The following is a 113,605-nucleotide window of genomic DNA, read 5'->3' as shown; positions in this document are numbered from 1 at the left end:
TTTTCTACTGACCGAATAAACAGGAGCACGCCTAGCTGGCAAGGATTCTTTCTGTGATGAAATATGATGTGGCATTTCCCACAATGCATGGAGATTGAGTTACCCGCAAAGTGACGACATCCCTCCACTAGATCGCAGTGTATCATTGTATATGTATCACGCGACGAGTGAAATTGAGATTGAGACTGTGATCGCAGCAGAATATGTTCACAAAAGCCACAACTAAAAATGATTTGGCAGTGAAAGCTAGAGGGTTTGTTTTTGAAGCAGTGCAATGCAGCATGTCTGCCCCGACCAGAACCAGACTTTTAAAACCGTTAGTTTGTCAAGAAACACCATCGCGGACCAGATTACATCTATAATGCATCATATTTGTAACTTGAATAAGTAATACATACATAAAGTTATTTAGCAATATGTTACAGATTAATTACCATTATATTTGGTTACATTTATTCTGTATAACAGTTACATCTGATTACATTTGAGGGTAACCATTATGCTGATGTGGCCCTCAGTGAAAATGAGTTTGACACCCCTGATCCAAACCATCAACCTTTGAGATCCCATCCCCACTAAAGTGTTTAAATATATTTTTCCTTTAATTAATGGCTCTATATTACTACTTTTAAAGAAGCAGTGATTGAACCCCTCCTTAAAAAAGCAACCCTTGACCCAGACGATTTAACTAATTACAAACCTGTAACTAATCTTCACTTTGTTTCTAAAATCTTAGAAAAGGCAGTTGCCAATCAATTGTGTGAATATTTGCGCATTAATGGCCTGTTTGAAGTTTTTCAGTCAGGTTTTAGATTACATCATAGCACAGAAACACCACTAGTTAAAGTTAGTAACAACCTTCTCTTGGCCTCAGATAATGTTCTAGTCTCTTTACCTGTCCTGGTAGATCTTAGTGCTGCATTTGACACCATTGATCGTGACATTCTATTGCAGAGACTTGAGCAGACCCTTGGTATCACAGGTACTGCCCTCTGCTGGTTTAAATCATACTTATCTGATCGATTCCAGTTTGTTCATGTTAATGATAATGACTCACTACAAACAATAGTTAATTGTGGTGTTCCACAGGGCTCCCTGCTTGGGCCTATACTTTTTATATATACATGCTTCCTTTAGGGACCATTATTAGAAAGTACACTTTCATTGTTATGCAGATGACACAGTTATATTTATTAAGAACCCTTTAAGTCCCGCAAGGGGAAATTCAATTCTGCAGTGAGTTAGTGAACACACACAGCACACAGTGAGGTGGAGAACATGCTAACCCAGCGCAGTGAGCTGCCATGCCAGTGAGCGGCGCTCGGGGAGCAGTGAGGGGGTTAAGTGCCTTGCTCAACAGCACTTCAGCTGCGGACTGGTCGGGGATTGCACTGGCTACCTTCCGGTCTCGAGCTCGAAGCCCTAACCACTAGGCCACAGCTGCCATCAAGTTTATCTAAGCACTGTTCTCTGTCTTTTGTCTTTGTATGCCTGTGACAAGGGTAATTGCAAGAAGCCAGTGTACGACCTCACACCATCACCATTTAAACAATTAATATGTTGCAAATTAATTTATAATTTGCATCTGATAAACAAGACTCATCTAAAGGTCGTGAAGTGACAGTTCATATTCATATTGTCAATACCAACAATACTGTACGTCTATCTATGAATTCCAGGAACGTCTGACTGTGTGTGTGTTATATGCATATCTCTTGATTTCAAACGTAACAGGTGTCTAGCTACAGGTACGAGTAAGTGCAGTGCTAGTCGCTGAAAGAAGCACACATTGGCTTTTGCCGCTCTACCTAGCCACTCACAGTAGTGTGAGTGAAAGAAGGCACAGTCAAGCAGAGGCAGTTGACCAATGTAGTGCAAACTTGACAGGTGTCTTGCTACAGGCACAAGTAAGTCGGCACGTTTGACTTTATTTGATTGAGTAATGCAAAAGATATTGTTAAATATAAATCGTTAAAAGGAGACACTCGCCCTCTCCCTCACTGAATATTGTGAGTGAGACAAGACACCGTCAAGCTGAGGCAGACAACAAACGCAGTGCACCCAACCACAGACTGTTCACCTGACTCCCCTCCAGGAGGCGTTACAGGTCTCTCTGCCCCGAACCAGCAGGTTCAGAGGAAGCTTCTTTCTCTAGCTCTATATCCCCGTGACAATCAACCAACTGTTAAGCAATCATTAGTTCAATTGTCCATATTTATTGTACGCCGTAATGTCAGTATCAGTATTTATTTTCTATCATACACAAATATAAACTTTTGCTGTGTAACAGTAACAATGAGAACTCAAACACACCAAACCAACAATTACTAAAAACACACACCAAAACAGATTTTGCACAAAAACATTTTCTGTATTTTGCTGTTTTAAGTCTCAGTTCCTCGACCCATGATAGCTTTCTTTGTGTTTCTCTCTGGTCTCAACAGGATTATGTAACATTTAGGTCCAAACAGTGCCATCAAGAGGCCAAAACTGGAGGCCAGGATAGCAAATACCTCCACTGCATCTGCATATTTGCCTGGTGAGCTGATGTAAGCAGGGACAAAGGCCACCCACACTGCACAGAAGATCAGCATGCTGAAAGTGATGAGTTTGGCCTCATTGAAACTGTCTGGAAGATTCCTTGCTAGAAAAGCTAACAAACAGCTGAGGACAGCCAGTAAACCAATATAACCAAGTAAAACTGCAAAACCAACTGTGGACCCAACTTTACACTCATAAACTATCTTGTCACTGTGATACTGGGTGTTTTTATGAGGCATTGGTGAAGCAGAGACAAGCCAGACAGTGCAGATTGCTGCTTGAACAGAAGTCAGAACCAGAACTGTCCCTCTCTGCTGCACAGCACCAAACCACTTCAGACTGGACTCTCCTCCTGGTTTGGAGGCCCTGAACACAGCCAGAACCACCAGGGTTTTCACCAGGATACATGAGACACAAAGCACAAAGCTGATGCCAAATGCTGCATGTCTTAGTTGACAAGTCCATAAACTGGGTCGTCCAATGAAGAGCAATGAACACAAGAAACACAATTTGAGTGAAACCAAGAGAAGAAAACTGAGTTCTGAATTGTTGGCACGAACTATAGGCGTACTGTAATGATGGATGAAGATGCCCAGAACAACAACACAGATAAATGTGCCCAACAGTGAGGTGGTTGTCAGGCAGATACCCAGAGGCTCATGGTATGAGAGGAACTCTGTTTTCTTAGGAACACAGTGGTCACGCTGGGGGCTGGACCAGAAATCTTCTGGACAACTGGTGCACTCCATGGAATCTGAGAAAAGAGGAAAGTGATGAGATACATGTGTGACAGGATGGGGTATGTGACCCCCATTGAAATCATTATATAGAATTCACTCAGCCATCAGTGGGTAATGACTGGGCAGCGGCGCCCACCGCTATATATATGGGCAGGTGACTGCGCTTCTGATGCGCGCTACACCCTCTTTCCCTAATCAGCGTCATGCTGTGATGGCTGTTTGGTGTGACTGACCGTGGCTGTTTGGCGTGGCGTGACTGCTCCATCTGTGATCAACACGATAATATTGCATGGTAGGTTATGCTTCAGGATTCTTTCGAACGTCTATGAAGTTACGGCGAGTGTTAGTGGCGTTACACATGCCTCCACTCTGTTTGCAGAGTCAGCTGTGTGTTGGCTGTGTGCGTCCTCTTGCAGAGCCGAAGTGTGCTCCCTGCATTGTAGGTGGATACATCTGCATTGGAAGGTAAGCTGGCTACATTGTGCTTTAGCCGCCGGTAGCTCTTGTTGGGCCAGTAACTGAATGGCTTTTTGGTCTCTAGCTGCCGTGGACGGCAATTGAGCCGTGCGCTCTCTCTCTCTCTTGCTCGCTCTCCTCACGGGTTGGGAAAACTGCGTTGCTGCTCTCCGGTATGTATATGCAGGCCGATTTTTGTGTGTTTTTAGATGTTGACACATTTATATTATTATAGTATTCTGAGTATTTTTGCTCTCTGCTCGCTTGGCAGGTGATTGGGCCAGCACGTGAATTACAGTCCTGCGGCCCTATGTGAATCTCAGCCTCCAAGCCGTGGCCGACTGCTGTTCTGTCTCCCTCTCTTTTTATTATTCAAACTCAAGAGTGTTACCGCTACTAATATCACCGCTATTATTATAATAGATATTTTCTGTGATCATTTGAATTATGGTTATTGTTTTTGTTTGCTAATTTGTTTGATTTTGTTTGTGTGTTGTGTGTATTTTGAAGTATTTGATTTGAACTAATGCATGTTTTGTTTGAATATTTTGTTTTGTGTTTTTTCAGATTACTTTATCAAAAATAATTAGATTGTGTTATTGCATGTTGTTTTGTTTCTTTGTAAACTTTTAATAGTATGTTATTTTGATCTATTGTATTCCCCTTGCTGGTAGGCGTGTGTGCAGTTTCGAGCCATTCTTCAGTCAACTAAGTCGACCATTTCTGTCTTTTTTGCAGGACAGAGCTGTGGGGCAGATCGCGGCTGCCATAATTTTAGCCATATTGTGAAAATAAAATAATTGTTTAATTGTGGAATCACGTCTTATCTCTAGTGCTTTTTGAATCTGTGTCCTTAATCTGGGGTGAGCCCTGACGTGGGCGGAATTATTCTAATTAGTTACTTCCTCGGGGTGAAATTCCCTGAGGTGGCGTTGTCAGTTTTCTCTCACCTGTTGCCACTTTGCCACATCTTGGCATTGTCAGCAGGATGCACTTTTGAAGATGGAGACGTGATTTCCATTTTTTTGTTTTATTTATTTTGTTTCATTGATATAAATTGGGGGATTGCTATTTTACTGTTATTTTGTGTGTGTTGTAGTGGGGACAGAACAGCAGTATTGGCCACAGAGTGAAGTAGTTTTAACATTGGTAGGTGAATTCTGTGCAGTGTGTTCCCCTTACCCATTGTTATTATGGAGGAGGAAGTGCAGCAGCTTAGAGACCTGGTCATGCAGCTCAGGGCCGATAATGAGCGACTATCGCGGGAAAGGGCTTTGTCTCCAGCGGGTCCTAGCGCAGCTAACCTAGCTTCTCCTGCATCTGGTAGTGAGGCTTCAGTGTTAGGCCCCAGCGCTCCTGTTAAAGAGCGGTTGGTAGTAGTTCCTAGAGACCGTAGGTGTCCTATGTTCAATGGTAGGACCGGCGTAGGGATAGCTGAGTGGACAGAGGAGATACAGGCATGCATGCGTGTCCGCCATCTGTCTGTTGTGGACCAGGCCTTCTTTATTTTTGACCATTTGGAAAGAGAGGCAAGGGAGGAGATTAAATATCGAACTAGTGTGGAGCGTGGGGACCCCATAAGGGTTTTAACTATTTTAAAGGAGTTGTACGGTTGTGCCCAGTCATATGTCACTTTACAGCAAGCTTTTTTTGCTAGGAAGCAGCAAGAGGGTGAGACGCTCCAAGAGTTTTCCTTGGCGCTAATGGCCCTTATGGAAAAGGTGAAACAGTGTGCCCCTGATGGTTTGGTTAATGGCAGAGTGTTACTTCGTGACCAATTTATAGAACATGTCCTTGACAGTGCCCTTCGTCGGGAATTGAAACAATTTGTTCGTGGTGAACCCGAAGCTACCCTTCTGGAAGTGTGTGCAGAGGCTATTAGGTGGGAAAGGGAAGGGTTTCCAGGGGGTACTAGAGAACGTAGTCACTCCCTCCCTTCAACATATGGCCTCCAGTATAGAGTGCAGAGCGGTCCCCGCCCAGCACCCCTGGCTACGTCATATGGGTCAGAGCTAGGGGAGTTAAAGGAGCTTTTGAAGCGTCAACAGGAACAGCTCAATGAGCTCACTCAGACTGTAGCATCTTTACAGAATCGTCCCATACAGACTCACCCTCCTCGCAGTGGTCCGTTGATCTGTCGAAGGTGCCATCAGCCAGGGCATTTCGCGAGAGAATGTGTTAGAGAACGGGTTTCTGCTCATGCTAATTCAGCCACTGGACAGGGCCAGGCCATCTCATCTTTCTCGCCAGCCGGAAAACTGACGCCCTCTGAGTTGTTGAGTCACAGCTCAGATGGGGAGTCGATGGGCTCACAGATTGGTCATACGGCCAGATTGATGTCATCTTGTCCAACCATTGAGGCTTCAATGGGTGGGGTTTCTATTTCATGTTTGGTGGACACAGGGTCAATGGTGTACCATTACTGTGAGCTTCTTTTTAGAGCAGTTTGCACCGTGGGGTCATGACCGTCTTCAGTCATGTCACTGGTTACAGCTCCGTGCAGCAAATGGCCTGGAAATCCCTTACATTGGTTATCTAGAGTTAAATGTGACTCTGTGTGGTAAGGTGATTCCCTACTTGTGGCATCCTGGTAGTCAGAGACCCACTTGGTTCCGTGTCTTCTGTCCCTGGCATCCTGGGGATGAATGTTATTCGTGGTTGCGACAGAGAGCTCTTTGGCGCACATGGGTCTGCGCTGTTTGACAAGTACTCGGTGGTGCATGCCCCTTTCCCCATTGTTGAAGCTTTGCAGCAGTTCCATCAGTCCACCACTCAGTGCCCAAAACATTCCTTTGGTACAGCCAGGGTTCGAGGTACACGAGCTGTCCTTATTCCTGGTGGGGTTATGAAATTGGTGGCCAGTACTTGCCCTGAAACATTCTCTGGCATGACTGTACTTTTTGAGCTCAGTGAGTCTGGCCTACCAGCAGGGCTATTGGCATCCCCTTGCCTTGTGCAGGTCTCCCGTGGTACAGTTTACATTCCTGTGGTCAATGTGGGGATAACAGAGGTGCTGCTCTATCCACGTACCAGTCTTGGTGTCTTGGGCGATGCTCATATTGTCAGTCTCCCAGCAGGACTCACAGAGGTGAGGTCCATCACAGCCACAGTGTCCTCTCAAGTGGCTAGTCACCCAGTGCAGATGGGGCTGGAGACTGTGGACCTGGCCATCTTGATGAGCCGGAGCGGCAGGAGGTGAGGTCCTTGTTGCAGAAATATAGTTCAGTCTTTTCTTCCAATGATGGTGACCTGGGCTGCACCAACCTCATCTTCCATGACATTCCGCTGCTGGATGATGTGCCAGTTCGGCAGAGGTACAGGCGCATTCCACCATCGGAGTACGAGGAGGTCAAAGCTCACATCAACCAGCTTCTTGAGACCCAGGTGATAAGGGAGAGTAGTAGTCCCTATGCTTCACCGATTGTTTTGGTCCGTAAGAAAGATGGGAGTCTGCGCATGTGCGTGGATTACCGGCTGCTTAACAGTAAGACCAGGAAGGATGCCTTTCCCTTGCCTCGCATCGAGGAAAGTCTTGATGCCTTGTCGGGGGCCCGCTGGTTCTATACCTTAGATCTAGCCATTGGATACAACCAGGTACTGGTTTCAGAGCAAGACAAACCCAAAACGGCTTTTTGTACGCCATTTGGACTTTTTGAATGGAACCGTATGCCATTTGGGTTGTGTAATGCCCCGAGCACATTTCAGCGGTTGATGCAGAGGATGTTTGGGAATCAGCAGTGTCAGTCTTTGCTGCTTTACTTAGATGATATCATTGTGTTCTCATCCTCTGTTTCTCTGCACCTGCAGCGACTTGAAGTGGTCCTTAGCCGGCTCAAAAAGGAGGGGCTTAAGGTAAAACTTGAAAAGCGCGCCTTTTTCCAACAAGAGGTCAGATACTTGGGCCACGTCATCTCTGGTGGGGGGGTTTCCACAGACCCTGCCAAAATTGAGGCGGTGGCTAAAAGTCCACACCATGTGTCTGAGCTGCGTTCCTTTTTAGGGTTTGCCAGTTATTACAGGCGCTTTGTAGAGGGGTTTGCTAAACTGGCCGGTCCCCCTCTATAAGTTGGTAGCGGAACTGGTAGATACCAGGTCCAAGAAAAGACAAGGACAGGCATTGGGTTCTGCATGGACAGCTCAGTGTGAGCAGAGTTTTGAGGCCTTAAAGGCCAAGTTGGTTTCTGCTCCTTTGCTTGCTTATGCCGACTTTGGTCGCCCTTTTGTTTTGGAGGTCGATGCTAGCCATAGTGGGCTCGGGGCTGTCCTTTCCCAGGAGACCGAGAGTGGCCTTAGGCCAGTAGCTTATGCTAGTCGAGGCCTTCGGCCCACTGAGCGTAACATGGCTAACTACAGTTCCATGAAATTGGAATTTCTTGCACTCAAGTGGGCCATGGCTGAAAAGTTTCGAGAGTACCTCCTAGGCAATAGGTGTGTGGTTTTTACTGACAACAATCCATTAAGCTACCTCAATTCAGCCAAACTTGGGGCTACAGAGCACCGATGGGCTGCTCAACTCTCTGCTTTTGACTTTGAGATTAAGTATCGGTCAGGTCGCAGCAATAAGAATGCTGATGCGCTTTCCCGGCAGTGTCTGTCAGGTCCTGACCTAGTTGAACAGGCCTTACCTGGCACTTTAGTCCCAGAGGCCCTCCAACAAGCCACACCCCTAGATGCAGTCTCTAATATCAGTCTTGCCAAGCCATTCCTCTTCAGATATCCGCTCCATGCAGGAGGCGGACTCCATCCTGAAAGATGTTTTGTTGTTTTGGCGAAGACGGGTCCCTCCTACTCCAGAAGAGAGGCGACAGATCCCAAGACCAGCTTTGGCCTTGTTGCGCCAATGGGATCGCCTGGTTGAACACGATGGTGTCTTATACCGTCGGGTCTTCCGCTCTGACGGGGGGGAGGAAAAGTTTCAGCTTGTTTTACCAGCAGTCCTTAAATTAGAGACATTGAAACAACTGCACCAGGAACATGGCCACCAGGGTATTGACCGGACCAGTGAACTGGTGCGACAGCACTGTTACTGGCCGGGAATGTTTGCAGACATTAAGCAGTGGGTCCAAGAATGCGCACGTTGTCAGCTTGCAAAGAACTCTGGGTCAGTGCCACATAGTTTCATGGGTCACTTATTAGCTTCTAGGCCAAATGAAATTGTGGCAATTGATTTCACCTTGTTGGAGCCCTCTCGGGGTGGATTAGAGAATGTCCTTGTGATGACAGATGTTTTTAGCAAGTACACTGTGGCTGTCCCAACACGGGATCAGCGAGCTTCCACTGTGGCACAGGTCTTGTCCACTGAATGGTTTTTCAGGTTCGGTGTTCCCAGCCGCATCCACTCAGACCAGGGTAAGAGCTTTGAGAGTTCTTTGATCCACCAACTATGTGTTATGTATGAAGTAGCGAAGTCTCGTACTACCCCCTATCACCCGGCTGGCAACGGACAGTGCGAGAGGTTCAATCGAACGCTCCACAATCTTCTGCGCACACTGCCAACTTCCAGGAAACAGGACTGGGCTTCCTGTCTGCCACAGGTACTGTTCTGCTACAATACCACCCCTCACCAGGGTACTGGTGAGTCCCCCTTTCTGTTGATGTTTGGTCGGGAACCAAGGCTCCCTGTAGATTTTCTTTTGGGTCGTGTTCGGGACCCTGTGCCAGGGGGAGTGCAGGACTGGCTTGTGGAGCACCAGGCCAGATTGGGGGTCGCCTTTGAAGGCGCTCGAGAGAGACTGTTGGCTGCGGCAGGCCGTCGGAAGGAGCGACATGACCAGAGGGTCCATGATGCACCTTTTCAGGTGGGCCAGTTGGTCTACATTCAGGACCGCAGTACTCGGGGTCGCCACAAAATCCAAGACATGTGGAGTTCAGTGGTGTATCAGGTGCTGCGTGTACCTGTAGGTGAAGGAGCGGTTTACACCATTGCTCCTGTGAATAACTTGTGTAAGGTACGGAATGTACATCGCAACATGCTGAAGGCCCAAATTCGGTCCTTTAAGGGTTTAAGGGTTGAGCCTTTGGCTCAACCCTTAAACACCTTACAACCAACACATGTCTGGTAGCCCTCCCAGTGGGTCTGAGAATGATGACCTATGGCTGCTGGTCGCTAACACCCCTCCACTGGTTTCAGGGGTGGTGTCAAACTCCTCAGAATCCAGAGGGTCTCCGGGTGTCACCGCTGCAGAAACTTTGGTACCAGAAAGTTCTGGCGCAGCAGCCCACTCCGCTTCTTCTCCAACGGGCCAACCCAGTCCTAGTCAGATAGTCTTGAGACGAACCGGACGATCTACAGCTGGTCAACATTCCAACGTCTACCGACTTCCTCGGGGAGCCAGTGTGGCAGTAGATGGAGAGGTTGAAGCTCCAGGGCCAGCCACTAATGCTTACTTTGCCATTTTTAGACCTTGGTGCTAAACCTCCAAGTCTCTTCTGTCATCGTCGGGGCTACGATGCAAAAAGGGGGGGTAGAATGTGACAGGATAGGGTATGTGACCCCCATTGAAATCATTATATAGAATTCACTCAGCCATCAGTGGGTAATGACTGGGCAGCGCTGCCCACCGCTATATATATGGGCAGGTGACTGCGCTTCTGATGCGCGCTACACCCTCTTTCCCTAATCAGCGTCATGCTGTGATGGCTGTTTGGTGTGACTGACCGTGGCTGTTTGGCGTGGCGTGACTGCTCCATCTGTGATCAACACGATAATATTGCATGGTAGGTTATGCTTCAGGATTCTTTCGAACGTCTATGAAGTTACGGCGAGTGTTAGTGGCGTTACACATGCCTCCACTCTGTTTGCAGAGTCAGCTGTGTGTTGGCTGCGTGCGTCCTCTTGCAGAGCCAAAGTGTGCTCCCTGCATTGTAGGTGGATACATCTGCATTGGAAGGTAAGCTGGCTACATTGTGCTTTAGCCGCCGGTAGCTCTTGTTGGGCCAGTAACTGAATGGCTTTTTGGTCTCTAGCTGCCGTGGACGGCAATTGAGCCGTGCGCTCTCTCTCTCTCTTGCTCGCTCTCCTCACGGGTTGGGAAAACTGCGTTGCTGCTCTCCGGTATGTATATGCAGGCTGATTTTTGTGTGTTTTTAGATGTTGACACATTTATATTATTATAGTATTCTGAGTATTTTTGCTCTCTGCTCGCTTGGCAGGTGATTGGGCCAGCACGTGAATTACAGTCCTGCGGCCCTATGTGAATCTCAGCCTCCAAGCCGTGGCCGACTGCTGTTCTGTCTCCCTCTCTTTTTATTATTCAAACTCAAGAGTGTTACCGCTACTAACATCACCGCTATTATTATAATATATATTTTCTGTGATCATTTGAATTATGGTTATTGTTTTTGTTTACTAATTTGTTTGATTTTGTTTGTGTTGTGTGTATTTTGAAGTATTTGATTTGAACTAATGCATGTTTTGTTTGAATATTTTGTTTTGTGTTTTTTCAGATTACTTTATCAAAAATAATTAGTGCTTTTTGAATCTGTGTCCTTAATCTGGGGTGAGCCCTGACGTGGGCGGAATTATTCTAATTAGTTACTTCCTCGGGGTGAAATTCCCTGAGGTGGCGTTGTCAGTTTTCTCTCACCTGTTGCCACTTTGCCACACATATCTCTTGATTTCAAACTTAACAGGTGTCTCGCTACAGGTACGAGTAAGTGCAGTGCTAGTCGCTAAAAGAAGCACACATTGGCTTTTGCCGCTCTACCTAGCCACTCCCTCTCACTCACACAGTAGTGTGAGTGAAAGAAGGCACAGTCAAGCAGAGGCAGTTGACGAACGTAGTGCAAACTTGACAGGTGTCTTGCTACAGGCACAAGTTAAGTAGGCACGTTTTGACTTTATTTGATTGAGTAATGCAAAAGATATTTTTAAATATAAATCGTTAAAAGGAGACACTCGCCCTCTCACTCACTCAGTATTGTGAGTGAGACAAGACACCGTCAAGCTGAGGCAGACAACAAACGCAGTGCACCCAACCACAGACTGTTCACCTGACTCCCCTCCGGGAGGCGTTACAGGTCTCTCTGCCCCGAACCAGCAGGTTCAGAGGAAGCTTCTTTCTCTAGCTCTATATCCCCGTGACAATCAACCAACTGTTAAGCAATCATTAGTTCAATTGTCCATATTTATTGTACGCCGTAATGTCAGTATCAGTATTTGCTTTCTATCATACACAAATATAAACTTTTGCTGTGTAATAGTAACAATGAGAACTCAAACACACCAAACCAACAATTACTAAAAACACACACCAAAACAGATTTTGCACGAAAACATTTTCTGTATTTTGCTGTTTTAAGTCTCAGTTCCTCGACCCATGATAGCTTTCTTTGTGTTTCTCTCTGGTCTCAACAGGATTATGTAACATTTAGGTCCAAACAGTGCCATCAAGAGGCCAAAACTGGAGGCCAGGATAGCAAATACCTCCACTGCATCTGCATATTTGCCTGGTGAGCTGATGTAAGCAGGGATAAAGGCCACCCACACTGCACAGAAGATCAGCATGCTGAAAGTGATGAGTTTGGCCTCATTGAAACTGTCTGGAAGATTCCTTGCTAGAAAAGCTAACAAACAGCTGAGGACGGCCAGTAAACCAATATAACCAAGTAAAACTGCAAAACCAACTGTGGACCCAACTTTACACTCATAAACTATCTTGTCACTGTGATACTGTGTGTTTTTATGAGGCATTGGTGAAGCAAAGACAAGCCAGACAGTGCAGATTGCTGCTTGAACAGACGTCAGAACCAGAACTGTCCCTCTCTGCTGCACAGCACCAAACCACTTCAGACTGGACTCTCCTCCTGGTTTGGAGGCCCTGAACACAGCCAGAACCACCAGGGTTTTCACCAGGATACATGAGACACAAAGCACAAAGCTGATGCCAAATGCTGCATGTCTTAGTTGACAAGTCCATAATCTGGGTCGTCCAATGAAGAGCAATGAACACAAGAAACACAATTTGAGTGAAACCAAGAGAAGAAAACTGAGTTCTGAATTGTTGGCACGAACTATAGGCGTACTGTAATGATGGATGAAGATGCCCAGAACAACAACACAGATAAATGTGCCCAACAGTGAGGTGGTTGTCAAGCAGATACCCAGAGGCTCATGGTATGAGAGGAACTCTGTTTTCTTAGGAACACAGTTGTCACGCTGGGGGCTGGACCAGAAATCTTCTGGACATCTGGTGCACTCCATGGAATCTGAGAAAAGAGGAAAGTGATGAGATACATGTTTATACAACATCTCTGAACTGTGATGTTTAAAACTTCACACTCACCAGACATGTTGCTGATCTTTCCCTCAGAACAAGGGACACAGTCAAAACAACACACAGGTTCCCCCTTCTTTCTGGCCATGCGGGTACCTGGAGGACAGCTCTCACTGCACACTGACCGAGGAGGCTGTGTGGAGAAAAATCAGTGTCTGTTCAACTAATCTATAATGACTAAAAGAATTCAATGGTTGTCTAAGAAAGTAAGAAGTTACCTGCTTGGATTGAACGCTCCAGAAGATTTTCTCTTCATCCAGTGTGAGTTCTTCACCTTTGAAGGCTGATTTCTTAACCTCACCCACTCTCTGAACTTTCGTTCTTCCATCAGGGAGCCACACCCAGTTCATGATGTCGTATATTGGTAAGGCATCACCATTTTCATCAAATGACACTTGATCACCAAATGTTGTGGTGAAGTTAACTTTTTCCAAGTAATGCATAAGCTTCGGATTAAAGAATCAGATGTATAGAATGAACAGAATAAGAAATAGAAGATAAACCATTAAAAGATCTAAGAATATATTTTCAGATGATGCGACATAATGAAAGAATTGTTCTTAGATGCATTTGGGTCTCATATCGAGCTCCTACAGGTGACTTCACACAACCAAGCCTCTGTCCCCATTGAGGGGATATATAGGCGACAGCACATAAATCAGGCAATATCTCAGAAAACGCGTCTCTTCAATGGACGTTTTCAGCAGCTCAGCCCCCCACTTAACGACCCCCACCCCCACCCCCCCACGGATCACGCCCAAAATTGAATCACTTGTTCAAGGCAGACTTCTGCCCCCCCCCCCCACTCACTCACTCACTCACTCACTCACTCACTCAGTGAGGGAATCTCCATGTGTCCCCCAGACTAACAGCTAATGTAGTTTTACTATTATTCTGGCATGTGTGGATTTCTGCTCTGCTCTCTCTGCAGGAGGCGTCTTGACCTACTTCCACTGAGGACGATGGTGATCAGCTACACATGCGGCGGCTCCTCCCCACCTGCACCTGATCAGCAATCAGGAGGCTTCTTAAGCCAATCAAATTATTGCCACTATTGTTGATCCTAACATAATGGTGCCCCGTGTGAGGCTGAATCACAACATAATGGTGCCCCGTGAGAGGGTGGATCACAACATAATGGTGCCCCGTGTGAGGCTTTTAAGAGAATTAATAAAATAATTAATTGTTAAAAAATAATGAATCATCATCAAATTCATATTTTTTCACCGATTACAATGGGCAAATCACAACATAATGGTGCCCCGTGTGAGGCTTTTAAGAGAATTAATAAAATTATTAATTATTAAAAAATAATGAAACATCATCAAATTCATATTTTTTCACCGATTACAATGGGCAAATCACAACATAATGGTGCCCCGTGTGAGGCTGGATCCCAACAACTGTACGAATGTGTGAGTGAATGAATGAGCTTTGAGTGGTCATCAAGACTAAAAATGTGCTATATAATTATATACCATTTACCGTTCATTGAGGCCTAAAAGAATGCAAAGGATTAAGTGACATTAAGAGTTGAGTGTAAACTGATATCTCACCTGCCATGGCTCCAGTCTTTGTAAATGAGCACAGGTGTTGTTGCTGAAAGGTCCTCTCCCTGGCTCACACTGCAGAATGTCATCAAGAGCATACGCCACAGCATACACAGCCTTATACACATTATACTCCAACCTGATGTTTGAAACATCCAATAACTCAGTCTCCACATTCTCTATTACTTCCTGTCCAGTGCATAATTTGCCTCCAGCTTCCACCCAACCTGCTGGACGTGATGCAAATCTGCACTGAAATGTGTGTTCCCAAAACTGATTCACCTGAAAATTAAAAAGTGTTTTCTTGAAATAATGACACTATTTAATTGTTGGTAGTTCCGTGTAAGATTGAAAAAAATAATTCTCACCATGCTATTTCCATGGGTGTCGTTGTGATGTAGGTCAGGGCGTATTTGTAACAGGAAGTCCCTGAAACCTGGTATTTCGCCTCGCCGGATGGCAATGCCCAGTGTTCCACCCAGGTACGGCATGAGATGTGGCATCTGGAGTGAAATCACTGAGATCCAGGCTTCACTGGCCATCCACTGCAGGCCTGTCACATTCTGCCTCACCACCTGATCATTGAATAATAACAAGTATATTGATAATTTTGTTTACACAGTTGATGTCATCCACAGGTATGCACCACAATAAAAGAGAAGGACCTGATTGCAGACAAAATGGCTGGCCTCTCATAAGTTGATCTAAGCATTAAAAGACATCAAACTCCACTCTAAATCCACAGAAGTGGTGAATAACTATGGAGGTGCAGGGGTCCACCGTATTTTGTTTCCAGCCAGGTACTCTCAATTCTGCCAAAAAATTCAATCCAGGCAAACCAACCACATGGTGGGTAATTTTTAGTATGTAACTAAACCCCTAAATAATTTCAGTTATAAATAAGTATATATGTTATTTCATGAGATAAGCAGTAGATACACCGTTTCTTATCAAATGCTACTGCTGCTCCCCACTGCCCCCACTGCCCCCTCCTCCTTCCCTTCTCAGCTCTCAGACCACTTTTTGGCATTTTTCAAATTCAAGCAGTGGGCAAAAAACACAATTTAAACACTCATATCTATCATATCATAATTTCCTGAAGTGATAATTTATTCAACATTATCATTTGGTCTGTGAGAGTAAAATCTGAATAATTTGTTTTAACACTCAAGCAGTTTTGAGTGGTCATCAAGACGAGTGTTATATCTTTTATCAGTCTTGATGATGGCTTTGAGTGTTTTACACTTTCTGAGTGTTCTCAACCCCTGGGCCAGGACGAGTTCTCCGAAATTACTCATAATCTTAAGAACAATCCAGAGAAATTAACCAAAAGCTGCAAGTGTGCCTTTGGAAATAGAAAAGACAACATTTTCAGCATGTGTGTTACACAGTATCAATAGCAGAAAGATGCATAAACATTCTAACTCTAAAATACTCCTGGTAGAACCTCAGGTCAGAGGTGTTATATCATTTAAATTTTATCTACTTAAGTAAATGTAAAAATAACAGTCAGATTTACAGTTGTATGCTAAGCTTTTTTGAACATGTACAGCTACCTCTTTCATAAGGTTGAGTATGCGACTCTGATTTGCAAACACAATCACCACTCGAGCTGTAGATTTCCTCATCACATCCACTATTCTCCTTAGTTCAACAGGGTCGTAAACGCGGGGCAACATCTCTGTGTAAGCCAGACAACCTCCACCAGCTGGACCCAGATCAGAGTGAAAGGATCGGGCAGCATGGACTCCATAATCATTATCACTGATGAGCAGACCTGCCCAAGTCCAACCAAAGTGTTTTAGAATCTGAATCATAGCATTCACCTTTGTGGACACAGAGCAGAGGGATTAGTGCACAGGCTGAAATCATCTTTACGAGAAATCCTGTTAACAAGCAGCAGGTATTTGTGAACATGACATAGTCGGACAAACAGGTTTTACCAGTAACATTAACTATGGTTCACTCCAGGTTTAAGTGAGTCAGGGTCACAATATTGTTGAGGTATAAGGGTAGGTCACACTAAAGACTTGACATTTCTGTATTAATGTTATCTACCAACAGAGCAGGACCATTCTTATACAAATAGTGATTATTTTTTCACTGCAGTATATTTGGAATGTTTTTGCACGTGATTTGTTTTTTACTTTTTGAAATAGCAAATTGATTTTCACCTGAAAAGCGTCACTCGGGATCGTCCTAAAGAAAGATGGGAATTTTTGTCGATCACTCAAGCAGGAACATGTGGCAAAATAACTCACCTGCAAAACAACAGAGCATGTTTTGTTTTTTGTTTTTTCAAAATGTTAAGGTTGATTCTGAAATAAAAACACGTTCATTCAAATACAATAATGAGTGAGTTGAAATACGAAAAAAAAAAACTTACCAGAGGCACTCTGTACAAACCCAAGACTGTGGATATGGCAATAGTACGAGTCGAGGAAGAATCACCCACAATCCCTAGGACTGGAGGAGTTCCTACACAGTTCTCCTCTAATGTAACTTGCTTTTCTTGACCACTGACTAAGGTCAGTGCTGCACGAAATGAAATGCCTAGTTGAATGCAGTTATCATACAGACTGTATCCCAAAGTCACATTAGGCAACAGGTTGGAGTTTCTGTTGATCTCATCAATAGCAAAGGCCATGGTCTGAGCATGTCTGAATCCCATAACATCAAAACTGACACAAAAAATATAACATCAGATACTGGAAATAGTGACTTAAGCTTCAACACCCATAAGAAAAACTTAAATGTTTAAATGTGGTCATATTATTGATTGTTATTTTACATGAATAAAATCAGTAATGTTTCATACTAATTGGCTTACTTTCCAGCAGATTCTTACTGTGTCTGTGTCAGACTCACCCAAAGCAGGTAGGCTGTTGTGGCTCTGAGGTAAAAGACAGGTCAGGAAAAACTGGAAAAAAGTGAAGTTTGAAAATCCCACCTAGAATTACATCTCCAGGTTTGTTCATCCCATTTAGCTCAAACTGTCCCTGTAACTGACAAGAGGAAGAATAAAGAGAGGAGAACAAAGGAAAGCAGGAGAACAACATTAATGAGAGGAGATTGGTGTCAAAAAATTTCCTCATGATTTTCCTCTGGTTCATCCCTGTCTAAATTCAGGCTCATCACAATACCACCACATTTTATGTATTTGCAGTGTTGTTTATCTTTGCAAACCACCCATCAGCGTGCAGAATAAGAAGCTGTAGGGCTGGGCCTGAATCATGTTTTTGACTGACTTATTAATGTATTTATTGAAACACACAGTATGTCATTTCTGCCAATATGGATCTCTCAAACAAAACAATAACAGACTGCATTTGGGCTGGACTGACCTCCAGTCGACCTGCTGCTCTTTTGGGGGGGTCAGAGCAGACTCTTCCTGTTCTTCAGATTAGAGGAAAGGAAGATTTGTTTAGGTAAACAAAAAATGCTATAAGCTAAATGCTTAAATACTCAAATTAAGTACCAAATTTATATATTGTTCCATTTACAGTTTCAGAGACATGAGGCACTTAGTTGTAGGCACTGTCCCCAACTCCAGCCATGCCCATCATTCATCATTTCAAGTATCCCCTCATCTTGTCCTTTAAAGTTACTCAAATTCTGCAAAGAGGAAAGTTTAAAGTCTAACTTTAAATACAGAGAGAGTGTGTCCGCCTCCCGAACTGCCATAGATGGTTCCACAGGAGCCTGGTAACTGAAGGTTCTGCCTCCCATTCTGCTCTTACAGAACTAGGAACCACAACTAAGCCTGCATTTTGGGACCTAAATGATCTGTTCGGGTTATAAGTCAAAACTAGGTCTTTCAGAAATGAAGGGGCCTGACCATTAAGTGCTTTGTACATGATGAGGAGGATTTTAAATTTAATTCTAAACTGTACGGGGAGCCAGTGTAGAGAAGCTAACAAATGTTAAGGCAGGTGGTGAGGCTTAGCCGAAGCAGCCGTTAGCAGAGCACAGACAGACAGAATTTCCACTCTTACGCACTTTTATTTAACACAATATAAATTTGACTATACAAAGCCGGGTCTCACTGCACTATATGTGCTACTCACACACAAAAACAGATCACTGACAAATCAAAATGTATACCAACTCATCACATAGAGTGAAAGTGGACTGGAGATTATCCATCGGAGATGTACACTGCACAATACATCACAACAAAAGAAGGTGACACACCGTGGCGTGAACTGGCACTTCACCAATTAATATGGCTGTTACAATACATGCAATGGAAAAAGTTTAGGTTGAACGTTATTCACATGAAGATTAACAATTGTGGAGTCTCTTTGGATTGTGTGTTCCAGTGAAAAGTATGTCTCTCTGTTCAGTAGATAGTTTGTATTTACGCTCATCATTTTTCACATAACATGAAAATCATTATTAACATACTCTAAACCTGCATTATTGTATTCTGAAAACAATTGATTATTTCTGTATTTTGCTGTTTTTAATTCTCAGTGCCTCGACCCATGATGGCTTTCTTTGTGTTTCTCTCTGGTCTCAACAGGATTATGTAACATTTAGGTCCAAACAGCGCCATCAAGAGGCCAAAACTGGAGGCCAGGATAGCAAATACCTCCACTGCATCTGCATATTTGCCTGGTGAGCTGATGTAAGCAGGGACAAAGGCCACCCACACTGCACAGAAGATCAACATGCTGAAAGTGATGAGTTTGGCCTCATTGAAACTGTCTGGAAGATTCCTTGCTAGAAAAGCTAACAAACAACTGAGGACAGCCAGTAAACCAACATAACCAAGTAAAACTGCAAAACCAACTGTGGACCCAACTACACACTCATAAACTATCTTGTCACTGTGATACTGGGTGTTTTTATGAGGCACTGGTGAAGCAAAGACAAGCCAGACAGTGCAGATTGCTGCTTGAACAGAGGTCAGAACCAGAATTGTCCCTCTCTGCTGCACAGCACCAAACCACTTCAGACTGGATTCACCTCCTGGTTTCGAGGCCCTGAATACAGCCAGAACCACCATGGTTTTCACCAGGATACATGAGACACAAAGCACAAAGCTGATACCAAATGCTGCATGTCTTAATTGACAAGTCCATAATCTGGGTCGTCCAATGAAGAGCAATGAACACAAGAAACACAATTTGAGTGAAACCAAGAGAAGAAAACTGAGTTCTGAATTGTTGGCACGAACTATAGGTGTGCTGTGATGATGGATGAAGATGCCCAGAACAACAACACAGATAAATGTGCCCAACAGGGAGGTGGTTGTCAAGCAGATACCCAGAGGCTCATGGTAGGAGAGGAACTCTGTTTTCTTAGGAACACAGTGGTCATGCTGGGGGCTGGACCAGAAATCTTCTGGACAACTGGTGCACTCCATGGAGTCTGAGAAAATAGGGAAAGTTATGAGAAACATATACATCTCTGAACTGTGGCATTTAAAGCTTTACACTCACAAGTCATATTGCTGATCTTTCCCTCAGAACAAGGGACACAGTCAAAACAACACACAGGTTCCCCCTTCTTTCTGACCATGCGGGTGCCTGGAGGACAGCTCTCACTGCACACTGACCGAGGAGGCTGTGTGGAGAAAAGTCAGTATCTGTAAGACTAATCTATAATGACTAAGACAAATCCATGGTTGTCTAAGAAAGTTAGAGGTCACCTGTTTGGATGCAAAGTTCCAGAAGATTTTGTCTTCATCCAGTGTGAGTTCTTCACCTTTGAAGGCTGACCTCTTAACCTCACCCACTCTCTGAACTTTGGTTTTTCCATCAGGGAGCCACACCCAGTTCATGATGTCGTATATTGGTAAGGCATCACCATTTTCATCAAATGACACTTGATCACCAAATGTTGTGGTGAAGTTGACTTTTTCCAAGTAATGCATAAGCTTTGGATAAAATAATCAGATGTATAGAATGATCAGAATTAGAAATAGAAGATAAACCATTGACAGGCCATTAAAAACGCAATAATGTTTTTCCTGATGATGCTACTTAATGTAAGAATTGTTTTCAGTTGTACTTGGGGTCCGAATAGAGCTCCGGCAGGTGACTTCACACATCCAAGGTAACGCCTCTGACAAGCCCACTGGCAGGAAAGAACGTGGCTCATCCTATTAACTTATACGGAAGACAGCCCATAAATCAGGCAATATCTCAGAAAACTGTTTTCAGGCTAACGGGAGAGCATTTCACTGGATCCCAGCAGATCCAGAGAAATGGTGGAAGTGAATCACTACTATGAAACATGTGCTCAGCGAGCAGAAGACAGAGGAATGGAAACAAAATAAATTAACAGATTTTGTGGTTAACACTCTAATGGACTCTACACTCTGGACATTACACTGCCAGATGTCAGGATTCGTTTACAGTTGGACCCGGAAGCAGACGGAGACGTAAGTATATTTCAAAACAAAAGGATATTTATTTATAAACGAATAACAAAAAGCGACTTCCAAAACTAAGGAAGCGATAGGGGATAGATAAAGAGATAGGAGGAAAAATGTCCTTGCAGCTACTGCGGGGGTGGCTCGGCAGGATGGCAGTGTTCCAGCGAGGAACAAACTCACGAGTTCGGAGACGAGGATCCCAGGAGCGTAGGGAAACAGGAAACAACCAGTGAGATTGTGGAGCGGCAGGAGACGTGGCAACCTGGAGCGAAGACAGGCAGGTGAGTATCCAGAGCAGGTAAGTTTCAGCGAGAGAACGATAAGCATGTCTGTTACCATGTACGTGAGAAAACGATCTGACGCCGGTGATGAGGAAAGGCTCCGCTTTTAAGCCCCGCTGATTGCTCATCAGGAGCAGGTGAGGCGGAGCCGCGCAGGTGTAGACAATCACCGGCGTCTTGGAGGAAGTAGGTTAACCACGCCCCCTGCAGAGTCAGAGTGAGGAGGAAACACCAGCAGCAAAACAACAATACAAATAATAAAATAGTGAGGAAGGTGCAGGTGAGATCGTGACAGTACCTCCCCCTCAAGGAGCGCCTCCTGGCGCTAGACCAGGCTTCTCGGGGTGGTCCCGATGGAAGTCTCGCAGCAGGCTCTTGTCCAGGATGAAGTGGCGTGGAACCCATGACCTCTCCTCCGGACCGTACCCCTCCCAGTCGACCAGGTACTGATGTCCCCGACCCCTGCGTCGACTGTCCAGGATCCTCCTGGCAGTGTAGGCCTCGCCCCGTCGATGAACCTGGGTGGAGGAGGAGGGTTGGAGGGTGGGACCAGGTCCGATTCCACCACAGGTTTCAGCAACGAGACGTGGAAGGTGGGATGGATTTTGAGCGACCTGGGGAGCTTCAGGCGGACGGCGGACTGGTTGATCATTCGATCGACGGCGAAGGGACCGATGTACCGTGGAGCCAACTTCCGGGATTCGACCTGCAGGGGGAGATCCTTCGAGGATAGCCAGACCTTCTGAACGGGTTGGTAATCTGGTGCTGGGGTGCGATGACGGTTGGCCTGCTTTTGTCTTTGTAAGGAAGATCGTTGTAGGGAGGACCGCACCTGTCTCCACACCGCATGGCACCGGCGTAGGTTGGCCTGAACCGAAGGGACGGCGATCTCCTCCTCCTGGAAGTCGAAAATGGGAGGTTGGTATCCCAGAGCCGCCATAAATGGAGAGATGCCAGTCGACGCGGAGATGAGGGAATTATGCGCGTATTCCACCCAGGAGAGCATGGAGCTCCAGGAAGCAGGATGACGTGCTGCCACGCAGCGGAGAGCGCTCTCCATGCTCTGGTTGGCTCTCTCAGTCTGGCCGTTGGATTGGGGATGGTATCCGGAGGTAAGACTGACGGAAGCGCCCAGAGCCGAGCAGAACGCCCTCCAGACTTGGGAGGTGAATTGAGGCCCCCTGTCCGAGACGATGTCCTGGGGGAAACCATGGAGCCGGAAAACGTGGTCGACCAGAAGATCCCCAGTCTCGGTGGCAGTAGGTAGCTTAGGTAGCGGGATATAGTGGACCGACTTGGAAAACCGGTCAACCACCGTCAGAACCGTGGTGTTCAGGCGTGACGGTGGAAGACCAGTCACAAAGTCCACCGCAATGTGGGACCAAGGGCGGTGAGGAATGGCGAGAGGCTTCAGGAGACCAGCTGGAGGGCGGTTGGAGGTCTTACCCCGAGCGCAGATGGGACAGGCCTGGATGAACGCTGCCGTGTCCTCCGGCATGGAAGGCCACCAGAACCGTTGGCGAAGGAACCGGAGGGTACGATTGTTGCCGGGATGACAGGTAAGTTTCGACCCGTGCGCCCACTGCAGAACCTCCGAACGTGCCGCACCGGGCACGAAGAGACGATTTGGTGTCCCGTTCCCAGGATCCGGTTCCTCCAGCTGGGCCCGACGAACCGTCTCCTCCACAGGCCAGGAAGCAGCCCCCACGATGCAGGATGGAGTCACGATCGGGTCAGGAGATGAGGAAGGTGGATCAGGTGAGAACTGTCTAGATAGGGCATCAGGTTTAACATTACGGGAGCCTGGTCTGAAGGTGAGGGTGAAGGCGAAGCGACCCAGGAAGAGGGCCCAACGTGCTTGCCTGGAATTGAGTCTCTTTGTGTCCTGTAGGTAAGAGAGATTTTTATGATCAGTCTATACTATAAACGGAAGTGACGCACCTTCAAGCCAGTGTCTCCACTCTTGCAACGCCAAGATGACAGCCAGCAGTTCCCTGTTCCCCACGTCATAGTTGGCCTCCGCTGGAGAAAGGCGGCGGCTAAAAAAGGCGCAGGGATGCAGCTTCTGGTCGGCAGACGAGCATTGAGACAGCACCGCACCCACTCTCGTGTCGGAGGCGTCGACCTCCACGATTAACTGTAGGGAGGGATCAGGGTGGGAGAGAATGGGTGCAGAGGTGAAAAGTACCTTTAGGTGCTTGAAGTCGGCATCGTCGGACCAGGAGAAGGGTTGTTGTGGCGAAGTCAGTCGCGTCAGAGGTCCCGCCACCTTGCTATAGTCCCTGATGAACCGCCTATAGAAATTGGCGAACCCCAGGAACCGTTGCAGCTGCTTTCGAGTGGAGGGAGTGGGCCAGTCCTTGACTGCGCTGATCTTTGCCGGATCCGGCGACAGCTTCCCCTGGTCCACGATGAACCCCAGAAACGGGACGGATGAAGCGTGGAAGGTACACTTCTCGGCCTTGGCATATAGTTTATTCTCCAGCAGTCTTTGCAGCACCATCCGGACATGCTGGACGTGTTCCTCCTCGGTCTCTGAGAAGATGAGAATGTCGTCTAGGTAAACGAACAGGAACTTGTCCAGCATGTCGCGTAGGACGTCGTTAACTAGGTGCTGAAAGACTGCTGGAGCGTTGGTCAGGCCGAAGGGCATAACAAGGTACTCGAAGTGCCCAACTGGAGTGTTAAACGCAGTCTTCCACTCATCTCCCTCCCGAATGCGCACCAGGTGGTAGGCGTTGCGGAGGTCGAGCTTGGAAAACAGTTTGGCCTTGCAGAGAGGACTGAACGCTGCGTCCATTAGAGGAAGGGCGTACTTGTTATGGACGGTGATCTCGTTGAGTCCGCGGTAGTCGATGCAGGGCCTCAATGTTCCGTCCTTCTTCTGTACGAAGAAGAACCCTGCACCGACTGGGGAAGACGAGGGACGAATGAGTCCGGCGGCCAATGACTGGTTTATGTACTCCTCCATTCAGGAACGTTCGGTCTGTGACAGGTTGTACATGCGTCGGGAAGGTAATGTAGCCCCAGGAAGAAGGTCGATCCCACAATCGTACGGCCGGTGGGGAGGAAGAGAGAGGGCCAGCTCCTTCGAGAAAACCTCCCCAAGGTCGTGGTAAGCCCTGGGAATTGTGGAAAGGTCCGGAGCCCTGGGCGCAGGAACAGGAACGACTGCAGACGAAGGCATGGCAGAGCGAAGACATAGAGAGTGGCAAGGCACACTCCAGCCAGAAAGTAGACCCGACGTCCAGTCGAAACGGGGGTTGTGTAACGCCAACCAGGGAAGACCCAACACGACAGGAGATGACGACGACGGGATCAGGAAGAGTTGCAGAAGTTCATGGTGGTTGCCGGAGAGTACCAGAGTGATGGGTTGAGTTCGGTGAATAACGGTGGCCAGGATTCTGCCGTCGAGGTCGTGGATCTCCTTCGGTTCCTCGAGAGGTACCGTGGGGATCCCGGCTTGGGTTGCAGTCTGTAGGTCGATGAAGCAATCGTCGGCCCCAGAATCGACCAGACAGGAGAGGGCAATCAATTGTTGTGCCCACCGAAGCTGACCGGGAAGAACCACCCGTTTGTGGGCCGAGCAGGAAACAGCACCGCCCGCCAACACTCCTGCGTGTGTTGACGGGCTCAGTCTTTTGGGCGGACTGGACAGGTGTTCCGCTGATGGTCCAGTCCCCCACAGTACAGGCAAGCTCCACTTCGTAGCCTCACCGTCCGTTCAGCGGAGGTGAGCCGAGTCCGACCCAGCTGCATCGGTTCAGGTGAACCAGAGATAGGAAGAGGAAGAGGAAGACGAAGAGGAGTAGTTGCCGAGGTAGGTAGCCTATTGGAGGAAGACTGTGATGGGCTGGCGACATGACGAACGTTCGCCGCTCTTTCCCGACTTCTCTCCTGAATACGATTATCGATTTGAATGGTTAACGCGATAAGCGAGTCGAGGTCAAAAGAGTCGTTTCTTGTCGCCAGTTCGTCCCGAATATCCCCCCTCAGGTTCTTAATAAACATCGCACGTAGCGCCGAATCGTTCCGGCCGCTCTCCGCGGCGTGGATGCGAAACAAAATCGAAAAGTCAGCGACGGAAGAATTACCCTGTTCAGTGTTGATTAGCCGCGTTGAAATATCCGCCTCGTGAGGTGAGTGGTCGAAAACCTTCAGGAGATCCGAGGTGAAGGAAGCGTAGTTAACTGAGGCGGGAGCGGCGTTGGAGAGAGTTGCCGTTGCCCACTGAGCGGCTCGTCCGGACAACAGATTAACTACAAACGCGATTTTAGCACTGTCGCTGGGATATGTGAGTGGTTGAAGACTGAAGACTAAAGAACACTGAAACAGGAACGTGGTGCATTAACCTAAGTCACCGGAGAAACGCTCCAGAATGGGAACAAACGGCTCCCGTGGCAAGTTAGCGGAAGTGGCTAATCTGTGGCTACCAGGGACCGCGTCCTGCGCCGGATTAGCGGAAGCGGCTGCGGCTACGGGAGGATTAGCCAACCTAGCGGTGTTAGCGGCTAACTCACGGAGCGAGTTCGTGATTTCGGACAGGATTTGACGATGTCGGCCAATGAGAACGCCCTGCGCGGAAATAGCTTGTCTGAGGGCGTCAACGTCCGCCGGGTCCATGTTGGTCAGATCGTTATGTCAGGATTCGTTTACAGTTGGACCCGGAAGCAGACGGAGACGTAAGTATATTTCAAAACAAAAGGATATTTATTTATAAACGAATAACAAAAAGCGACTTCCAAAACTAAGGAAGCGATAGGGGATAGATAAAGAGATAGGAGGAAAAATGTCCTTGCAGCTACTGCGGGGGTGGCTCGGCAGGATGGCAGTGTTCCAGCAAGGAACAAACTCACGAGTTCGGAGACGAGGATCCCAGGAGCGTAGGGAAACAGGAAACAACCAGTGAGTTTGTGGAGCGGCAGGAGATGTGGCAACCTGGAGCGAAGACAGGCAGGTGAGTATCCAGAGCAGGTAAGTTTAAGCGAGAGAACGATAAGTATGTCTGTTACCATGTACGTGAGAAAACGATCTGACGCCGGTGATGAGGAAAGGCTCCGCTTTTAAGCCCTGCTGATTGCTCATCAGGAGCAGGTGAGGCGGAGCCGCGCAGGTGTAGACATTTACCGGCGTCTTGGAGGAAGTAGGTTAACCACGCCCCCTGCATAGTCAGAGTGAGGAGGAAACAGCAGCAGCAAAACAACAATACAAATAATAAAATAGTGAGGAAGGTGCAGGTGAGATCGTGACACCAGAGACTGTAAGAGCACAATGGGAGCCAGCGCCTTCACTTACCAGGCCCCTCTCCTGTGGACCAGCTCCGAATGACAGTCTGGGAGGCGGACATTCTCTCTGTATTTCGAGTATTTATGTAAAGTAAGACTTAAAACCTTCATTTTTGATAAAGCTTATAGTTAGAGTTGGGTCAGAGAAAACCTGGACCATTTCTTAGTAGCTGCTGTAGACCTAGACTGCTGGGGGAATTCCTGTGGTGTGCACTCAATCTCCCTAGTTTCTCTCCCTAGGATCCAGATCCAGTTTCAAGGTCATAATTATTATTATCATCATTCATATCAGTATAATTTTCATCAACAATTTCTGCTGCTACTTGTATAAATTACATTGTAGTTCTATAAACGTCATCACTGACTCTGTCCCCCCTATCTGTCCCCCACCTCTCCTCTGTCCACCATTTTGATCCCATTGCAACGTCTTCTGCTCGCTGTGAGTGCGTTTCTTAGCAGTGATTTACCTCTGTAAAATGGTCAAATGTCCTACAGGACACCTAGAGCAGTGTTTTTCAACCTTTTTTGAGCCAAGGTACGTTTTTTTTCATTGAAAAGATCACGGGGCACACCGCCAAACAAAAAAATGATACTCTGTAGCCTATATTAACAATTTAGTCATTCTTATCAAAGTGTCTTGAATATTTATATCCATATTATTTGCAAATAATTAATTATTTGTTTTCAAAAAATATTTTTAGACCAATTAGGGAAATTGGATAATTTCCCACGGCACACCTGACGATCTCTCACAGCACACTAGTGTGCCACGGCACAATGGTTGAAAAACACTGACCTAGACGGACACATTTTTAAGCTTTTTCCGCACACTTCAGACTGGTTTGGCAAACTCCCATGCCCATTCTGGTATTTTTGCATTAGAGCTGGTACTCCAGCTGGTTTCCACTACCAGGACAAAAAACACATTGCTTTTCTTGCATCTGACGTTCAACTATCAGTCTAAGGGTGAATTCCAATTCCTTGCTTAACCCTCAATCTCAAAAATGCGCGCTCCTGCTAGTGCAAGTGCTGTCCCGATTCTCAGAAAAATTAAGTTGAGGGGCAAGTTTAAGGGCTGTATCGCCCTCAATATTAAGATTTTCCGACACCACCCTTGGGAGCAAGCTCTACCCAGAATGCATTGCGTGTTTTCACATAAGAAAGATGGCGTCAAAAGCAGCGAAGCGAGTGCGATACAAATTAAGTATTTTCTTTGTTAATAGAGATATAAAAATTATGAAAACCATTGTATTATCTTAGTTTAGGCCCATCTTATGGATTACTGACGTCATTGTTGCGTAACATTTATTTTTATTTTACGATCTTTTGTCAATAGCCGGCCGGTGCGCACACGCGATCGTTTGCTATCGTTTACCCTTCAATAAGCCGTGGTGTGCAGTAACTGTCAGCTGAATATGTCCGTGGTTGTGGTATTTGTATGAGTATCATCTTATAACTGACAACCTAATAACTTGACTGAAATAAAATAATAAATAAATAATCGTGACGTAAATGTGTTCTTCTTTTTCTTTTTTGGAGTTGACAGACTGGACGCAGCTTCCGTGTTATTCTGCCCCCCGCAGTCTGAAGACGTATCTGCATTTAAGGGGTGTCCCATTTCTAAGTGACAAAATAACCCTCAACACTTGGTTTTGAGGGCCAGTGAAGATAAGGGTTGAGCTTGAGGGTTAAGATTTAGGGTTAACATAGGAATTGGAATTGGCCCTAAGTCTCCTCTCCAGCACTCTGACAAAGACCTTCACAGAGAGGCAGAGTACTGTGAACCCCGGCAGGTGGAACACATCCCTTGGTCCCATTTCTTAAAAATGGAGACCACCACCTCAGTCAATGTACTTTCCCCCAATGTCTACACAATATTGCAAGGGTGTGTCAGCCAGGTCAGCACCATAACATCCAGGAAGAAATCATATTGTCATCCTCTCCTGTGGGTCTGCCACTGCAGAGTTGTTTAACTTGTTTGAGTTAAATCCCTGAGATAACATATGTTGGTTGGATTGAGGTGATCCTCTTTATTTATTTTACTGCCTGACTATTTCCCCAGTCATGTTCAACAACTCTCGTGGTCCACTTTACACAATATGGCGAGGATTCACTATCTCCACAGAGTTGGTTTACATCAGAGATGACCTAAAGTCTTGCTCCATGGCTTCAACCCTTTCCACTTCCAAGATTTTGCCTCAGCAACTGCTGAAGCTGCATGTCTTTGGGCTTGCCAGTATTTGCCAGCTACTCCACCAGAACACTGGGCAGCTCCTTCAGTGACAGACTGAAACATTCTAAATGTCTTAAGAACACAGCCCTGGGAGCCCAAAGGGGCACAGGACATGGGCAGGTCCCTGATCCTGTCAGGGGCAAAACCTTCGATATTCCAGGGGGATGGTGGAGGCAACTGTGCAGCAGCCCGAGCCTTAACCCCTCACCAGTCCAAGCACATGCCCAAAGTGTTTATGTGGTGTATCAGGCTGAGCGGGGCAGCTATAACGAGCAAGCAGGAGAGACTGCCAACAGTATTTTGGGTGTCAGCTTCCTGACTGGCAGTGGCTCCCACATTCCAGTAGAAACTATACCCAGGTCAGCAAAGCATCAGAGCACCTGGGCTCCAAATCCCGATCCCACCCATACTCTAGAGCCAGTCCAAACCAGGCCCTAAAATTATACAAGGCATTACATGACATTATGAGTTAATTAAGAGTGTACACATATCTCACCTGCCATGGCTCCAGTCTTTGTAAATGAGCACAGGTGTTGTTGCTGAAAGGTCCTCTCCCTGTCTTACACTGCAGCATGTCATCAAGAGCATACGCCAGAGCATACACAGCCTTATACACATTATACTCTAGTCTGAGGTTTGAAACATCCAAGAACTCAGTCTTTACATGTTCTTCAGCTTCCTGTCCAGTGCATAATTCTCCTCCAGCTTCCACCCAGCCTGCTGGAGGTGGTGAAAATTTACACTGAAATGTGTGTTCCCAGAACTGATTCACCTGAAAAAAGAAAATAAAAATAAAAGGTTTTCTTGAAATACTGACACAATTGAATTTTTGGTAATGTTAACTTGAAATATGTTATTATCACCATGCTATTTCCATAGGTGCTGTGAGGTAGGTCAGGACGTATTTGTAACAGGAAGTCCCTGAGACCTGGAATTTCTCCTCGACGAATGGCAATTCCCAGTGTTCCACCCAGGTACGGCATAAGATGTGGCATCTGGAGTGAAATCACTGAGATCCAGGCTTCACTGGCCATCCACTGTAGGCCTGTCACATTCTGCCTCACCACCTGTACATTGAATAATAGCAAGTTTGTAACTAAACCCAAATAATTTTTTTCCAGTGTAAATCTGTGTATTTGTGACCCGCCACGGACCAAGTGGGAACAAGTCGGCCCCGCGCAAAACGAGAAAAAACAGGAAAAAGTTGTTTTTTTCAAAATTAGGGATTTCCCTTTTTTGTTTTCAAAATTACACAAGTTGAAGTTTTGAAGAAGCCACTACATGCTTCAAATCACAGCATTGTGAATCATTCCTAGTTTGGGTGTGGCGATCTCACATTCCAGAGCTGCTTTTCAGCCAATCAGCTGATGGTCACGGAGAATACACATGGCTAATTAATATGCACATACAGAGAGAGAGGGAGAGGGAGGGGGAGAGAGAGTGTGTCGAACTTTCCAGCAGTTATGTGTGTGTGTGTGCAGTGCGAAATTAAAGCGTGATTGTCATCAAAGCAGTCGTCATCAAAGCTTTGTTTGACAAAGGAAGGCAAGGAGAACAGGACAATAAGTCAGCTATGGCTGAACTTCTTCACAAAGACAGAGAAAGCACAGAGACTGCGGGACTGTTAGCATTTTAAGCTAGCGATCTGTATGCTAACGTGTTAGCAGACTTCATCATCACAAAAACAACAAACAGATGATTATTCAGCGGCTGAAAGAGAGTAGGACACACACAGTAGTTGTCTGAGATGATGACGTGATGTCAGCACCGCTCTATATTCTTATGGGTGAGTATTCATATACGTAACGTTAGTGTTCAGTCACATACAGGGACGTTTTTTTCTTGTTATTGTTTCACTTGCTCCAGCACAAACATGCTGATGTGCTTGAATCATGTGTGAATGACACAGCTTTGTGTGTGAAGTATTGACTGTGATGCTAATGATTTGAGTTGTGAGTTAGGACATTATCAGCTCATTCAGTAACAGACTGATCCATCCACACTACACCACAGAGCCTCTTCAATGTATTTCATTAGTGTCTGATTTGATATTAGAAATATGTGTCTATCTTTGATCCCTCTCTCTGGACCCTCTGATGCGCCTTTAAAAAAGTTACGTTATTACACCTAGCACACCAAATGGTGCGCATGAAAGTACACAGCTATAAAAATAGTATACATCTGTACTTTTTGTTTAGGTTTTAGACCAACATCTCTTTCCATCCATATCAAATATTAATATATGTTTTATATTTTAACCCTTAAATTGCCAGGTTTACTCATGATGCACCTCATTTTATGATTAAAAAATGAAATATTTTCAATATAAGTAATTCACGCAAACTGGATTTTTTTTCTTTTGGATTATTGCAGCCTAGTATATATGAAAGATTAGCAGAAAAAAAATGCATTATTATTATTTTATAATGTCAGATTTCATAAAATATTAATTTAACACACCTATAGCACCAATGTGTGCTCATAAATACAAGCTATACAAATTGTGCACATATGTATTTTTTTTTTATTTTCTTATTTCTTAGACCAACATTAAACCTCATTATAGATACCAAATAAAAAAAAAATATATATTTTTTTTGTGCTATAATGAAGAACTTCCATCCATCCATGGATATTTCACCCTGGTATTCCTTCATCAACATCCAACCAGTGTTGAGCTCATTGTCCCAGACTCCCCTTTTATAAACAACAGAGCTGTCAGTTTGTCGCCTTTCTATGTCAACCTGTTGAAGCTCAGTGTGAGCAATTCAGAGGCTCCTCACACAGCTGCAACTTGGTGTAAGAATAAATGGAGGACCACACACCATGGACTGCTCCCCACTGTCACTCCCTCATCCCCTCCTCAGCTCTCCACTTATTGACACTTTTCAAAATCAAGCATTGAATAAACAGCAACACCTACCTCTTTCATAAGTTTGATTATGTAACCCTGACTTGCAAACACAATCACCACTTGAGCTGTCGATTTCCTCATCACATCAACTATTCTCCTTAGTTCATCAGGGTCGTAAACGCGGGGCAAAATCTCTGTGTAAGCCAGACAACCTCCACCAGCTGGACCCAGATCAGAATGAAAGGATTGGGCAGCATGGACTCCATAATCATTATCACTGATGAGCAGACCTACCCAATTCCAACCAAAGTGTTTTAGAATCTGAATCATAGCATTCACCTATGTGGACACAGAGCAGAGGGATTAATGCACAGGCTGGAATCATGTTTACGACAAATCCTACCATACAAGCAGCAGGTATTTGTGGACATGAAATAGTAGGACAAAAAGGTTTCACCAGTAACATATGGTTTCTCCAGGTTTAAGAGAGGCAGGGTCATGATATTGTTCAGGTATAAGGGTAGGTCACACTAAAGACGTTATATTTCTGTATTACCATATCTACCAACACAGCATGACCGACAATTGTTACACATAGTGATTATTTGTCACTGAAGTATATATGGAATGTTGTTGCACATGATTTGTTTATTGCATTTTGAATTAGCAAATTGATTTTCACCTGAAAAGCATCACTCGGTATCGTCCTAAAGAAAGATGGAAATTTTTGTCGATCACTCAGGCAGGAACATGTGGCGTAATAACTCACCTGCAAAACAACAGTGCATGTATATTTAAAAAGAAAAATGTTGGCTGATTTTTTTTTTTCATACTTTGAAGGTTGATTATTCAATGACCACACCTTCATTCAATTTATATTAATTACTAATATTGCATTTTAAAATACATCACAATGGTGAGTGAAAAGAAAAAAAACTTACCAGAGGTACTCTGTACAAACCTAAGACTGTGGATATGGCAATAGTACGAGTAGAGGAAGAATCACCCACAATCCCTAGGACTGGTGGAGTTCCTACACAGTTCTCCTCTAATGTAACTTGCTCTTCTTGACCACTGACTAAGGTCAGTGCTGCATGAAATGCAATACCTAGTTGGATGCAGTTATCATACAGACTGTATCCCAGAGTCACATTAGGCAACAGGTTGGAGTTTCTGTTGATCTCATCGATAGCAAAGGCCATGGTCTGAGCCTGTCTGAATCCCATAACATCAAAACTGACAGAATAAATACAAGTCTTTACCATTTAAATACATCATACAGTCAATGTGCAAAGCCACACTTTTCATAACATCAGATACTGGTAATAGTGACTTAAGCTTCAACACCCATAAGAAAAACTCAAATGTTTCAGTATGGTCATAATATCGATTGTTATCTTACATGAATAACAAAAAAATCAGGAATAGTTAATACTAATTGGCATTACTTTCCACCAAATTCTTAATGTGTTTCCTTGTCAGACTCACCCAAAGCAGGTAGGTTGTTGTGGCTCTGAGGTAAAAGACAGGTCAGGATAAACTGGAAAAAAGTGAAGTTTGAAAATCCCACCTAGAATCACATCTCCAGGTTTGTTCATCCCATTTAGCTCAAACTGTCCCCGTAACTGACAAGAGGAAGAATAAAGAGAGGAGGACAAAGGAAAGCAGGAGAACAACATTAATGAGAGGAGATTGGTGTCTAAAAATGTCCTCATGATTTTGCTCCTGGTTCATCCCTGTCAGGTTCAGGCTCATCACAATACCACCACATTTTATGTATTTGCAGTGTTGTTTATCTTTGCAAACCACCCATCAGTGCAGAAGAAGAAGCTGTGGGGATGGGCCTGAATCATGTTCCTGACTGACTTATTAATGTATTTATTGAAACACACAGTATGTCATTTTTGCCAATAGGTTCCAGTGTTTTCTGTTGTATTCCTTGTCAGTTTGTTGTTACCCTTTGATAACCTACAATTCATATTGCCCGTGATTTGGATTCTTGCCCCTGAGTCTGCTTTGTGGGTCCATTCTCTGTCTTTAGTCATATAATCCTCACATCGACCGTAATTTCTCATCAACAAAAATTTTGCAACAAACCCCTATCATTAGTTTCTTTAGGAGACAGCCTCCATAACTGTCCAAACCTGATTGAAAACTGACCACTCATCACCTCTTCCAAGCTTTAATGTTGCCTTTATCTACAACCTTGAAAATGCAAACTTGGGAAATCAAAAACGACACCAACTCGTCACATACAGTCAAAGTGGACTAGAGTCTATAGGAGGAGATTTACCCTCTACTGCATGGCACAGCACCACAAAAGAAGTAGCATTGCAGCAATACTCTGGCTGTTACTTATTCCCCTGGTGATAATAAGGCTGTCCCCAGCCATACAGAAGCAACCAAGCTGGTGGAGAGGCTCCACATGGCGTGCATAGTTCTGGACAAAACGCCTGTAATATCTGGTCAGTCCAAGAAACTGTCTGATGTGTTTCACAGTGGGGTTTGGAACCCCATCACACCTTTTATTTTTGTCCACATCTGGTTTTATGCCATAGGGTCTGATGTAGTAGCTAAGGAACACACGCTCACTCAGACAGAACTGACACTTATAAAGCTTCATAGACAAGCCTTGAGACTGCCAAGGACCTCCTACAGATCAGTTAGGTGTTGTTCATAGGTGGGGTTAGCGTCAAACATGGAAAAGATGTCATCGAACTGGGTTAGGAGACTGAGAATGGCTGCTTTCTGCCCATCCTCAAGACTCACTTAATCTACTTTTGACATGAGACTGGATTGTAGGGTGTCTAATGATATAATGGTCTCCCATGCAATGAATGGTTCAACTGTGAGGTCCTCATCCACATTCACCACAGGACTGGGGATGTCATCAATGAAGACAATTCTGGATGGGACATAGATCGTCAGGGAGGCTCTCATGATGAAATCCATCCCTAGGATGAAAGGGAGGATAGATTAGGAATAATAGCGAAACCCTGATATAAGCATTTCCCCATGAAACCAATAGAGAGCCAAGTCACACTGTCAGGAGTGCAGGGGACATTGTCAGCAAGACTCACTGATGGACTGGCCCACTGATGTGTTCTGTTTGGATAATCGTTATTGATGAATTGAAAGTGAAACACCAGTGTTCAAAGTTGCCTCCATGGGTACTGAATTTAAGTTTACTTTGGTTCTCAATGGCCTGTTCTAGGGGGCCTGAGAGTCTGTGTCCTCAGCATGATATAGGACATGTTGACATGAATTGAGTGCTTTGAAACATTTACTTGGCTCTTTTACACGGAAACATGGCAGTTCATGTAGCATCACTATGTCAGGCAGGTTCAATGAGGATTTGTCTGTGTTGACATTATTCAACCAGTCTTCATGGGGCACTTAAGCATCGCCAGCAAACACCAGAGCTCAAGCTTGGCATGATGCAATGGAGCTGCAATCGCTCGAGATGTGTTGTGGAGCTTCAGCGAATTTGGCTGCAGACAAGAGCCTGCTCCCAGGGTCTGCCTGTAGGGCCTGAACTTGTTCTACTCGGCCTTGAGGGGTACAGTGACGAATAGCATATCCAGTCAGGCAAGTAAGGTCAATGTCAGAGTCAGAGTCATCAGTTGAAAATATACCTTTATTGTTGTATCAGAGCTAAACTATCCACGATACAGTTCAATAAAATAAGTCAATATCAATTACAATACAGGCAATGTAAACTTCAACAGACAGATGTATACACACGTCCAAGCAGATAGGTCAATTCACTTTACGGGGAAATAGTCCATAATCCTCGGAGAAAAAAAGGGTGAAGGCTTTAACTCACAAAATCCAACAGATGAAACTTTAGCTTGAATGATCCTCTTTATTCCAAACTGTGCATGAAAAGCAGTCATTGGGGACTGATCCGCCATATCCAGCCAGCAGAGAGTCAACGGCATGTCCTTACATCCCACACTACAGAGACTAAACTAGCTCCTGACTGTAGACATGTTAGCTCCCGCTGAACTTAGTTCCAACACGCACACTCACATGGACTCACACAGAGAAAAGCAGACAGTAATCTGGCCCAGTCAAACCTCTTCATTCTGGTTCTTAGGCAAGGTCCAGGGAATAATGTTAAGGTGCCATTTGTAACGTGTAAATGTAGTAAATGTAAATGGAGCCGAAGCAGCCGTCAGCGGAGCACAGGCAGACAAAGGAAGGATTTCCACTCTTTTACTCTTTGCACTTTTATTTAACAAACAATGAATGTGACCATACAAAGGTGGGTCTCACTGCACTGTACTGTATATACTACTCACACAAAAACAGAGCACTGGGAAATCAAAACCTATAACAACTCATCACATAGAGATAAAGTGGACTGGAGTATATTGGAGGAGATGTACTCTCTACTGCACAACACAGCACAACAAAAGAAGGTGCCACATTGTGGCGTGAACTGGAATTTCAGCAACTAATCTGGCTGTTACAATACACACAATGGAAAAAGTTTAGGTTGAAAGTTATTCACATGAAGATTTAAAAATTGTGGACTCTCTTTTGGAATATGTGTGTTCCAGTGTCTCTGTTCAATACATACTGTACATTACTATGAATTACTGTTTGTATTTATGCTCACCCTTTTTCACATAACATTAATATCATTATTAACATAGTGTAAACCTGAATTATTGTATGATGAAAGCAATTTATTATTTCTGTATTTTGTTGTTTTTAAGTCTCAGTGCCGCGACCCATGATGGCTTTCTTTGTGTTTCTCTCTGGTCTCAACAGGATTATGTAACATTTAGGTCCAAACAGTGCCATCAAGAGGCCAAAACTGGAGGCAAGGATGGCAAATACCTCCACTGCATCTGCATATTTGCCCGGTGAGCTGATGTAAGCAGGGACAAAGGCTACCCACACTGCACAGAAGATCAACATGCTGAAAGTGATGAGTTTGGCCTCATTGAAACTGTCGGGAAGATTCCTTGCTAGAAAAGCTAGCAAACAGCTGAGGACAGCCAATAAACCAATATAACCAAATAAAACTGCAAAACCAACCGTGGACCCAACAATACACTCATAAACTATCTTGTCACTGTGATACTGGGTGTTTTTATGAGGCACTGGTGAAGCAAAGACAAGCCAGACAGTGCAAATTGCTGCTTGAACAGAAGTCAGAACTAGAACTGTCCCTCTCTGCTGCGCAGCACCAAACCACTTCAGACTGGACTCACCTCCTGGTTTCGAGGCCCTGAATACAGCCAGAACCACCATGGTTTTCACCAGGATACATGAGACACAAAGCACAAAGCTGATACCAAATGCTGCATGTCTTAGTTGACAAGTCCATAATCTGGGTCGTCCAATGAAGAGCAATGAGCAGAGGAAACATAACTTAAGTGACACCAAGAGAAGAAAACTGAGTTCTGAATTGTTGGCACGAACTATAGGTGTGCTGTGATGATGGATGAAAATGCCCAGAACAACAACACAGATACATGTGCCCAACAGTGAGGTGGTTATCAAGCAGATACCAAGTGGCTCATGGTAGGAGAGGAACTCTGTTTTCTTAAGAACACAGTGGTCACGCTGGGGGGTGGGCCAGAAATCTTCTGGACAACTGGTGCACTCCATGGAGTCTGAGAAAAGAGGGAAAGTGATGACTGTTTATACAACATCTCTGAACTGTGGAGGTTTAAAACTTTACACTCACCAGACATATTGCTGATCTTTCCCTCAGAACAAGGGACACAGTCAAAACAACACACAGGTTCCCCCTTCTTTCTGGCCATGCGGGTACCTGGAGGACAACTCTCACTGCACACTGACCGAGGAGGCTGTGTGGAGAAAAATCAGTGTTTGTTCAACTAATAATGACAAAAGACAAATCCATGGTTGTCTGAGAAAGTATCAAGTTACCTGTTTGGATTCAAAGTTCCAGAAGATTTTGTCTTCATCCAGTGTGAGTTCTTCACCTTTGAAGGCTGACCTCTTAACCTCACCCACTCTCTGGAGTTTTTTTTTTCCATCAGGGAGCCACACCCAGTTCATGATGTCGTATATTGGTAAGGCATCACCATTTTCATCAAATGACACTTGATCACCAAATGTTGTGATGAAGTTGACTTTTTCCAAGTAATGCATAAGCTTTGATAATAGAATCAGATATATAGATTGATAGAATGAACAGTATTAGAAATTGAAGATCAAACATTAAAAGGCCATTACACGATCCAAGAATGTGTTTCCTGATGATGCTACATAATGTAAGAATTGTTCTCAGATGCACTTTGGGGCTCCTATAGAGCTCCAGCAGGTGACTTCACACAACCAAGGTAATGCTTCTGACACACCCATTGCCAGGAAAGATTGTGGCTCATAACGTTGCTGGTTGTTTTCAGGCTAACAGGAGAGCATTTCACTGGATCCTCACAGATCCAGAGAAATGGTGGTGGTGAGTCACTACTATGAAACCCGCTCTGAACGAGCAGAAGAAGACAATGGAAACAAACACAATCGACTTATGTTGTGATTAAATTGCTGTAAATAATGGACTCAGTCTAACTGACATATAAGTCTGCATGACAACATTTACACAATTATTGACATTTCACTGCCAGTCTGTAAGAGCATAATGGGAGGTAGAGCCTTCAGTTACCAGGCTTCTCTCCTGTGGAACCAGCTCCCAATGACAATTCGGGAGGTGGACACTCTCTCTGTATTTAAAGTTAGACTCAAAACCTTCCTTTTTGATAAAGCTTATAGTTAGAGTTGGCTCAGGGAAACATGGACCATCTCTTAGTTAGGCTGCTATAGACCGAGACTGCTGGGGGAATTCCTGCGGTGCACTCACACTCACTCTCTCACATTAACCGTGTTCTTTCTCTATAGTTTTTCTTTCCTTCCTTTACTCCCTCTCACCCTCTCTCACTGTCTCCCTCTCTGTTTGTGTGGTGTCCTCATCTTGCAGGTTGCACCTGACACAATTGTTGTATATCTGCTCCTGGTCTCTTTCTTCTGTCTCTACCTCATCTCCCTCTTGTCCTCTCTCTCCCCCCCATCTGTCTGTCCACCATTTTTCCTTTCACCCCAATCGGTCGAGACAGATATGAGATTGAGATAATGTATGGTATGATTTGGCGCTATACAAATACAATTTAATTTAATTGCCTGTTGCTAATGCTAATAGTATGCTAAACAGTGGGCAGTTACGTGTTAGCAGCACCTAACCGCACCTCCTGTAAAGTCGACAAACACCTCCACAACACCTTCAGCGACCCCACCCAAGACCAAGAGCTAGGACAGTGCAAGGCTGTAATAACACCACCAGAGCCTGTTGAGGCCTTCAATCTGAGGGAGCCACTCCTGACAGTTCAGGAGGTGGTGCGGAAAGGCAGATCCAGGTTAGCACCAGGACCAAGCAGAACATCCTACAAGGTCTATAAGTGATGTCCCAAGTTGCTGCACTGGCTCTGGAAGATCTTGTGGGTCATCTGGAGAAGGGGAAAATGCACAGCAGTGGTTGCAGAGGGTGTGTGTATTCCTAAAGAGGAGGACTCCAAGAACATCAGCCAGTTCGGAAGGGAATCATTTCTTCAGCATTGTAGCTAAGCAACTGGCTTATTTCTTCCTCAGGAATGGATACATCAACACCTCAGTGAAGAAAGGTAGCATTCCTGGGGTACCAGAGTGGTTAGAGCACACTGGTGTGGTCACTCAGCACCTCAGAGAGGCCAGGGAGAAAAAACAAAAATCACTCAATATGAAAAAAAACATTTTTTCAATGTTTTACTCGTTTTGCGCTGACTTCCCGCCGACTTGTGTCCTCTTAGGCTGTGGCAGCTCCAGATGAATTTTATTTAGGGGAGAGGGGCCAGAAATGGCTCTTTTGATATTAAAGGTTGCTGACCCCTGGGCTAATGGGATGGGCCAGGATGTCATTCAAGCCAGCGAAATCAAGATCCTTGGTCTTGAAAAAGGGAAGAGTGGCGGACAAGTTCCGCTTCACTATCACAGGAACACCGATCCTTACCATCTCTGAGAAGTCGATTCGGAGCTTGGGAAAGTTCTTTGACAGCAGCTTAAGGGATACAGCCCCCATCAAGAACACCAGCGAGAAGCTAGATGGATGGCTGAAGGATTTGGACTGGCCCTCCAGGAAAATTGAAGGAGTGGATTTATCAGCACGGGATTCTGCCAAGGATACTGTGGCCTCTGCTCCTCTATGAGTTCCTGATCACTACCATCTCATATCTGGAAAGGAGAGTCAGTTGCTACTTGAGGAGATGGTTAGGACTGCAAAGGAGATGGAGCAACATCGCCCAACACCGGCAAACTGACATTCCCCTTGAAATCCATGGAGGAGGAGTTCAAAGTCTTGAGTGCAAGGGAGGTGCTGCAATGGAGTCAACGGACCCAAAAGTATCCGGGGCAGGAGTAGCAGTCAAGACGGGCAAGAAATGGAGAGCGGAGGCAGCCGTGGAGCAGACAGAGTCTCGAACTACGCCACAGAGTCCTGGTGGGAACAGTAGCCAGGGGCAGGGCCTGGACTCGGAACCATCCCACCCCACCCCCCCTCCCCCAATTTCACAAGGCTCTGGGACAGGAGCGGAGGCAACTAGTCCAGAATGAGGTGAGCGCAGTGGTGGAGCAGGAGAAATCCATCAGAGCAGTGGGAATGAAAACGTTGTGGAGAGGAAGATCTCGTGGACTGAACTCTGGCGGGCAGAGCCACGCTGGATCAGTTATTGGTCCAGGCTGTCTACGATGTACTTCACAGCCCATCCAACCTGCACTGCTGGGATTTGGTTGATACACCAGCATTCCCCCTTTGGGACCCTGGAGCACATACTGAGTTGCTGCCCAAAAGCTCTGGGGGAAGGCAGATACCAATGGTGTCAGGATCAGGTGCTCAAGATCATTGCAGAGGGCATCTGTAGTGGTATCGCCAGCTGGAGGTCAACAACTTCATCAGAGCTGGGGAGAAGCCAAGAACAACACTGAGAGCAACATATGGGCTTCTCGAAACTGGCAGTAGACCTGGGCAGCCAACTCAAGTTCCCCCATTATGTTGTTAAGACACCGATACTGCATTCGGCATAACTGGAGAGAGGAGGAGAGCCAACCACAACAACACATAGGCAGCAGAGAAAGCATCTAGGTGGCTCTGGATCAAGAGGCCAGATCCGTGGTCGAGTGCTGCTAGGGCACAAGTTGAGGCCTGTTCAACCTCAGCTGGGTCTCCTGAGAGAGGGTGTTCGAAAGACCCGAAACACCTCAGGGTTAGGTTAACGTACATAACTGATGAAGTGTCCTAGCTACACATCAGAAGTTGTTTCACTACAAAAATAACACAACACTTACCTGTCCAGTAACAACAAAGCTATCGCTAGTTGTAGACTCCAGAGTTTTCCTCCAGGCTCTTGTAAATGTTGAGTGACTATCTGAAGTAAGATAATTTGATTTGATTATTATGTTATCATCATTCATCTCATATAGTGTGGATATTGTTGACTATTTGACTTCCTGATCCCTAAGGGAATCAGGAAGTTGAAGATGTCAGGATAATACAGGTCCACCAATAATCCATCCACTGTTCCTAAACTCATAAAAAGCATCTGGGTATCAAATTTGCGCAAGTTTTGCAATATTTCAGACGATAGATTTTAACGTGATGTCCGGAACTCTATGGGTGGAAGGTTTAAGTCAACTTAAATATCAGTTATCAGTGTATAGCAAAATTACCTTCATGAGCCTCCTCATTAACAGCACTAAAAATCAATTTGTTGAGAAGTAACATTTGATGCCAAACAACCATGTCAACTGAGAATGTACAAAAATATTCAAATTCAGGAGTACTTTCTATAAAACACTGACCACTGTAAAATGTAACAACAAATTTATAAGCTGGGTATCCGTTCACTGATACACATATAAGAGAGGAACTTTGATTTTATCTTGGCAATGGAGCCATTTGCAGAGATACTTGATAATTGAGCTATACTGGGACAACAGGAGTTCAAATTAGCCATGTATGCTGAAGATTGTATTCTCTACATAACTGATGAATTTGTAGCTGATGGTAATTATTGAAGAAGTAAATCAAAGGATTTCTGTTACTAAATTAACTTAAGGGCCCCCTTTGACCTGGCATTAAATGCATTTTGTGATCAGATTGCAATCGGATAACACCTGGCCACTTGTAAGTACAGTTGTAAATACAACGGATTATCTGATCTGTGAAACCACTTCAGAAGGTGGGTCAGAGACGCATTGTTACCAGACTGAACAGAAGTGCAAATTAGTGTTGTGTCATTCTTTCGAACAATTTGTTTTTTTCGAATGCATCATTTGGGTGAACGAATTGAACTGAATCCCTTACTGAAATGATTTGTTTGTCTCAACTGAGCTCTGGTGAGCACTGCTGCGACTTGAGTGAGACAACGGCAGTGGACGGGGTGAAAGTGATTTGTTCACTGCAGACACATGGACACATATTGAACAAACCAGTCAGTCACTCACTCACTCAATGAGAAAATCACCATGCGTCTCCCGCACTAATGTAGTCGATGCAAGATATTTACACTTAATAAAGTGAGAACATAAAGACACACAGTGTAGTTCCCCGTTGTTTTAACAGACTTTCCCACTAAGCACAAACTAAAATGTTAGGCTGACCCATTATGAGAGGACAGTGTAGACAGCTCAGCTGCCACTGTGATGAGAGGAGGAGGAGAACGGACACTTTTGATGAAGCGGACCTGACAGAAAATTACTTTTCCACAGAAGCAACACACACAGACAAGGATTGAGTAAAGAAATCATAGATCATATCATGTTCCTTAAGACTGCTCTTAAAATGAGAAAGCACACGCTGGTCCTCTTTCCACTACCAGGACAAAAGCCACATTGCTCGTCTTGCATCCGAGGTTCAACTATCAGTCTCTCTCCAGCACCCTGACAAAGAACCTCAAATGGAGGGAGGTGGAACACATCCCTTGGTCCCATTTCTTAAAAATGGAGACCACCACCTCAGTCAATGTACTTTCCCCCAATGTCGACATAATGTTGCAAAGGCATGTCAAACAGGGCAGCACCAGAACATCCAGAAATAAGTCATATTGTATCTCATCCTCCCCTGGGGGTCTGCCACTGCAGAGTTGTTTAACTTGTTTGAGTTAAATCCCCGAGATAACGTATGTTGGTTGGATTGAGATGACCCTCTCTATTTAGAGAGGGTCATCCCAAATTTACTTAGGGAGTAAAATGTATTTATTTTACTCCATGACTATTTCCCCAGTCATGTCATCAAAGTCTTGCTCCATGGCATCACTCAACTTCTCCCACTTCCAAGATGTTGCAACTGCTGAAGCTGCATGTTGTTGGGGTTGCCAGTATTTGCTAGCTTCTATACAAGTCAGTCAAGCTGTTGGATAATCTGTCCAACAACCTGCAGGACACCATCAGAACACTGGGCTGCTCCTTTAGTGACAGACTGAAACATCCTAAATGTCTTAAGAACTCAGCCCAGGGAGCCCAAGGTGGACAGGAGATGGACACGGTCCCTGATCCTGTCAAGGGCAAAACCTCCAATATGCCAGGAGGATAGTGGAGGTGACAGCCTTGAACCCCTCACCAGTCAGGCCACATGAACAAGTGTATATTTATGTGGTGTAACAGGGTAAGCGGGGCAGCTATAAGGAGCAAGCAGGAATGACCACCTATTTTTGGTGTCAGCTTCCTGACTGGCAGTGGCTCCCACATTCCAGTAGAAACCATGCCCAGGTCAGCACAGCACCACAGCACCTGGAGTCCAAATCCAGATCCCACTCATACACTAGAGCCGGCCCAACCCCTGAAATTATGCAAAGGATTAAATGACATTAAGAGTTGAGTGTAAACTGATACCTTACCTGCCATGGCTCCAGTCTTTGCAAATGAGCACAGGTGTTGTTGCTGAAAGGTCCTCTCCCTGTCTCACACTGCAGCATGTCATCAAGAGCATATGCCAGAGCGTACACAGCCTTATACACATTATACTCTGGTCTGAGGTTTGAAACATCCAAGAACTCAGTCTCTACATTCTCTTCAGCTTCCTGTCCAGTGCATAATTCTCCTCCAGCTTCCACCCAACCTGCTGGAGGTGGTGCAAATTTACACTGAAATGTGTGTTCCCAGAACTGATTCACCTGAAGAAAAAAAAAAAAGGTTTTCTTGAAATACTGACACGATTGAATTTTTGGTCATGTCAAATTGGAATATATTATTATCACCATGCTATTTCCATATGTGTTGTTGTGATGTAGGTCAGGACGTATGTGTAAGAGGAAGTCCCTGAGACCCGGAATTTCTCCTCGACGGATGGCAATGCCCAGTGTTCCACCCAGGTATGGCATGAGATGGGATGAAATAAATGAGATCCAGGCTTCACTGGCCATCCACTGCAGGCCTGTCACATTCTGCCTCACCACCTGTACATTGAATAATAGCAAATTTGTAACTAAACCCAAATCATTTTTTTCCAGTGTAAATCTGTGTATATGTGTATCTAGTTATGCTATTTGCTTTAATGAGAGAAGTAGTAAATGCACTGTTTCTCATCAATTGATGCTCTGGTCAAACACCAGCTACTGTAAATGGCTTTCTTAGTCCAAAATGTTGCCACTGGTACTCCTTCGTCAGCATCCAACCACTGCTTAGCTCATTGCCCCAGAATCCTCCCCCTTTTATAAACAGTAGCCTAGAGCTTTGAATTTGTCGCCTTTCTGTGTCAACCTGTTGAAGCTCAGTGTGAGCAATTAAGAGGCTCCTCACACTGAGCACCTCACACAGCTGCAACTTGGTGTAATAATTAATGGAGGACCACACCCCAATGGACTGCTCCCCAATATCCCTCCCTCCTCCCCTCTTCAGCTCTCAGATCACTTATTGGCACTTTTCAAAATCAAGCATTGTGCAGAAATCACACTTTAAACTGATATCTAACCAGGTAGAATGTGTTTAATACATTTCCAATGTATCATCATCATTACATTTCAGTAAATGTAAAAATAACAATCAGATTTACAGAGAAAACAGATGTATGCCAAGCATTATTGAATGCACATTAACACATACCTCTTTCATAAGGTTGAGTATGTGATTCTGAGTTGCAAACACAATCACCACTTGAGCTGTCGATTTCCTCATCACATCCACTATTCTCCTTAGTTCAACAGGGTCGTAAACACGGGGCAAAATCTCTGTGTAAGCCAGACAACCTCCACCAGCTGGACCCAGATCAGAATGAAAGGATCGGGCAGCATGGACTCCATAATCATTATCACTGATGAGCAGACCTGCCCAAGTCCAACCAAAGTGTTTTAGAATCTGAATCATTGCGTTCACCTATGTGGACACAGAGCAGAGGGATTAGAACACAGGCTGAAATCATCTTTACGAGAAATCCTGCTAAACAAGCAGCAGTTATTTGTGGACATGAAATAGTAGGACAAACAGGTTTTACCAGCAACATTAACTATGTCTCACTCCAGGTTTAAGTGAGTCAGGGTCATGACTCACTTCAAATTTTGGAAATTTCCCCACCGCGGGACTAATAAAGGACTATCTAATGCTGTTTCGGTATAAGGGTAAGTTACACCAAAGACATGACACTTCTATATCTACGTTATCTACCAACACAGCATGACCGATCATTGTTACACAAATAGTGATTATTTTTCACTGCAGTATGTATAGAATGTTGTTGTACATGATTTGTTTTATGCATTTTGAATTAGTAAATAAATCTTCACCTGAAAAGCATCACTCGGGATAGTCCTAAAGAAAGATGGAAATTTTTGTCGATCACTCAAGCATGAACATGTGGCAAAATAACTCACCTGCAAAACAACAGTGCATGTATCAAAAAGAAGTGTTGGCTGATTTAAACATTTCAAGGTTGATTCTTCAATGACTACACCTTCATTCAGTTAATTCATTAATTACTGAAATTACATTTTATCATTTACATCACAATAATGAGTGAGTTCTTATACAAAAAAAAAAACTTACCAGAGGCACTCTGTACGAACCTAAGACTGTGGATATGGCAATAGTACGAGTAGAGGAAGAATCACCCACAATCCCTAGGACTGGTAGAGTACCTACACAGTTCTCCTCTAATGTAACTTGCTCTTCTTGACCACTGACTAAGGTCAGTGCTGCACGAAATGCAATGCCAAGTTGGATGCAGTTGTCATACAGACTGTATCCTAGAGTCACATTAGGCAACAGGTTGGAGTTTCTGTTGATCTCATCGATAGCAAAGGCCATGGTCTGAGCCTCTCTGAATCCCCTAACATCAAAACTAATACAAAAAATACAAGTTTTTAGCATTTAAATACATCATACAGTCACTGTGCAAAGCTACACCTTTCATGACATCAGATACTGGAAATACTGACCATTTCAACACCCATAATAAAACTTATATTTTTCATTATGGTCATATAAATTTTACATTAAAAAAAACCAAAATATCAAGAATGTTTCATACTAGTTGGCTTACTTTCACGCAGTTTCTTAACTTGTCTGTTTCCCTGTCAGACTCACCCAAAGCAGGTAGGCTGTTGTGGCTCTGATGTAAAAGACAGATCAGGATAAGCTGGAAAGAAGTGAAGTTTGAAAATCCCACCTAGAATCACGTCTCCAGTTTTGTGCATCCCATTTAGATCAAACTGTCCCCGTAACTGACAAGAAGAAGAATAAAGAGAGGAGGACAAAGGAAAGCAGGAGAACAACATTAATGAGAGGAGATTGGTGTCTAAAAATGTCCTCATGATTTTGCTCTGGTTCATCCCTGTCTAAGTTCAGGCTCATCACAATACCACCACATTTTATGTATTTGCAGTGTTGTTTATGTTTGCACACCACCAATCAGTGCAGAGAAAGAAGCTGTGGGGATGGGCCTGAATCATATTTCTGATTAATGTATTTATTACAGTAATGTGAGTATGTAATTTCTGCCAATAGGGGTCTCTCTATCAAAACAATAACAGACTGCATTTGGGCTGGACTGACCTCCAGTCGACCTGCTGCTAATCATTAGGGAGGGTCAGAGCAGACTCTTCCTGTTCTTCAGATTAGAGGAAAGGAAGATTTGTTGAGGTAAACAAAAATGCTTTGAACTACATGCTTAAATACTCAAATTAATTATCCAATTTCCATATTGTTCCATGTGTTATTATTATTATTATATTTCTAGAGCGCTTTTCTAGACACCCAAAGCACTTTTCAAATTATCAATTATTAATTAACACAGTCTCACTGGTGGTGGTAAGCTACGTGTAGCCACAGCTGCTCTGGAGCAGACTGACGGAAGCGTGGCTGCCAATGTGCATCAAAAGGCCAAAATATCTGGTCAATCACAGAAACTGTCTGATGTGTTTCACAGATTTTATGACATAGGGTGTGATGTGGTAGCTAAGGAACACAAGCTCACTCAGACAGAACTGACAGTTATAAAGTTTCATAGACAAGCCGGCAGCCTTGAGACTGCCAAGGACCTCCTCCAGATCACTTAGGTGTTGTTCATAGGTGGGGTAAGCGTCAAACATGACCATCAAACATGTCATCGAACTGGGTTAGGAGACTGAGCATGGTTGCTTTCTGCCCATCCTTAAGACTCATGTCATCTACTTTTGACATGGTACTGGATTTAAGGGTGTCTAATGATAATGGTCTCCCATGCAATAAATGGTTCAACTGTGCAGTCCTCATCCACATACACCACAGGACTAGGGATGTCATCAATGAAGACAATTCTGAATTGGACATAGATCGTTAGGGAGGCTCTAGTCAAGAAATCCCTCCCTAGGATGAAAGGGAGGATAGATACGGAATAATAGTGAAACACAGATATATAAGCATTTCCCAATGAAACCAATAGAGAGTCGAGTCACACCGTCCGGAGGGCAGGGGTGTCCTGCACATGATATAGGACATGTTGCTGTTGTGGGGGTATGGCAATTGGGACGAAGCTCAAATCATATAAACTTTATTTCACTTCTCAAATATCACTGTGTTTGTCTCCTATATTATATATTTAACTGAAATGTCTTATCCAAACAACCAATTATTTATAAAGGAAAATCATGAAAATTTACAGGGGAGCCAAAACTTTTGCATACCACTGTATTTCCATCATCTGTTTTTGTTGTTTGATGAAAACAATATATATTATGTATACTTAAGAGAGAAGGATCAAAGATAGACACATATTTCTGATATCAAATCAAACTTTATTTATGCTAGTCTACAACCAAGCTACCAGTAGTTACGGTGACATCTTCAAGGGGTGGGGTCAGTATCCAAAAATAGACATGTTACATGATTTATAACACATACTGTCAAATTGACAGCTATGGTAGTTGAAGGTGCCATATGTAAGAATGTGGCCAAAAACAGTTACTACATCAAATTCAAAATACAGAGGTCTTTTAGGTTTCATTTCTGACGTAACTGGCAACCCGTGGTTGATCAACAGCTGAGACTCTACTGACTGCAATGATTGGTAGATGTCGGTAGGTGGCGCCACATGCCAAAACATGATTTCAAAACATAAACATGATTTGCAGTATGCAAAATATTTTTTTTACTGCAAATATTTTGGCTGTACTGTTGTTGTTGCTGAGTTCAGTATGTTATATGAGCATTATTCCTGAGTCTCTGTGACATATTAGGAGGATTTTATGGACAGTTGCTACTTTGAAGGTAGACATGACCAGAACTTTTTTGTGTTTTGTTGTTTCAATTATTTAACGTTGTTAAAACAATAAATACACACATTTAGGAAAAGACAGGGACCCATGGTCGCAAATGTTTAATTTCAACAAAGTTATCACCCTACAAAAATCAAAAGCAGTCAAAATGACTGCCCTTGGTAGTTCTATTGTTAATATACAGCTCTGCACATTAGACTCCATAACGTTCTCATTGTACTCATGTTATTGACAAAATGGGAAATAATAAACAGAATACTAATATATGCTTTGATGTGGTCAACAAAAGATTTTGCTCCACCACGCTCAACCTATGTCATGGCTGACAACCAGCAACCAGTGAACTGTGAACAGCACTCCTTTATCGCCACATCAATCAACACAGAATGAGCAGGCACAACTTACATGTACGGCTCCTACACTCTGGATGTGACAATAAACACAATGAAAAAAGTTTAGGTTGAAAGGTATTCACAGGAAGATTAATAATTGTGGAGTCTCTTTTGGATTGTGTGTGTTCCAGTGAAAAGTATGTCTCGCTGTTCAATACATACTGTACATTACTATCAATGACTCTGTGTATTTACGCTCACCCTTTATCACGTTATTAACATATTCTAAACCTGAATTATTGTATTATGAAAATCATTTATTATTTCTGTACTTTGCTTTGTTTTAAGTTTGAATTCCAAATCCTTGCTTAACCCTCAATCTCAAAAATGCGCGCTCCCGATAGTGCAAGTGCTGTCCCGATTCTCAGAAAAATAAGGGAAAACAGATTTTTTTACAAGTCAGGGAAAAACTGAGGGAGGGAAGCACATTTTCTAAAAAATACTACTGCTATTCTAGCAATACAAAGCCACATTCAAATCGGTGAAGTATCCCTTTAAGATAGGAATTTGAATTGGCCCTAAGTCTCGGTGCCGCGACCCATGATGGCTTTCTTTGTGTTTCTTTCTGGTCTCAACAGGATTATGTAACATTTTGGTCCAAACAGCGCCATCAAGAGGCCAAAACTGGAGGCCAGGATAGCAAATACCTCCACTGCATCTGCATATTTGCCTGGTGAGCTGATATAAGCAGGGACAAAGGCGACCCACACTGCACAGAAGATCAGCATGCTGAAAGTGATGAGTTTGGCCTCATTGAAACTGTCTGGAAGATTCCTTGCTAGAAAAGCTAACAAACAACTGAGGACAGCCAGTAAACCAATATAACCAAGTAAAACAGCAAAACCAATGGTGGACCCTACCATACACTCATAAACTATCTTGTCATTGTGATACTGGGTGTTTTTATGAGGCAATGGTGAAGCAGCGATGAGCCAGACAGTGCAGATTGCTGCTTGAACAGAAGTCAGAACCAGAACTGTTCCTCTCTGCTGCACAGCACCAAACCACTTCAGACTGGACTCACCTCCTGGTTTGGAGGCCTTGAACACAGCCAGAACCACCATGGTTTTCACCAGGATACATGAGAGACAAAGCACAAAGCTGATGCCAAATGCTGCATGTCTTAGTTGGCAAGTCCATAATCTGGGCCGTCCAATGAAGAGCAATGAGCAGAGGAAACATAACTTAAGTGACACCAAGAGAAGAAAACTGAGTTCTGAATTGTTGGCACGAACTATAGGTGTGCTGTGATGATGAATGAAGATGCCCAGAACAACAACACAGATAAATGTGCCCAACAGTGAGGTGGTTGTCAAGCAGATACCCAGAGGCTCATGGTAGGAGAGGAACTCTGTTTTCTTAGGAACACAGTGGTCACGCTGGGGGCTGGACCAGAAATCTTCTGGACAAGTGGTGCACTCCATGGAGTCTGAGAGGGGAAGTGATGAGATACATGTTTATACAACATCCCTGAACTGTGGTGTTTAAAACTTTACACTCACCAGTTGTGTTGCTGATCTTTCCCTCAGAACAAGGGACACAGTCAAAACAACACACAGGTTCCTCCTTCTTTCTGACCATGCGGGTACCTGGAGGACAGCTCTCACTGCACACTGACCGAGGAGGCTGTGTGGAGAAAAGTCAGTATTTTTTAGACTAATCTATAATGACTTAGACAAATCCATGGTTGTCTAAGAAACGTAGAGGTTACCTGTTTTGATTCAAAGTTCCAGAAGATTTTGTCTTTATCCAATGTGAGTACTTCACCTTTGAAGGCTGATCTCTTAACCTCACCCACTCTCTGAACTTGTGTTTTTCCATCAGGGAGCCACACCCAGTTCACAATGTCGTATATTGGTAAGGCATCACCATTTTCATCAAATGACACTTGATCACCAAATGTGGTGAAGTTGACTTTTTCCAAGTAATGCATAAGCTTTGGATAACAGAATCAGATGTATAGAATGATCATAGTTCCAAAAAGAAGATAAACCATTAAAAGGAGACAGCACATAAATAAGGCAATATCTCAGAAAACCTGTCTCTTATTGGCTGTGAGAGAATTTCACTGGATCCCCACAGATCCAGAGAGATGTTGGAGGTGAATCACTGCTATCAAACATGCTCTCAGTGAACAGAAGAGACAGAGCAATGGAAACAAACACAATCAACGGATGTTGTGGTTAATTGTGTCTTACTGACATACAAGTCTGCATAGCAACGTTCACACAACAACTTCAACAACAGTTTCCCTCCAGGCTCTTGTAAACTTTGAGTGACTCTCTGGAGTAAGATGAAGGGAAGGGAATCAGGAAGTTGAAGATGTAAGGATATTGCACCAATAATTCAAGCACACTGGGTATCAGATTTACTCAAGTTTTGCAATATATCAGACGATAGATTTAAAGTGTGCAGTGAACTCTGACTGGTTAAATCCAGCACCAGTCCCATGCTGACATGAAGTACAACATACATAATTGCAGACTTGTATGTCACTAGACTGAGTCCATTATTTCCTAAGAGTTAACCATGAAATATGTTGCTTGTGTACAATCGATTATTTGCCAGCTTCTCCACAAGTCAGCCAAGCTGGGTTGGACACCTTTTTTGGGCCAAGCATGAGTGGACTGTGAGGCCTCACTGTCCTTTTGGAAGCCTGAATGCGGCCTTGACTGAAAATGGTGGTCGTAAAAGGGCTCAGAGACCACATGGTGAAGACAAAGGAAGAATCCATCCCACCAGAGGGTCCAGTCTGTGATGGACTCATTCTCCACAAGCCATTGCGGCATATGACGTCAACAACAGACAACTATTCACCCATTGGTGGATATCAAGGTATGCTCCGCCCCCGAAGTTTAGACAATAAAACCGTGGAACACACGCCAACTCCTCCTCTTCAACCTTACTTGTCAGCGTGAGCAGACGTATGTGTTAAAGGAGAGAATCAACACCACTGCATTCTTGGTGGCCGAGCTTTGAAGATTCTTCCTTTGTCTATTCCTACCCCATTTTTGTTTTTTCCCTTTTTGTTTTTTATTTTATTTTTGATACAAGGATCCTGTGAATAACTCCCTGCGAGCTATTCCCTGTTATACCTGCAGAAGAGAGATCCTGATTTGCACGTTCCTAAACCACCGTCGACCAGCTGTCCCTGTCGTGAGTCGTTGGACTACGCATCACACAGCTACAGAGCAGCACAATGAGGCGCCCGCTGTATTTTCCTGAAATACAGACAATATCCGGCATCGACCGAAGGACGGACCGAACAGCATGAAGCCCCTTTACTCGCAAGAAAACGACTCATAGTAATCGGCAATTGTTTCTGGGCAAATAGCTTATTCAGAGTTTATTATATACACGGGTAGTGCACACCCAATAGTTTCACTGTTGTAATAGTTCACACTATTGTTAATGTGTTTTTATTTTCTTTCTGTTTAATTGTTTTATTGTTCTCTGTGCCTTTCGCTCCGCGCACAGCGCGACCGGTAAAACTACATATTGACTGGACAAACTCCAGCCAATCTGTGTGGCCGAGTTTAAGCTTCTATTCCTCCCACGTGTCTCCCCTCTATCGCTGTGGATTGTCCCCGTGTATCTCTAACCTGTGTCTTCAACACAGCTCGTGACCACGTATTGAGAGGAAAACTTCCGTGATCTGTTTTTAAGTCAGCCATCGCCGGATAAACTGTGTGATTTACAGGAGTTTTCTGATTAGACACGTTCCCATTTTCTTTTTTTTCTTTTTTAACCTGTCCTGTCCAGTACCTTGGGCATGCACTATGGTTGACTGCATGTCTGTTGGTGTTGAACAGATTTTGCTGTTTGCAGGGCGAGTAATTACAGGACTGTAATGCCCGTCCTGCTATTTATGTATTTTTTTTTTATTATTGATTTATATATTTATTAGGTGGTGTGGGAGGACCGGGCCTGACAGGGGGGTGGGGGTGAGTAGACAGACAAGGGAGGTGTGAGAGAGATGGGGGGAAAGAGAGAGAGAGAGAGAGGGAGAGAGGGAGAGGAAGAGAGAGAGACACTAGATAGAAGTTAGTAGCAAAACACACTAAGGCAATAATGATAACATTACAACATTAACAACACTGATATGCATTTGTATAAGTACAGTACCATTAGAATGTGTTAACAACCACATATAGAAAAGGTGATCTTGTTTATAACGGCTGTATCAGTTTATATTGGTTCTATCATGAACCAGAGTGTGTCTGTGTGTGTATCTGTATGTCTCTGTATTCGCACATCTATGTATATGTATGTGCGGAGGTTGTCACTTGGTGTGGTCGGGAACCCGTGGTGAAAACCGCGTTGCCGCCCCCCAGCCCCCCGGGAGAAGACCGGCAGTAACCCAGGCACATGGCCCACGGGCCAGGAGAGACCTGCTGCGGCCCAACCCAGGGCCAGCCGCAAGTCCACCCCGCACGAGACCAGGGCAGGGAGCCGGAGACCAGGGCAGGGAGCCGGAGACCAGGGCAGGGAGCCGGAGCCCGCCCCAAGGGGGCAGGAGGCGACAGCACCACGGGCACAGACCAGCCCACCACACGCCGAGGCAGGCCCTGAGGCCCCCAGGGCAGCCCAGCCCACCACCAAAGACAGCGGAGCCTCCCCCAGACTTCCCCCCAGGAGGCAGGCCGGAGCCCGCCACAGCTATCCCCGACACCTACCCCGGAGCCAACCTGACGACTTCTCCCCCAGAGGGGAGCAGGCAGAGGCTTACGTAGGGATCCCAGCCAGGGGTCCCCAAGGAACAGGAGACAGCAGGATCCCGGATCCGCCCCCGGCAAGTCCCCCCGCACAGGCATGGGTCAGAGGCCGAAAGATCCGTCACGGCGGACCCAGCGCCCACCCGGCACAGGGAACCACCGTCCACCCAGGGCAAGGCGCCCAAAGTCAGCCCCCGCCGAGCGACCATCTTGCCGCCCACCATCACCCTTCCCAGGAGTCATGGCAAGCCACGGCCCGGTCCCCCGGGGCTTCCCCCGACAGACCGACAGCCGACCCAACCACCCCCTGTACCCGCCAGCGCCCCGGAGCTCCACAGCTGCCCCCGGCCCAGCCGGGAGGCGGGCGGGACACAGGTACCTGGGTATCCAGGTATCCGCGTCACCACCGACTCCATTTTCTCTTTCTCTCTCCTCCTTTACTCAGCGCCCCTGCTGGTGAAAGACGGAAGAGCTGAGTGACCAAATCTGAGTACGAGTGCTATCTTGCGTTGCCTAGCGGTAATTGCGAGTAGCGGCCAATTTTGTTAACCCGGAAGTGGGAGGAGCGTCGCCGTGACAACCCTCGTTGCCCTTGTTTGTGGCAAGGGTAATTGAAAGAAGCCAGTGTACGACCTCACACATTCCCTTCTTAAATTTCAGCCTAATTAATATTAATATACTTATTATTAATTAGTGATAACTGACAGTCTAGAGACACTTGAAGGTCGTTAAGTGACAGTCTTTCTGTCATTCTCCTCGCCTTGAGAGGAGTGGAGCCCCGTTTTTGATAGTCTTAGGAAAATTGATAGCATAATTAATTATTAAAAATGATTAATCATCCATACTCATGTTTTCTCACCAATAACAAAGTTGAATCACAACACCTTCATGTTGGATAATCTGTCCAACACCCTGCAGGACACCATCAGAACACTGGGCAGCTCCTTCAGTGACAGACTGAAACATCCTAAATGTCTTAAGAACTCAGCCCAGGGAGCCCAAGGGGGACAGGAGATGGGCAGGTCCCTGATCCTGTCAGGGGCAAAACCTCCAATATGCCAGGAGGATGGTGGAGGCGACTGTGCAGCAGCCCGAGCCTTAACCCCTCACCAGTCCAAGCACATGCCCAAAGTGTGGTGTAACAGGCTGAACGGGGGAGTGATAAGGAGCAAGCTGGAGTGACCACCTATTTTGGGTGTCAGCCTCCTGACTGGAAGTGGCTCCCACATTCCAGTAGAAACCATGCCCAGGTCAGCACAGCACCACAGCACCTGAGCTCCAAATCCCATACCCTAGAGCCAGCCCAGGCCCTACAAGTATGCAAAGGATTAAATTACATTAAGAGTTGAGTGTACACTGATATCTCACCTGCCATGGCTCCAGTCTTTGTAAATGAGCACAGGTGTTTTTGCTGAAAGGTCCTCTCCCTGGCTCACACTGCAGCATGTCATCAAGAGCATAGGCCAGAGCATACACAGCCTTATACACATTATACTCTAGTCTGAGGTTTGAAACATCCAAGAACTCAGTCTCTACATTCTCTTCAGCTTCCTGTCCAGTGCATAATTGTCCTCCAGCTTCCACCCAACCTCCTGGAGGTGGTGCAAATTTACACTGAAATGTATGTTCCCAAAACTGATTAACCTGAACAAAAAAAAAAGTTATGACACTATATGATTGTTGGTAGTTCCATGTCAGATTAAAATATTTTGCTATCACCATGCTATTTCCTTGGGTGGTGTTGTGATGTTGATCAGGACGTATTTGTAACAGGAAGTCCCTGAGACCTGGAATTTCTCCTCGACGAATGGCAATGCCCAGTGTGCCACCCAGGTACGGCATGAGATGGGACATCTGGAGTGAAAACACTGAGATCCAGGCTTCACTGGCCATCCACTGCAGGCCTGTCACATTCTGCCTCACCACCTGTACATTGCATAATAACAAGTATGTATCAACAGAGTTGTCAGTGTGTCGCCTTTTTATGACCACCTGTTGAAGCTCAGTGTGAGCGATTAAGAGGCTCCTCACAAACACCTCACACAGCTGCAACTTGGTGTAAAGATTGATCCTCCACACCCCATAAACTACACCCAACTGTCCTTCCCGCCACCCTCTTCAGCTCTCAGACCACTTATATAGCACTTTTTGCAATCAAGCACTGGACAAAATCACACTCTGACCACTGATATCTAACCAGGTAAAATGTGTTAAATACTTTTACAAATTTTAGTTCCTGAAGTGATGCTGTACTCAACATCATCATTTTGTTTTGTGAGAGTACAATCTGAATAATTTATTTTAATGGATTTGTGTAACACTCAAGCAGTTTTGAGTGGGCATCAAGAGTAGAAAAGTCCTATATCTGTTACCAGTCTTGATGATGACTGAGTGTTTTACACGTTTTGAGTGTTCTCAACCCCTGGGCCAGGACGAGTTCACCAAAACTACCCATAATCCTATGAACAATCCAGACAAATTAACCAAAGCCTACAAGTGTACATTTGGATGGAAAAAGAATTCACAGCATTTTCAGCATCAGTGTAACACAGTGACACAAGCAAAGTGATGCATAAACGTTCAAATACTGAAATACTCCTGGTAGATCATTTAACGAGTTAGAGGTGTTATATCATCATTTCAATCATTACATCTAACTAAATGTAAAAATAAATACATCATATTTCAGATTTACAGAGAAAACAGTTGTATGCCAAGCTTTATTGAATATACATCAACACCTACCTCTTTCATAAGGTTGAGTATGTGATTCTGACTTGCAAACCCAATCACCACTTGAGCTGTCGATTTCCTCATCACATCCACTATTCTCCTTAGTTCAACAGGGTCGTAAACACGGGGCAAAATCTCTGTGTAAGCCAGACAACCTCCACCAGCTGGACCCAGATCAGAGTGAAAGGATCGGGCAGCATGGACTCCATAATCATTATCACTGATGAGCAGACCTGCCCAAGTCCAACCAAAGTGTTTAAGAATCTGAATCATTGCATTCACCTATGTGGACACAGAGCAGAGGGATTAGAACACAGGCTGAAATCATCTTTACGAGAAATCCTGCGAAACAAGCAGTAGGTATTTGTGGACATGAAATAGTAGGACAAACAGGTTTTACCAGCAACATTAACTATGTCTCACTCCAGGTTTAAGTGAGTCAGGGTCATGACTCACTTCAAATTTTGGAAATTTCCCCACTGCGGGACTAATAAAGGACTATCTAATGCTGTTTCAGTATAAGGGTAGGTTACACCAAAGACATGACACTTCTATATCTACGTTATCTACCAACACAGCATGACCGATCATTGTTACACAAATAGTGATTATTTTTCACTGCAGTATGTATAGAATGTTGTTGCACATGATTTGTTTTATGCATTTTGAATTAGTAAATAAATCTTCACCTGAAAAGCATCACTCGGGATAGTCCTAAAGAAAGATGGAAATTTTTGTCGATCACTCAAGCATGAACATGTGGCAAAATAACTCACCTGCAAAACAACAGTGCATGTATCAAAAAGAAGTGTTGGCTGATTTAAAAATTTCAAGGTTGATTCTTCAATGACTACACCTTCATTCAGTTTCTATTAATTACTGAAATTACATTTTTATCATTTACATCACAATAATGAGTGAGTTCTTATACAAAAAAAAAAAAAAAAACTTACCAGAGGTACTCTGTACAAACCTAAGACTGTGGATATGGCAATAGTACGAGTAGAGGAAGAATCACCCACAATCCCTAAGACTGGTGGAGTTCCTACACATTTCTCCTCTAATGTAACTTGCTCTTCTTGACCACTGACTAAGGTCAGTGCTGCACGAAATGCAATGCCAAGTTGGATGCAGTTGTCATACAGACTGTATCCTAGAGTCACATTAGGCAACAGGTTGGAGTTTCTGTTGATCTCATCGATAGCAAAGGCCATGGTCTGAGCCTCTCTGAATCCCCTAACATCAAAACTAATACAAAAAATACAAGTTTTTAGCATTTAAATACATCATACAGTCACTGTGCAAAGCTACACCTTTCATGACATCAGATACTGGAAATACTGACCATTTTAACACCCATAATAAAACTTATATTTTTCATTATGGTCATATAAATTTTACATTAAAAAAAAACAAAATATCAAGAATGTTTCATACTAGTTGGCTTACTTTCACGCAGTTTCTTAACTTGTCTGTTTCCCTGTCAGACTCACCCAAAGCAGGTAGGCTGTTGTGGCTCTAATGTAAAAGACAGATCAGGATAAGCTGGAAAGAAGCGAAGTTTGAAAATCCCACCTAGAATCACGTCTCCAGTTTTGTGCATCCCATTTAGATCAAACTGTCCCCGTAACTGACAAGAGGAAGAATAAAGAGAGGAGGACAAAGGAAAGCAGGAGAACAACATTAATGAGAGGAGATTGGTGTCTAAAAATGTCCTCATGATTTTGCTCTGGTTCATCCCTGTCTAAGTTCAGGCTCATCACAATACCACCACATTTTATGTATTTGCAGTGTTGTTTATGTTTGCACACCACCAATCAGTGCAGAGAAAGAAGCTGTGGGGATGGGCCTGAATCATATTTCTGATTAATGTATTTATTACAGTAATGTGAGTATGTCATTTCTGCCAATAGGGGTCTCTCTATCAAAACAATAACAGACTGCATTTGGGCTGGACTGACCTCCAGTCGACCTGCTGCTAATCATTAGGGAGGGTCAGAGCAGACTCTTCCTGTTCTTCAGATTAGAGGAAAGGAAGATTTGTTGAGGTAAACAAAAATGCTTTGAACTACATGCTTAAATACTCAAATTAAGTATCCAATTTCCATATTGTTCCATGTGTTATTATTATTATTATATTTCTAGAGCGCTTTTCTAGACACCCAAAGCACTTTACAAATTATCGATTATTAATTAACACGGTCTCACTGGTGGTGGTAAGCTACGTGTAGCCACAGCTGCTCTGGAGCAGACTGACGGAAGCGTGGCTGCCAATGTGCATCAAAAGGCCAAAATATCTGGTCAATCACAGAAACTGTCTGATGTGTTTCACAGATTTTATGACATAGGGTGTGATGTGGTAGCTAAGGAACACAAGCTCACTCAGACAGAACTGACAGTTATAAAGTTTCATAGACAAGCCGGCAGCCTTGAGACTGCCAAGGACCTCCTCCAGATTACTTAGGTGTTGTTCATAGGTGGGGTAAGCGTCAAACATGACCATCAAACATGTCATCGAACTGGGTTAGGAGACTGAGCATGGTTGCTTTCTGCCCATCCTTAAGACTCATGTCATCTACTTTTGACATGGTACTGGATTTAAGGGTGTCTAATGATAATGGTCTCCCATGCAATAAATGGTTCAACTGTGCAGTCCTCATCCACATACACCACAGGACTAGGGATGTCATCAATGACGACAATTCTGAATTGGACATAGATCGTTAGGGAGGCTCTAGTCAAGAAATCCCTCCCTAGGATGAAAGGGAGGATGGATACGGAATAATAGCGAAACACCGATATAAGCATTTTCCAATGAAACCAATAGAGAGTCAAGTCACACCCTCCGGAGGGCAGGGGTGTCCTGCACATGATATAGGACATGTTGCTGTTGTGGGGGTACTGCAATTGGGACGAAGCTCAAATCATATAAACTTTATTTCACTTCTCAAATATCACTGTGTTTGTCTCCTATATAATATATTTAACTGAAATGTCTTATCCAAACAACCAATTATTTATAAAGGAAAATCGTGAAAATTTACAGGGGAGCCCAAACTTTTGCATAGCACTGTATTTCCATCATCTGTTTTTGTTGTTTGATGAAAACAATATATGTTATGTATACTTAAGAGAGAAGGATCAAAGATAGACACATATTTCTGATATCAAATCAAACTGCCTTGGCGCCGCAGACACTAATGAAATATATTGAAGTGGCTCTGTGTGTGGTGTAGTGTGGATGGATCAGTCTGTTACTGAATGAGCTGATGATGTGCTAATAACTCTCAGCTTGTTGCTAAATCATTAGCATCACAGTCAATACTTCATACACAAAGCTGTGTCATTCACACATGATTCAAGCACATCAGCAAGTTTCTCGCTGGTTGTAGCCACATAACGTTCTGAAACGCACTGTGGATTATCAAATGAAAAAACGTCCCTGTATGACTGAACACTAACGTTACATAGATTAACCACGTTAATGAAAACTCACCCATAAGGAGATAGAGCGGTGCTGGCGTCACGCCATCATCTCAGACAACTACTGTGTCTGTCCTGCTCTCTTTCGGCCACTGAATAATCCATCTGTTTTTTGTTTGTGTGACGATGAAGTCTGCTAACACGTTGTATAGTGGCCAATCGACATTAAATTATTTAAATGACAAGCTGCTGTAGGCTAAACACGGGAGCTTAGTGATGACGCGCACACAAACCAAGTAATTATCTGTGGCTCTACCACTCTTTTAACACTCGAACTACCCGAAATGATGTACCTACTAGAACTACCAAGGGCAGTCATTTTGACTACTTATACTTCATTTGCGTATAATTTCAATAATCAAAGTACAAACTGAAAGTAAATAGTTATGTAATGTGAATAAAGGTGAGTAAATATGAGGAAAAAAAAAAAAGACGTCAGACGATCCGACGGACCACTATCCCTGAAGCTACATCTCCGTCAGACTCGGCCTCATTCATGAACTGAGCTAATAGAGCTAATGCCTCTTGGACATTAATTTTTCTTCTTGAAGTCATCATTAGTTGTTTTATTTATGCTAGTCTACAACCAAGCTATCAGTAGTTACGGTGACATCTTCAAGGGGTGGGGTCAGTATCCAAAAATAGACATGTTACATGATTTATAACACATACTGTCAAATACTGTCAAATTGACAGCTATGGTAGTTAAAGGTGCCAAATGTAAGAATGTGGCCAAAAACAGTTACTACACCAAATTCAAAAAACAGAGGTCTTTTAGGTTTCATTTCTGACGTGGTTGATCAACAGCTGAGACTCTACTGACTGCAATGATTGGTAGATGTCGGTAGGTGGCGCCACATGCCAAAACATGATTTCAAAACATAAACATGATTTGCAGTATGCAAAATATTTTTTTTACTGCAAATATTTTGGCTGTACTGTTGTTGTTGCTGAGTTCAGTATGTTATATGAACATTATTCCTGAGTCTCTTTGACATATTAGGAGGATTTTATGGACAGTTGCTTTAGATGTGTTACATAATGCACCATTAAAGGTAGACATGACCAGAACTTTTTTGTGTTTTGTTGTTTCAATTATTTAACGTTGTTAAAACAATAAATACACACATTTAGGAAAAGACAGGGACCCATGGTCGCAAATGTTTAATTTCAACAAAGTTATCACCCTACAAAAATCAAAAGCAGTCAAAATGACTGCCCTTGGTAATTCTATTGTTAATATACAGCTCTGCACATTAGACTCCATAAAGTTCTCATTGTACTCGTGTTATTAACAAAATGGGAAATAATAAACAGAATACTAATATATGCTTTGATGTGGTCAACAAAAGATTTTGCTCCACCACGCTCAACCTATGTCATGGCTGACAACCAGCAACCAGTGAACTGTGAACAGCACTCCTTTATCGCCACATCAATCAACACAGAATAAGCAGGCACAACTTACATGTATGGCTCCTACACTCTGGATGTGACAATAAACACAATGAAAAAAGTTTAGGTTGAAAGGTATTCACAGGAAGATTAATAATTGTGGAGTCTCTTTTGGATTGTGTGTGTTCCAGTGAAAAGTATGTCTCGCTGTTCAATACATACTGTACATTACTATCAATGACTCTGTGTATTTACGCTCACCCTTTATCACGTTATTAACATATTCTAAACCTGAATTATTGTATTATGAAAATCATTTATTATTTCTGTGCTTTGTTTTAAGTTTGAATTCCAAATCCTTGCTTAACCCTCAATCTCAAAAATGCGCGCTCCCGCTAGTGCAAGTGCTGTCCCGATTCTCAGAAAAATAAGGGAAAACAGATTTTTTACAAGTCAGGGAAAAACTGAGGGAGGGAAGCACATTTTCTAAAAAATACTACTGCTATTCTAGCAATACAAAGCCACATTCAAATCGGTGAAGTATCCCTTTAAGATAGGAATTTGAATTGGCCCTAAGTCTCGGTGCCGCGACCCATGATGGCTTTCTTTGTGTTTCTTTCTGGTTTCAACAGGATTATGTAACATTTTGGTCCAAACAGCGCCATCAAGAGGCCAAAACTGGAGGCCAGGATAGCAAATACCTCCACTGCATCTGCATATTTGCCTGGTGAGCTGATATAAGCAGGGACAAAGGCTACCCACACTGCACAGAAGATCAGCATGCTGAAAGTGATGAGTTTGGCCTCATTGAAACTGTCTGGAAGATTCCTTGCTAGAAAAGCTAACAAACAACTGAGGATGGCCAGTAAACCAATATAACCAAGTAAAACTGCAAAACCAATGGTGGACCCCACTATACACTCATAAACTATCTTGTCATTGTGATACTGGGTGTTTTTATGAGGCAATGGTGAAGCAGCGATGAGCCAGACAGTGCAGATTGCTGCTTGAACAGAAGTCAGAAACAGAACTGTTCCTCTCTGCTGCACAGCACCAAACCACTTCAGACTGGACTCACCTCCTGGTTTGGAGGCCTTGAACACAGCCAGAACCACCATGGTTTTCACCAGGATACATGAGACACAAAGCACAAAGCTGATGCCAAATGCTGCATGTCTTAGTTGGCAAGTCCATAATCTGGGTCGTCCAATGAAGAGCAATGAACACAAGAAACACAATTTGAGCGACACCAAGAGAAGAAAACTGAGTTCTGAATTGTTGGCACGAACTATAGGTGTTTTGTGATGATGGATGAAAATGCCCAGAACAACAACACAGATGAATGTGCCCAACAGTGAGGTGGTTGTCAAGCAGATACCCAGAGGCTCATGGTAGGAGAGGAACTCTGTTTTCTTAGGAACACAATGGTCACGCTGGGGGCTAGACCAGAAATCTTCTGGACAAGTGGTGCACTCCATGGAGTCTGAGAGGGGAAGTGATGAGATACATGTTTATACAACATCCCTGAACTGTGGTGTTTAAAACTTTACACTCACCAGTTGTGTTGCTGATCTTTCCCTCAGAACAAGGGACACAGTCAAAACAACACGCAGGTTCCTCCTTCTTTCTGACCATGCGGGTACCTAGAGGACAGCTCTCACTGCACACTGACCGAGGAGGCTGTGTGTAGAAAAGTCATAATCTTTTAGACTAATCTATAATGACTTAGACAAATCCATGGTTGTCTAAGAAACGTAGAAGTTACCTGTTTTGATTCAAAGTTCCAGAAGATTTTGTCTTTATCCAATGTGAGTACTTCACCTTTGAAGGCTGATCTCTTAACCTCACCCACTCTCTGAACTTGTGTTTTTCCATCAGGGAGCCACACCCAGTTCACAATGTCGTATATTGGTAAGGCATCACCATTTTCATCAAATGACACTTGATCACCAAATGTTGTGGTGAAGTTGACTTTTTCCAAGTAATGCATAAGCTTTGGATAACAGAATCAGATGTATAGAATGATCATAATTCCAAAAAGATAATAAACTTTAAACATTAAAAGGAGACAGCACATAAATAAGGCAATATCTCAGAAAACCTGTCTCTTATTGGCTGTTTTCAGACTAACGGGAGAGAATTTCACTGGATCCCCACAGATCCAGAGAGATGTTGGAGGTGAATCACTGCTATCAAACATGCTCTCAGTGAACAGAAGAGACAGAGCAATGGAAACAAACACAATCAACGGATGGTGTGGTTAATTGTGTCTTACTGACATACAAGTCTGCATAGCAACGTTCACAGAAAAACTTCAACAACAGTTTCCCTCCAGGCTCTTGTAAACTTTGAGTGACTCTCTGGAGTAAGATGAAGGGAAGGGAATCAGGAAGTAACAAGCACACTGGGTATCAGATTTACTCAAGTTTTGCAATATATCAGACGACAGATTTAAAGTGTGCAGTGAACTCTGACTGGTTCAATCCAGCACCAGTCCCATGCTGACATGAAGTAACTAACATACATAATTGCAGACTTGTATGTCACTAGACTGAGTCCATTGTTTACTAAGAGTTAACCATGAAATATGTTGCTTGTGTACAATCGATTATTTGCCAGCTTCTCCACAAGTCAGCCAAGCTGGGTTGGACACCTTTTTTGGGCCTAGCATGAGTGGACTGTGAGGCCTCACTGTCCTTTTGGAAGCCTGAATGCAGCCTTGAATGAAAATGGTGGTCGTAAAAGGGCTCAGAGACCACATGGTGAAGACAAAGGAAGAATCCATCCCACCAGAGGGTCCAGTCTGTGATGGACTCATTCTCCACAAGCCATTGCGGCATATGACGTCAACAACAGACAACTATTCACCCATTGGTGGATATCAAGGTATGCTCCGCCTCCGAAGTTTAGACAATAAAACCGTGGAACACACGCCAACTCCTCCTCTTCAACCTTACTTGTCAGCGTGAGCAGACGTATGTGTTAAAGGAGAGAATCAACACCACTGCATTCTTGGTGGCCGAGCTTTGAAGATTCTTCCTTTGTCTATTCCTACCCCATTTTTGTTTTTTATTTTATTTTTGATACAAGGATCCTGTGAATAACTCCCTGCGAGCTATTCCCCGTTATACCTGCAGAAGAGAGATCGTGATTTGCACATGTTCCTAAACCACCGTCGACCAGCTGTCCCTGTCGTGAGTCGTTGGACTACGCATCACACAGCTACAGAGCAGCGCAACGAGGCGCCCGCTGTATTTTCTTGAAATACAGACAATATCCGGCATCGACCAAAGGACGGACCGAACAGCATGAAGCCCCTTTACTCGCAAGAAAACGACTCACAGTAAGCAGAAATTGTTTCTGGGCAAATAGCTTATTCAGAGTTTATTATAGACACGGGTAGTGCACACCCGATAGTTTCACTGTTGTAATAGTTCACACTATGTCACACTATGTTTCGCTCCGCGCACAGCGGGACCAGTAAAACTACATATTGACTGGACAAACTCCAGCCAATCTGTGTGGCCGAGTTTAAGCTTCTATTCCTCCCACGTGTCTCCCCTCTATCGCTGTGGATTGTCCCCGTGTATCTCTAACCTGTGTCCTCAACACAGCTCGTGACCACGTATTGAGAGGAAAACTTCCGTGATCTGTTTTTAAGTCGGCCATCGCCGGATAAACTGTGTGATTTACAGGAGTTTTCCGATTAGACACGTTCCCATTTTGTTTTTTTTGTTTTTTTAACCTGTCCTGTCCAGTACCTTGGGCATGCACTATGGTTGACTGCATGTCTGTTGGTGTTGAACACACATTTTTTTTATTATTGATTTATATATTTATTAGGTGGTGTGGGAGGACCGGGCCTGACAGGGGGGTGGGGGTGAGGGTGGGTAGACAGACAAGGGAGGTGTGAGAGAGAGGGAGGGAGAGAGGGAGAGGGAGAGGGAGAGGGAGAGAGAGACACTAGATAGAAGTTAGTAGCATAACACACTAAGGCAATAATGATAACATTACAACATTAACAACACTGATATGCATTTGTATAAGTACAGTACCATTAGAATGTGTTAACAACCACGTATAGAAAAGGTGATCTTGTTTATAACGGCTGTATCAGTTTATATTGGTTCTATCATGAACCAGAGTGTGTCTGTGTGTGTATCTGTATGTCTGTGTATTCGCGCATCTATGTATATGTATGTGCGGAGGTTGTCACTTGGTGTGGTCGGGAACCCGCGGTGAAAACCGCGTTGCCGCCCCCCAGCCCCCCGGGAGAAGACCGGCAGTAACCCAGGCACAGAGCCCCCCCCCCGCCCAGAGGGGGGGGGGGGCAGGAGGCGACAGCACCACGGGCACAGACCAGCCCACCACACGCTGAGGCAGGCCCTGAGGCCCCCAGGGCAGCCCAGCCCACCACCAAAGACAGCGGAGCCTCCCCCAGACTGCCCCCCAGGAGGCAGGCCGGAGCCCGCCACAGCTATCCCTGACGCCTACCCTAGAGCCAACCACACGACTTCTCCCCCAGAGGGGAGCAGGCAGAGGCTCACATAGGGATCCCAGCCAGGGGTCCCCAAGGAACAGGAGACAGCAGGATCCCGGATCCGCCCCCGGCAAGTCCCCCCGCACAGGCATGGGTCAGAGGCCGAAAGATCCGTCACGGCGGACCCCGCGCCCACCAGGCACAGGGAACCACCGTCCACCCAGGGCAAGGCGCCCAAAGTCAGCCCCGGCCGAGCGACCAGCTTGCCACCCACCATCACCCTTCCCAGGAGTCATGGCAAGCCGACAGACCGACAGCCGACCCAACCACTCCCTGTAGCCGCCAGTGCCCCAGAGCTCCACAGCCGTCCCCCAGCCCAAACCGGGCGGGACACAGGTACCCGGGTATCCAGGTATCCGCGTCACCGCCGACTCCATTTCCTCTTTCTCTCTCCTCTTTTACTCAGCGCCCCTGCTGGTGAAAGACGGAAGAGCTGAGTGACCAAATCTGAGTACGAGTGCTATCTTGCGTTGTCTCGAGGTAATTGAGAGTAGCGGCCATTTTTGTTAACCCGGAAGTGGGAGGAGCGTCACCGTGACAACCCTCACGTCAGAGACCCCTCCACAACTTCCTTTCTCTTCCCCTCCTTCTTGTTTACTTTTGGCTTTGTTTTGTTTACTTCCTGTTTCCCAACGTGTTACCAGCTGCCAAAGTGACACGCCCTCTTTTTACTTTACACACACACACACACACACACACACACACACACACACACACACATTTCTGCACTCATATCCATGCCTCCCTTTTTTTGTTTTATACATATTCAAACAGTTTTATCAGTAGTTACTTTAGATTAAGGGATTGATGTTTGTTATTGATCAAATGAATACTATATAAATATACATTTTAAACCTTTATCTTAAAAGTACTGTTTCTGTCTTTTGTGCTTGCTTGTTTGTGGCACGGGTAATTGAAAGAAGCCAGTGTACGACCTCACACCTTCCCTTCTTAAATTTGAGCCTAATTAATATTAATATACTTATTATGAATTAGTGATAACTGACAGTCGAGAGACACCTGAAAGTCGTTAAGTGTCTTTCTGTCATTCTCCTCGCCTTGAGAGGAGTGGAGCCCCCGTCTTAAGAAAATCGATAGCATAATTAATTATAAAAAATAATTAATCATCCATACTCATGTTTTCTCACCAATTACAAAGTTGAATCACAACACCTTCATGTTGGATAATCTGTCCAACACCCTGCAGGACACCATCAGAACACTGGGCAGCTCCTTCAGTGACAGACTGAAACATCCTAAATGTCTTAAGAACTCAGCCCAGGGAGCCCAAGGGGAACAGGAGATGGGCAGGTCCCTGATCCTGTCAGGGGCAAAACCTCCAATATGCCAGGAGGATGGTGAAGGCGACTGTGCAGCAGCCCGAGCCTTAACCCCTCACCAGTCCAAGCACATGCCCAAAGTGTGGTGTAACAGGCTGAGCGGGGCAGTGATAAGGAGCAAGCTGGAGTGACCACCTATTTTGGGTGTCAGCCTCCTGACTGGAAGTGGCTCCCACATTCCAGTAGAAACCATGCCCAGGTCAGCACAGCACCACAGCACCTGGGCTCCAAATCCCATACCCTAGAGCCAGCCCAGGCCCTACAAGTATGCAAAGGATTAAATGACATTAAGAGTTGAGTGTACACTGATATCTCACCTGCCATGGCTCCAGTCTTTGTAAATGAGCACAGGTGTTGTTGCTGAAAGGTCCTCTCCCTGGCTCACACTGCAGCATGTCATCAAGAGCATAGGCCAGAGCATACACAGCCTTATACACATTATACTCTAGTCTGAGGTTTGAAACATCCAAGAACTCAGTCTCTACATTCTCTTCAGCTTCCTGTCCAGTGCATAATTTTCCTCCAGCTTCCACCCAACCTCCTGGAGGTGGTGCAAATTTACACTGAAATGTATGTTCCCAAAACTGATTAACCTGAACAAAAAAAAAAGTTATGACACTATATGATTGTTGGTAGTTCCATGTCAGATTAAAATATTTTGCTATCACCATGCTATTTCCTTGGGTGGTGTTGTGATGTTGATCAGGACGTATTTGTAAAAGGAAGTCCCTGAGACCTGGAATTTCTCCTCGACGAATGGCAATGCCCAGTGTGCCACCCAGGTACGGCATGAGATGGGGCATCTGGAGTGAAATCACTGAGATCCAGGCTTCACTGGCCATCCACTGCAGGCCTGTCACATTCTGCCTCACCACCTGTACATTGCATAATAACAAGTATGTATCAACAGAGTTGTCAGTGTGTCGCCTTTTTATGACCACCTGTTGAAGCTCAGTGTGAGCGATTAAGAGGCTCCTCACAAACACCTCACAAAGCTGCAACTTGGTGTAAAAATTGATCCTCCAGACCCCATAAACTGCACCCAACTGTCCTTCCCGCCACCCTCCTCAGCTCTCAGACCATTTATATAGCACTTTTCGCAATCAAGCACTGGACAAAATCACACTCTGACCACTGATATCTAACCAGGTAAAATGCGTTAAATACTTTTACAAATTTTAGTTCCTGAAGTGATGCTGTACTCAACATCATCATTTTGTTTTGTGAGAGTACAATCTGAATAATTTATTTTAATGGATTTGTGTAACACTCAAGCAGTTTTGAGTGGGCATCAAGAGTAGAAAAGTCCTATATCTGTTACCAGTCTTGATGATGACTGAGTGTTTTACACGTTTTGAGTGTTCTCAACCCCTGGGCCAGGACGAGTTCACCAAAACTACCCATAATCCTATGAACAATCCAGATAAATTAACCAAAGCCTACAAGTGTACATTTGGATGGAAAAAGAATTCACAGCATTTTCAGCGTCAGTGTAACACAGTGACACAAGCAAAGTGATGCATAAACGTTCAAATACTGAAATACTCCTGGTAGATCATTTAACGAGTTAGAGGTGTTATATCATCATTTCAATCATTACATTTAACTAAATGTATAAATAAATACATCATATTTCAGATTTACAGAGAAAACAGTTGTATGCCAAGCTTTATTGAATATACATCAACACCTACCTCTTTCATAAGGTTGAGTATGTGATTCTGACTTGCAAACACAATCACCACTTGAGCTGTAGATTTTCTCATCACATCCACTATTCTCCTTAGTTCAACAGGGTCGTAAACACGGGGCAAAATCTCTGTGTAAGCCAGACAACCTCCACCAGCTGGACCCAGATCAGAGTGAAACGATCGGGCAGCATGGACTCCATAATCATCATCACCAATGAGCAGACCTGCCCAAGTCCAACCAAAGTGTTTTAGAATCTGAATCATAGCATTCACCTATGTGGACACAGAGCAGAGGGATTAATGTACAGGCTTGAATCATCTTTAAAAGAAATCCTGCTGAACAAGCAGCAGATATGTGTGGACATTAAAAAGAAGGACAAACAGGTTTTAGCAGTAACATTAGCTATGGTTCACTGTTCAAGTGTAAGGGTATCTCAAAATTAAGACTTGACACTTCTTTATCAACGTTATCTACCAACACAGCATGACTGACCATTTTTACACAAATATATAGAAAGCTATTGCACGTTATTTGTTGTATGCATTTTGATTTAGCCAATTTTCACCTGAAAAGCATCACTCGGGATCGTCCTAAAGAAAGATGGGAATTTTTGTCGATCACTCAGGCAGGAACATGTGGCAAAATAACTCACCTGCAAAACAATAGTGCATATATTCAAAAAGAAAAGTGTTTTTTTTCTTCAAAATTAAAGGTTGATTCTTCAGTGACCACACCTTCATGACATTCAATTTCCATTAATTACTTAAATTACATTGTGAAATACAACAAAGAAAACTTACCAGAGGCACTCTGTACAAACCTAAAACTGTGGATATGGCCATAGTACGAGTCGAGGAAGAATCACCCACAATCCCTACGACTGGAGGAGTTCCTACACATTTCTCCTCTAATGTAACTTGCTTTTCTTGACCACTGACTAAGGCCAGTGCTGCACGAAATGCAATTCCTAGTTGAATGCAGTTATCATACAGACTGTATCCCAGAGTCACATTAGGCAACAGGTTGGCATTTCGGTTGATGTCATCGATAGCAAAGGCCATGGTCTGAGCCAACCTGAATCCCCTAACATCAAAACTGACACAAAAAATATTCAAAGTTTTTTACGAAATGGTAAAACTTTTTACCATTTAAATACATCACACAGTCACTGTGCAAAGCTAAACCTTTCAAAACGTCAGATACTGGAAATAGTGACTTGAGCTTCAACATCCATAATAAAACTTAAATTCTTCAATAAGGTTCTATTATTGATTGTTGTTTTACATGTATAACAAAATAATCAAGAAGGGTTCAATAATAACTGGCTCACTATCCAGCAGCTACTTAATTTGTCTGTTTCCCTGTCAGACTCACCCAAAGCAGGTAGGCTGTTGTGGCTCTGAGGTATAAGACAGATCAGGATAAGCTGGAAAGAAGTGAAGTCTGAAAACCCCACCAAAAATCACATCACCAGGTTTGTACATCCCATTTAGATCAAACTGTCCCCGTAACTGACAAGAGGTGGAATAAAAAGAGGACACAGCAGAGGAAAAGCAGGAGAACAACATTAACGAGAGGAGATTGGTGTCTAAAAATGTCCTCATGATTTTGCTCTGGTTTTGCGCTGTCTAAGTTCAGGCTCATCACAACATCACCACAATTTATGTATTTGCAGTGTTGTTTATTTTTGCACACCACCCATCTGGGCAGAGGAAGTGAAGCTGTAGGGCTGGGCCAGAATTATATCTATCAATTATATCTATCTATCTATCTATCTATCTATCTATCTATCTATCTATCTATCTATCTATCTATCTATCTATCTATGCATTCATTAATCTATTTGAACACACAATATATAGTTTCTGCCAATAGGGGTCTCAATCAAACCAATAACAGAAGATTGAGTTTAATTTCATTAAGCATCTTGGAATTGTGGTAATTGCTGTCTGGGAACAGCTTTGGCAGCACAATAGTCATAATCCATTAGCACCAAAAAGAATAAAAAAATAAAATAAACAAAAGACCACTGGGTAACTGGTAGTGTCAAATATTTATTTCCTAACACTCATGTTTCATAGGGGCTTTGACCCAGTATTTTTAGCTGTCACATACAGTACATTACACATAACTGCACATTTCCTATAAGGTCGACACAGGGATAACTGGGAGGCACAAAAAGTCGAGTGTATATACACATGGTCTTGCAATTTTTGGTAGTTTGCATGCCTGTCTATGTATTATTGGCTCTAGATCAGGGGTCTCAAACTCAATTTGCCGGGGGGCCGCATGAGTTAGAGTCTGGGTGAGGCTGGGCCACATTCACCCCCCCACAAAAAAAAGAAAAAGAATATTCACTTGTGACCTCCCCTCCTCCTGCTGATAGCACCTCATCCAGCTGTTTGAGCCCCTCACACCTATCCCCCACTTCTCACACCTCTTCTGGCTCCCATGCTACCTGCCCTCTCACTATGGACTCCAACCCCCCCCCCCCCGCCCTCAATCTGCACTGTTTACACCGATTCATGTTAGGAGACAGCTGAGCAAACTCCCCGCTGGTAAGGCTGCAGGTCTGTGGAGTGCTTCATCATGTCTTCAACAGGAGCCTGAGCCTCCAGAGGGTCCCTGTGATATATAAGACGTCCTGCCTCCTTCCTGTGCCAAAGACGCAGCAGTCCACTGCTTTCTTGGACTACCGACCGGTGGCACTGACATCACATATCATGAAGACCCTGGCAAGACTAATCCTGGAGCAGCTCAGGCCTATGATCAGGTCGCATCTTTCAATACCATCAGACCTGCTCTACTGGGTGACAAGCTGATGACGATGCTGGTAGACCCTCCCCTTGTGTCCTGGATTGTTGACTACCTCACTGGCAGACCACAGTACGTGCGCTTGCGGCACTGTGTGTCAGATGCAGTGGTCAGCAACAATGGGGCCCCACAAGGGACTGTCCTCTCTAATTTTCTCTTCACCCTTTACACCAAGGACTTCAGCTACAAAACAGAGTCTTGTCATCTTCAGAAGTTTTCTGATGACTCTGCTGTGGTTGGATGTATCACTAAGGGTGAGGAGGCTGAGTACATGGCTGTGGTTGACAACTTGGTCACATGGTGTGAGCTGAACCACCTGCAGCTCAACACTACAAAAACCAAAGTGGTGGTGGATCTGAGGAGGAACAGGACACCAGTGACCCCACTTTCCATCCTGGGGCATAATGTGGACATTGTTGAACACTACAAATATCTAGGAGTGTTCATTGACAATAAATTGGACTGGACTAAGAACACTGAAGTCCTTTACAAGAAGGGACAGAGCCGCCTCTATTTTCTGAGGAGGCTCCACTCCTTTAACATCTTCCAGACTATGCTGAGGATGTTTTATGAGGGGGTGGAGCTGGACACTTTTGACAGTTGTGTCAGACAGGACGATGCTGTCAAAGGCGCCACAGGAAGTAATTTCGGCCTGTGGCCATTAACCTGTACAACTCCTCCCTCTGATGATCAGACTCTTTATAAACAGACAAACTATAATTACCCATTCTCATCTAACTTCTTTTCAACTTACATTCACTGTATATTGTATATTTCCAGATTGTCTACTTTATTATTGTATTTTATTTTATTGTTTATTTTATTTAATTTAGCTTATTGCCTATTTTACTGTTTTATTTTATTTATCTGTATATCTAGCTCTTGTTTCCTCATGCTGTATTTCTTCCTACTTTGCACAGAGCATCTGGAACAAAAACAAATCCCCTTGGGGATTAATAAAGTATTCTGATTCTGAATCTGATTCTAAATCTTATGAACTGGTCCACGATTATTTCAAGGTTGCTATTCGTTGACAATGTCTTGTGACAGTTCAGTATCACAAGGTGGTTCAGCCTTGGTGCATTTTGAAATAAATCTGACTTGACTTGTTGAGCCATGATTCTCTCAGAACGGGATGAGTCTGCATAATTAAGGACTCAGAACTCAAACCAAAGACAGTAATTTACCTCACTCCATCTGTCACACACAAACACAAACATGGCATTCACAAGAAGATTTTAAATTATGATCCAATTTTAATAAATTACAATAAATGTAGTGTTGAGGACTACTTTATTGGAATGTACACTACGTCTCTCTATGCTTTACGAGGACAAATATGATATTTCTTAAGCAATTCAACCTTGTCACTCAATCACATACTCATTATGAACATATTCTGATTCTTGAAATATAAAAAGATAATTAAATAATATGTTGCAGTTTTCATGTGTCCATACCACGACCCATGATTGCTTTCTTTGTGTTTCTCTCTGGTCTCAACAGGATTATATAACATTTGGGTCCAAACAGTGCCACCAAGAGGCCAAAACTGGAGGCCAGGATGGCAAATACCTCCACTGCATCTGCGTATTTGCCTGGTGAGCTGATGTAAGCAGGGATAAAGGCGACCCACACTGCACAGAAGATCAACATGCTGAAAGTGATGAGTTTGGCCTCATTGAAACTGTCTGGAAGATTCCTTGCTAGAAAAGCTAACAAACAACTGAGGACAGCCAGTAAACCAATATAACCAAGTAAAACTGCAAAACCAACGATGGACCCAACTGCACACTCATAAACTATCTTGTCATTGTGATACTGGGTGTTTTTATGAGGCACTGGTGAAGCAGATACAAGCCAGACAGTGCAGATTGCGGCTTGAACAGAAGTCAGAACCAGAACTGTCCCTCTCTGCTGCACAGCACCAAACCACTTCAGACTGGACTCACCTCCTGGTTTGGAGGCCCTGAACACAGCGAGAACCACCATGGTTTTCACCAGGATACATGAGACACAAAGCACAAAGCTGATGCCAAATGCTGCATGTCTTAGTTGGCAAGTCCACGGTCTGGGTCGTCCAATGAATAGCAATGAACACAAGAAACACAATTTGAGCGACACCAAGAGAAGAAAACTGAGTTCTGAATTGTTGGCACGAACTATAGGTGTGCTGCGATGATGGATGAAGATGCCCAGAACAACAACACAGATAAATGTGCCCAACAGTGAGGTGGTTGTCAAGCAGATACCCAGAGGCTCATGGTAGGAGAGGAACTCTGTTTTCTTAGAAACACAATGGTCACGCTGGGGGCTGGACCAGAAATCTTCTGGACAAGTGGTGCACTCCATGGAGTCTGAGAAAATAGGGAAAGTGATGACTGTTCATACAACATGTCTGTGGTGCTTATAACTTCACACTCACCAGTTGTATTGCTGATCTTTCCCTCAGAACAAGGGACACAGTCAAAACAACACAGAGGTTCCCCCTTCTTTCTGGCCATGCGGGTACCTGGAGGACAGCTCTCACTGCACACTGACCGAGGAGGCTGTGTGGAGCGATATCAATACTTTTTCAGAATAATCTAACATGACTTGCCCACAGGCAGCATGAATGTATATCAAAACTAACCTGTTTGGTTTCAAAGTTCCAGAAGATTTTGTCTTCATGCAGTGTGAGTTCTTCTCCTTTGAAGGCTGACCTCTTAACCTCACCCACATTCTGAACTTTAGTTGTTCCACCAGGGAGCCACACCCAGTTCATGATGTCATATACAGGTAAGGCATCACCATTCTCATCAAATGACACTTGATCACCAAATGTTGTTGTGAAGTTGACCTTTTCCAAGTAGTACATAAGCTTTGGAAATCAGGATTAAATGCACAGAAATAAAAACCATGAAATGGTCATTAACACACAAACAGACTAAAAAGAAATCATCATGGAAGAATAATCACATGTCCAGTCAAAACCAGTCTGCATGATCTGACAGCTGAACTGCAGTGGCACAGTGACTGACTTAAAAAACTGAACAGTAGTAAATATGCTTTTTTTGAGAAGCAATGCCTAACTCTAACCTCAGTGGAGGACAAATTTGACAGCTGGGTATCATCTGTTTTGATAGTTTGCTGTGGGGTTATTTATCCAGCCCATCCAAAAAGACAATGTTGAAGTCAACTGTGAAGACTGTGATTATTGTGCTCATCTCGCTCCAAATGCAAAAACCCAAATTCCAACAATTATTTACAAAAAAATATTTCCAAAATATTTTATATACAAGCAGTACAGCACTTATTCTAAACAAGCCATAAACAACACAGACATGTTCACATATTGTTCTGGACCCATGCCAGCAGTATTGCTTAAAGTGTCCTCCTATTAACCACATTAAAAATCCCAGAAAAATATTATCCATGGCAATTACAGCAATTCTTGTGCACCGATGACGTGTTTAATGTTCGAGGCCGGAATGGAGTCCTGTTTGAAGATGTGAGTCTATTTGTATATATGTTAATAATAAATGAGGTGATTGTGTAAGACCATAGTGAACATCCATGTTTGGACCCGCTCAAATATTATTTTTATATCTACCACTTTCACAAGTTGATGGCTAGACTGTGTACCATTTGATTCCTTCCTTTCAGTTGAAGATGTGCAACACTGTGTTGAATGATTAATGATGCAACTCAGGCAGTCATGTGAGGAAAACATATTATTATAATAATAAAACATTGTAAAAGATACTCTGGCAATACATCCCTCAACTTGCAGAGACACTATCCGATGATTGGTAATACATTTATTGGTAGGGCCATAGTCACATTCTATAATACGATTAAATGTGTCAAATTGAAAACTATCTTACACAGGGTGGCAAAGGCAAAGGGAGAGGTGGGTCAGCTGTTTTAAAAGCAGAGAGCTTTTTTCACCAGTGTACTGTGTTTCCAGTCAGACCTGTGTAGAAGTTCATACTCTTGACTATTCATTTCATTTATTACATCCAGACGTGTAAAAGTAGGGTTAACATAATTCGGAAGACGTCACAATTGGAATTAAAACCATGTTTGGGATGTACAGAGATTTGCCCAGAAATGCCCTATTTGAAAACCATTCATTGTTTTTTTGGCAGCTGGTTCTGAAACAATTGAAGCAATGGTTTTATGTATTACAGAACACAGGTTCACCTACTTTCAAAAACTGTCCACATATCTTGGTCATTGGATGTTAGCATAGTCAGGGTATTCATGACTCCCACCATTTCACCCTTCCTATAGCTGATGCAAGCAGAGATCTCCCGAACATGCACCAAAACATCCACATAATGCACACAGCTCTAAAGACAGAACCTCCTACACATACTGGATTAGAGGCATCTGGGACCAATGCAGATACACCATGCCCCTTTGAGAGGCATGGTGTATCTGCCAATTACAATAGACATAGCATTGTTTCTCTTATAGTGCTTTCAGACATACACGGTTCTGGTTCCGTTCTGGGGTCTCAGAAACTTGGTGCTTTGTGGTGAACCAGCCCGCATTCACACTAGTTAAAGAAGAACTAAAATGGTAGGAGGTTACTCTGCGTTACTCACGCAGAAGTAAACAGAGACCTGCCGGTGTAAAAGGACTATTAGACATTGGATATAAAGCAATCTGTCTCTCACGTGACCCTAATAACCCTCTGTCATACCTTGACTCAGGTGAAACCAACAACCTGAAACTGTGTCAGATATAGACAGATAACCACTCTCTAGACAGGTTTCAGCCTTAGAGGTTAAATACTAACTAACTAACACAGCTAACACTCTGATTGACTCCTACAGGGATGAATCCTGCTTTCTGTTTGAATGAGAGTAGTGACCTCAAATGATGATGTATGACGTCATACACATGGGGTGGAGGGGCAGGACGGTCTTCAAAACTTTTTTTTTCTTTTTACCAAAAAAATGTTAGGAGAAAATATGTACAGAAATGACTTGTACTATGTAGGTTCTCCATTATGGCACAACATAAATCATGTGAAGTTATGACCATTTTCTACAAAACAATTCTCTCTGACCTTATATATTTTGTGCAGCTCAGGGCCAAATGGAAAGGAATACAGCTCGTAACTGGAGAGTTCTAGGTTTGAGGTGTCCATGAGCGAGATACTCAACCCCATTGGCTACCCAGATGCAGATGTGTCCTGCCCACTCCTACTGTACTTAGTTTGTGTTCACTACTGGTGTGTAATGATACATAAAATGAAGTACAACCAACTGGGGGTATGTGCAAATATAATAAATTATATAATATAACTACTTATATTACAATTTGGCACTAATTCAGTACAGTATCTATTCTCTACAAGCCTAATACATATGATTTACTCCAATTCTTCTTACTCTATAATTGTATATTTGTAATGTATAATTGTTTAATTGTCATTCAATGAATAAATTGCACACGTTTCATCATCTCTAACAGAAAAACAAATGATTCAGTGAAATTAAGAGATGGAGTGTAAACTGATATCTCACCTGCCATGGCTCCAGTCTTTGCAAATGAGCACAGGTGTTGTTGCTGAAAGGTCCTCTCCCTGGCTCACACTGCAGCATGTCATCAAGAGCATATGCCAGAGCATACACAGCCTTATATACATTATATTCTGGCCTGAGGTCTGAGACATCCAGGAACTCCGTTTCCACATTCTGTATAACTTCCTGTCCGGTGCATAATTGTCCTCCAGCTTCCACCCGATCCGCTGGAGGTGTTGCAAAACTACACTGAAATGCGTGTTCCCAAAAACGATTCACCTGAAAAATATTTAGATTTGAGGTTTCGAAATAAAGTCACTGTTTAATTTTTATATGTACACTGTACAATGTAACATTGAAACATTTAATTCTCACTATGCTATTTCTGCTGGTGCTGTAGTTTAGGATAGGACGTATTTGTAACAGGAAGTCCCTGAGTCCTGGTATTTCCCCTCGACGAATGGCGATGCCTAGTGTTCCACCCAGGTACGGCATGAGGTGAGGAGTCTGGAGTGAAGTGCCTGATGTCCAGGCTTCACTGGCCATCCACTGCAGGCCTGTCACGTTCTGCCTCACCACCTGTTCATTGCATAATATCCAGGTATTGACAATTTTGACAAAACTTGGCCTTGGAAAAGTGCAGAAATTAGTAAAAAGACAGTACTGAATGGCTATCTGAAGGAACATTAACCCTGTAAAGCCCAAACCATTAAATAATTGACAGAAATTTCCAATTATTTGAAACTGGAGCCTTTATTGGTCCTTCTGAACAAACTTGTTTTTATTTTGAGTGATGGTAGGCTTGAAAACAATTGTTCAGACAAAGATGCACTCTGCATTTCTCACAGTACACATGGGCAGAGTGGCCTACGCAGTGCTTGTATCTCTGTCGGGTTTCTCTGTTGGGTTCACCATCATTTTATACATCGGGTTTTTCAGGGAAAAAATTGTCACACTGCTCACGTGGAGGGCTCAAAAACGAATGTATCACATATGATACGTTTGGTGTTATAGGGTTAAGAGGAGATTCCCCAATTGTTGGAGACAATACCCCTTTATTTGAGGCACTAGTTGCTAGATGCTGCATGCCAGACAACTGTGACCTTGCCAGGAACTTGAATTGAAAAATTGTTTATCAGTATATTTATTGGCCTGCTGAGTATCTAAGGTTTAGTCTCATGGATTGCTCCAACCCATGCATAGAGGGTTGTGAGTCAAGCACACTGAAGTTTTACACTTAGCTGAAAGAGGGAGGCTGAGGACTATGAGTGTAAAAGCCACTATGTAGGATGAAACATCTTATATCCAAGAATACATCAGGGAAATGGCCCCTGCTGATGACTTGCTAAGTCACTTTAAACCCAGCAGAGAGCAGGAGCCAGAGGGGCAAACATGGAAGGACATGTCCCTACATGGCTTGTTCCACCGTCAATTTGAAAAAGTGGCTGATGTCAGAAAAACATACCAATGGCTGGAGAAAGCTGGATTGAAAGACAGCACGGAGGCACTGATCATGGCTGCACAGGAGCAGGACCAGATCAATAGAGGCTGTCTCACCAGACAAGCCCCGAGGTATAGAGATACTCCTGAGACAGTGCAACACATCACAGCAGCATGTAAGATGCTGGCTGGCATACAAACATCTGCCCTGTGTATGGACTGGTGTTCAGAGGATCAAGATGGAAGACGTCTGACTGGTTTTAGACTGGTGGTGGCTAATCAGCTGGACATAGTGGTTGTCAATAACCAGAAGAAGAGGGCAGTGGTGACAGAGAAGTGCAGTCCTGGGAACAACTAACATACTGTGCAGAATTCTCAGGCTCCCAGGTCTCTGGTAGAGGAACGGAGACTAACTAATAGTTAGAAAAATACATTTCAATTTTACAGAAACAGACTTTAGTTGTAGTTGTATGCCAAGTTATTTGTAATGTATCAGCACCTACCTCTTTCATGAGGTTGAACAGACGACTCTCATGTGCAAACACCATCACCACTTGAGCTGTAGATTTCTTCACAACATCCACTATTCTGCTTAGTTCAGTAGGATCGTCACCCCAGGGCAAACTCTCTGTATAAGCCAGACAAAATCCATCAGCTGGATCCAGATCAGAGTGAAAGGATCGGGCAACATGGACTCCATAATCATCACCACTGACGATCAGACCTGCCCAAGTCCAACCAAAGTGTTTTAGAATCTGAATCATAGCATTCACCTACAGTATGTGGACACAGAGCAGATTGATTAGTGCACAGGCTGAAATCATCTTACACTAGAAATTCTCGTGTTTAATCACTGTCTTTAAGTGTTGTTTATCGCAGTTTTTCCCAACCCTGGTCCTCGGGGAATGCGGCCATGCCATGTTTTATATGTTGCCCTGCTCTAAAAACACCTGATTCAAATAAGATTAGATTTAGATTAAGTTTATTTGTCCCACATGGGGAAATTTGTTTTCACAGACTGCACAATGACGGACATACATCACAAACAGACAATGCTTTACACAACATCCACAGCACCAGTGACAACATACAGTAAATGACGACACAGTGAAACAGCAGACAGACAGATCAGTGTTGGACAGACAGATCAGCGGGGCCTGCTGTTCAGGGCCGCTATAGCTGCAGGGATCAGGCTTTTTCCCAGGCGAGCCCTCCTGAATTTAAGGGTTCTGTATCTTCGTCCTGAGGGTAGTGGGGTGATGTATTGGTGCAGTGGGTGAGTGGTGAGTGGTGGGTGAGTGGTGCTCATCATCAAGCTCAATTTTCGTCAATTTAAAAAAAAAAAAAAATTAATATTTCAACTTTTGTCAATCTTTCCCCAAAAATGTTGTATTTCATCTTTGGTATAAACAAAAATGAATGGGTCAACTTTTGTCAATTTTCTAAAACATGTATATTTCAACTTTTGTAGAAAAAAAAAAAAAAAAATCAAAAATGTAATATTTAAACTTTTGTTAAAAAAAAAAAAAAAAAAAATGTTTATCGGACACAACACAACTCTGTAAATGAGACATAGGGCTCATTTAGGAACAATGTGGTTTTAACCCTTTACAAAACACAATCCACCACCCCATACAATCACATTACACACCTCATTATATATAAGTAAGAAATTAAAGCAAAAATCGATCATGCATGACAAAGGAGCTGGGGAATGCTATTTCAGCAGTCTGCAAATCATTTATCAATAAATAGACAAGCGAACAATACCAAAAATTATAAAAAGGCAACTAAAACATAGATGAAGTAGTGATAAAAATATTTTTTTCTTCCTAATATTATTTGCTCGTTTGGACATCTCACTGTCAGAAACAAAACTGCTCAAGCTGTGCTGCAATGACACTGGTGTTTGCCTTGTCAATCTTAAACAGTTAAACAAAGAAAGGCTAATATCAAGTGCTGTGACTACTGTTCTTGGCTCATTTATTCCATTTTAAGGTAAAGGTACAGCCTCCACAAATGTGGCACAAATAGCTTTTTTTGTTCCCTCAGCTGTTGATGCACATAATAAGCAGTGAAAATGTTACATTCTGTTCCATAATGTATATAGCTTTAAAGTTTCAATCCACCTTACCCCTCCTACATAACTGCCCCCACATACATAAACATATACTATTGTATATTTTTCACTGCCGTATATATGGAAAGTTCTAGCATGTGATTTATTTTATCCACTTTGATTTTGCAAATTGATTCTCACCTGAAAAGCATCACTTGGGATTGTCCTGAAGAAAGATGGGAACCTTTGTCTGTCACTCAGGCAGGAACATGTGGAAAAATAACTCACCTGCAAAAATATTTGTTTCAACATTTTAAGGTTGAATATCTGTCAGACCTTCATTAAATGCAGTTTATTTTATTTTTTTGTTCATATTATTACTTATTTAATTTAATTTAAAAAAAAGTGAAATTTTGTCACAATAAATATTGATTTGAAAGACTTACCATAGGTACTCTGTACAAACCTAAGACCGAAGAAATTGCTATAGAATTTGAAGAGGCAGAATCACCCACAATCCCCAGGGCTGGAGGGGTTCCTAAACAGCTCTCTTCTAATGTAACTTGCTTCTCTTGACCACTGACTAAAGTCAGTGCTGCACGAAATCCAATTACTAGTTGGACGCAGTTATCATACAGACTGTATCCCAGCGTGACATTGGGCAACAGGTTGGAGTTTCTGTTGATCTCATCAATAGCAAAGGCCATGGTCTGAGACAGCCTGAATCCTATAACATCAAAACTAATACAAAATGAAACGTCTGTGTTTACTATTTTACTATTTAAAATACATCATTAAACACAATTACAGATTCAGCTAAACCAGTGAAATCATTTAAATAAAAGCAACCTGAATCATACTGGAAAATAAATAAAAATAAACATATAATGTTATAAATGTATATCAGCTATACAAAATCAAAAGTGCATTTTATCAATGGAATTTATCTTCATTAGCGTTGTGCTGTTTCCATCACAACTCACCCATAGCAGTCAGGCTGTTGTGGCTCTGAGGTAAAAGACCAGTCAGGATAATCTGGAAAGAAGTGAAGTCTGAAAATTCCACCAAGAATCACATCTCCTGTTTTGTGCATCCCATTAAGATCAAACTGTCTCCGTAACTGACAAGAGGAATAAAGATTGGAGGACACAGCAGAGGAGAAACAGGAGAACAAGAGGAGGCTGGTGACTAACAGTAACCCCATAACTGCTCTGGTTCATCCAAGTGCAGGCTCATCACAATGTCATCACATTTTATGTATTTTCAGTGTTATTTATTTTTGTATACCACCCATCAGGGTAGAGGAGGAAGCTGTGGGGGCAGAGCCTAAAACATATCTCATCCTTGACTGATTCGTTAAATTTTTATGGAGACTTTATTTGAACACACAGCATGCTATTTCTGCCAAAAGGGATCGCTCAATCATAACAAAAAACCTAATTTCATGCCATGAAGCAAAATATAATTATGAAAATTGGGAACAGTTTCTCCACAAGTAGCGAGCAATTTCTGTGTTTGCTAATTTAGCCCCTTTACAACAACGATGTTTTCTCTAAATGAACCCCCAGGGAAAGACATGTAAAACATCATCGGGCGTGATTCAGCTTGGGACATTCAAATTGACTTCACTTGGGCTTGGGCCTATACTTTTTACCCTATACATGTTTACTGTAGCAACATTACACTGGTCAACACCAAATTTATTGTTTAAGGTTTTTTTTAGCTGATTAAGGATAATTTTGATGTGCTGAATCCAAAAATCACATTGTTTTGCTCAATCAGGTCAACTTTCTGAACAAAGCTCAGAAGATCGGATTTTTCAAAATAAAATTAGCATAAAAATCTGACACAAATGAGAAAAATATATGTAATTTTCGGATTCAGCGGTGCAAAATAGTCCTAATTCAGTTGAAAAGACATAGACAACTTACAATTATTTCTTTTTTTGTCACCGATGTTATTAGAAAGCACAACATACCCTCCATTGTTATGCAGATGACACACAGCTATATTTATCAAAGAGGCGAGATGAAACAAATCAGATTTTTAAACTCCAGGATTGTCTCAGAGACACTAAGTCCTGGATGACCTGTAACTTTCTACTTTTAAACTCAGAAAAACTGAGGTCATAATTAGGGATGTAACGATACATTCAACTCACGACTCGATATAATTCACGATTTTTTGTGCACGATACGATTTTCTCAAAATAAATGTATAACAAATTTCCAGAATACTTCTTCCACCTGCGGAATATTATGAAAATGTTTTTCTTATAGAATGATAAAAACTACTTAATGCATTTGTTACTTCACCCCACGGAATGGGAGTGAAGTATTGTTTTCAGTGGCTCTGTGTGTCTGTCTGTTTGTGCTTCCACACTTGTACGTGACAATATGATCAACAGAGGCCGCCTGAGTCTTGTTGCGTGAACTGCAACTCCTTACTATTGGGACGTCCAAATAACTTTGTTAAAACACTCCAGTTAAAGCGGACCTAGACCGGAAGTTCCAATTATCGCTGTTTTTTTAGTGTGTATCTGCATCATTACCTCGTTTACGAAGCCCTGAAGAAGCAACTAGGAGGTTTTTGACCATAAAAACAAGTTAATGTATGTAAGTAGACCTCCATAACTAACATTTATGTGCAACAGGACCACTCTATGTGAGCTTTAATACAAAATGCTGCAGCACAAGTTCTGACTAGACGGTACTAGAAAGAGAGACCATATCAATCTAGTGTTAGCCTCTCTACAATGACTCCCTGTATAATTTAGAATTAAATATAAAAATCCTCATGTAAAAAGTACTTAATGATCAGGTCCCATCACACCTGAAAGAACTAGTTTTACCTTATCATCCTAACACATCACTTCAGTCCCAAAATGCAAGTACCAGTGGAAACAGCTCCCAGTGTCAGTTCAGGAGGTGGACACTCTCTCTGGATTCAAAGTTAGACACACTCACACTACTATGCTACAATTAAAATGTATATCAGTACTTTTTTTTAAAAACAATTTATGCTACGGCTTACATTATAATACGAGATATGATTCATATCTTTCCTGACTAAACTTGACAGAATGTTATATTTGATCCCGGTCTCTCTCTCCTGTCTATACCTCATCTCCCATTTATCCTTTCACCCCAACTGGTCGAAGCAGATGCTGCACATCTTTGAGTCTGGTTCTGTTAGAGATTTTGAGTTTATTTCCTCTCCACTGACACTTATTGTTTGTTCATTGTGTCGATAGTTGGGTTTGTCTTGTCTCTATAATATTGTAAAGGTTCCTGTCTTACTATGTACAGAGACTTAAGATAATGTATGTTGTGATTTGGTGGTATACAAATAAAATGTATTTGATTTGATAACATTGATATCATCATAAACATACTATGTAAGTGGATTGTTGAATATTAATATATACTGTATATATTAGAACTATATATATATATATATATATATATATATATATACACATTATAGCGTATCTACAGTGCTGGCATGTGTTTTGAGCACTTATTATCAGCGACTTTGGGCTTGTTTTTCCTGTGAATTCGCCTACAAATATTGTCCGTCACAGGTTGCGTTTTCTTGGGCTTGTGTAGTTGCTTATTTAGGCTTGCCTTGCTCCCTTTATGAACCACTTCTCCTGTTTCTCTCACAGCACACAGGTGAGAGGCTGCTATAATGCTCGGCAATAAGTGGGTGAAATCTGGGAAAAAAATATGTAATGAGGAATGGGAGAAAGAGAGTGGCTTAACTTGTTAACCTAGCAAAACCGCCGTATGTGAATCAACATGATAGAGAGTAAAGTGAAAGTGTTGCCAAACACGGGTGAAAGTATTATTACATTTATGAAACGGTTGCTTCTTCAGTGAATTGATTGTAACAGTAGATAAATAATAGCAGAGATACCCCAGTAATACACAGTGTAACAGCAGGCAAAACAGGAAGTGACAATACGTTTCATTCAATATATTCAAAGTTCAATTCAATATATTCAGACTTCCATTCCATATTCAGACTTTCATTCTAAATATTCAAATTTCATTGTATATATATATATATATATATCATGAACCAGTGCCTCGGCCCATGATGGCTTTCTTTGTGTTTCTCTCTGGTTTCAACAGGATTATATAACATTTGGGTCCAAAAAGTGCCACCAAGAGGCCAAAACTGGAGGCCAGGATAGCAAATACCTCCACTGCATCTGCATATTTGCCTGGTGAGCTAATGTAAGCAGGGACAAAGGCCACCCACACTGCACAGAAGATCAACATGCTGAAAGTGATGAGTTTGGCCTCATTGAAACTGTCTGGAAGATTCCTTGCTAGAAAAGCTAACAAGAAACTGAGGACGGCCAATAAACCAATATAACCAAGTAAAACTGCAAAACCAACTGTGGACCCAACTGCACACTCATAAACTATCTTGTCACTGTGATACTGGGTGTTTTTATGAGGCACTGGTGAAGCAGTGACAAGCCAGACAGTGCAGATTGCTGCTTGAACAGAAGTCAGAACCAGAACTGTCCCTCTCTGCTGCACAGCACCAAACCACTTCAGACTGGACTCACCTCCTGGTTTGGAGGCCCTGAACACAGCCAGAACCACCATGGTTTTCACCAGGATACATGAGACACAAAGCACAAAGCTGATGCCAAATGCTGCATGTCTTAGTTGGCAAGTCCACGGTCTGGGTAGTCCAATGAAGAGCAACGAGCAGAGGAAACAGAACTTAAGTGACAGTAACAGCTGGAAACTGAGTTCTGAATTGTTGGCACGAACCATAGGTGTGCTGCGATGATGGATGAAGATGCCCAGAACAACAACACAGATAAATGTGCCCAACAGTGAGGTGGTTGTCAAGCAAATACCCAGAGGCTCATGGTAGGAGAGGAACTCTGTTTTCTTAGGAACACAGTGGTCACGCTGGGGGCTGGACCAGAAATCTTCTGGACAACTAGTGCACTCCATGGAGTCTGAGAAAATAGGGAGAGTGATGAGATACATGTTTATATAACATCTCTGAACTGTGATGTTTAAAACTTTACACTCACCAGTCATATTGCTGATCTTTCCCTCAGAACAAGGGACACAGTCAAAACAACACTCAGGTTCTCCCTTCTTTTTGGCCATGCGGGTACCTGGAGGACAGCTCTCACTGCACACTGACCGAGGAGGCTGTGTGGAGAAAAATCAATATGTGTTCCACTATTCTACTTATCCACAAGCAAAGTAACAGTAGTCTAGAAATCAGAAGTTACCTGTTTGGATTCAAAGTTCCAGAAGATTTTGTCTTCATCCAGTGTGAGTTCTTCACCTTTGAAGGCTGACCTCTTAACCTCACCCACTCTCTGAACTTTAGTTCTTCCATCAGGGAGCCACACCCAGTTCATGGTGTCATATATTGGTAAGGCATCACCATTCACATCAAATGACACTTGATCACCAAATTTTGTGGTGAAGTTGATTTTCTCCAAGTAATACACAAGCTTTGGATATTAAAATTAGACAGAAAACATTGAATTTAATTTCTTCCAAGCTGTTGTTTGCCTTAGGTGAGCAAAAGATTCAAAAACCTCCCAACATGACTCAACACCACAACTTGATGGTTTTTTTTTGTCATTACTACAGTGTTCTGAAATATTTTTTTTATTTTAAAGTGAAAATTATATCTTATATTTTAACTCAATTACATGCATACGTTGGTACTGACTGAATGATTGTGGGGTTGACTGAATGTGTAAGTGTTTGTGTTAATGTAAATGTATTATCAATTAGTGAGAATGTGTGTTCAATGCTCAATGCTAAAACATTTCCATGAGACCCAGTACAAGATTATTCGAGGCTACATGTACAGCTCTTCGTTATGTTTGAAATGTATATATAAAAGAGGAGAAGCAGCTTCAGTATATATATGATCATCTTATGTTTTATATTAAATGTATTTAACGAAAACATTTTTGCAGTGAATCTTATATATTCATTTATATTCAGTACAGAATTCCATTTAAAGCCCAATAATCTTGTACTCTGTTGGCATTCTGACAATGACCACAGGCAAGCAGTGTTCTTAAGCTCTGTGTGAAGCACAAGTTACAGTAATGCAAACATGTCAGGATGAAGGACAACTTAATATCTTGTCATGGCATGAAAAGCTCATGTCCATTTTGCCACATAAACACATTTACTGAGGAGATGGGTTCATAAAAAGACTGGTCACTAGTAAGAAAGAGGAATGATGATGGATTTAGAGAATGGGGCTGAAAAATGGCTGTGTTTTTGAAAGACCTGATATGATACCAAAATGCTATCTGTATTGTTTTAGGTTGAATAGAACAGTGAATTAGAGTGGTAATTACTCAGTGATAGTGCAGGAATATAGATATTGCATCTTTGTAATTACCAACATTGCATTTTCTATTAAGTCACACATCACATTATCACTTATCAACTTTCTCTGTGACCTGTTATTAGAATCCACTTTCCAATCTAACTCTATTGGGAAAAATAGATGCTTTTATATATTGATTCATTTATGATGATTTATCATTATAATTAACTCTATACTCTATTAAACTCTAAAACAAATACAAAGTATATGTAAAATTAAGGGTTGAGCGTAAACTGATATCTCACCTGCCATGGCTCCAGTCTTTGGAAATGAGCACAGTTGTTGTTGCTGAAAGGTCCTCTCCCTGGCTCACACTGCAGCATGTCATCAAGAGCATACGCCAGAGCGTACACAGCCTTATACACATTATATTCTGGCCTGAGATCTGAAACATCAAAGAACTCATTCTCCACATTCTGTATAACTTCCTGTCCAGTGCATAATTCTCCTCCAGCTTCCACCCAACCTGCTGGAGGTGGTGCAAATCTACACTGAAATGTGTGTTCCCAAAACTGATTCACCTGGAAGATATTAATGATTTGATGTTTGTAATTTGTTAGTATTAGTCTTGCTAATATCAAATCTGATTAAAAGGTTTACTTCTCACCATGCTGTTTCCATCTGTGTTGTTGTGATGTAGGTCAGGACGTATTTGTAACAGGAAGTGCCTGAGTCCTGGTATTTCTCCTCGACGGATGGAGATGCCCAGTGTTCCACCCAGGTACGGCATGAGATGAGGAGTCTGGAGCACAGCAGCTGCTGACCAGGCTTCACTGGCAATCCACTGCAGACCAGTCACATTCTGCCTCACCACCTGTACATTGCATTATAACAAGTATACTGATTAAAACTTTCATATCAGCAAAGTATAATATGTTTACACAGTTGATGTCATAATACATGACATAATACACAAAACGTGTTTTTGTCACATTTCTCTTTCAGGACTGACCTCTTTCATGAGGTTAATCATGTGACTCTCATGTGCAAACCCAATCACTACTCGAGCTGTAGATTTCCTTATCACATCCACTATTCTCCTTAGTTCAGCAGGGTCGTCACCCCAGGGCAAAATCTCTGTGTAAGCCAGACAACCTCCACCAGCTGGACCCAGATCAGAGTGAAAAGATCGGGCAGCATGGACTCCATAATCATCATCACTGATGAGCAGACCTGCCCAAGTCCAACCAAAGTGTTTTAGGATCTGAATCATAGCATTCACCTATGTGGATACAGAGCAGAGGGATTAGTGCACAGGCTGGAATCATCTTTCACTAGAAATCCTGCTCAACAGGTTCATCAAAGACCCATTTTTAATCACTGCCTTTTTAATTAGCACTCTATATCTGACACCACACAACTCTGCAAATGAAACACATAACATCAGTGCTTTTTACCTGAAACGCATCACTCGGGATCGTTCTAAAGAAAGATGGGAACTTTTGTCTGTCACTCAGGCAGGAACATGTGGCAAAATAACTCACCTACAAAAATCAGAAAACAGTCATCATCTGCTGACTCTTTAAACCTTCTAATTTTGAGTACTTCATGATATACAAGTTATACTTGCATCACCACTGAATGGAAATTATATTCAACAATGATTGACTTGAGATTCAGGTAAACTTACCAGAGGCACTCTGTACAAACCTATGACTGTGGATATGGCAATAGAACGTGTGGACGAAGAATCACCCACAATCCCTACGACTGGAGGAGTTCCTACACAGTTTTCCTCTAATGTAACTTGTTCTTCCTGACCACTGACTAAGTTCAGTGCTGCACGAAATCCAATTCCTAGTTGGATGCAGTTATCATACAGACTGTATCCCAGAGTCACATTAGGCAACAGGTAGGAGTTTCTGTTGATCTCATCAATAGCAAAGGCCATGGACTGAGCCTGTCTGAATCCTATAACATCAAAACTAACAGAAACACACGTGTTGAATATTTCAAATAAATTATACAGTAACTGTGCAAAGCTAGACATTTCACAACTACAGACTCACCCATAGCAGTGAGGCTGCTTTGGCTCAGAAGTAAAAGACAGGTCAGGATCAGCAGAAAAGAAGTGGATTTCAAAAAGTCCTCCGAGATTCACATCTCCAGTTTTGTGCATCCCATTTAGATGAAACTGTCTCTGCAGCTGACAAGAGGAGGAATAAAGTGAGAACGACACAGCAGAGGAAAAGCAGCAGTATAACATTAGCAAGAGAAGGCTGGTGTCTAAAAATACTCTCATGACTTTGCTCTGGGTCATCCCTTCAAGTTCTTCAGTACCATCTCTACATCACCCATTTTATTGTATTGTACTATCAGGGCAGAATAAGAAGCTGTGGGGGCAGGTCTAAACTGTGTGTGTGCGTGAGTGTGCGTGCGCATGTGTGTGTATACCTTTGGTAATGCAGTATATCACACATCTATGGGTCATGTTTAGCCTCATTCACTTGTCTGTCTCATGATCTAAAAACCTGACGGAGATCACAGACAGCACTGCAACAAAGAGAAGTTCAATGGTCAACCTGTTGACATGAAACTGAGTCAAGTTAAACCTGGTTTTGTGAATCACTCCCTCTGTGTGGTTTTGTGATGTTTTGCAATGTCAGTTGTGAGGTGGGGCCTGGTGAGAACAACGGAATTAGGTTCGTACACAGTAGCGGGCATCTCCACATTTAAATATTAAATATAAATATTTAATATATATATTAAATAAAATATAATATTCATATTGTTTCTATTTATTTAAATAGAAATTAATAAGTAAGAATAAAAACCACCACAAGGTAGTACTATAAACATGTCCCGTAAAATTAAATTGCACTTCACCATGACTGAATGATATGACATGATGGTAAATATTGTAACATAATATGTTCCTGGTTAGGTGGAGTCTTATACTGCGTATAATGGTGGTGAAGACATCATCCATCAATGTGTTTGGTCTGTAGGCAAATAGATGGGGGTCCAGTGTGTTTGGGAGAGCAGCCTAAATGTGTTTCAGTAGCAGACTCTCCAGGCACTTCATCGCTACTGGTGTCAGGGTCTGTAGTTGTTTTGGCCCATTATTGCAGTCTGTTTTGGTAGTGTCACTATTTCAGATGTTTTCAGGTCTGCCTGTGCGTCGTACATCAGCAGTCTGTAGAGTGCCTGTTTGGTTGTAAATGATGCTGTGGCTGTGGTTGTGGTTGCTAATGTGGTGATCTCTCTGTGGCATCAGAAGAACTAGTTGAGCTCTTTAGCCAGTGTTATTGGTGGGTCGATTAAAGTTTTTGTTTCGGTTCATGATGTGTCATATCCCTTGAGAAGCCTGTCGAGGGTCTGAGTTGTTGAAATTACCCTCTATCCTCCTATTGTAGGCTGCCTTGGCCTCTTTTGGCTCTTTTACACTACACAGTCCCAGCAAAGCTTGGCATGGCTCGACTCCATACGGTTTGGTATGGTTTTCTATTACTATATTACCTTCGCAACATGGGCAGAGTCATCAGAGCTAGCATGGCTGCATAAAACCGTAATCACTTTGATTTACATGCGTTTTAAGTTGTTCGGAAGCTCCCTCCTGCCATACTCTAACCACTCTGTTAACTGTTTTCACTGAGTTAATGAGTGGTCTATATGCTGGGTATATAACCAGACAGATGTGTTCGGACTGGCCCAGGTGGGTGCTTTTAAGCCATGTCTGATATTGCTGTAAACATGGTCAATATTTTGTCCTCTTTTGGGACACTGAACATGCTCTTGGAACTTGGGGAGTACTATTTTCAGGTTTCAAATTTCACGAACACAGACACTAAGCTTGAAGAGAGCACATGGTCCAGTGTGTGTCCTTTTTCACTCGTCGGGCTAGTCACCGACTATGTCAGATTAAAAGCATCAAGAAGTGCCTAATTGTGTAAACTCCTCTACAAAGTCCTTATTTAATTTTGGTGGATGGTATGTGCAAGTGCAATATGTTCTGACCACTTTCAGAACTTTATCAGCAGTTTGTGCTATAGTAGACCTCTATTGAGTTTGACAGCTCTGGCCAGCCATCTCCATCAGTGAGCCATGGCCGTCCATGATCCTGTCAGCAGTCTGAAAGAAGGGTTATATTTTACCTCCATTAGCCAACGTTTTCTATCAAAGAAGAGAGTTATGACAAAACCTGCAGTTTTGGAGATGCTCTGACCCATTGTCTCGCTCTTGCAAATCTTCATGTAGTGTGTTCTATTTTTCCATGAAATAGAAGCCAGTGCCCAGTCTTGTATGTCAAATTGTTTATCTGCTATAATTTAAGGAATCAATGCTTTATTGTGTCCTCCAAAAGAAATTCCCTGCTGTCCTTGAAACAACACACAGCCTGAGTTGAAATGTCAGCACACTGTATGAGCCCAGCAGGCCCAGTTACAACTTGCATGAAGACACATGCGATTTGAAATAGTAGTAATATGGTTAAGACAGTGACTGAAATTACTAAAATGTTTTTTTTTCAGCCAATAACACAGTGCTTTATGATAATATGGGGACTTATTGTGTAGTTTTGTTGATTGTGTGTAATAATCAGTCTTTGTTCTCTAGCCCATACATTGATCTCAACGAAATGGCATGACTAGATTGAGAGGAAAGTTATAAGTTATAACTTACCCTTTTTCTGAGCAGAAATGTACAATTATAATTAGAATCACATTAACTTTCAACAGTGGAACAATTAGTGGTTATAGAAACATTAACAAAAAAAAGTGTATTAACATCTTTATTGCCTCTACTATGACCTGCTAATTACAACTCAATTCTAAAATATAGAGCACATCAGACATCATAGTTAATAGTGTTACTTTGTGGTGCCTCTACCCATGATGGCCTTCTTTGTGTTTCTCTCTGGTCTCAACAGGATTATGTAACATTTTGGTCCAAACAGCGCCACCAAGAGGCCGAAACTGGAGGCCAGAATGGCAAACACCTCCACTGCATCTGCATATTTGCCTGGTGAACTGATGTAAGAAGGGACAAAAGCCACCCACACTGCACAGAAGATCAGCATGCTGAAAGTGATGAGTTTGGCCTCATTGAAACTATCTGGAAGATTCCTTGCTAGAAAAGCTAACAAACAACTGAGGACAGCCAATAAACCAATATAACCAAGTAAAACTGCAAAACCAAACGTGGATCCTACTATACACTCATAAACTATCTTGTCACTGTGATACTGGGTGTTTTTATGAGGCATTGGTGAAGCAGAGACAAGCCAGACAGTGCAGATTGCTGCTTGAACAGAAGTCAGAAAAAGAACTGTCCCTCTCTGCTGCACAGCACCAAACCACTTCAGACTGGACTCACCTCCTGGTTTGGAGGCCCTGAACACAGCCAGAACCACCATGGTTTTCACCAGAATACATGAGACACAAAGCACAAAGCTGATGCCAAATGCTGCATGTCTTAGTTGGCAAGTCCATAATCTGGGTCGTCCAATGAAGAGCAATGAACACAAGAAACACAATTTGAGCGACACCAAGAGAAGAAAACTGAGTTCTGAATTGTTGGCACGAACTATAGGTGTTTTGTGATGATGAATGAATATGCCCAGAACAACAACACAGATACATGTGCCCAACAGTGAGGTGGTTGTCAAGCAGATACCCAGAGGCTCATGGTAGGAGAGGAACTCTGTTTTCTTTGGAACACAGTGGTCACGCTGGGGGCTGGACCAGAAATCTTCTGGACAACTGGTGCACTCCATGGAGTCTGAGAACATAGGGAAAGTGATAAGAGACATGTTACAACATCTCTGAGCTGTGGTGTTTAAAAATGTATACTCACCAGTTCTATTACTGATCTTTCCCTCAGGACAAGGGACACAGTCAAAACAACACTCTGGTTCCCCCTTCTTTCTGGCCATGCGGGTACCTGGAGGACAGCTATCACTGCACACTGACCGAGGAGGCTGTGTGGAGAAAAAAATCAGTACCTGTTATTACATCCTATGAGAGCCGATTTTTAATTTTCTATGTCTGCAGAGAGTCGCTATTCATGCTGCTCACACATACAGTACATGACTACAGGTCCATTCATAGTAAAATGAAGGTCTGTGTAGGTCTTATGTTCAATGTTTGTTCACTTGATTTCACATTCCATTTAAATAGCAGCAATTCCTTGCCAGAAGTGTAATCCCATGTGTATGTCCTTGTACTGACAAATCTCCTCACATAACCTCAAACGAGCAGTTTATAATTTTCGTAAAATTTTTCTATTCTTTAACCAAAACAAGAAAGTTCCATCTAACAGACTGGACATTGATGTGTTACTTGAAGCACATTTGCTGTGTACTGTCTACAGTCATAAAGTATAGGTATGCATGTAAGGTTTTCCAGGACCCCCACAATATGGGTGGAAGACAGAATTCACATCCAATGGTTTATAGCGAACCTCTGCAGATTCATGGAGTAAAAGTAAGAATTTGGCCCAATTAGTGGGGCAAACAGATAGTAGTCTAATCAATATACAAAGTAACCTGTTTGGATTCAAAGTTCCAGAAAATGTTGTCCTCATCCAGTGTGACTTCTTCACCTTTGAAGGCTGACCTCTTAACCTCACCCACTCTCTGAACATTAGTTCTTCCATTAGGGAGCATCACCCAGTTCATGATGTCATATAATGGTAAGGTATCACCATTCTCATCAAATGACACTTGATCACCAAATGTTGTGGTGAAGTTGACCTTTTCCAAGTAATGTACAAGCTGTTGATAATAGAATTAGCACAAACTGCAATTACTGCATAATTTGTTTCACTCAGCATACCAACAGATTCATACTTTTCTCACATAACGTTCATATTAACTTTTCTTTGAGTCAAAGTGAGTTTAGTGCCAAATATTACAGGATTCCCCAAAGACAACTTGGAAACAATGCCTCTGGCCACACCTGTCACCACTGCTGAGGCTAAGGATAATGACCATCATTTATTACACTAAGACCTTATTGTCAAAATTAAATAATGTATTTACAATCTGACTGAAAAAACAACCTGTCAATTGTAAGCTAAGTGTAAAAAGAAGAGAAGTCATAGAGGGACTTTTGAGGATCTTTTGCACCAAATGAGGACAGAAGAGTTGCCTGTGTTAAAGCTTCTATAGAGTGGTCCTATTGCACATAATATGTGAGAACCAGTTCTTGATCTCATGTATTGTTAGAGGAGAAATAAAAGCCTCACCATCATTCATACATCCTGATACCTGTCTCTTGCATTTGGATCCAAGCATTGCTACAAATCCCTAACACCGAAATCTCAACCCCACCCAACAGAAAATACATCCACACCAGGGATTTCAGAGAAGTTGGAGAGGGTTCAAATTTTGTGGATGTGTCAACCAAATCAGAAGTTACCATGATTACTATTAGTTGGCAGCAGCTTCAAGTTAGCAGAAGGAGGTAATGTGTTGTCATGCTACAATGGCTACAACCACAACGTTTTTTTCCCCTCTGGCACGTGGGGACATTTTAAATCCTCAATTCCTCCTATGGTTTCAAAGGTAGAGATTATGGCGTTGTTTCGATTGATATTCGATTTACAATTGAAATTGTGACACCCCTATTTATCAGGCTGTAAAACCTTATTCAGATATGGATTGTCTGTATGGTTTGGTAAAACTAAGCTAACATGCATAGTGCAAATGACAATGATAACATGCATGGTGCATGGCCTCCAGTCACCTGCCCAGACACAGGCTCCCTTTGGAGCCCAAAGAGGCAATGTGTGCCCCCCTTCCCATGAGCTCACAAGGGGAGGGACCTTGGTGGTCTTACCCTCCAGAAGCTGGCTCTAGGGACGTGGAAGATCACATAGCATGTACTTTGGGGTTCAGGCTATATAACCCTAACCCTATTATTGATTGACACAGCATGTGTTGTTTTGTTCTTACACTGTTTGTTATATTGCATAAAAAAAACTAAATAAAACTATGAGTGCACAGCATGAGTCCAAGACAAAAGACAAACGCGTAGATATTGATTGATTATAATTTCCAACATTCCATTTTCTTTTAAGATACGTCACATTAACTTTGTATACTAACATTACACTATCTCTTAGCTGTTTAGGTAAAGTAAGATGTTTTTATGTATTAATGTATCAACCATATAAACCTCATTCAACTCTAAAAGAAATACAGAACGTTAAGTGAAATCAAATCAAGTGTAAACTGATATCTCACCTGCCATGGCTCCAGTCTTTGTAAATGAGCACAGGTGTTGTTGCTGAAAGGTCCTCTCCCTGGCTCACACTGCAGCATGTCATCAAGAGCATATGCCAGAGCGTACACAGCCTTATACACATTATATTCTGGCCTGAGATTTGAAACGTCCAAGAACTCAGTCTCCACATTCTCTATAACTTCCTGTCCAGTGCATAATTCTCCTCCAGCTTCCACCCAACCTGCTGGAGGTGGTGCAAATCTACACTGAAATGTGTGTTCCCAAAACTGATTCACCTGAAAGGTAGTTAATATTTGAATGAATGCCAATGTATGATTCTTACAAACTACAAATCAGAGGGAAACTCTCACCATGATGTTTCTGTCTGTGTTGTGATGTATGTCAGGATGTATTTGTAACAGGAAATCTCTGAGTCCAGGTATTTCTCCTCGACGGACTGAGATGCCCAGTGTTCCACCCAGGTACGGCATGAGGTGAGGAGTCTGGAGCACATCAGCTGTTGTCCAGGATTCACTGGCAATCCACTGCAGGCCTGTCACATTCTGTCTCACCACCTGTACGTTGCATTATAACAAGTATATAAGTTCATGTGCCATTTCAGTAAAATCTAGTTTCCACAGTAAATGTCATATACAAAACTTCGTTAAAACAATCAAAATACAATTTGTCATAGTAAGCAATATTACTGTAAGCTTGACCATATTACAAGTAATATTATAAATTAAATATATATATAAAAAAAAAATATATATATATATATATATACAGGCCAAAATGTTTAGGTCACATATGTTAAAGCACTCACCTCTTTCATGAGATTAATCATGCGACTCTTATTTGAAAACACAATCACCACTCGAGCTGTAGATTTCCTCATCACATCCACTATTCTCCTTAGTTCAGCAGGATCGTCACCCCAGGGCAAAATCTCTGTGTAAGCCAGACAACCTCCACCAGCTGGACCCAGATCAGAGTGAAAAGATCGGGCAGCGTGGACTCCATAATCATCATCACTGATGAGCAGACCTGCCCAAGTCCAACCAAAGTGTTTTAGAATCTGAATCATAGCATTAACCTATGTGGACACAGAGCAGAGGGATTAGTGCACAGACTGGAATCATCTTTACTAGAAATTCTGCTAAACAGGTTCATCAAACACCCGTTTTTAATCACTGCCTCACAACTCTGAAAATGAAACACATAACATAAGTGCTTTTTACCTGAAATGCATCACTCGGGATTGTTCTAAAGAAGGATGGGAACTTATGTCTGTCACTCAGGCAGGAACATGTGGCAAAATAACTCACCTAAATCACCAAAAATCAGATAAAAAATTATGAAAACAGTCATCATATGCTGATTTTTTAAACCTTCTAATGTTGAGTTGTTAATGTTTACAACATAATTTATACTTTCATCAACACTGAATGGAAATTATATTCAACAATGATTGACTTGAGATCCAGATAAACTTACCAGAGGCACTCTGTACAAACCTATGACTGTGGATATGGCAATAGAACGTGTAGAAGAAGAATCACCCACAATCCCTACGACTGGAGGAGTTCCTACACAGTTCTCCTCTATTGTAACTTCCTCTTCTTGACCACCGACTAAGGACAGTGCTGCACGAAATCCAATACCTACTTGAAGACAGTTATCATACAGACTGTATCCCAGAGTCACATTAGGCAGCAGGTTGGAGTTTCTGTTAATCTCATCAATAGCAAAGGCCATGGTCTGAGCCTGTCTGAATCCTATAACATCAAAACTGACAGAAACAAAAGTCTTCAATAATTGAAATGCATTAAACACTGGCTAATAGATGTTTAACAACTGCAGATACTGCAAATAATGACATCTGTACCCACAATTAAACTTGCTTCACATGAATAACAAGATAAAAGGGAAATAAATCCTATTCACATATCATATATTATGTTTTCAATTTGCAAAATTTCCAAAAGCGTCTTTGTTTTTCTGTTTCTCTCAGACTCACCCATAGCAGGTAGGTTGTTGTGGGTTTAAGGTAAAAGACAGGTCAGGAGCATCAGAAAAAAAGTGTATTTCAAAAAGTCCACCTAAAATCACATCACCATTCTGGTGCATCCCAGTGAGATGAAACTGTCCCTGTAACTGACAAGAGGTTGAATAAAGAGTGGAGGACACGGCAGAGGAAAACCAGGAGAACAGCAGTAGTAAGAGGAGACTGATGTCTAAAAATACCCTCATGACTTTGCTCTGGTTCGTCCCTTTTCTGAGTTCAGTTCTATCACTACATCACCCATTTTATCGACTTGTTATATTATTTATTCCTGCTCACCACCTATCAGGGCAGAATATGAGTTTGTATGGGCAGGGCCTGAAATTGTTCATCACTTCCTGTGTCACGTTTGTTGTTGACAAGACGGTAGTCAGTGGCTCCTCTTGATACAAGGTCATAAAGTGTCATTGTCACAAAGACACTTCCAGATTTACTCATCCACACCTTTTCTGCAGGCCAGGCACTTTTTTTAAAGCTGTAATTTTATTACACAAGTCACACTCAATTGTGTAATTGTGTTATTATTCTAATTTAAAATGTATTAGAATTACTTTTTCTATATTTTAAAACACAGTTTTAGTTAATTTTCAGTCATATCATAACCATATGAACACTATTTGAAGCCCTCTCTTCATACAGCTTTTCACCAGAGTCTGCTGTGTCCTTGGTTGCAGGTGGTAACAAAATAATGTTCCCAGGTCCCAGCTTATGTCATACTTAATTAATTCAGTAATTCTTTTTGTACAGTCATAAAGGAACACTTCAGGTCCGGGTCATACTTTTGCATCCAACAGTTGTTTCCAACAGTTTCTAAATTTTTCCATGCAGACCATTATGTGGACTGTACATGGTCCCTATTGCACAATACTTTCCCTGTCCAGTTGGTGGCATGGCAACATGTGGACAATTCAGCACTCACATAACACAAGGAAGTACAAATTAGTGTGATTTCCTGGTGAAAAATTGCTGCTTTAGAATGTAAGTTCCGTATCGAGGTTTCGAAGCGCGTGCCGAGTAGGGGAGGGGGCGTTTCCACGATGCGCGTATCGAGGCTTGCTTTATTTAGGGAGGAGCTGAAAATGATGACGTCCGAAGCCTCGCTGCCTGGCTGTACCACGTGATTGCTTCGGGAAGTGGTTCAGATTTTTGCCGCGAGTTGTGACATCGGTATAAACCCCTCAGGCTCCACTCAAAATGTGCGTGTTTGATGGAGAGGTTGGAGACAGCGTTTGCACAGCGTTTGGATAGAGTTTGGATAGAGTTGGGGATAGAGTTGGAGATAGACTTGGAGAGAGTTTGGAGATTTAGGAGAGTGAGGGGAGAGAGTCAGGAGAGAATGGAGCCTGCTAAGAAGAGGAGGATGTACCCTGTGTGGAAACTGGGTACTCATTTCTCCCAACAAGGTATGTACAGTAATATTTCTACAGAAGATTTTTTCCCATAATTAATATTGATTGTGCAACACAATTTAGCTTCAGCTGTCTTTACTTTTGTACAAGGTGAAGTGTTTGCTATGTGCCAGGGAGCTGGGATATAGCAACAACACCTCATCCATGCTTAGGCAGAGCTTTGCATGAGAATAAGGACGACACCGAATGTGGACCAAGACCAGGTGAGCCATCATAAATGCCAGTAATGTGACTAAATGATATACCAATATTGTACAAGTGTAATAAGATAATGTTTGTCATATTTATATGTGCGCTTTGTTTTTATCTTCTTTCCTCAGGAGAAAAATCTCAAATAGATGAAGACCTGGTTAGCATGGTGATTGAGGACACCCAGCCATTTAGTATTGTGGAGGACAAAGGATTTAAAAGATTTGTTAAATCTTTAAATCCTAGCTATGTTCTCCCCACTAAGAAGGTAATAAAAGCATTACAAATGGTGATTTTACTGAATAAAACCATTAACAATGTGAATAGGCAGGACTGAGGATCAAACCTGAGTCCATCAGTCACAGGACAGCCACAATACACACTGCTTCACAGCCACCTCAGACTTTTAAACTAAATGCTTGTTCTTTCCTTTAGGCCCTGAAAACCATGGTGGAGGCTAGGTACCAGGAGATTAAGGAGAAAGCTAAGGCCAGCATTGAGAAGGCAGCAGCTGTGAGTCTGACATCAGATATGTGGACCTCTATCAACACAGAGGCCTATCTCGCTGTAACCTGCCATTTTGTCAATGAATCCAGCAAATTAAATACTGTTGTTTTGAGAGTGCCACTGTTATGACCCCAAATCGTTGGGGAAGGGGAAATAACATAAAATAACCAGATGTTGTCGGTTTAGCTAAATCAAAGTTTTATTAATATGGTTGTAGGGCATTGTAAACCACAGTTACAGAGTATGTGAACTCACAGACTTATAGTGACATTTTGCTGTGTTAAAATGTCTAATATACTTCAAAAGTAACAAGAATTAAGTCTTTGACATTACCGCTGCTGCGTAAAGAACAATCTGACACCGGTGAACGGGCAGCACAGGCTTAAGAAGGTTCCTGATTGTGATCAGAACCAGGTGAGGAGAAGCCACCGCAGGTGTAGCTGATCACCACCATCCTCAGTGAAAGTAGGTCAGCCACGCCTCCTGCAGAGAGGGGGGAGAGAGAGCAGCACGGCGGAACACCACAATAATAATAATAATAACGGTGGAGGAGAGCATAATCAAGACATCTGGTGTGTTAAGCATTCCTTTTCTTTCTATGCTAACTTGCTTAGAAAGTAAAGGAATGGGACCAAAGAAGTGCTATCCTGGTGAGTCTAGCAAGCCTAGATCATCTAAGAAAGTACTAAGTACCGTCCATTTCCAAGTGCCTGTGGTTTCTCCACAGGCACTCCCAGTGTGTCTTGTGTGTCTGCATTTGCTAAACCTGAATCTTGTACGCACTGTCGCCGGCTCTGGAAGACGACCCTGTGACATACTAAAAAAACTACTTTTTTACTTTTTTGCTGTTGGAAGCTGTCAAGTTGGAATTTGACGGGTTCTAGCGAAATTCTACAAAACATTTTGGCCCATACTGGCACCCATATTTCATAAAATGGTAATGGAAATTAAGGAAAGTGGCACTCTCCCCCCACACATAAACACAGCACATATCTGCCTCCACCTCAAACCAGATAAAGACCCCTCACTCCCATCCAGCTACCGACCAATCTCACTCATAAATGCAGATCTTAAAATCATCTGCAAAGCCTTAGCGAGGAGACTGGAAAAAATCACCCCCTTCATAATTCACCCAGACCAGACAGGATTTATCAAGGGCAGACACTCAACAAATAATACGCGCAGGTTAATCAATATAGTAGACTATTGCACAATCAATAAACTTAAATCAGCAATTATGTCACTAGACGCAGAAAAAGCATTTGATAGAGTAAACTGGAAATTCCTTCTTGCGACAATGGATAAATTCGGATTCAAACAAAACTTTGTCTCCTGGATCAAAATTATTTATAGTTCACCCAGTGCCTCGGTCAGGACAAACGCTCAAACATCTCCAAGCTTCAAGCTCCAGAGAGGCACCAGACAAGGTTGTCCACTCTCCCCCTCACTGTTTGCCATATTTATCGAACCGCTTGCAGCTGCAATTCGAGAAAATGGAAATATCAAAGGTATTCAAACAGAAAATCTGCACCACAAGATAAGCCTATATGCGGATGATGTATTACTCTTCCTTCAAAACTCACAAAACACTCTCTCTGGTACTATCTCACTCATCAATAAATTCTCAGCAGTCTCAGATTACTCAATAAATTGGACAAAATCAACTATTCTACCGATCAACTCCGACTTCAAAACATCTTTACCGACTCCTTTGAAATCAGGCAACATTAAATACCTAGGAATTAGTTTATCCTCTAGGATCTCAGATCTAACTCAACTAAATTATACACCGCTACTTAAAACAATTGAAAATGACCTCCAACGATGGACCTCTCTACCCATATCACTTATGGGTAGAGTCGCCACTATAAAAATGATGATCTTACCAAAAATTAATTACCTCTTCTCTATGATCCCCACCAAACCTTCACCAACCTGGTTTAAATCATTAGATTCAGCTACCACAAAATTCCTGTGGAAAAATAAACCAGCACGTATAAGTCTAAAAACCCTTCAAAAAGTAAAAACCTGTGGAGGATTAGAACTTCCAAACTTTCATAATTACTTCCTGGCTAATAAACTACAGTATGTCCATAAATGGATAAAACCTGACCCACTGGACAATCAATGGTTAGACATAGAAAAAACATTCTGCAAAGATATCCGAATCTGTGATCTACCTTTCATCAGTACAACCATTAAACAGCACCAATGTTTTAAAAGCATAACTATAAGTAGCTCCCTCTCAGCCTGGTGGGAATTTATTAAAATCACTAAGTCCTCACATATACCCTGTAAACTTACCCCAATCTGGAACAATCCTGACATCCTGCGAAATAAAGTTATGTTAAACTTCTCAACATGGCATGAAAAAGGAATAAGGCACCTGGAACAAATACTCGAACATAATACATTCATCCCGTTCCAGAACCTGATGGAGCAATATAACCTCCACAGTAGTAAGTTTCTCGAGTACCTGCAAATTAAATCTGTAATTAGAACAAGGTTTAGAACTAGTAAATGGGAACTAGAACTACCTCCAATAATAAATCAATTTCTAAACCTCACATCTCCCAGAAGATTATCAAAAACGTATGCTCTACTGACAGAAAATGACACAATAATCTCCTTACCAACTAAAAAATGGGAAACAGACCTAGGCATCAGCCCAGACGAAACTTTTTGGAGACAAATATCAGCTAACATGTTCAAAATGATTAAAACCCCAGACTTACAACTCATACAATACAAAGTTCTACACAGAATACACTACACAGGACAAAGAATGTTCAGAATGGGGTATTCACAATCAAACACCTGCTTAAACTGTAATGAAGACAAAGCCGATAATTACATGCATGCTATATGGATGTGCACACCTGTACATACATTCTGGTATAAAATATGTGAGGACCTATCAGCATGCCTAGACCACACTAAACCACCTTCTCCTGCACTGTGTATACTGGGAGATTTAAGTCAAATAAATATAGAAACAGGAAAAGAACGCATGCTAATTACTAGCCTAAGCATCGCCAAGAAAACAATCCTCTTAAACTGGAAAAACAAACAAACAATAAGTATAAGCCAATATAGAAATCTTCTGCTTGACCACATCTCTATGGAGAGAATGTCTGCCTCACTTAAAAAACAGTTGGCCGACTTCAATTCTACCTGGGCACCTTTAATTAACTATATTACTTAGGGCAGTGGGGGGCTGGCGTCTCTGCTGGCCGGCCTCCTGGGGTGGGGGCCGGGGGTCCGGGGTACTGGGGCTGTTTGGTGGCCTTTGGCGTCTGGTGGTCCCGCTTTCCGGCTGTCTCTCGGTGGCTGTGGGCCTGGCCCGTGGGGACTGGGGGGGGGGTGGCTGGGCGGCTGCCGCCCTCGCGCGGGGGGCGCTGGGGGGGGGTTGGGGCCGGGGGGGCTGCGGGTGTGGGCTGGACTGTCCTGCGTCGTGGGTGGGGGGGGCCCTAGGCCTCCGTATGCTGGGGCTCGCTGGGCCCCTATGGGTGGGCTTGGCCCCTGCAGGTGGCGGGGGGGCCCGCTAGAGTCGCTCCCCAGTGAGGTGGGGGGGGCGCTCACTGCGGCGCCCCGGCGTTGCCCTGGGGTGGACCGACGCGTCTCTTTTCCCCTGGGCGGGTAAGGTGGTAGAGGCGGGTGGGCTTCCTGGCATGGGGGGTCCCGGGGACTGGGGGGGGGGGCCTGGCCCGGCCTGTCTCCGAGCGGTGGGTGGGGCGGGGGCCTGGACTGTCATGGCGGATGCCGTGCTGACCTGGCTACGGGTCCTGCTGGCGTCCGGGGTGCGGCGCTCACTGTTGGCTTCCCCCCCCGGGGGAGCGGGGGCAGACCTGGCCCTGCCGCACCGGTGGTGCCTGTGGAGAGCTGCGGCGTCGCCCCGGTCTGAGCGGACTGGCCTCTGCTGGGCTGGGGGGCTAGGATGGGGGATACACGGTCTGCTAGTCAGGAAGCTAGCAGCCGGCCCGGGTGGCCAACCTTGCCTGCCCTCCGTGCTCCCCCACCAGATCTGGTATATCACTCTCACACACACAACTAGGGTAGTGGGGGAGATACAGGAAGACCATTGGGGGGGTTGGGGGGCGGGCCCACCAAGTAGTGGGCCTATCCCCCATCTTCCCCTCCAGGGTTCTCCGCTCTCCCCCAATATTTTATGGCATATTAGACACTAGGGCCTGGGGGTGGGGTGGGGCATATCGACTACCCCGCTGTCAGCAAGCAGCGGGGTGTTGTCACCTCATCCTCCCCCCCACATTTTTAATGCATACTAGATACCAACATCCCCATACACACATCCCACAGCACACATACATACACACCACACAACATCCTGGTGGGGGGGACCTCCCGGGTACCTGTGTCCCGCCCGCCTCCCGGCTGGGCTGGGATCGGTGGTTTGGGCTGTGGAGCTCCGGGGCGCTGGCGGCTGCGGCGGGTAGTTGGGTCGGCTGTCGGTCTGTTGGGGGGAGCCCCGGGGGACCTGGCCGTGGCTCTCCATGACTCCTGGGAAGGGTGATGGTGGGCGGCTGGCTGGTCGCTCGGCGGGGGCTGACTTTGAGCGCCCTGCCCTGGGTGGACGGTGGGTCCCTGTGTCGGGTGGGCGTGGGTTCCGCTGTGACAGGTCTTACGGCCTCTGACCCATACCTGCGTGAGGGGGCTTGCCCGGGGCGGATCCGGGACCCTGCTGCCTCCTGTTCCTTGGGGGCCCCCGGCTGGGATCCCTACATGAGCCTCTGCCGGCTCCCCTCTGGGGGGGAAGTCGTGTGGTTGGCTCCGGGGTAGGCGTCGGGGATAGCTGTGGCAGGCTCCGGCCTGCCTCCTGGGGGGGCGTTCTGGGGGAGGCTCTACTGTCCATGGGCTGGGCTGCCCTGGGGGCCTGGTTGGGTCCCGGGTGTGGGGACTTGGGGCCTCAGGACCTGCCTCGGCGTGTGGTGGGCTGGTCTGTGCTTGTGGTGCCGTCGTCTCCTTCCCCCCTCGGGGCGTGCTCTGCGCGTGGGGGGCGCCCTGCCCTGGTCTTGTGCGGGGTGGACTCGCGGCTGGCCCTGGGTCGGGCGGCGGCGGGTATCTCCGGGCCCGGGGGGCTGGTGGACGCCCCGTGTGCCTGGGTTACCGCCGGTCTCCTTCCGGGGGGCTGGGGGGCGGCGACACGGTTTCACCACCGATTCCCGACCACACCAAGTGACAACCTCCGCACATACATATATATGGATGCGCGAATACACAGACATACAGATGCACACAAAGACAAAACTCTGGTTCATGATAGAACCAATATAAACTGATACAACCGTTATAAACAAGATCACCTTATCTATATGTGGTTGTTAACAAATTCTAATGGTACTGTAATACAAATGCATATCAGTGTTATTAATGTTGTAATGTTGTCATTACTGCCTTAGTGTGTTATGCTACTAATTTCTATCTAGTGTCTCTCTTTCCCTCCCTCTCTCCCTCCCTCCCTCCCCCTCTCTTATCTCTCCCTCTTTCTCCCCATCTCTCACACCTCCCTTGTCTGTCTACCCACCCTCACCCCCACCACCCCTGTCTGGCCCGGTCCTCCCACACAACCTAATAAATAAAAAATAAAAATAAATACATAAATAGCAGGACGGGCATTACAGCGCTGTAATCACTCGCCCTGCAAACACCAAAATCTGTTCAACACCAACAGACATGCAGTCAACCATAGTGCATGCCCAAGGTACTGGACAGGACATTTTAAAAAAAAAAAAAAAAAAAAAAGGAATTTGACGGGTTCAACAACAAGGGCAGAGGACAATCGTGGGGGGACCAAATGGACAAAGAACTCCCCTCGGACTATATGAGTGTGGCAGTGGGGTGTGGTTTGAGTGGCGGCTGCTGGAGGAGAGGGAGGAGTGACTTAGCTGGTGATCAGATAGCTGGACAGAATCAGGTAATCTCTATTCACTGGGTCAGTTATCACGGAAGAATTTGCTCCAGGCCCAGGAATGTCAACAGCGTCTGTACAACAGAGGGTCAAAACTTAAACCTTTTTCACAGGGAGATAAATCACCACGGTGATCTGGAGAGATGAGTTGGGACCAGAGGTGACTAAGTCAAACCAGTCAGCGCAGGTCCCCGTTGGCGACCATCTCTTGCCGGTCCAGAGAGCAGACATGGCCTCATTGCAACGACGGTTTGCAGATGTGTTCTCCCCCCTGTCAGACCGCACAAGCCTCATACACCACAACATAGAAACACCCCGGGCGTGACAGTGCGTTCACGGCCCTATGGGCTTCCAGAACACAGGAGGAAAATAGTTTGGGAAGAACTTCAGGCCATGTTGGAGATGGGGGTAATAGAAGACTCCAACAATGACTGGTGTTGCCCCATTTGTGCTGGTTCTCAAGTCCGATGGGTCAATAGGGTTCTGTGTGGACTATCGTAGGGTCAACGAGGTGTCCAAGTTCGATGTCTATCCAGTGCCCCGAGTCAACGAACTCCTGGATCAGCTGGGCACAGCTCGCATTTTCACGACACTGGATTTGACCAAGGGCTACTGGAAGATTCCCTTGTCGCTAGAGTCCAGGGAATAGACGGTCCACTCCGTATGGTTTGTACCAATTTGTCACACTTCCGTTCGGCTTGTTCAGGGCCCCAGTCATATTTCAGCACCTCATGGATCCGGGTGCTGCGGCCTAACTATGCATATGCTGCGGCCTACTTGGTGTTAATAGTGAGACCTGGGAGCACCAAATGAAGCAGGTGGGAGCAGTACTGGAGTCCTTGAGGAAGGCGGGGCTCCAATTCGGGGAAGTGTGTGGTTGGACAGAGGGAGGTATGGTATTTGTGGTACCACTTGGGGGGGTGGCAGGTGCGGCCATGGATACAAAAGATCCCAGCGGTTGTAGCCTGCCCAACATCCAAGACAAAAAAAGAGGTCAGGAGGATTCTGGTGCTGGACGGTTACTAAAGGGTGCCTCAGATCCAGTCCAGTTGAGTGGGTAAAGCGAGCCCTCTGTGGAGAGCCACTTTTATACACTCCTAACTTTTCTCTCCCTTTCATCCTGCATACAGACAACTCCAACAGCGGGCTGGGTGCCATTTTGTCCCAGGAGGTGGAGGAGGTCGACCGCCCCGTACTTACATTAGCCAACAGCTGGCTCAGCGGGAGGTGAACTACAGTACAGTGGAAAAAGAGTGCCTCGCCATACGGTGGGAGGTTGGTGCCCTCCGCTACTGTCTCCTCTCCCGTGGTGCTCATTCACTCTTTGGTCGGACCATGTCCCGCTCCAATAGCTCCACCACATGAAAGATGCCAACGCGCGGATCACCCACTGTTATCTAGCATTACAGCATTTCAAATTCAAGGTGATCCATAGGCTGGGTAAGTGCTTGGGTGATGGCCACTAAAGTGTTATCACATTTGTGGTAGTTTGTGTAATTTTATAATTAATGTTTTGAATATTTGTTCAGGGATAATCAGCCTGTTTCCACCATCCTTACATTACAATATTATATATAGATGTCAGGAGTGGAGTCGCAAGCAGGGGGCCTTTCTCTTTCTGCTGAGTGAGATTGAAGAACGGACGCAGTTTGCTTTGTCTAACTTGTTTTTCCTGATTTCAGGTTGGTGGAATAGTAAATTAAGGGTCAAGAGAGAGATTTGGAGCGAAGTCAGGACAGCAGAGACAGACAGTCTGACCCTCAGCCGTCAGGCTGGTCATCCAGGATTTCTGATTTGGGAAAACCCAGATGACAGTCAGCTGTTTGTTAATGGTGTTCAGCAGGAGTGAAAGTTTTGTGTTTACACTGCCGTGGGGTGGAATATACACAGCCATGACGATCACAACAATTATCTCTCTCGGCAGAAAAAAGGGCCGGAATCTTACAGGCATGTACTCGAGGTCTGGGGAACAGTATTTGTCTATGATTGTCCCATTGTAACACCAGTTGTCATGAGTCCTCAGTGCTGTCCCAGTGGAGCAGAGTGCAACCTGCTAGCTGCAATTTAGCATCAAGTATGTGGGTATCTGGTGTTGGTCCCTGTCCGAAAGTGTCTCGCGGCATGTTCAGTTTTCCTTTTTAACTGAATGTTTACATTATTTACTCTCAGTTTGTTTGCATATGAGTGTGTGAAGTGTTTGATATTAATGCACTTAAATTAGACAACTAATTAGAGATAATGTGACGGTGAATTGTGTGCATAAATAAACAAGCTCTGGCATGAGGAAGACACAAACTTTGGTCCCCTCTCTATCACGCCACAGAAAGGTTTATTTTTTGGCTATATAGTGCTTCCGAGCATGTGTAACCCTTGCTGATTACAGATTACACGTAGGCACATACACCTTTGATCCCTCAGTGGGACCTCACCTTTTTTTAGACAGTTTAGACCAGGGGTGAGCAAACTATGGCCCGCGGGCCATGGACGGCCCTTTGGGCTTTTTAATCCGGCCCGCCAAACCTGTCTAAATTATATTAAATAATATTATTAAACCTTATTTATATGGAATCTTCCCTGCAATGACTGTGTTTCCCCAGTAGATGGCACACCCCATGTAGAGTGGCCTTTGTTGGTGTATTTACTCTCTTGGTCTCTTTTGATTGGTTACTTGCTTTTCCCTTTGAACACTTCCATAAAAATGAGTGGTCCAAAGAAATGAAAAGTGGACAGTGATCCGAGTGTTTAATAAAGAGTGGACAACAAAATATTTTTTCACTAAAGTCCGATCAACGGCTGTTTGTCTGATATGCCAAGAAACGGTCGCAGTATTCAAAGAGTACAATATCAGACGTCACTTTGCTTCGAAGCATCCTAACTACGCTAGCAAGCAGTCAGCCCAAGAACGGGCGGCTACTGCAAAGAGATTGACAGCTAATTTACAGACTCAGCAAAGCTTTTTTCAAAGACAAACTGCGATTCAAAAGTCAAGTACCGAAGTTTTTTGCTGGCATTCAAACTAGCAAAGGCTAGCAAGCCTTTCTCCAAAGGCGAATTTTTGAAAGAATGCATGATAGAGACAGCAGGACTCTTGTGTCCGGAGAGCAAAGACAAGTTTGAAAAAGTCAGTTTATCAAGGAGGACAATGACTCGCCGCGTGGAACTGATTGATGAAGACATCGCCAGTGAGTTAAACAAAAAGGCAGAGACCTTTCATTTTTAATTCACTGGCACTGGATGAAAGTAACAATATAAAAGAGTGATCTGAAAGTGTTGTAGCCAATGAGAATCATTGATGGATCACCCTCTGAAAAGGGGAATCAAAGCGCTGAAGAAGTGTATGATTAGGTAGGCAGATGCCAAAGCATGATAGTAGTTTTTTTTGGGAAATATTTTTTTTACTGCTGTTAATAAATGCATTTTTTTTCAAAAAGGCTTGCATATCCATGCTTAACTACTACCCATTAAAGGCCAAAACCTTTTATGCAATGGCCTTTACATGTCATTTTTATTACTTCACACAAACACTACATCCATCTGCTCTTGGCACGGCCCCTCTGTCAAATTTTCGAACCCATTGTGGCCCACGAGTCAAAAAGTTTGCCCACCCCAGATTAGGACGCATTTTGGACGCACTGTGTGGAGTGCCATTCGAGCCCTCTGTCGATTATACTTTCATATAAAACTGTGTTCTTACTGCTCTTCACTCGCCCATTGTGCATGCAGTTTGCGCTGGACAACTCTAAAGTAGTGATGCACCCTAATCCTGCATACATTCCCAAGGTGCCTGCACTGTTGTATAAATCATTGGCTTGTGAGTTGATATTATTTTCTCCTCCTTTTACATCCGCTTTGCATAATCTGTGCCCGGTGCACGCTTTACGAACGTATATCGATGGCACATTTGGGATGCGAAGCATGGAGCGGGTCTTCGTTTGTTTTGCTAACCTAGTTAAAGGAAAAGCTAAAGCTAAAATCTGAATCACATCTAAACAATGCCTCTCTCATTGGGTTGTGAAAACTATTTCCTGCGCTTAAACCTGTAAGAGTGCGCAGATGCCCGGCAGAGTGCGCTTCCACTCACCAGAGACAAAGCTGCGTCTTGGGATGTTTTTAAAGGGGTTTCGGTGGAGGAGGTCTGTTCTCCGGCGAACTGGACCTCCCCAGGTACCTACATGAAGTTTTATTGTTTGGATGTGACTGCACATGACATCACATAATCGGTTCTCTCAGCAGGGAGGTGATGTCACTGACATCGTGGTCACTGCTCAGCCAGTCTCCCAGTCTAGCTGCACAAAGTCTTGGGGCGTGTTGCTAGGTCCCCATACTGATGTGTACTGAGTTTACTGAGGTACAACACAATGTAGTCCCTCACTGCTTATGGCTCGGTGAAGTGCAGTTTAGATTGAGATGAGGCTGTGCAGGATAATTTATAGCCCCTTGCCTGCAGCAGTCTCACTGGCCTTGACAGACGTATTGAAAAAGTTTCTTTAGGTTGGTCTTGCAAGGACACGATCCCTATAGTGATGTATTATACCTCGTTTCCCTCCTTCAGGAAACATTGGTTATATTCATAACCTCCACATTTACTATTAATTGATGTTGGTACAGAAATCAACTCACAAGATTTCTCAACTCAAAAGATTTTTTATCATTGTTGTTAAGAATGGAAAAGTTTAATTTCTATCACATCAGATCTATCAGATCACATTCTGTAAGCCACATTGTAGTCGTTCTAATTGTGTTATTTAATTCAGTATTGTCTCTGTTTTGTTGATTGGTACTTATTCTCAGGTCAATATATTGATCTCAATGAGATTGCATGACGAGTTAAAGATGAAATTACACACAAAAAAGGTTGCTCTTGTTACGACCCAGTACTGGAAAAAAAGGGGGTTAGAGGGTAAATACATAGATTAATATGTTTTTTCTATCAACACATCTTTATTGCTTGCATTGTGACCTGGGGAATTATGACTCAATTCCAATATACATAGGATAGACAGAAAGAGAGCTATTTTGACAGTGTTACTTTGTGGCACCATGCCCCATGATCGCTTTCTTTGTGTTTCTCTCCGGTCTCAACAGGATTATACGACACTTGGGTCCAAACAGTGCTACCAAGAGGCCAAAACTGGAGGCAAAAATGGCAAAAATTTCCACTGCATCTGCATATTTGCCTGGTGAGCTGATGTAAGCAGGGACAAAGGCCACCCACACTGCACAGAAGATCAACATGCTGAAAGTGATGAGTTTGGCCTCATTGAAACTGTCTGGAAGATTCCTTGCTAAAAACGCTAACAAAAAACTGAGGACAGCCAGTAAACCAATATAACCAAGTAAAACTGCAAAACCAACGATGGACCCAACTACACACTCATAAACTATCTTGTCACTGTGATACTGGGTGTTTTTATGAGGCACTGGTGAAGCAGAGACAAGCCAGACAGTGCAGATTGCTGCTTGAACAGAAGTCAGAACCACAACTGTCCCTCTCTGCTGCACAGCACCAAACCACTTCAGACTGGACTCACCTCCTGGTTTGGAGGCCCTGAACACAGCCAGAACCACCATGGTTTTCACCAGGATACATGAGACACAAAGCACAAAGCTGATGCCAAATGCTGCATGTCTTAGTTGGCAAGTCCATAATCTGGGTCGTCCAATGAAGAGCAATGAACACAAGAAACACAATTTAAGTGACACCAAGAGAAGAAAACTGAGTTCTGAATTGTTTGCACGAACTATAGGTGTGCTGCGATGATGGATGAAGATGCCCAGAACAACAACACAGATAAATGTGCCCAACAGTGAGGTGGCTGTCAAGCAGATACCCAGAGGCTCATGGTAGGAGAGGAACTCTGTTTTTTTAGGAACACAGTGGTCACGCTGGGGGCTGGACCAGAAATCCTCTGGACAACTGGTGCAGTCCATGGAGTCTGAGGAAACAGGGAAAGTGGTGAGATATTTGTGTATACATCATCTCTGAACTGTGGTGTTGAAAACTACATTTACACTCACCAGTCATATTGCTGATCTTTCCCTCAGAACAAGGGACACAGTCAAAACAACACACAGGTTCCCCCTTCTTTCTGACCATGCGGGTACCTGGAGGACAGCTCTCACTGCACACGGACCGAGGAGGCTGTGCAGAGAAAAAGATATGTTATTCTATTCTTTGAGGGTGTATTCCTACTGTCTGTATTCAATGTCTACAGAGCATGACTGTTCATGTCAATTTATATATATGGCTGCAGTTCCACTCATAGTAAAATGAGCATCTGTGTCTAGCCTTTCACATATTTCCATATTGCCATTTCATATTCAATCTCAAATCCAATTTCTGTCATAGCAATTTTTCTCCAGCAGTGCCACATTTGTATGTGTATATTCTTTGAGTGATGGGTTGGTGTTGATAGTGCCTCCTGGCATTAAATTAAACAAGGAAGAATATGGAAAATAGATGGTTAACTAAAATGTAAGAAATAACCTGTTTGGATTCAAACTTCCAGAAGATTTTGTTTTCATCCAGTGTGAGTTCTTCTTCTTTGAAGGCTGACGTCTTAACCTCACCCACTCTATGAACTTTAGTTCTTCCATCAGGGAGCCACACCCAGTTCATGATGTCATATATTGGTAATGTATCACCATTCTCATCAAATGACACTTGATCATCAAATGTGGTGAAGTTCACCTTTTCCAAGGACTGCACAAGCTTTGGATAATAGAATCAGATGTAAAAGGACAACCACAAATAAAACAAAAGTTACCCATGGAATTACGTTACTATGAATCCTTAGTGACCGCCATAGGTGGTGCTTTAAGCAGTGAATATTCTGTCTTACACATGCGTAAGTTGATTACCAACAAACGGCACCACCATTGTGACCACGGTGGACCTGTGAGAAGGCTTATCTGAGGCTCAGTTCCTTCAGCATCTTCTCGCAAGACTACAAGGATTCTGAGTGACCAGGTGCAACTATGTAAACCCCCAATGTAGAAGGAGACCTGAACTCGTCCAAGAGAGATTGCAGGAAATTTAAAATGGTGGCAATGGTGCAGTGTACTGGGTCTTGGCCTTGGCTGAGACACCAGTGAGAAAACAGCTTCCACCAGTGTCATGCTGTAACCTTGTGGAGGGTGCCCTGGCTGAGGAGGTTGCACTATGAATAGCTAGCATGGTTATCGATCCACATGCAATCACTCACAAAAATAGTCCAATGGGGGTACTGCAACGATTATTCGATGACTAAATTAATTGTCAAATATTTTGAATATCGATTCATCGGTTTTAGAGTGTTTTTAACAATTAATATAAGCTTTTTTTCAAGATTCAAGAACATTCAGCTTCTTAAATGTGAATATTTTCTGGTTTCTTTGCTCCATTTGACAAAAAAAACTGAAAAAAAACATTTGAGAACATCAAGATTTCCAAGTTTGTTGAACACTGATTAACAACACTTTATGGACAAAAGAATCCTCGATTAATCGCAAAGAGTATATTTTGTTAAACACTGAAAAAATCTCTAGATCTCTAGCAGTGTTCCTTTGAGGCTACTGCGCTTGATTTTACATTTTGAAACAACACAATGTGCACATATATCCTCTGGTATGTTATGTGCCTCTGCATATTGTATTCATAATCATGGTGGTCACCATGGCCAAAAATGCAATTTTTTGGTCCCAGTGCAGCCATGAGTGGTAGCCTGCGTGGTGAAACACCAGTGTATGCTGTACTGACACACACAGTCATGCACTGGGAGAGGAGAGCGAACATGATGTCTTCACCAGCTGGAGAGTATTGATCAGCAGTAAGAGCGAGAGCACTGGAAAAACAGCTGAATTAGAGAATGAAGCGGAACTAAGTAGTGAGAGGGGAGCGAAAAACACTTCCTTTAGCTGGGGGATTTTTTTTTTATTAGCTTAAACTAACAAAGTAAAGTCAAAGTGACAGCTAGGACACTGTAGCTGACAAAAAAACTCACTAGTAACTCAGTAGTTATCACTCTAACTCAACTCAAAAACTGGAGCGTATAAACGCTGGACTGGTGGTCATCTCATGGAGGTCGAGGATCCACAGCGCCTTCCAATTGATAAAGAGGCTCCCCTCGACAAGGGTAACACAGTTTAACGAAAAAAATGCTCTTCAAGCATTAAACCTACACTGTAAGGAGATGAAAAGGAACTGATCCTCACGTGACAGCAGCCTTTTCACTGTTCCACCGTGGTCACGTGACATCTGTTGGTATAAGGTACTCAACCTGCACATGAGTGAGACACAATATCCAGTGCTTGAGCACCACCTCTGGCAGTCAGTAAGGATGAAACAGAACTTCAATGAGCAGCTGTTTGCCAACAAATTCACAATTTTCAAATTTTCTTAAAAGGAATTTAGTTTTGAGGTAAAGATTATTGCAGGAATAAACAGCAACATCAATTGCACATTTATCATTTACTTTTAAGTCACATCACATT

The 113,605-nt window shown here is 43.5% G+C and overlaps 9 protein-coding genes across 9 annotated transcripts in view; all 9 read right to left on the bottom strand.

The window, feature by feature from the left end:
• Nucleotides 1-2,384: 2,384 nt before the first annotated feature.
• Nucleotides 2,385-17,621, bottom strand: LOC310941847 (extracellular calcium-sensing receptor-like; the record flags this gene model as incomplete). The annotated part of the gene is made up of 9 exons (XM_083907095.1): nt 2,385-3,295; nt 13,022-13,145; nt 13,231-13,458; nt 14,569-14,844; nt 14,931-15,137; nt 16,119-16,388; nt 16,737-16,823; nt 16,949-17,243; nt 17,431-17,621. 9 exons carry the CDS (start codon nt 17,619-17,621, stop codon nt 2,385-2,387), a joined length of 2,589 nt encoding a protein of 862 aa, XP_083763221.1.
• A 1,406-nt stretch (nt 17,622-19,027) lies between these two features.
• LOC310941846 (extracellular calcium-sensing receptor-like) lies at nt 19,028-34,552 on the bottom strand (the record flags this gene model as incomplete). Its single annotated transcript, XM_083907094.1, has 10 exons — nt 19,028-19,938; nt 20,010-20,133; nt 20,219-20,446; nt 29,243-29,518; nt 29,610-29,813; nt 31,670-31,939; nt 32,283-32,369; nt 32,542-32,836; nt 33,089-33,225; nt 34,472-34,552. 10 exons carry the CDS (start codon nt 34,550-34,552, stop codon nt 19,028-19,030), a joined length of 2,613 nt encoding a protein of 870 aa, XP_083763220.1.
• Nucleotides 34,553-36,319: 1,767 nt separating this feature from the next.
• LOC310941845 (extracellular calcium-sensing receptor-like) lies at nt 36,320-82,133 on the bottom strand (the record flags this gene model as incomplete). The annotated part of the gene is made up of 10 exons (XM_083907093.1): nt 36,320-37,230; nt 37,305-37,428; nt 37,511-37,738; nt 43,504-43,779; nt 43,864-44,061; nt 44,708-44,977; nt 45,385-45,471; nt 45,644-45,938; nt 81,454-81,590; nt 82,125-82,133. 10 exons carry the CDS (start codon nt 82,131-82,133, stop codon nt 36,320-36,322), a joined length of 2,535 nt encoding a protein of 844 aa, XP_083763219.1.
• LOC310941488 (extracellular calcium-sensing receptor-like) lies at nt 49,262-57,875 on the bottom strand (the record flags this gene model as incomplete). The annotated part of the gene is made up of 9 exons (XM_083906675.1): nt 49,262-50,172; nt 50,246-50,369; nt 50,455-50,679; nt 54,827-55,102; nt 55,178-55,384; nt 56,204-56,473; nt 56,881-56,967; nt 57,145-57,439; nt 57,685-57,875. The coding sequence occupies 9 exons, from the start codon at nt 57,873-57,875 to the stop codon at nt 49,262-49,264; spliced, it is 2,586 nt and encodes an 861-aa protein (XP_083762801.1).
• On the bottom strand, nt 61,642-65,986 carry LOC310941487 (vomeronasal type-2 receptor 26-like; the record flags this gene model as incomplete). The annotated part of the gene is made up of 3 exons (XM_083906674.1): nt 61,642-62,552; nt 62,626-62,749; nt 65,861-65,986. The coding sequence occupies 3 exons, from the start codon at nt 65,984-65,986 to the stop codon at nt 61,642-61,644; spliced, it is 1,161 nt and encodes a 386-aa protein (XP_083762800.1).
• LOC310941486 (extracellular calcium-sensing receptor-like) lies at nt 72,902-74,312 on the bottom strand (the record flags this gene model as incomplete). The annotated part of the gene is made up of 3 exons (XM_083906673.1): nt 72,902-73,812; nt 73,881-74,004; nt 74,088-74,312. The coding sequence occupies 3 exons, from the start codon at nt 74,310-74,312 to the stop codon at nt 72,902-72,904; spliced, it is 1,260 nt and encodes a 419-aa protein (XP_083762799.1).
• A 2,413-nt stretch (nt 82,134-84,546) lies between the features above and the next one.
• Nucleotides 84,547-89,114, bottom strand: LOC310941718 (extracellular calcium-sensing receptor-like; the record flags this gene model as incomplete). Its single annotated transcript, XM_083906930.1, has 9 exons — nt 84,547-85,457; nt 85,536-85,659; nt 85,743-85,970; nt 87,118-87,393; nt 87,480-87,686; nt 87,825-88,094; nt 88,270-88,356; nt 88,503-88,797; nt 88,882-89,114. The coding sequence occupies 9 exons, from the start codon at nt 89,112-89,114 to the stop codon at nt 84,547-84,549; spliced, it is 2,631 nt and encodes an 876-aa protein (XP_083763056.1).
• Nucleotides 89,115-91,679: 2,565 nt separating this feature from the next.
• On the bottom strand, nt 91,680-96,795 carry LOC310941843 (extracellular calcium-sensing receptor-like; the record flags this gene model as incomplete). Its single annotated transcript, XM_083907091.1, has 6 exons — nt 91,680-92,590; nt 92,666-92,789; nt 93,357-93,584; nt 95,058-95,240; nt 95,409-95,612; nt 96,535-96,795. The coding sequence occupies 6 exons, from the start codon at nt 96,793-96,795 to the stop codon at nt 91,680-91,682; spliced, it is 1,911 nt and encodes a 636-aa protein (XP_083763217.1).
• A 13,363-nt stretch (nt 96,796-110,158) lies between these two features.
• The window catches only part of LOC310941842 (extracellular calcium-sensing receptor-like), a gene marked incomplete at both ends in the record, with an annotated part of 5,342 nt that continues 1,895 nt past the window's right edge, over nt 110,159-113,605 (bottom strand). Inside the window, 3 exons of the mRNA XM_083907090.1 lie at nt 110,159-111,069; nt 111,152-111,275; nt 111,621-111,845. Coding sequence (XP_083763216.1) covers nt 110,159-111,069; nt 111,152-111,275; nt 111,621-111,845 — 1,260 coding nt within the window. The remainder of the gene's footprint in view (nt 111,070-111,151; nt 111,276-111,620; nt 111,846-113,605) is intronic.

Source organism: Microchirus variegatus, assembly GCF_963457635.1.
Source record: "Microchirus variegatus genome assembly, chromosome: 20".
In the NCBI taxonomy this organism is placed as follows: Eukaryota; Metazoa; Chordata; class Actinopteri; order Pleuronectiformes; family Soleidae; genus Microchirus; species Microchirus variegatus.
The sequence above is the reverse complement of the archived record's forward strand: the minus strand, read 5'-3'. Positions and strand labels throughout refer to the sequence as shown.